At 43.5% G+C, this 111,206-nt stretch overlaps 3 protein-coding genes across 7 annotated transcripts; 2 read left to right on the top strand and 1 right to left on the bottom strand.

The window, feature by feature from the left end:
* Positions 1–10,356: 10,356 nt before the first annotated feature.
* ric8a (RIC8 guanine nucleotide exchange factor A) lies at positions 10,357–44,446 on the top strand. Of its 2 annotated transcripts, XM_072592416.1 has the most exons (11): positions 10,538–10,577; positions 13,710–13,757; positions 27,138–27,322; positions 28,575–29,180; positions 31,299–31,393; positions 33,179–33,329; positions 35,500–35,595; positions 36,105–36,249; positions 38,037–38,181; positions 38,675–38,794; positions 39,692–44,446. In XM_072592416.1, exons 3-11 carry the CDS (start codon positions 27,251–27,253, stop codon positions 39,810–39,812), a joined length of 1,551 nt encoding a protein of 516 aa, XP_072448517.1. In that variant the 5' UTR covers positions 10,538–10,577; positions 13,710–13,757; positions 27,138–27,250; the 3' UTR covers positions 39,813–44,446. The 2 variants fall into 2 exon arrangements, with proteins under 2 accessions (XP_072448516.1, XP_072448517.1); XM_072592415.1 differs by lacking the exon at positions 27,138–27,322 and having other exon boundaries at positions 10,357–10,577.
* A 1,095-nt stretch (positions 44,447–45,541) lies between these two features.
* LOC140493689 (NAD-dependent protein deacetylase sirtuin-3-like) lies at positions 45,542–67,876 on the bottom strand. Of its 4 annotated transcripts, XM_072592419.1 has the most exons (10): positions 67,722–67,876; positions 66,971–67,187; positions 60,819–60,981; positions 60,216–60,401; positions 55,128–55,360; positions 53,317–53,417; positions 51,772–51,933; positions 48,824–49,036; positions 48,218–48,329; positions 45,542–47,649 (listed from the first exon to the last, which is right to left on the bottom strand). In XM_072592419.1, exons 3-9 carry the CDS (start codon positions 60,971–60,973, stop codon positions 48,297–48,299), a joined length of 1,083 nt encoding a protein of 360 aa, XP_072448520.1. In that variant the 5' UTR covers positions 60,974–60,981; positions 66,971–67,187; positions 67,722–67,876; the 3' UTR covers positions 45,542–47,649; positions 48,218–48,296. The 4 variants fall into 4 exon arrangements, with proteins under 4 accessions (XP_072448520.1, XP_072448519.1, XP_072448521.1 ...); XM_072592418.1 differs by lacking the exon at positions 67,722–67,876 and having other exon boundaries at positions 66,971–67,354; XM_072592420.1 differs by lacking the exons at positions 60,216–60,401; positions 67,722–67,876 and having other exon boundaries at positions 66,971–67,355.
* On the top strand, positions 67,502–95,761 carry LOC140493688 (26S proteasome non-ATPase regulatory subunit 13). The gene is made up of 13 exons (XM_072592417.1): positions 67,502–67,681; positions 68,027–68,105; positions 68,193–68,227; positions 79,629–79,684; positions 86,406–86,449; positions 86,529–86,615; positions 88,173–88,344; positions 92,701–92,780; positions 92,880–93,005; positions 93,407–93,469; positions 93,752–93,832; positions 94,123–94,239; positions 94,499–95,761. The coding sequence occupies exons 1-13, from the start codon at positions 67,587–67,589 to the stop codon at positions 94,592–94,594; spliced, it is 1,131 nt and encodes a 376-aa protein (XP_072448518.1). The 5' UTR covers positions 67,502–67,586; the 3' UTR covers positions 94,595–95,761.
* The last annotated feature ends 15,445 nt before the right edge of the window (positions 95,762–111,206 follow it).

Below are 111,206 nucleotides of genomic sequence, written 5' to 3'. Positions count from 1 at the left end.
CATTCAGACGTCCTTTTTATGTTGTGATTGAACCAGCCTCCACCACTTCCTCTGATAGCTCATGTCACACATGCTCCATACTCTACATGAAAAAGTTGACCCTTGGGTCACTTTTAAATATTTTCCCTCTCACCTTAAACTTATGCCCTCTAGTTCTGGACTCCCACACCCTAGAGGAAAGACTTTGTCTATTTGCCCTATCCATGCTCCTCATGAATTTATAATCTATAAGGTCACCACTCTGCCTCTGACGCTTCAGAAAAAAAAGTCTCAGCCTATCAGCATCTCCCTATAGCTCAAATCTTCCAACTTTTCTTTCAAGTTTCATAACATCCTTCTGTTAGGAGGAAGACCAGAATTGCACACAATATACCAAATGTGGCCTAACCAGTGTCCTGCACATCCGCAACATGACCTCCCAACTCCAGTACTCAATGCTGTGTCCAATGAAGGAAAACATACTAAATGCCTTCTTCACTATACTATCTACTTACGACTCCACTTTCAAGGAACTATGAACCTGCACTTCAAGGTCTCTTTGTTCAGCAACACTTTTTAGGACCTTACCTTTAAGTGTATAAGTACTGCTCTGATTTGCCTTACCAAATGTAGCACCTCACATTTATCTAAACTCCATCTGCCACTCCTCAGCCCATTGGCCCATCTGATCAAGATCCCGTTGTACTCTGAGATAACCTCCTTCCCTGTCCACTACACCTCCAATTTTAACATAATCTGCAAACTTACTAACTATACCTCCTATGTTCACATCCAAATCATTTATATAAATGATGAAAAGCAGTCGACCCAGCACCGATCCCTGTGGCACTCCACTGGTCACATGCCTCTAGCCTGAATAGCAGCCCTCCACCACCACCCTCTGTCCTTTATCTTCCAGCCTCTTCTGCATCCAAATGGCTAGTTCTCCCTGTATTCCATGAGATCTAACCTTGCTAAGCAATCCACCATGAGGAACCTTGTCGAATACCTTACTGAAGTCCATATAGCTCACATCCATCGCTCGGCCCTCATGAAGCCCCTTTGTTTCTTCTTCAAAAAACACAATCAAGTTTGTGAGACATGATTTCCTACGCATAAAGCCATGTTGATTATCCCTAATCAGTCCTTGCCTTTCCAAATGCATGTAAATCCTCTCCATCAGGATTCCCTCCAATAACTTGCCCACCATCAATGTCAGGCTCACTGACATATAGTTTTCTGGCTTTTCCTTACCACCTTTCTTAAATAGTGCCACCACGTTAGCCAACCTCCAGCCTTCTGGCACTTCACATGGGGCTATTGGTGAGACAAATATCTCAGCAATTATGTCTCTCATACTTTTCTATACTTTCATCAGGTTGTGCTCTAGCAAAAAAAAAATCCAAGTTTGTCCAACCTCTACTTACAGCTGATACACTCCAATCCAGACAACATTCTGGTAAACCAGGTTTGCACACACTCCAACGTCTTCACATCCTTCTTATAGTGTGGGGACCAGCACTACACACAATATTTGAAAACTGCCTCATTAAAGTCTTATACAGCTGCAACACGACTTGCCAACTTTTAGACTCAATGCCCTTACCAACGAAGGCAAGTATGCCATACACCACCTTTACCAACTTATTCACTTGTGTTGCAACCTTCAGGGAGCTTTGGAGGAGAGGACTTCTCTTCATCAATCAGGAGTTGAGGGGCCTTTTGTCCATTTATTCGGGGAGGAGTGTTTTCTTGTTCCTCAACAGATAATATATCCTATTGTAACACACTGGAAATCAAGGCCAGCTACTTTAGGAGTTGTCGCTAAAATTAAAGATTTTACAAAAAAACACAGAATTCCTCAATTTACCTGTAATTTCGACTTAGCTTGTCAGAACACTCCGGATGTGCTCTCACCAGCAGCTTGTACAAATGTAAGACCTCCTCACTCTTATACTCTAATCCTTTTGAAATAAGGGCCAATGTTCCATTTGCCTTCCTGATTGCCCATTACACTTGTGCTAGCTTTCTGTGATTTGTGCACAATTAGACCCCAAGTCCTATTGTTTTGTAGCTATTTACAGTTTTTCTTCATTTAAATAATATTGTTTGTTTGATCTCCCAAAATGAACAACTTCACGTTTTCTCACATTACACTCCATTATGCTTCAGGGAAGGAAATCTGCTATCTTCATTGGCTCTAGCCTACATGTGACTCCAGACCCACAACAACATGACTGTCAGCTGCCCTCTAAAATGGCCTAGAATGCCACTCAGTTGTATCAATCACTATGAAGTATCAAATAAGATGGATGGACCACCAGGCATTAACCTAGGCACCATAAACAACAAGAGTAGAAACAGCCATATTGACACTGCAAAGTCCTCCTTACTAACATCTGGTGGCTAGTGCCAAAACTGGGAGAGCGATCTCACAGATACATCGAGCAACTTCCTGGCATAGTTATGTTCATGGAATCATACCATAACACCTTTTCCCAGATGCCATCGCAACTATCCCTGGATGTGTTCTGTCACTTCCCTGGTAAGACAGACCCACCAGATGTGGTGGCACAGTGGTATGCAGTCAGGAGGGAGTTGCCCTGGGAGTCCCCAACATTGACTCCAGACCCATAAAATCTCATGGGTTCAGGTTAAATATGGACAAGGAAGCCTCCTCCTGTCCTCCCTCAGCTGATGAATCAGGACTCATCCATGTTGAACAACACTTGGAGGAAACAGTGAGGGCAGCAAGTACTCTTTGTGTCAGATTTCAATGTTGACTATCAAGAGTAGCTGGACAGCAGCACTACTGATTGAGCTAGTCAGGTCCTAAAGGTCCTGACTAGGCCTGTGGCAAGTGGTGAGAGAACCAATAAGAGGGAAAAACATACATGACATTACCAGTCTTCTGGCTGCAATGCATCTGTCCAAGGAAATATTGGTAAGAATGACCACCATGCAGACCTTGTAGCGACAAAATCCTACCATCCATCATGTTGTGTGACGCTACCACCATGCTAAATGACTGAACAGATATAGCAAACTCAAGATGGGGCATCCATGAGACATTATGGGCCATCAACTACAACACAATCCGCAACCTCATGGTCCAGCATATTTCTCACTTTTCCAATACCATTAAGCCAGGATATCAAATTTGGTTCAATGGAGAGTGCAGGAGGATAACCCAGGAACAGCACCAGGCATACCTAAAAATGAGGTGTGAACCTGGTGAAGGTACTAAACAGGAATACTTGCATGCCAAACCTCATAAGTAGCTAGAGATAGACAGAGCTAGTGATCCCACCATCAATGGATCAGATCTAAGTTTTGCAGTCATGCATATTGAGTTGTGAATGGTGGTGGACAACTTATCAACTAGAGGAACAGGCTTCACAAATATGCCCATCCTCAATGATGGAAGGCCCAACACAAAAGTGCAAAAGATAAACCTAAATATTTGTAGCAATGTTCATCCTTAAGTACCAAGAAGTGGATGATCCACCTCAGAGTCCTCCAGCAAAACCCAGCATCACAGATACCAGTCTTCAGCCAATTCGATTTACTCACGTGATGTCAAGAAATGGTTGGAAGCACTGAATAGTGCAAAGGCTGTGGTCAGCAACACCTCACTGTCAGTAGTACTGAAGACTTCTGCTTCACACCTGACCATTGCCCTAGTCAAACTCTTTCAGTATATTTACAACATTGACATTTTCCAACACAAAAACCATAGGACAAGGATTACTGTCACAACAGGTCCACAGCAGACACCATCTCCCTGGTCCTACAATCATCCCTGCAACATCTGGAAAGCAATGATACTTTCGTCAGACTCCTATTTATTGACTTCAACTGAATAATTCCAAACAAAAGTCATGTCCATACTCCAAGATCTAAAACTCTGCTCCCCTCTCCGCAATTGGATCCTCAACCTCCTGACCTGCAATCAACAAGGATACGTGACAACATGTCCTCCACAATGAGCTTTAACACCAGTCCCCTACAAGGCTGCAGACTCAGCCCCTTACTAAATTTCTTATACTCTCAGGATTGTGTGGCCAAATTTAGCTCTAACTCCATTTACAAATTTGCTGATGACAGTTGGATCTGAAACAACAATGAGACAGACTACAGGAAATAGACGGCTTAGTGGCATGGTCTAAAGACAACAAACTCTCCCTCAATGTCAGCAAAATGAAGGAACTGGTCATTGACTTCAGTGGAGGAATGCCCCAGTCTCAATGGTACGAGGTGGAAGTAGTTGAGAGCTTTATGTTCCAAGGAGTAAAGATCACCAATAGTCTATCATGGTCCATTCATGTCAAGAAAGCATACCAACACCATTGCTACCTCAGAAGGCTAAGGAAATTCCACAATGACTCTTGTCAATTTTTACAGATGCATCTTTGAAAGCATCCTATCTGGATGCATCGCAGTTTGATATGGCTACTGTTCTGCCCAAGAATGCAAGAAATTACAGAGAGTTGTGAATGCAGCCCAGACTGTCACACAAATCAGACTTCCTTCCATTGACTTCATCTACACTTTCCACTGGCTCGAGAAAGCAGCTGACATAATCAAAGACCCCTCCCACCCCAGTTATATTCTCTTTCACCCTTTTCCATCAGGCAGAAGATGCAAAGGTTTGAAAACAGGTACCAACAGATTTAAGAACAGCTTCTCTCTTGCTGTTATCAGACTTATGCACAGACTTCTCATACATTAGAGTTAATCTTTCTCTGTACTTTCTCTGTAGCTGTAACACTATATTCTGCATTTTAGCGATTTTGGAGAAGAGCATTCAACAAGGTTCCCCAAGGGAGACTGGTTAGCAAGGTTAGATCTCATGGAATACAGGGAGAACTAGCCATTTGGAGACAGAACTGGCTCAAAGGTAGAAGACAGAGGGTAGTGGTGGAGGTTTGTTTTTCAGACTGGAAGTCTGTGACCAGTGGAGTGCCACAAGGATCGGTGCTGGGTCCAGTACTTTTCATCATTTATATAAATGATTTGGATATGAACATAGCAGGTATAGTTAGTAAGTTTGCAGATGACACCAAAATTGGAGGTGTAATGGACAGCCAAGAAGGTTGCCTCACATTACAATGGGATCTTAATCAGGTGGGCCAATGGGCTGAGGAGTGACAGATGAAGTTTAATTTAGATAAATGCTGCATTTTGGGAAAGCAAATCTCAGCAGGACTTATACACTTAATGATAAGATCCTAGGGAGTGTTGCTGAACAAAGAGACCTTGGAGTGCAGGTTCATAGCTCCTTGAAAGTGCAGTCATAGGTAGATAGAAAATGAAGAAGGCATTTGGGTATGCTTTCCTTCATTGGTCAGAGTATTGAGTATGGGAGTTGGGAGGTCATGTTGCAACTATATAGGATGTTGGTTAGGCCACTTTTGGAATGTTGCAAGTAATTCAGGTCTCTTTCCTCTTGGAAAGATGTTGTGAAACTTAACAGGGTTCAGAAAAGATTTACAAGCATGTTGCCAGGGTTGCAGGATTTAAGGTCTAGGGAGAAACTAATAGGCTGGGGCTGTTTTCCCTTGAACATTGAAGACTGAGGGGTGACCTTATAGAGGTTTATAAAATCATGAGGGACATGGATAGAATAAATAGAGAAAGTCTTTTCCCTGGGGTGAGGGAGTCCAGACTAGAGGGCATAGGTTTAGGGTGAGAGGGGAACTATATAAAAGGGACCTAAGGGGCAACCTTCTCACGCAGAGGGTGGTGCATGTGTGGAATGAGCTGTCAGAGGAAGTGGTGGAAGCTGGTACAATTGCAACATTTAAAAGGCATCTGGATGGATATATGAATAAGAAGGGTTTACAGGGATATGCGCCAAGTGCTGGCAAATGGGACTAGATTGGGTTGGGATATCTGGTCAGCATGGGCGAGTTGGACTGAAGCCTGTTTCCGTCTGAACATCTCTATTACTATGACTCTATTTGTAGCTCAGGTTGTAAATTTGATCGCTGAGCTGGTAGATTTGTTCTCAGACATTTCGTCACCATGCTAGGTAGCATCATCAGTGAGCCTCTGGTGAAGCATTGGTATTCTGTCCCGCTTGCTATTTATCAGTCTCGATTTATTGTGGTGGACGATATCATTTCCTGTTCTGTTTCTGAGAGGTTGGTAAATGGGGTCTAAATCTATACGTTTGTTAATGGAGTGCTGGTTTGAATGCTACGCTTCTCGGAATTCCCGTGCGTGTCTTTGTTTAGCCTGTCCCAGGATGGATGTATCGTCCAGTTGAAATGGTGTCCCCTTCATCTGTCTGTATGGATACCATGGAACATAGAACATTACAGCACAGTACAGGCCCTTCGGCCTTCGATGTTGCACCGACCTATACTATTCCATGTACGCCCATATGCTTGTCCAATGACGACTTAAATATACTTAAATTTGGCGAATCTACTACTGTTACAGCCAAAGTATTCCATACCCTTACTACTTTCTGAGTAAAGAAACTTCCTCTGACATCTGTCTTATACCATGTCTTTTGGTGGCTTGTTGATGCTCATATATCCTGTGTCTAGTTTGAGTTGGTCGCCGGATATGGAAATGGACTCTCCACTCTGACATATCACCATCACCCGCCCCCCCCAAAACTTCATCTACCTATCACATTCCCAGCTACCTGCCCCCTGCCCCACTCTTCCTCACATTTATTTCTCAGCCCCATTGGGTCCCCCCCCACCTCACATTCGTTATGAAGAGTTTATCCTGCTTCTCGAATGCTGCTTGACCGTCTGTGCTTTTCCAGCACCACACCTTTTGACTTTGATCTCTGCCCGAGCCACGTGCCAATTGGCATAGGGACAAGAAAATTAGGCAAGTAAACACGTGGCTAAGGGATTGGTGTGGGAAAGAGAGATTCCACTTCATGGGGCATTGGCATCAGTTTTGGAACCGGGGGGATCTGTACCGTTGGGACGGTCTCCACCTGAACCGATCAGGTACCAATGTTCTAGCAAAGAGGATAAATAGGGCGGTCAGTATGACTTTAATCTTCTGAGTTGGGGGGAAGGGAAAGTGTAAGCAACAGGGAGTATGGCGTTAAATGGAAAGACAAGCAGCAGGATAGCATGTGTCCAGGCGGATTTAAAATTGAGGTAGACTGGGAATGCAGAAAAAAGCAAGGATAATTTAGGACATCATATGACTTCCAATATCTCTTATGATAAGAAATTTAGCATTAAGGTGCTTTACCTGAATGCGCGTAGCATTCAGAACAAAGCAGATGAACTAATGGCACAGATCATAGTGAATGATCATGATGTGGCAGGCATCACAGAGACTTGGTTACAGGGGGGTCAGGACTGGCAGTTAAACCTCCAAGGATTTTCAACTTATCGAAAAGACAGGGAGGTCGGCAGAGGGTGTGGGGTTGCCTTGTTAGTTAAGAACAATATTAAATGTATGGCACTGAATGACATAGCGTCAGATGATGTGGAGTCTGTGTGGGTGGAATTGAGGAACCACAAAGGCAAAAAAGCCATAATTGGAGTTGTGTACAGACCTCCTAACAGTGGTCAGGAGCAGGCACGCAACATGTACCGGGAAATAGAGAAGGCATGTCAAAAAGGCAAGGTCACGGTGATCATGGGAGACTTCAATATGCAGGTGGACTGGGTAAATAATGTTGCCAGTGGATCCAAAGAAAGGGAATTCATGGAATGCTTACAGGATGGCTTTTTGGAACAGCTTGTCATGGAGCCCACAAGGGAGCAGGCTATTCTGGACCTAGTGCTTTGCAATGAACCAGACTTTGTAAAAGATCTTAAAGTAAGGGAACCCTTAGGAAGCAGCGATCATAATATGGTAGAGTTCAGTCTGCAGTTTGAAAGAGAGAAGGCAAAATCGGATGTAATGGTGTTACAGTTAAATAAAGGTAATTATGAGGGCATGAGAGCGGACCTGACAAAAATAGACTGGAAGCAGAGGCTTGCGGGGAAGACAGTAGAGCAAAAATGGCTGGAGTTTGTGGGTATAATTAAGGACACTGTACAGAGGTTCATCCCCAAGAAAAGAAAGATTATCCAGGGAGGGATTAGACAGCCAGGAAGTCAGGAAATGTATTAAAGAAAAAGAGAGATCCTATAAAGTGGGAAATCAGAAGATTGGGAAGGCTACAAAAACAAACAGAGGATAACAAAGAGAGGAATAAGAAAGGAGAGGATCAAATATGAAGGTAGGCTAGCCAGTAATATTAGAAACGATAGTAAAAGTTTCTTTCAATACATAAGAAACAAACGACAGACAAAAGTAGACATTGGGCCACTTCAAACTGATGCTGGAAGCCTAGTGATGGGAGATAAGGAAATAGCAGGAGAACTTAACAAGTACTTTGCGTCAGTTTTCACAGTGGAAGACAGGAGTAATATCCCAACAATTAAAGGGAGTCAGGAGGCTGAGTTGAGTATGGTTCTCATTACAAAAGAGATAGTGCTAGAAAAGCTAAAAAGTCTTAAAATTGATAAATCTCCTGGCCCCGATGGGATACATCCTAGAGTTCTGAGAGAGGTGGCTGAGGAAATAGCGGAGGCATTGGTTGAGACCTTTCAAGAGTCACTGGAGTCACGGAAAGTCCTGGATGATTGGAAGATCGCGGTTGTAACCCCATTGTTCAAGAAAGGATCAAGACAAAAGATGGAAAATTATAGGCCAATTAGCCTAACCTCGGTTGTTGGTAAAATTCTAGAATCCATCATTAAGGATGAGGTTTCTAAATTCTTAGAAGAGTAGAGTCTGGTCAGAACAAGTCAACATGGATTTAGTAAGGGGAGGTCATGCCTGACAAACCTGTTGGTATTCTTTGAAGAGGTGACAAGTAGGTTAGACCAGGGAAACCCAGTGGATGTGGTCTATCTAGACTTCCAAAAGGCCTTTGATAAGCTGCCACACGGGAGGCTGCTGAGCAAGGTGAGGGCCCATGGTGTTCGAGGTGTGCTACTGGGATGGATTGAGGATTGGCTGTCTGACAGAAGGCAGAGAGTTGGGATAAAAGGTTCTTTTTCAGAATGGCAGCCAGTGACGAGCGGTGTCCCGCAGGGTTCAGTGTTGGGGCCACAGCTGTTCGCATTATATATTAATGATCTGGATGAAGGGACTGGGGGCATTCTAGCGAAGTTTGCCGATGATACGAAGATAGTGGACAGGTAGGTAGTACTGAGGAAGTGGGGAGGCTGCAGAAGGATCTAGACAGTTTGGGAGAGTGGTCCAGGAAATGGCTGATGGAATTCAACGTGAACAAATGCGAGGTCTTGCACTTTGGCAAAAAGAATAAAAGCACAGACTACTTTCTAAACGGTGAGAAAATTCGTAAAGCCAAAGTACAAAGGGATCTGGGAGTGCTAGTCGAGGATTCTGTAAAGGTCAACATGCAGGTTGAGTCTGTGATTAAGAAAGCGAATGCGATGTTGTCACTTATCTCAAGAGGGTTGGAATATAAAAACACCATTGTGCTACTGAGACTTTATAAAGCTCTGGTTAGGCCCCATTTGGAGTAATGCGTCCAGTTTTGGTCCCTCCACCTCAGGAATGACATACTGGCACTGGAACGTGTCCAGCGGAGATTCACACAGATGATCCCTGGAATGGTTGGTCTAACATATGAGGAACGGCTGAGGATCTTGGGATTGTATTCATTGGAGTTTTGAAGATTAAGGGGAGACTTAATAGAGATGTACAAGATAATACATGGCTTGGAAAGGGTGGATGCTAGGAAATTGTTTCCGTTAGGTGAGGAGACTAGGACCCGTGGACACAGCCATAGAATTAGAGGGGGTAAATTCAGAACAGAAATGCGGAGACATTTCTTCAGCCAGAGAGTGGTGGGCCTGTGGAATTCATTGCCGCAGAGTGCAGTGGAGGCCGGGACGCTAAATGTCTTCAAGACAGAGATTGATAGATTCTTGTTGTCTTGGGGAATTAAGGGCTACGTGGAGAATGCGGGTAAGTGGAGTTGAAGTGCCCAGCAGCCATGATTGAATGGCGGAGTGGACTCGATGGGCCGAATGGCCTTACTTCCACTCCTATGTCTTATGGTCTTATGATCTCCAGTATCTGCTGTCCTCACTTTCTCGCAGCTGTCACTACAGGTATGATTAGGGCCCAATGGGAGGACCCTTCCTATGTGGGCGGGGCCAGTGTAGGACGAGGGGGGGAGTTTGTCTCTGTGGGTGGGGTCTGTCACTTTGGGTGGGACCCGTCTCTGTGGGCGGGGTCTGTCACTATGGGTGGGTCCCGTCTCTATAGGCGGGGTCTGTCACCATTAGGGCCCAATGAAAGGACGTTTCGTCCGTGGGCGGGGCATGGCACAAAGGGCCGGTCCACGCTCTGTGGGCGGGGCTAGTATCCAAGGGCAGGGCATTCCCCTCAAGGCGGGATTTCGGGCCCTCTCTCTGTAGGTGGGCCTTCGGATCCTGTGGGCGGTGCTGGAGACGGGGACGATCCGCTTCGATGTGCGCTGCGCCGCTTCAGACCGGGTGGGGATGGAGCTGAGTCGGCTGATCGAACAGATCGAGAGCGAGGATCAAGATTTCGTGCTTGCCGCGCTGCAACTTCATAACACGGAGGTGAGTGTCAACTGAACACCGGGGTCCTGGGACCCTGTCTGCTCGGAGTGGTAATGGGGATGGGTAACACCGGGGAACTCTCGGACTTCAGCGGTGCCTGGGCCAAGGGGCAACAGCCGAACCCGCTTTATCCGGTAAACAGCAACAGTTGCAGCCAACTAAGGCCCGGGATTCACCGTTAAACCCAAATGAACCAATACCAAAGCTGTGTCCCTGACATTGCCCCGCCCCTCAGGTCAGGCCACGCCCCCGCAATGTTTCCCCCCCCCCCCCACCATCGTTGTGGTCAACCCTTAGAACTCTCTCCAACCTCAGCCCTCCTACCCACCCACACACACGCGCACACACACACAGAGCACAGAGTAAGCACATCTGTACCCTTGCCATTGCTGCTGGATTCATTGACAGGAGACCCGTCTCTGATCACCTCTCATCTCCTGGTCTGGAATTGAGGAGTTATGGAGCTCCAAGAGTCCTAGTGGTTTTGGAGCAATGAACCCGAGCTATGGCTCCAAGTTGATGTGTTGGGCTGCTGGATCTGGCAGTCTTTTTGAGGTTCATGGGGATTTGCGAGTGCAAGTGCCAGAGCTCTTGCATTGAGTTATCTGTGGCAATGCGGTGAGGACAGCATGGTGGCTCAGTGGTTAGCAATGATGCATCACAGCACCAGGGACGTGGGTTTGATTCCACACTCTGGCGACTGTGTGGAGTTTACACATTCTCCCTATGTCTGTGTGGCTTCCCTCTGGGTGTTTTGGCTTCCTCCCAAAGATGTGCAGGCTTGATGGGTTAGCCTTTGGAAATGCAGGAGTATTGGTTGAGTGATTGGTTTGGGTGGGATGCTCTTCGGAAGAAAGAGGCAACGTTTTTATGCAGAGGGTGTTTTGAGTTTGTAATGAACTTCCTGAGAAAGTGGTGGATGCGAGTACATTTACAATGTTTAAAAGACATTTGAATGGATACATGAATAGGAAAGGTTTGGAGGGATATGGGCCGGGAGCAGGCAGGTGGGACTCATTTACTTTGGGATTATGTTCGGTATGGACTGGTTGGACTGAGGGTCTGTTTCTGTGCTGTATGACTCTACGACTATTTGGTGGACTAGATGAGCCGAATGATCTGCTTCCACACTGTAGGGATTCTTTGTGATTTTAGGAGTGAGTTGGTTGGATGACTGGGGCTCTGGAAAACGACTATCTTACAAAGGAAGTTGGTATCCCGGGCTCTGTGAGTGTGTTTTTCTGGGGTTTGTGATGGGGCTGCCTAGGATGCTGAGAGCTGGAATTTCCCGGAGTGTGTGCCCGGTGTTTTGAGAAAAGTTGTTTGGTAGACTGGTTTTCTGGGATCCTGATGGGCCCACTACTTGATTAAGAGACTTAGGGACTGAATGTTAGAGTTGGGTTGTGTCAAATCTCTGGTTGGAATTTATGGGTGGCTTGGGGAAGGGAGTAGAATTGCTGATTGCTGCAGCCCATATACAGACAGAGTGACTATGCTAAACCTGCATTCTGGTTTTCTGATTTGTGTTTCAAACTTGCAGCCACTCGCTTAGTTATTCAGTATATGAGCTTCAATCAATGGTGACATTTCACTTTCTATTAAACTTCCAACACAAAACAGGATAACAGCTGCACAAACAATAGGAAAATGCATTTCACTTTCTGTTTAGTTCGGCTATTGGCAGAAGAAGGGAGGAGTAAGATAAGTGTACTGATAGAAGTGGATGTGTAGAGACTTTGGTGAAAATTAGAATCGGGATGTCGAGTATTGGGAGAGGGTTTGGGATGGAGATTGGGGATTGTGAATGTGAAGAGGTCACAATGGAGGCTCTGTCCAAGAAGTCAGTGTTCAGATAACATTCTGGCAATTTGTAAAATTGCATCCAATATATTTGGTAATTCAGAATAATAATGACTATGAAAATGCGTTTACTCATAAAAATGGAACTGGAACATTAATGTCACCTGCCCTAAGAACTCGAGCAGCTTGGTATCAATTGTCGTTTGATAATGCTCCCTTGGGCATTTTACCATCTAAGGATGTCATATTGAAAATAGTTGATTCTTGGTTGTGGGAGCTGAATTCTGTTTAGGCCCTTGGGTTTCAAATGCTTTCTGGAGGTTTGAAGTTCAGAGCTGGAACCATGCTAGTTCCCCAGAGACTTTGGATGTAATTCCCTCCAGTGCATGAAGTGCTGCAACCTGTGCTGTTATGAAGAAATTTTCTGTCATTCTCGGCTGTAAATTTACATTACACCAGTCCGGCCGAATCTAATGAACTCGGTATTGGTGGTTGAGTGCTGGGCTGCTGTGAAGAGAGTCAGGACATGACTGTAATTATAATCAAGAAACTGCATCAAATCCTGGACTTACACACTCTTAAAATGGGCATGATGGAAATAAAAGAGCATCACAAGAGTAGGTATGACAACATATTTGTTATTTATTATGCTAAGAACATGTAGTGAATTGTGTTCAATCCTGTGAACTGGCTCTGAATCTTTAAATCCATTAAAATTTTTAAAATTTACTGTTTAGATTGACATGTCAATTGAAACACTGACACTTATTATCCAATCCTAGCTGTCCTGATAAGTTGATAGAGAACTGACAGTTTGAACTGACTTGCTAAGTCACTTCAAAGATCAGAAATGAGTCACCTACCAGATGTAGGTCTGAACTCTCATAAGCCCTGACTAGGTAAGAAAGGCAGGTTTCCTTTTAAAGGACATGACTGAATCGTATGTATTTTTATAATAAACCAACTTCATCATCACCTTTACTGTAATCAGTGTGTTTTGTGATGGCGAGAGTTGTGATTGATGCAGTTTATCCTTATAGATCTACATTCCGTGTGGTCCAGTCTACATTTCACCATTGAATTGTAGTGTTTTAATATTATAACATGTTTACATAATATGCAGACAAAAGATGTATAACATACTTGATAGTTTGTGAACCAGATCAGCAGCAATTAGATAATGTGGCAAATGGAACTATCTTCTCAGCTGTACGTACAATTCTATTTCCAACAACAGTTTTAATAATTTGAAATTATGGTAGGAAAATTTCATAACTAAAAGGAATTGTTTTTGCTCTGTTACAATTTCTATTTCTTATTCTTCTCTTTCAGAATTCTCAACGTTTCCTATTTGATGTGGAGGATAGAGAACTAAGACAGGTAAGGTATAGAGAGAAGTGACAGCAGGGGGGCAAGAGGATAGAGGAGGCTGAAACACAGGGATCCTGAGAAACCGACAAATATAGAGGGAGCAAAGAAATGAGGGGTCACATTGGGTGGAGAAGTTTACACTGAAAGGTGACAGGATTGCAGACACAGTTTAGGGAAAAAATGCTTGAATAATTGCAAGGCTCATGCAGTGTTATTGAGAAGATGAACAGATTTTATTGAAGTTAATAATCCACAGGATCCAAAAGCAAATTAAAGATAAACACAAACAGCTTCTACCCTAAGGCTTCACCATGGGTGATACATTATTATTTGAGAAATCTTTCATTGCAGAACTCTGTTAGGTGAGTTTGTTCTCTTTAGAACTAACAGCAACGAGGTTTAAAATCTGGTTAAAATCGAGTAATTTGCACATAAAGTTCTATTTTTTTCCAGATAAATCTCTGCTTATTTCCCTCTGAACCAGTGGTTGTGGATGTAGAGAGATCACAATGGAGGCTTTGTCCAAGAACCCAGTAGTTGAGCATCTTGGCAATTTGTAATTACATCCAATATATTTGGTAATTCCAGAAAAGTAATGAACAAAAAAAAGTTTTAAATTTGAACTGGTTCACTGATGTCCTTAATCTGTGAAACATTTTTACATGGTGGCGGGTGGGACACGTTTCAACTTTTTTAGTCCTTGGATGGGGGTGGGAGGGGACACAACAAGTAAACATGAAATTCATGAAAAAAGTCCAAAAACTATAATTTTAATGAGTAATTATTAATAACAAGCATTAAAAGGTGCCAAGCAGGAAAGTTCAGTAATTACATTTTTTTTTCCTTTTGGTTAAGAAGCAGAGCTAGAGAGAGAAAAATAATTAGTCCCCATTTATGATCACCAGGAAAGGGGGTGACGACTGGAGCTGAACAATTTGAGTTAGGTTTTTTTTAAACTAACATCTACCTCGGGTCATCTTTGGTAGGCATAAGGGAAGACTGCAGATGCAGGAAATCAAAGTCTAGATTCGAGTGGTGCTGGAAAAGCACAGCCGGTCAGGCAGCATCCGAGGAGCAGGAAAATCCATGTTTCAGGCAAAAGCCCTTCATCAGGACTTCAAAAGTCCTGATGAAGGGCTTTTGCCCGAAACGTGGATTTTCCTGCTCCTTGGATGCTGCCTGACCGGCTGTGCTTTTCCAGCACCACTCTGATCTCATCTTTTGGTAGGGCACGTTCTGAGCTAGCCTTGCCAGGAGTCACGGGAAAGTGGGGATTGAAGCTGAGTTGACTTTCAGCTTGGAGTTTTAGCCTCTCAGAGCCTGCTTCCAACCCCTCCTTTCCTCCATCTCTGTCTCCTCTTACCCTCTCCTATACACGTCCCTCTTCCTGTTTTTCTCTCTACTTTATCTCTCTCTCTCTTCCTCACCCTTTTTTCCTTCTCCATAACACTTCTGCCCCCACTCTCTTTCTCCTTTTGCTCTGCCTGACTTATCTTACACTGTAAACTTGAAGAAAAGGTGCATGGTACTTTGTGCTCCAAACAATTACCAATCCCTGCCTTCCTATGGCAGCCAGGAGCTGTTCCTGCCCACCTCCAGCTTACCTTTCAATGGTAATAGTGTGGACCTGGACTTGCTGTCCCTGATCAGTCGAGAAGCTGCTCAAGTTGGTCAGGTCTTCTGCACTTCTACTCTGGTCTGACTGCCATGGCTGTCTGGAATACCCCAGCCAAAATCTATCATTATATGGCTGAAAACGTTTCTCAATTGGAGGTGTAGAGGACAACAAAGAAGGTTACCTTAGAGGTACAACAGGATCTTGATCAGTGGCAGATGAGGTTTAATTTAGATAAATGCTGCATTTTGGACAGGCAAATCAGGGCAGACTTATACACTTAATGATAAGGTCCTGGGGAATGTTGCTGAACAAAGAGACCTTGGAGTGCAGGTTCACAGTTCCTTGAAAGTGGAGTAGCAGGTGGACAGAGTATTGAAGAAGGCGTTTGGTATGCATGCATTTATTAGTCAGTGCATTGAGTACAGTGGTTGGGAGGTCATGCTGTTACTGTACAGGATATTGGTTTGGCCACTTTTGGAATATTGTGTGCAATTCTGGTCTCCTTCCTGTAGGAAGGATGTTGTGAAACTTGAAAGGATTCAGAAGAGATTTATGAAGATGTTGCCAGGGTTGGAGGGTTTGAGTTATAGGTAGAAGCTGAATAGACTGGAGCATCGGAGGCTGAGGGGTGACCTTTTTAGAGATTTATAAAATCATGAGGGGCATGAATAGGGTAAAGAGTCAAGGTCTTTTCCCAGGGGTGGGCGAGTCCAGAACTATAAGGTTTAGGTTTAAGGTGAGAAGGAAAAGATAGAGAAGGGACCTAAGGGGCAACCTTTTCATGCAGAGAATGAGCTGCCAGAGAAAGTGGTGGAGAGTGGTATGATGGCAATAGTTAAAAGGCATCATGATGGAAATATGGATAGGAAAGGTTCAGTGGGATATGGGCCAAAGGATGGCAAATGGGACTAACTTTATGTAGGATATCTGGTTGACATGGTCAAGTTGGATCAGAATGTCTGTTTCTGTGCTGTATATCTCTGACTCTGTGAACAGCAAGGTAGGTTGGCAGAACTTCATGTGCCCCAACCTATCCCTGAACAACTGCTTCACAGATGAGGATGATCCAGGTGAGAGGCCCCATCCTTTCCTCTCCTCTCCTCCTGTGAAATACTGCTGATGCCGGAGATCTGAAATGAAAGCAGAATGCCTCCTATATTGAGAGCCAGCCATCAGACACACCACCATGGCTTTTGAGGCCTTGGACTGCTCACTGTTCTGACAGTCACAGACTGGTTCTCTCCCATGTTTGCTGCTGATAAACTCACTATAAGCTTGCAGCAGCACACATGGGAGAGAAAGGGCTTCTGACTGGGGGAGCAGGTCCTTGCAAAATCTATGAATGATTGTAAATTATAGCAGATATTGTGATGTATGAAATGTTCCAGGTTGGGCTACTCTAAACTGTTAATTTTCAGATTTTTAAGTGAATTTCTGTTTCCTTTAAAAAGTGGTGAGATTAAGTTGAAGAAGTTAAAGGTTTGTTTTGCCAGTCTGTTTATTGTTAGTGTTGGTTACGTGATCAGAGAAAGTGGCTTCAAGGAGGACGTCATATATAGGGAATGTGAGTATAAGGAAGAACATCTTGGTTGGAGGAGACTTGTTAATTGTCAGTTTAACTGAAAACCTTAATTCAACTACTTTACACTATTAAGAATTCTCATGGGATCCTTCCCCAGTTATATTAACATTTGTTGTTTATAAGTAGAGCATCCTGGACATCAGTAATGGTTTCAATTAGCGTTGCAATGATGCAAATCTCCTTGATACATCATTATGACTTTCTTTCCAAAACATGTTCACTAAGCCAAGTGGGAGGTGGAACTGGAAAATTTACAAACAGGAAAAATGGCCAGATAGTTGCTTGTCTTGAAGATAGTTGTTAACTGCAAGAAGATAGCAATGGTTTGGTTGAGTGTCTGGAAAAGGAGCAAATAGAACTCATTCTGGAACAGTGTAAGGTTATACATATGGAGAAGGCAAACAAAGCTAGGAAACACAATAAACACGTGATAGCAAATGGGGTAGAGGAAGTGAGAATTTGCATGTCCACAAATTCCTGAAAGTGGAAAGACAGGTAGATCAGGTGGTAAAGGCATAGAGCTTTCCATTTTTGGTTGAAGTATTGAATACCAGAGGAGGGATGTAATGCTGGAACTATATGACTCTGATTAAGCCACAGCTAGAATTTTGTGTACGGTTCTGGTCACCATATTACACGACGGACATAATTGCTCTGAAGAGAGTACGAAGGAGGTGTACAAGAATGTTTCCATTTTCCAAGAATACAGCCATGCGGAAATACTGTGTGGGCTAATGTTGTTTTCCTTGGGTCAGCGAAGGCTGAGTGGTGACACAGCTTTAAGATGATCAGTAGAAATATTAGACGTGAGCAAAGACTCTGGGTGCCTGAAATTCACTGGCCAGTTTGGTACTTGAGGCAGAAACCCTCACCTTATTTAAAAGGAACCTGGATCTGCACTCAAAATACTCTAACCGTAAAGGCTACAAATCAAATACTGGTAAATGAGATTAGAATGGACAGCTCCTTTATTCAATTCAAAGATCATCCTTCAAGTAATGTTAATTAAATAAACCTGTAGATGGTGAAATTTGAATTAAATAAAAATCTGGAAGAGTCCAATGCTGGCTGTAAAACCATTGTTGGAAAAATCCCTCTGGTTCACTAATGTCCTTTAGGGAAGGAAACACTGTCCTTACTGGTCTGGCCAACATGTGACTCCAGACGTACAACAATGTGATTGACTCTTAACTGCCCTCTGGGTAATTAGGAATGGGTGAGAAATGCTGACCTGACTAGCAATGCCCTCATCCTGTGAATTAATTTTTAAAAATGTGATTTAGTGAAGGGAAAGGCTTTTTGATTGACTTATGTTTAACATTTAAAAAGGAGGAACAATTGCAAAGTAATCAAATAATTGTCACAATAAGTGGCTGTAAACAGTTCCAGATCTCCAACCCTTTCCACTGTTATTCCATATCCTCAGCGCCAGCCACTTTTTCCTCAAACACTCATACTCTACAAAAAAATAAAGAACTGCAGATGCTGGATGTCAGAAACAAAAACAGAAATTGCTGGTACAATTCAGTAGGCCTAGCGGCATCTGTGGAGAAAAAGCAGAGTTAACATTTGGGTCCAATTCTTCAGAAGACATTCTACTTCTTCCTACATCTTGATCCACTGATTTTCCCTCTTCCCAATCCCTCAAACCAGCCAACCCAATCCGATCTCACTCCAATTCACCAATCCTCTCCAATCTCAATTCACAATCTTTTCAGTCCCACACCACATCTACAATTCCACCAGCACACACCTTCCTTAATCCCTGAATCCATTGATGCACTCTGTCTCCAATCCCTCAACTCCCAACAATCCTCACCCATCTAATTTCCTCAATCTGACTGACTCACACTTTCCTCAATCTCTCAACCCTACCATTGCATTTCCTCCCCAATTCCACAAGCCTGCTAACCTAACTTTCCCTATTCCTTCAACACAATCAAAGCACCCTGTTCCCAATCCTTCAACCCCACCAAATGTGTGCTCTCCCCTGTCCTTCAATATCACTTACACACCATCTCTCTAAATCAACCAACTTACACTATTTATAATACCTCTTCGTAGACTCATCCTCTTCCCAGTCCTTTGACCACACCAAGCCATGCTTTTCCCAGTCCCTCAACCCGATTAACCCACATCTTCCATAATTTCTCAGTCCTAATGACCCCTGCTCTACAACCCCTTAATACCACTGGCCCACTCATTCTCTTCACGGTCCTCAAATCTCACTCACCCAACCCTCCCCACCAATCTAACCTTCCCCACCAATCCAACCTCTTTCCATCGACTGATCCTCTTTTCAATCCCACAAAGTGAATACTGTCCCAAATCCTCAATCTCCCTAATTCACTTCTGACCCAAACATTCCAATCTTGCCAATCCACCCTCTGTCCAACAGGTGACTTTGTACTTGTGGTTTCCAAAATTCTCCATCACCTGGGCTTCTCATCAACTGCTTTCTGAGTCTGCTTTGACCCATTGATGCAGGTTGATTGGTAGTATTTATCAATAACTTCAGTATCATTGAATCATGTCCAAAATGCCAATTGTCATCAATCGTCTACAGTATGTAAATAGCAAGGAGGATGTAAGAGATGTGATGGAGTTTACAAGGCACAGGACAAGGCTAGAATAATGATTCTTCATATCAGAGTTTATTAAAGAAGAGGATGCTATCAGAATATGGATAGATGTGGAGCTGGAAGAGGTATTGAGCAGGTGAAAATTGATAGGCAGGATGTCCTGCCGAGAATAGCTATGCTAGCAGTAAATAAGTTGCCTGGTCCAGATGGCCTGTATCCTAGGTTATGAAGGGAGGTGGGGTGGAAAAAGTGGATGTGCCATAACCTTCCTCAGATAAGAGGGAAGTGTAAAGGATAGATGAGTGGCAAATGTGACTGTTATTTAAGCAACAAGGCATAGATAAGGTAATAGAATCAGCAGACAAATGGCAAATGAAACTTAAATTAGTGATTGTGATTTGATACATTTTGTAGTTGAAAAGTTTGTGCCGAGGGTAGTGTGGTTTCATGTCCACAGATCTTTGAAACTGGCAGGACTTTTAAAACACATGTTTGTGAAGCATACAGAACCTTGTGATTCATAAATAACGATATTGAGTACAAAAACAGAGAGATTTTACTGAACCTTTGTAAAGGTGGCATTTACAGTATTAGGTCTAGTTCTAGTTAACACATTTGAGGAAGGATGTGAGGATCCTTAAGTGGGTGCAGAAAAGATTTATCAGAATGGCTCCAGAAATGAAGGATCTTAGCTATGTTGGACCAAATGAGATTGTGAGATTTGATGGAGATGTGCAAAATTATAATAAGCTTAAATAAGACAGACAAAGAGCAGCAGCTCTCATTAACTGATGGTACAAGGACACAAAATTAAGTTAGTGAGATGGAGGAGCTGTTGTGCAATAATTTGACATGCAGCAAATAATATTTAGGAAGTAAACATGTGAGGGTGATGGAAGCAGAAATGGCAATTGATTTCAAAAAGGAAATTGGATGGGAACAAAAAGGAGATAAACTTGCAAGGATAAAACAGGAGAATAGGACTAACTGGGCTGTGTTTACAGAGTTGGAGTAAACTGTTTGGGCTGAATTGAGAGTGTGGTGCTGGAAAAGCGCAGCAGGTTAGGCAGCATCTGAAGAGCAGGAGAATAGACATTTCAGGCAAAGGCCCTTCATCAGGAATGAGGCTGTGAGCCGAGGAGGTGGGGAGATAAATGGGAGCAGGGTGGGTCTTGGGGGAAAGTAGCTGAGGGTGCGGTAGGTGGATGGAGGTGGGACTAATGGTGATAGATTGGAGAGGTGGGAAGGAAGGGGTCATGATGGCAGTGCCGGATTGGAAGGTCGGAACTGGGATAATGTTTGTGGCGGGGGGGGGGTGGAAATGAGGAAATTGGTGAAATCCACATTGATGTCGGGGGGTTGGAGGGTCCCAAGGCGGAAGATGAGACGTTTTTCCTCCAGGTGTCGGGTGTTAGGGAGTGGCAATGGAGGAGGCCCAGGACCTGCATGTCTTGGCAGAATGGGAGGGGGTGTTGAAGTGTTCGGTCACGGGACGGTGGGATTCTCCACTGGAATGGCTTTGTGATTGCCAGAATAGCAGAAGGTGACCTAGACAAATCTTGGCTTTTATTCATTCAGGGTTGGTGCATTCTCTTTATGGCCAACTTTCTCAGTTTTACAGGCATGTCTTCTTGTTACAGCCTTATTCCACTTTCTGTTCCTCTGTTTTGCTCCAGTCTGTAAAGTTTCCTCAGTCTTCTACTCTAATTCCGTCTGCAAAATAGTGGATATCCGCACCACCTCCTCGGTTCCTGGCTTCCTTCTGACACAGAGGTTTAAAACCCAAACTTGGCAACAGCTGATTTTTTGTTCCCTAATTTATCTGCTCATCTCCTTAATCTCTCTCTGCCTGGCTTTTAAATCTAAGCTTCTCCGTAAAATAAAATCGTCTTAGGACTAGGTAACTCTCAAGAGAATAAGGTAGCTGGCTGGTCATTGAACAAGTGCTCCAGACCTGTTAAATTGATCTTAGATCAGATACACCAACAATGGACACATATTTTTCCAGGAGTCTACCATGTTCTGTTTCAAAGTTTCAAACAAACATAGATTTGCAATAAACACCACACTGCCAGCAAATCACAGACAATGGAAGTGATCTCATTTGAAAGTGAACTCACCTTAAAGGGCAGCAAAAGCAGGATAAGAGGAGAGTGCCCCTGGCCCCTTTCTGGTTACAGTGAATCTAGAAATGTGTTAGCCAATTTTCTGTAGTTTCTAAAATGTTCCTTTGACGCTGAGAACCTTCTGTTGGCCCTGGGCTCGCCCACCTAACTCTGGTTGTGTATTTGGAAACAGCTTTTATATGTTGCTTTAACTCCCAATCCACTCTGGAATGAACATGAGAAACCTAGTGTTAACTGGTGGCTCTGATTGAAGAATCAGAGCCTTGGTATTCCTGTGTCCATTGGGAGACTTACTGCTGGAGAATCTTCATTCAGTAAAGTGTGCCCAACAGTGGATTCTCTCTTAGCGACCAAATCTGTTCCTTAGGTTTCTGTAATGAGCTGAGGGTTACGACAATACTCCAATGAATCTTCCAGATTAGCAATAAACCTTTTCTTTGAGCACCTCTTCCTGCACACAGTAACACTGATCAGGCAGCTCTATCTCTTTACGATTGCTTTTCAATAGCAACAGACAAGTGAGATAACACTCAGTTTTAACAGGTTCACAGTAAATAAGCTCAAATGGAGTGAATCAGGATTGGAAAATCGGATGGGGAATAAATGGATAATTGCCTTCTCCTGGTATGTCACAAATAGGAAAAAAAGACTGCTCTCTCACATTAAGTACATTTAAAACATAATATATAATCTCTGCTGTTGGTAAAGTGTACAACAGAGTTAATAACCAATTAATTTTTCAACAAATGTACATACACATAAAGAAAGATGCATTTATGTAGCACAGAGGGCACACGGCAGATGACACTAAAATTGGAGGTGTAGTTGATAATGAAGAAAGTTATCTCAGAGTACAAAGGGATCTTGATCAGATGGGCCAATGGGCTGAGTAGTGTCAGATGGAGTTTGATTTAGATAAATGTGAGGTGCTGCATTTAGGAAAGGCAAATCAGAACAGTCCTTCTACATTTAATGGTAAGGTCCTTGGGAATGTTGCTGAACAAAGAGACCTTGCAGTGCAAGTTCATAGCTCCAAAAGTGGAGTCACAGGTAGATAGCATTGTGAAGGAGGCGTTTGGTTTGCTTGCCTTTATTGGTCAGTGTGTTGAGTATAGGAGTTTTGTATTCATGTTGCAGTTGTTCAGGACATTGGTTTGGTCACTTTTGCATGCAGCTCTGGTCTCCCTCCTTTTAAAAACGATGTTGTGAAACTTGAAAGGGTTCAGAAAAGATTTGTAAAGATGTTGCCAGGGTCGGAAGGTTTGAGATATAGGGAGAGGTTGAATAGGCTGGGGCTATTTTTGCTGGAGCTTCAGGGGCTGAAGGGTGACCTTATAGAGGTTTATAAAATCATGAGGGGCACGGATAGAGGTTTATAAAATCATGAGGGGCATGGATAGGTCAAATAGGTAAGGTCATTTCCAAAGGTGGGGGAGTTCAGAACTAGAGGGCATAGGTTTAAGGTGAAAGGGAAGACATATAAAAGGGACTTAAGGGGCAACATTTTCATGCAGAGGATGGTGTGTGTATGGAATGAGCTGCCAGAGGAAGTGGTATGGTTGGCATGATTACAACATTTAAAAGGCAGCTGGATGAGTATATGAATAGGAAGGGTTTAAAGGGATATAGGTCAAGTGCTGGAAAATAGGACTAGATTTATATAGGATATCTGCTCGACATGGACAAGTTGGACCGAAGGATGTGTTTCCATGCTACATATCTCTATAACTCTATGACATATCATGGTGTTTCATCTAATTTGGAAGTCATCCTCTCTGGTGATGCATTACTCCCTTAATACTGCCACCCTCAATAGCACGGCAGTCTCGCTGTATTGTTTCCTTGACAGTAGAGGGCTCCCTCAGAACTGTCCTTCGGACAATGTTACACCTTCTAAGTACTGACCTTTTAACAGCGTAACTTGACTACAGAATTATCCTTCCAACCGTATTGTCTCCTCAATAGTGCATATCTCCCTCAGAAATAGCCTTTGGATGGTGCACTGCTCCCCCAAAACTTTCCTTCAGATAATGCAAGGCTCCTTCAGTACTGCCCCTCAGACAGTGCAGGGCACCCTCTGTATTGTCCCTCAGACAGTGCAGGGTTCTCTCAGTAGTGTTCTTCAGATGTTGCACTGCATCATTGGAACCATCCCTCATTCGATGCAGGGTTCCCTTGGAATCATTCACATGATGCAGGGATCCATCAGAACTTTCCTCTGGACAGTGCAGCACCTTCTAACTACTGTCCTTTTAACAGTGCAGTGTGACTGCAGAACTGTCCTTCTAACAGTTCTTGGCTCTAACTGTACTATCTGCTCAACAATAGTTCTCTAAGTACTGTCCCGTCAACAGTATAGGTCTCCCTCCAGGTTATTTCCCTATTGTGCCATACTATCTCAGGACTGTCCCCTCAACAATGCAGGGTTCCTTCAGTACTGCTCGTCCAACTGCACAGGGGTATCTGGACTGCCCAACCAACAGTGCAGAACTTCCTGAGTGTTGCCCCCTCAGTGCTGGCCCCATGACAGTTCAAGGCTTTGTCAATATAAGTGGTTATGAATGTTCTGGAATTTCAGTAATTGGAAGGTTGAAGGTGCTGAAAATAGTTTTACAAAGGGAGTGATTGATCCTCGCTCCATTGACTTCACCAGGATCTTGTCACATTCCTTGAATTGGTTTACGGCTTGGGCAGTGCCACAACGAATGCTGAAATTCCTCCAGACTTGCTGTGATCTAAACTTAGTTACCCCTTAAATCCCTATGTGTCCTCCACTTCTGGGTTTCTGCACTGCCCTCTCACCATTGACCCTCTACCAACTAATCGTGTTGTTCCACAGTTCCACTATCCCTCAGTTATATTTAAGCACTGAATCTGTGAGTGAAGCTGAAAATTAAGCTGGGACTGGATGTAGGTTTGTTCACTGAGCTGGAAGGCTCGTTTTCAGACGTTTCGTCACCACACTACAAAAACACTACATTGGACAAACAGGCAGAAAAACTAGCCACCAAGATACATGAACATCAACTAGCCACAAAAAGACATGACCCACTCTCAGTAGTATCCTTACATGTGGATGAGGAAGGACACCACTTTGACTGGAACAACACATCCATCCTAGGGCAAGCCAAACAGAAACACCCACGAGAATTCTTAGAAGCATGGTATTCCAACCGGAACTCTATCCACAAACACATCGACTTGAACCCCATTTACCACCCAATGAGAGAAAAATAAAAGGAAATGACATCACCAAATCAAGGAAACCTAAATAGAAAGTGGGCCATGCTTCCTCCGGAGGCTCACTGAAGATGTTACCTTGTGTGGTGACAAAACATCTGAAAATGAACCTTGCAGCTCAGCAAGGAAACCTACATCCAGAACCTCAACCTGAGCTACAAATCTTCTCAAAACTCATTAAGCTGGGAATCAAAAAAAAACTTATGTGATGTTATTAGGAACAAGAGGAAACTATTCAGCCCTTGAGCCTGTTACATTGGAGCAGGGGAAGGTTATTCAGCTCCTTAACACTGTTAATGAGATCAGAAGCCTGTACAATCCATTGAGCCTATTACTCAAGGACCAAACCATTCGTCCCCTCAAATCCATGCAATCATTTAGATAATTCACGATCTGTATCCTTTTCTGTGTATTTTTTTGAAGTCCTTGCTCAATTTTGGGGGAAAATAAATCTTGATCTGGGCAGAAAATTCCAGATTTTCACTCCTCCTTTGTGGTAGCACAGAAGAAGCCCTTTGGCCCATCGAGTCTATCCAGACATGTCTCTACTAATCCCCCTTTCCAGCACTTGGCCTTGAATGTTATGATATTTCCAGTGCTCATCCATGTTAAAGGTCGCGATGTTTCCCATTGCTATTACCTTATCAGACAATGCATTCCAGGTTCCTACCACCCTCTGTGAAGTTTTATTTCCTCAATCCCCTCTAAATCTCCTGCCCGTCACTTAAAATTAAGCCTTCTTGTTATTGACCCTTCAACTCCTGGGAACAGCTGCTTTCTATCCTCTTTGTCCGTGCCCCTCATAAACATATACACCTCAATCAGGTTGCCCCTCAGCCTTCTCTACTGTAAAGAAAACAGCCCAAGCCTGCCCAGCCTCTCTTCATAGTTACAGTGCTTCAACCCAGGCAACATCCTCTGAATCTCCTCTGCACCCAGGCAATGCAGTCACATCCTTCCTATGCAACCTGAATTGCACACAGCACTCCAGCTGTTATCTAACCAAGCAGTTATACAGCTCCCACATAACCTTTGCAACCTTTGCCATGACTGATAAAGGACAAGTGTCTCTTTTTTAACCATCCTTTCTTAACCAGGACTTACCTGTCCTGCCACCTTCGGTATTTGTCGACAAGCAAGTCAAGATCCCTCTGTTCCTCTGAGCTTCCTCATGTCCTGCCATTCATTGAGTACTCTCTTGTGTAGTAACTTCTTCCAAAGTACATCATCTTACACTTTTCAGGGTTAACTTCCAACTGTCACTGTCACTGATCTGACCATCTGACCAATCGGTTTATGTTACCCTGTAACCTAAGATCTTTTCCTTCACTGTTAACTACCCAGCCAATCTGTGTGTCATCTGCAAAGAAATTTCTCATTACTTCCCCCTTCCAAACCTTCTCATCCACACTGATAACGTGTACCAGGAACAATAAGGGACCCTTTGGTGCACCACTGGACACTGGCCTCCAGTCACACAACAGCCATCTGCCAGCACACTCTATCTCCTCCCATAAAGCCAATTTTGAATCCATCTTGCTAAGCTACTCTGGATCCTACTAGTGCTTTCTTTCTTCACCCCTAAACAGCCTGACTCAAATTTTAAAATTTAATCCCCATATTCTAATTTCCCTAAATTCCATGATCATTTTAATCAGCTCCCTCGTCATTATTATGGGAATGAATAAGGATTCTTGATCTTTTCTGAGGTAAATTCTACACAGTCTCGATCTTGAGCTGCTGAAATTCAGTGGGCTGGGAGAACTACGAAGCTTTGTGAGAAAAAGTCCAGAATTTTGCTCCACTGTTTGTGTGCTTTGGGAACAGCAACAGATTTTGTTTACATCTGTCAACAGGTCCATGGAGAGATAGAGTTGTTTGTCGTGTATTTATCTCTGCCTGCTCTCAGGAGTTCCCATCTATTTATAAGCTGTTTGTATGATGACAGGTACAGTACCACCTGGGCTATAACCTGCTTGATGGAAGATAGATTGCTAAGTATAGCAGTAAATAATTAGGACATTAATGCAACAATATCTCTGCATTTGGACAACTACCTTCACTGAGTTACTCACCTCATTGGGCTGCAACAGAAATACAGCTTGACACGTTGCCAGTAGGATTCTTGTTAAATTGCCTTTTAGTATATGTCAGGTGCTGGAACCATAACAGTCGGATCAAACAAAGCATCTCATTATAAATCATCGATATTCATAATCTATAGCAATTTCCCTTTGACAGCACCTCCTCACCCACAACCACTACCATATAGAAGGACAAGCACAGCAGATGCCTGGGAGCCCCAGTGCCACAAACTACATCCCATTCGCTCACCATCCTGACATGATTTGGAGATGCCGGTGTTGGACTGGATGTACAAAATTAAAAATCACACAGCACCAGGTTATTGTCCAACAGGTTTAATTGTAAGTACTAGCTTTCGGAGCGTTGCTCCTTCATCAGGTGATTGTGGAGTATAAGATCATGACACAGAATTTATAGCAGAAGTTTACTGTAAACCTTTACTGTGTTGTGATTTTTAACTTTGTACACCCTGACGTGGAATGACAAATCACTGTTCCTTCACTGTCAGTGGCCTTCTCTACATTACAGCACTACACATGTCCCTACATCACATGAACTGAAACACCTCAAAAATGGGACACCCCACTTACTACTGACAATCACATCCCCTAATAAAAAAAAACAGAGTAGCTGGATAAATACTTGAAGGGGAAATCTGCTGGGTTATGAGGGAAGAGCAGAGTGATTGGGACTAATTGGATATCTCTTTCAAAGAGCTGGCATAGGGACATTGTGCTGCAGGAGTGTGTAGGTGAGGTAGACTAGCCATCGGAAATGCAGGGTTACAGGAAGAGGGTAGAGGGTTGGGTTTGAGTGGGATGCACTTCAGAGGGTCAATGTGGATTCGATGGGCTGAATGGCCCTGCTACCACACTGTAGGGATTTTATGATTCTATGACTGAACGTCACTCTCTAGTCATTCAGTCTCCATGCAATATTATGATCGTAAGTGTGAAGAGGAGATTTAGACTAATTGTCTTTACAGGAGGGTGAAAGTCACCATAGTCCTACCAAACCATAGGCCTGCTGTCTCATTAGAGAGAGATAACTGGTGGTAATTTAGTCTGAGGTGCACATGGTTCAGACAAGGGGAAACATTAAGAAGGAAAGTCCTTTATGGTGACTGCCAGTAGTATGGGAATTGTATGTTGGCATCCACCCGAACTGCAAACTAGAGAGCTAACTGACCCTATCATAAGAACAGGGAATGAGTGCTCACAATGGGATACTGAGGCAGAGACTGAAACGTTTAAAAATATGAATTGGTTAAGGATTGGAAAGAGAAATACATAAATGGATACATGAAAAGAGAAATAAGATTTAGTATCAGGATAAGTATAATGAGCTGATTGGCCTTGTTCTGTGAATCTTTGAGATGTGGCAGATGCTCTTGAAATTTTAATATAGGTAATGTGTATTAAAGTAATAAAGGCACTGTTGATTGTCCCCTATTGCAGAGATTCCTTTCATTACAGATTTCCTTGTGATGGTCTCAGTGAGAATGTTATTGCACATGGGCTTCAAAATGTAAATATATTCTGTTGTCAATCATTTCCTCCCATGATTAATTTTTCCACTTGATTTTGTTCCCAGAAACTCGCCAAATTGGTGATCAAGTTTTTGGAGCGGGATTTGCAGCCAGCATGCCAGGTGGCCTGTTTGGGGACAGTGCGCATTCTCTCCCGGGACAAGAACAATCTGAGGCCATTCACCACCAGGGGAGCCATGCGAACCCTGGCCAGACACGCTGGGATTGATTACAGCGAAGAACGCATGGATGGGATGCCTGATGTTGATGTGATAGTCGAGGCTCTGAAATGCCTCTGCAATGTGGTGTTCAACAGTCCTACCGCACAAGCGATAAGTGCAGAAAGCTGCATGGTGCTGGGTCTCACTGAGCGACTCAAACTTTACAATGGGAAGAACCTGACGCATGATATCAAATTCTTTGATTGCCGCCTGCTGTTCCTCCTCACGGCTCTCAGGCTGGACATCCGCAGGCAGTTGGGTCACGAGCTGCGAGGTGTGAGTCTGCTGACAGATGCTCTGGAGAGCACGCTGGGTGTCAGGTGGTCAGATACATATGAGGTGGCCACTGATGGACCGCCACTGGCCCGTCAGCAAACTGACTGCGCAATGGAAATTCTGAAGATCCTCTTTAACATCACTTTTGACTTGAACAAAAGAGAAGTGGATGAGGTGACTCTTTCTGATTCTCTCACTCTGATCAGTCCCTTCTGTAAGATTCTAGAGGTTGAAATAAGGGGCAAAACTAATACTTGTGACTCAGTTAATGCCAGCCAGCAAGGCTTTATAAATGGGGTGGAGGGGGGGTCCGGTGTTGGGCTAATGGCTAATTCTTCTTCAACATTTACTGTAACCACTTGAATTTAGAATCGAGGAAAATATTTCAAAATTTGGGGATGTGAATGTAGTAAATAAAGATACCAACAGTGTTAAAATACAGGAATACATTGATAGGCTTGTAGACTGCCATGAATTTATCCAATGATTTCATTATGGATAACTATGAGCTGGTATATTTTGGCAAAAAGAATAAGGAGGCTACATTTTCCTCAGAATAAAAATCTGAAAAGGATAGAGGACTGACAGATCCAGGATACACTACACCAATTGTAAAAACTACTGTATGGTTATAAATGCTGATTTGCTTTTTTAAAATTGCCTTGATTCATTTTGAGAGGGATCGAATTACAAAGCTGATTAATTAATTAAAGCTTCTATTGAACTTTGATATGACCACATCTGGAGTACTTTGTGTATAAATCTGGTCATCTTCTAACAAGATCAAGCGAAACCTGGGGAAGAAGCAAAGAAAAATACTATAAGGACTAAGTGATTACACCTATCATGAAGTATTGAACAGAGTTGCATACTTCTTTCTAGACAAAAGAAGGCTGATGGGTGATCTTATAGAGACAGGCCTGTCAAACCTTGAATGAATTTGTTAGAGTTGACACAAAAGATGTTTCCACTTGTGGGAGACACCAGAATTAGGGGTCATTAATATAAAATAGTCATAAATTAATCCAATGAGGAATTCAGCAGAAATGTCTTAGAGATGATTGGTTATATGTGATTATATTTCAGGTGAAGCGAGGTAACATTGGGGAGAAGGTAATAAAATGACGTTAATTGGGTGGGATGGTGTAAGGTGAAAGGAGATATGTGTGGACATAAATACCAGCATGAACCATTAAGGGTGTACGGTCTATTTTTCTGCTGTAACATTCTATGTTAATAGTGTCTGCCAAAACTGATGTACGCCAGATCACCGAGAAGACCCTTCCCCCTTTCCCTTCTATGCATAGGATCTTTTACATCCAACTGAGTGGGAAAACAGGACATTTTCTGTAATAAAAAAATTGCTAGTATAATGTTCCATCAGTGCTGATACTGCAATAGTGCAGCACTAATTCAGTTCTGATCCTCTGATAGTACAGCACTCCTCGACGCTGTCCTGATCCTCTGATAGTACAGCACCCCCTCGACACTGTCCCTCCCAACAGTCAACACTCCCTTACTACTGCTCCTCCAACAGTGCAGTGTTCCATTACTACTGTCTCTCCAACAGTGCAGTGTTCCATTACTACTGTCTCTCCAACAGTGCAGTGTTCCATTACTACTGTCTCTCCAACAGTGCAGTGTTCCATTACTACTGCTCCTCCAACAGTGCAGTACTCCATTACTACTGCTCCTCCAACAGTGCAGTGTTCCCTTACTACTGTCTCTCCAACAGTGCAGTGTTCCCTTACTACTGTCTCTCCAACAGTGCAGTGTTCCATTACTACTGCTCCTCCAACAGTGCAGTACTCCATCACTACTGTCTCTCCAACAGTGCTGCGTTTTTTTTTTCAGTCCTCCCCCACCTCCAAGTGCGGTTTTAGGACATAGATCAGTAAAGCACAGGACAGCCCCTTTGGCCCTTGATTTTGTGCCTACTCTAAGGTCAAGATCCTCTAGCAGTGCAGGGCTCTCTTAGTACTGACTTTCTGATAGCACGGCATTCTTATCACTTTAGTCACAGTTTCTTCAGTGATTTAAGGCAGAAATGGATGATGTTAGCTATTCAGTTCATCTTAATAAGTTTATTCAGTGACCTAAAATTTCTTTACCGCTGAATCCATTTTGTTTACTCAGTGATTCTAAGATTTTGACCTTTGATACATATTCTGGCAAGCCTTCTCTCTCAACTGGATTTTTGACAAACATCAATGTACATTGAAGAAATCTAAAATTTGGAGAAGTATCTGAACTGCTAATACTTAGCTGTGGTATAATTCTGTGTATCGATAGGAAGATGCTGCTCTCTATCGTCATCTTGTGGCCATTCTGCGTCACTGCCTCCTGGTCAAAGCTGATGGCGAAGACCGAACGGAGGAACTGCACAGGTAGGGCCAGTACTTTGTAGTCCCACTCACCCTTCCTGCTTGTTACCTTCTCCCCAGCCTGAAACCTCATTTGTCTTTATGTAAACTAATGTTGAAAACTATAAATCAGTTAGATTTGTGTCTGTACTGAACAATAACAAAATATCATGAATCCAATTGACAAATTGTTTGTTTCAAAACGATAGGTCTGGTTTAACTAAGCTTAGTGAATTTGTTATGGAAGTAAGAGTGTGGGAAAGCTTAAGGCAGTAGCTGAGCAAGTCAAAGCTGTGATTTGTGTTGGTCCCAAGTATTATAGACCAGACCAAACCCCACAGAATATTTTTAAAAAGGACCCTGGACCCTAACATTTTCTTATTTTTAAAGACAAATATGAAGTAGCTGTTCCAGATGCAATGTGACTGGTCAGACTACATGACTTTAAGCAAAACACAATTTACTTAAACACTGTAGCTAAAATGCCGCAAGAGAAAGAGGAATTTTGGAATAAATTAACTATTCAAAACTTCCAGAATAATAGATACAGTAATCCCATAAGCACACCCCTTGGCAAAGAAAGAAAAATTCAAACACGGATTCTCTCAAGCAGTTCTCCCTTCCAGGAGAGAAAAAACCCCAGAAAATTCAAAGAGAGTAGCAGCCATGAGACATTCACTGAGGCTTCCAACTCGCTATTAGCTTCTGATGCTACTGAAAAACCAAAACCTAGAAATTCTAATTAGTGAGAGCTGGCCACACCCATTCAAGCTGCATTTTTAAAAAATCCCAAGCTGCTTACTCAAGTGCTCTTCCATAGCTGGCTCGACACCTCTCATTCAATCGCTCTCTCAAAAGAAACCAGAACAAAATAACCTCTTGAAATTACAGCAAGTAATTATAGAAATCATCATGCAAGTAGCATCAGTTATGTAGAGAGACCAGAGAATCTCCAATTTATCTCCTTAGAGCAGAGATGGTTGAGGAGATTTAGTACAAGTATTCAAATTTTGATAAAGTAAATAAGGAAACAATGTTTTCAGTGGTGGGACAGTTGGTATCTAACACATTTCATAATTGCCAAAAGAACTAAAAGAAAATAAGACAAAATAATTTCTCAGGTATCTTGACGTTTGGAATGTGCTCCATAACAAGTTGAAATAGATTTCCAGTGATCTCTTAAGAGGCAAAGGCACATGTATTTGAAGGGAAAGAACTTACAGGACAGTAGGGGAGGAGGATTAATTAATGGCTTTTTCTTCCCACAGTGATGAGCCTTGTGGCTTCTCTACTGCAGAGTTCTATGCACAGATGAGAAATTTCCACAATTTTGCAGAATTCTTAATTGTGTAAAAGAAAATTCTGGCCTTTGCTTTTGTTTTTCCCTCTGTTCCAAAACTACCCGAGGGGAACTATCATCTGCCTCCTGTTTGTTGAACCTGCTGCCTTTTGACTGGCTGTGATTGGGAGCAGCAGAGGTTACACCCTCAGTAGCTGCTGTTATCATGAGAGAGGTGTTTAACTGTATGTGTCTATGGTTGTGAGAGTATGTGACTCTGTCTTGAGTGTGTGACTATGACTGTGTGTCCGTGAGATAATCGGACACGTTGACAGTGTGCAAATGCAAGGCTATGTGTGAGAGCTGAGTTTGATCTGGGGATTGTGTGCAAGATTGCATTAACTCAAGTGTATCTTTGTGTGTTGGCAATGAATAGGGCCTGAGAGTGTGAGCTGGGTCTACATGTGCAAGAGAGAGTGATGAGTTTCCGCTAAATGTGCTGTCCTCCCACTAGTTTCCTGTTTTCACAGTCACACGGTGAACTTGTTGGGGAATCTGCCATTGATGTGTTTGGATGTCCTGCTCACCCCCAGAGTTCAGCTGGGCTCCGTTGAATATATGGGAATGAACATGGATGCTGTCAATTTGCTCTTAGAATTCTTGGAGAAGAGATTGGATAGGGTGAGCATCAGATTGTAAACATTCATTGAAACATTATTCGTAATAAAAATGTAACATTCTAGTAATTTTTAAAATGCCCAAAACTTGTAAATGTTGATGTTCAGAGGAACAAGGAGCATCTACAGATACAGTAAAAATTAGAAAAGCAGATGGTATCTTTTTTATGAAGTGATTGGAATATAAGAGCAAGGAAGTCTGTGACAGTTTAAGAGGTATTTGGATGGGTATATGAATAGGAAGGGTTTGGAGGGATATAGGCCGGGTCCTGGCAGGTGGGACTAGATTGAGTTGGGATATCTGGTCAGCATGGACAGCTTGGACCGAAGGGTCAGTTTCCATGCTGTACATCTTTATGACTCTTCGACTTTAGTGAGACCACTCCTAGAGTACTGGGTGTAATTCTGGTCTCCATATTTAAGTAAGTTTATAGATTCATTGGAGCCGGTACAGCAAAGATTCACTAGATTGGTCTCTGGAATGAGAGAATTCTTCTGTGACAAGAGCCTGAGTAAATTGGATCTGTACTCTTTTTGGTAAATGTACAATACTGTGGATGCTGGAGGTCTTCAAAGAAGAGTCATATCATCCTTGAAAAGTTAACTCTGTTTCTCTCTCCACAGATACAGCCAGACTTGCTGAGTTTCTCTAGCATTTTCTCTCTGTATCTTTTGTGTTTGGAAGAATGATATCTCCTTGAAACATCTAAAGATTCTGAAGGAGCTTGACAGGGTAAATACTGAGACTTTGTTTCCCCTGGCTAGAAAATATAGACTGCAGGGACACTGAGACTGAGGAGTGTTGTGGTCCAAAGGTAAAGGTCCTCTAGTTAGATATAATTTGTCTTGCATGAATAAAACCAGGACAATGCTACAGCCATTGTGATAAATTAGAAAACATTGTACAGGAAGGAAATAAGAAATTTAAAAGCTCTCAAGACTTACCTGGATTTCACTCGTCAAAGTTAGAATGGAGTCCTTTCAATCATTACTTGGGGAGAACACATTTTAAAGACAACTTATGGAGACTTTTTAAATAAATCCAAAAGCTGTAGATGCGGAAATCTGAAATAAAACAGAAATCGCTGGAGAAACACAGCAGGTCTGGCACATCTGTGGAGAGGAAGCAGAGCCAACGTTTCAGGTCCAGTCACCCTTCTTCAGAATACAATTCTGGATCTTAAATGTTAACTCTGCTTTCTCTCCACAAATGCTGCCAGACCATGCTAAGTTTCTCCAGCAATTTCTGGTTTTGTTCCATGGACTCCTTTACTGGGCTGTTACCTGCGTGGAATGGTGAGCAAACAGGCAAGTGCCAGCATCATCCAGCATCCACTCCAGCTGTTAAAGCAAATAGCTGCACTGAGACCAGCTCTTGTTCCAGGAAAATCGGATCTCAAGCTCCAGAATTTTGAGTTGGAGCAGAACACCCTTGGTATTGCTTGCTGTAAGCACTTTGAGCTATTGGGCAGCCATTTGAGGGAGAGAGACAGAGAGAGAGAGAAAGAAAGAAAGAGGGGACCAGTGCTGTCCAAGGCTAGACCCTGAAGGCAAAGGCCCTGGTGATTAGTACTGTATGCAGCCCTGTCTTCTGGGTTTTGTAATGGATGCATCTAAGAGGAATCAAGATAAACATGAGGCAGAAAGGAATAGAATGATGTGTTAATGAGGTTGGAGGAAGTCGGGTGAGGAAGGCTCATGTGGTGGATAACCATCAGCATGGACCAGTTGGGCTGAATGGCCTGTTCCTGTGCTGTAGTGTGTGTGAATTGCTGGACTGAGAAGCAAGTTGTAGAAGGTTTCTGAAGCTAGAATAATAGGACTCACATGGGATAGACAAGGACCAAAAGGTCATCTCTGAGCTGATGGGCTTCCTCCCGGAGCTGCATCTGCAGCTCTGGTCTTTGAATTTTGCCTTGTGAACCCTAGAAAGAGGAAGAGAGAGCAGGGACATGGGATGACAGCTGTTTGAATAAGGAGTTGACACGTTTTTTGACACGTGAAATGTAATTGTACTAAATATGGAATAAATTCAGGCAAAGATTTCACCTGAATGAATTGCTATCAGGATTTGGAATGGTTAACCCTGGCTGTGGTGGGTCTCACTGTGAATATGAACAACATGGCTGGAGTTTAGTTCTTCCTGAACTACTGATGATTTCTCTTCCCCACAGGGTCACAAACTGAGGGAAACATTGATCCCTGCACTCAATTTACTAACAGAGAGTGCCCGGGCACACCGAGAAACCAGGAAATTCCTCCGCATGCGGGTAAGATTACCCTTGGACAGAAAATTGACAATGATGGGGAGACTTGTGACCCTGCTGCGCTTTGCCTCTGCCATGCCCCTGCCACATTCTGATCCTGCTCAGTCCCTGCCTTGACCCTGACTGTGACTCGCACTGTCACTCAGTAATGCTCCATAACTAGATGCCTCACATGAAGGTAAAAGCAAATTACTGCGGATGCTTTGACAAAGGGTCAGTTAGACTCGAAACGTCAGCCCTTTTCTCTCCTTACAGATGCTACCAGACCTGCTGAGATTTTCCAGCATTTTCTCTTTTGCCTCACATGAAGACTCAATTTATGACATTGGAAAGATATCCGCCTGTTGTTAAACTAACATGTGTCTATGCACGTACACCCGTGTCATGTGTGATCCTTGCATGGTATGTGCTTGCTGCTGTCTGATGCTATTGCCTCATGCTCAGTTGCTGATTGCATGGTGACTCTGTTTGCTCTGAGCATTAACAGCTGGGACTGGCTTTGGTTCCTCCAGGTCCTCCCTCCACTTCGTGATGTACAAACACGACCCGAAGTGGGAAACTTACTCCGGAACAAACTTGTTCGTCTGATGACTCACATCGACACGGATCTCAAGCACTGTGCTGCTGAGTTTCTCTTCGTTCTGTGTAAGGAAAGTGGTAAGACCCTCTGATTTTCCTCATGTTCTCGCTTAGGCTGATGCTGCCACGAGCCTAGAACGTTAAACAGTTGAGGTGTTGTAGAAGATGAAGTGTTTGACCAGACTTACGGGAATTAACTATTCTCTCTAACTGGGAGGCCAGAACAGCCTTACAACAATCTTGCTGGCCTTTCACAGGTAATGTCACAAAGCATCTTTTCACGCAAAACATATTGGAAATCTGGAACTCTCTGCCCCAAATACCTCTGGATGTTAAAGGTTAATTAGAGCTTTCAGTCCTGAGCTTGATAGATATTTGTTGATTTAGGTTACTATAGAATTGGCTGCACATACTCTAAAGTGTCGCCAACAGATGGCACGAAGAGCTTGCATGTGTAAAGACACAGTCAGTGTAGTTGAACTCACAAGGTAGTAGAGCTATTCTTCGGAATTTTGCTAAACGTTTCAGCCAGAAGTGTGACACAGAAGTCAGGGAGCTAGGGGCTGACAAAGAGGAGCTTCCCCTTGCTGGCAGTTACTCCACAGTTGTCTCCTCCTTAGCTGCGTTCAGCCTGTTCACCCAGCCTTCTCCAGGTGACAAGCTGCTTGGGGGTCAGGCCAGTCACAGAACCAGGGGGCCATGTACATGGACTGCTGCTGCTACTGTGCTTGACCTCTCCTTCAACCTGTTACTTCCCTTTCTCGGCCTCCTTGTGCAGGTTCCAGGCATGCAGCAGTAACTGGGTATGGCCTTCCAGCTCTGAAGAGATTCTGCATGGGCATTTTCCAAGAAGACATTGCCAGGGAGGGGAAGCTTCTCTTCATGAGATTCTGGGCCTAACCCTTCCAAACCCACCCACCCACATCTATTCCCCGACTTTTCCTTTAGCCCTGCAATACTTCTCCCTTGGGAAGTGACAATTGAATTTTTCTCCATCATGCTCTCAGGCAATGCATTCCAGATCCTAATCACTTATGGCATTAAAAAAAAGATGCTTTTTTCTTATGTCACCTTGAGTTGTATAGCCATTCACCTTGAATAAGTGCCTCTGATTTCTAGACTAGTTGATGATTTTGAACACCTCGATCAAATCTCTCAATCTTCCCTAAGGGGAACAGCCTGTTTTGCTCATTCATTCACAGACTCATCCATTCACAGAAATTCCCTGGAAATTGTAAATTTTCCTGCATCTTCTCTATTGCCTTCATGCCTTCCTGAAGTGCAATGCTCACAATCAGACACAATTTAACCAATGTTTTATAAGGGTTTACCATGACCTCCATCCCTTTGTACTCTGCCTCGATTTATTATCCAATGTTTCAAGCTGGCCTGTCACTTTCTAATGATTTGTGCACATGCATCCACAGGTCCCTCTGCTCCTGCACCCGTTTTAGAATTGGACTCTATGTTTTATATTGCTTCCTTTTGTTTTATGTACTTCGGGGTGCTCATAACATCCTCTACTTTTATCTCCTTCACTCAAGCTTAACCCAAAATGATAATTGAGACATTTCCCTTGTTTGAAGTTGATTAAAAAGCTTCATTATGGTTTATAATTGAATGTGCTGTACATTGTGACTCGTTGAACAGGTTGCCATGGTCCTGAAGTCAATCGTTGACTTGTGCTGAGTTGTTAGACTGACCAGTTTCCATGACTTTGCTCAGGTTTCTCCAACTCTGGGGCAAGTAGAGCTGGAATAGGAGAGTGGCCGGACCTGGAGGGAGGTGATCCCAATTCCTTCTCCTGACTCCGCTCATGCCTGAGCATGCTCTGTAATTGCACCCCTCTATATATTCTTGTTTAGTGGCAAGGTTTGTTAAGTACACTGGCTACGGAAATGCAGCTGGTCTGCTCGCTGCTCGAGGACTGATGGGAGGTCGGACGCTGGAGGGAATGTATTCCGAGGATGAAGACACAGACACTGAAGAATACAAAGAAGCCAAGCCCAAGTGAGTCAATGTCCATTCAAAGTGCAATAATGTAGTGCCCGTAATGAAGTAAAATATCCCAATTTTCTTGAAGGGTGATGTTTAGACAGAATTGGATACTCAATTGCATATAAAGATGGAAGGGTCAGCTTGATCAAAGAAAGGAGGTTTTAAGGAGCATCTTAAAGGAAGAGATTAGTAGTCGGGAACAAATTCCAGAGCCATAGTCCTAGATTGCTAGATAGAATGACTTCAATAATGGAATCCTTAATATCAGAGATGCTTAAGAGGCCAGAAGTGTGGAGTTCTGAGGAAGGACCTTTTCTCTGTCCATGATCAATTATCGTGTCAGGGATTCTGACCTTAGCTTGTAAAGTGAGCTATTGGGACTGACAACACCTCTAACATGTGAATTCCCCAAGTTCTGGTATTCTGGGGCAGTGGAGGGGAAGGGGAAGCCTTCATTTTGAACAGTTCCTGACACCTTTTCCCTCACAATCTGTGTGTATTGTAGCATCAATCCTGTAACTGGTCGAGTGGAAGAGAGGGCTGTGAATCCCATGGATGAAATGACAGACGAGCAAAAGGAATATGAGGCCATGAAACTGTTTAACATGTTTGATAAGCTGTCCAGGTAAGAGAAGCAGTGGAGTACTGATAATGTAGCACAACTGATGACTAGTTTTTCTACATATTGTAAGAATACATGGTGTCTGTAATAAGCCTGTTATTTTTGAGTTTATTGAAGGAACCTGGTGAAACTCCTGTTTTTGTTCTGGATGCCAGTAACAAGGAGAAACAAATTGACCATTTTAGTGACTAAATAAAACATTCACATTTTTAGTACAGTTTGTGGAGTAATGGGGCCTTATTACCAACACACTCCTCCCATCCGAGTTGTAGCAATTCCTTCTCTGTGTAATAAAACTTTATTAATCTTTTAAAGATGAAAATGAAAAATACCATAAGATTCTTAACTGTCCCTAACATAAGAAGTGGGAGCAAAATTGGTCTGTGAGATATTAAGGTGACACAAATTCCAAATAAAATTGCATGATCTCCATTTGCTAACATGTTTCAAGTAGACAGACTTTCTTTTTAGAAACAGCCAAAATGGAATTTAATCCAATGCGTTAATGTGACAGACCAAGACCCAAAGTGATAATGTCTCACTGGTCTCCCTCAACACTTCCATTGAGTGAATTGGTTGAAAGATTCATGTCTTTGTTTCAGGTTTCTGGGCTGGAAGAGCAGTGATTTAATTACCACTGTCACTTTGCCCCAGATTTTCTGATGTCAAGTGATACTCTTTCTGGGTTAGAATGGAACAACATTAGAGAGCCCTATCCAGATTAGGGGAGACCTGAGCCTCCTCTGGACTGGGACTGAGGGAGCTGGCCTTTCCACTGATGCTCACACCTGGTGAGCATTTTGTAAAAAGTGAGAACACTGACTGACCAGATACCGGTTCATTCTTCACGTATTTTGGTTCATTCATAACCGCAATTTTGCTGTTTTGTTTAATACACAGGGAGCAGATAATTCAGCCAATGGGAGTGACCCCAGATGGGAAGCTAGCTCCTTTGGACGAGATGATGCAGCATATGGTGGAAGTGCGAGAGACATCGGACTCTGACACTGATTCAGACTGAAACAGCTGAATGCGAGAATGTCTGTGGAGGCAACTCATTGCTTGATGAGTTTTGTCACTGTTAGTTTCCACACTGGTAGATATGTGACTGGTAGCTTAGTGTAGCCTGTTGTCCCAGTAAAGGAATCTGGGGCATCGTGGACAGGTCTGATGTCTTAACATGTTTTGTTGACAAAGTACTGAGGTGCCTCCAAAATATCTAAATGCTCATAACTTTTGGGGTAACTCTTCCATCAGAGCAATAAAAATGCACTGTATATGGTGAATATTTATAATTTTGTTTTGTTAAAGATCATGAACAAACATTGGTAGGTTATCAATGTTAAGCAAACAATACATATTGCTGGGTTCCTCACCATTAGCCTCAGAAACTTCTGCCAGTGCGGCCCTGTGGTGTAAGTACCAACCCAGTTGATGGTCTGAAATGTGGCTCTCTGAACAAATCCTGCTGCCCCCAGTGTAGGTGTTACGCCAACCCAGCCAGCTATCCAGTGCAAACCCCTCACAGCTGAACATTGCACCACCTGGCCATCTGTCTGGCATGAGCCATGTTGGCCATTAGTTCTGTTTCCCAACCTCCCGTCTAGTCTGAGCCCTGCTGCCTTTCCGAATTCCTAATGGGACAAGACCATCAACCTCTGCTGCTTTACTACTTCCCACCCCATCTTTCCCCATACTCCCAACCCTCCTGCCCTTTAATAAGGAGAATAAACTTTCTCCAAGTTCCTGGTCTGTCACATTTTATTCTAGCTTATAAATGAATAATTTGTCATAATGTTTTAAAAATAGGAGAACACTGAACTCACCGAGAATGAGTATAGGTGACGAACCGAATAGCCAACTTCTGTGCTGAATTTTCCATTATGTGATGCAGGTCGCTTGTGACATGTAAATAGAGGAAATTAACAGGCAATAAATAGGCAGCATGGTGGCTCAGTGGTTAGCACTGCTGCCTCACAGCACCAGGGTCCCAGGTTCAATTCCAGCCTCGGGTGACTGTCTGTGTGGAGTTTGCACATTGTGCCAGTGCGGGTTTGCTCCAGTTTCCTCTCTCAGTCCAAAGATGTGCAGGTCAGGTGAATTGGCCATGCTAAATTGCCCATAGTATTTGTGGGCAACCTTATTCAGAGCAAAATGGGTCTGGGTGGGTTACTCTATTCTTAATACATCCCCAACCTGTACAACTGAATAACCGTTAATAAGGACTATATCCAGCCCTTGCATTATTTGATTAACCTGTATTAAATCTATGTAAATTTGGAAGAAAAATATACAAGAATCTAGAGTCTGTTTTCAGTTGCATCCACAACCTGCTGAAGTAGTGAATTCCCTTCAATTGAAGAAATTTCTCCTCATCTCAATCCTAAATAATCATTCCCTTATCCTGAAACTATGCCTGCTTGTTCTGGACAACCTAGCTAGGGGAAACAACCTCTCCATATCTCCTCTGACAGACCCCTTTAGAATTTTATATGTTTCAATGAGATAATTTCTCATTCTTCTAAACTCCAGAACACACAGATCCAATTTACTCATCTTCTCAAGGTGGGAAAACCTTTTCATCCCAGAACCCTTAGTGAACCTTTACTCTCCTGCCTCCAATGCAAGTATTCCCTTCCTTTAGATATGGAGACTAAAACTGCAGAGTATTCCAGGTTTGGTCTCAGCAAATCCTACTCATTTGTAACAAGATTTTTCTATCCATTGCAAGAAACGGCATTATGCTGTTTGCTTTCCTAATTGCTTGCTGCATGCCAATCTGTTGTGTTCCTAGGACGAGTGCACTCCCATTTCTCTGAACATCAATATTTAGAAGTTTCCCACCTTTTAATTTTTTTTTCTGTCCTTATGGCCAAAGTGAATCATCTCACAACACATTATATTTTATCTGTTGTCTGCTCACTTAACTTACTTATTTTTCTTTGAACCTCTTTGTGTTCTCCTCACAGCTTTCATTACCACCTAAGTTTTCAGCATCAGCAAAACCTTTTGATGCATTTCTCTGTCTTTTCATTTGTCATTAATACAGACTGTAAATTACTTAGGCTCCAGCACTGACCCTTGCGGCATTCCACAAGTTACAGCCTGCCAATTTAAAAATTCTCCATTTGCGCTTACTCTTTGCTTGCTGCCATTAACCAATCCTATATTTGGGCTAATATACTACATCCAACTGAGCCCATATCTTGTGTATTAACCTTTTGTGTGGCACTTTATTGAATGCCTTTTGGAAATCCCAGTATACTAGATCTACTGGTTCCCCTTTATCTGCCATACTAATTTTGCCCTTTAAAAAATTCTAATAAATTTTGTCAAAGAAGACTTGCCTTTTGTAAAACCATGTGACTCCAATCGTACAGTGCTTCTCTTGGTTTATTAAGACTTCATTAATAGATTCGAGCACTTTTCCAATGATGGATGTCAAACTAACTGGCCTGTGGGTTCATGGTTTTTCTCTCCAACCTTTCCTGAGCAGTGGTGTTGCATTTGCTGACTTCCAGAATGTAGGGAATTTTGGAAAATCATAGCCGGCATGTCCATTGGTATGCAGGGATTTAAACTCATGGCTTTGGGATTGTTCATTGCATAACCTCTATGTTAGCACAGTATAGATCACGGTATTTAATGAGAGTAAGTGAAACCTTTGAGAGTTGAAGCAAGATTTGTCCTTTCCAGATAGGAGCTAGATAGAGGTTCGCACAGTATCCCAGAACATGGGTGGCAGTTTGCTAATTGATGGATGGTAAGGTGAGATACAGCAAAGGAAGACAATTTCTGAGAGCCATGGTGTATCCCTGTTCATTACAGGATTCTTGGACTCTATGACACATCTTTATTCCAGCATCAAGACAGTAGAAGCCTCTCACTGTCTTGCCCTGATACTCTCACTCCATGCACCTCCACAAACATCCATTCACTCTGCACCCTCAGCCCCTCAGGATGCTCCTCACTCCACACACCTTCAGACTTAATAGTTGTTCTAGTTAGAGACTTAGGGTACATCACTGAATTTTAATCACAAGAGTTTTGAGTATCCCTCTCTGTATTGTATTCTAACTCTGGCAATGAAAACTGACTACAAAATAAACAGGAATAAGAATTGTAATGGATGTGGTTGATATGGACTTTTAGAAATTATTTGATAAGGGTCCCCATAAGAGATGAATGGTAAGGATATTGGCACCTGGAATGAATGGAAAGATGGTACGTTATCAGATAGTTAGGAATGTGGCAGAAAGCAGTGGGTCAGAATAAAGGAAGATTCTTGGCTGGAAAGATAATGAGAGACAGTGCCCCATGAAGATTGTGTTTGTTCTGCTGTTGATCTAGTCGTGAGAATCAAGAAAATAATACCTAAAAATTTGCTAATGGCACCATGTGATGCTGTAGATGGTAAAAGATTGTAGGCACGTGGAAGAAGAATCTGAAACTAAGGGTCTAATGTTGACAATGAAACATTGTCGATTGTTGGAAAAATCCACCCGGTTCACTGATCTCCTTTAAGGAAGGAAATCTGTTGTCTTTAACTGGTTTGGCCTACACATGACTCCAGACCCACAGAAATGCGGTTGATTCTTAGCTGCCTTCTGGGCAACTGGGGATGAGGAATAAATTCTGGTCTGGCCAGAGCCACCCACATGCCATGAGTAAATAAAATAAAACATACAGATTAGTGATGGTGAGTGAAGGCTCTCAGGATGGGCAGGCAGGTGCAGTTCAAAGTAGAAATATATGAAATAAAAGTTTGAAAATAAAAATAGGGGAACAAAATTCAACAAAAACTTGATTTTAAATAGAACAGTGGCCTTAGTAAGATAATAGAGGTCATTAACAGGGTAGCATCAATAGATAAAGCCAAGAAAAAGCCATGTGGAATCTGTAAAAGGAACAAAATATTGCAGGAGCTGAAAATACTCTGCAGATGAAGCAGCATCCCATTTTCTGTTTCAACGCATTGTTCTGGTGATTGGCCACTCTGCTAAGTAATCTGTTGGTTATTATGAATGTAAGAAATATACAATTTTAACATCATTCCTCTTGCTGAGTGTTATTAGCAGAAAATGGAATTACATCTTTGACAAACAAAAGTTTATTTCTCCTGGTTTCTACATAATTGCAATCGAATATTTGCTATATCTGTAGATCATAGCCATTTTCTTAATATTTTATGTATTTCTTTAAAGCAACTGTTTAGAGTTTACAAAGGTTCTTTTTTATACAAAAATTATTGCAACATTGGATAAGTTAAACCCAAATCTAATCCTCCCTGACCTAGATGATAGTGAAATGAATTTGATGCGAAGACTGACTCAAACTAACTGATGATAGTGACTCTGTCCAATACTGATCCCAGCCCTGATGCTGATTCCAAGTGACCTGACCCTTTCTAGTACTGATCTATTTGATCCTGTCAAATACTGACCCTAGCTAACTCTGACCCTGATAGAGTCTTGTCCAGTTTAATGTGCTCTGGTACTGTTTCCAGGAACATTTTTGATGAATTAGTGATACATACAGAACAAGAAAATTTTATCTATTATATTGTGAATTGTTCATTGTTTTGTCACCACTTAACACAGAAAATAAAGAGACTTGTATCAATTTTTAATATAATAAATAAAAAAGTTGAAATGAGATCTGACCCTGATATCCACTTGTTTCTTATATGTACGACAGATATTTCTTTAAAGAATCTGAATCTCAAACTTAGGAAACTTGTAAATGACATCTATCACTTATGAAAGTGATAATTGACAAAACACAAACTGAATGATGGGTGATGGTAGAAAAGCACAGTGGGGCAGTCACCCCAGCTCTATGGAGCGGAAGGAAAAACACCTCAACCTTTCCTTTGCTTGGTTTTGTGTGTGTGTGTGTGTTGGGGGGGATGGTGTTTTGAAGATCCCATCTCCGATCTGGGGCTTTTTTGACCTGATTCTGATGAAGGAACAGAAAGCTATCTGTATCAGTTTTCAGCTGACACTTTTACTTCCTGCTTCCATCCATGTAATTTACTAACAAACATTGATCAATGAAGTCGGTGAACAAAATGGTAATAGACTACATATGAGGTTTTTTTGTCATCTGTAAACTTAGAAATCTAGATATCTTGCAAGTCCATGTCATGAACAACAAAAACAATCAAAAAGACAAGTGGTCCCAATTCCTGCTGTGGAGAACACACAGTGGTACATTTCCTTCAAGCCTGAAAAACAACCACTCATCACTGTTCTCTCCTTTTTGTGTCTCAGCCAATTTTGCATTCCCCATTGGCACTGCCCTTTGATCTCATAGGTTTTACCTTTGCTTACATGCCTTTTACATTTATTTTGGTACTTTGTCAAAAGCCTTCCAAAAATGCTTATGCACATTTCTTATTGCACCATTATCATCTAGTCTTTCAAGGATGAATGTGACCAATAACCAAAAGGTCTGAAAAAAAATTTATGATAAAGAAGCGTAATTATAGTATTTTCTTTGATCTGTACTGAAATGCAAATATTTCTGGGCCACTTCAAATGGATGTAATTTCTAGATTTCAAGTGGGTAGAAAAAAAATCATTATTTTTCCCTTTGTTCATATTGCGGACAGGACTGTTACTAAAATCAACAAAGTGACCTAAACATTTCAGCATTCAATGAATGTAATGCAGAATGAAGTGCATACTAACAACAGAACATCACATTGCCAGATTATGTACAAGTGAAATGAAGGAAAGGACAATGGCAAACATTTTCTAATTTTAATTTGCCACGCTATTGAGAGAAATTACTGATGGGCAAAGGCTGACTTTGACATCGATGCCCACATCCCATGAACAAATGTATACATAGAGTACTCTTAAATTGTGTAACCCCAGCAACAACAATAAGCATTCTAAAATTTGGTACATTGTTTTAAAGTTCACATATTAAAGATCGATATAATGTAAATAGTTGTGCAATTTATGTACCCATCAATTTCATCCAAACTGTACAATTTCAATGGCAGATTAAGACAAATGAGCTCAGTGATAGCTCCCTGAATCAGGCATCAGCTGTACAAAAATTTAAAAGCATAGAATCATGAGATCCAAAAGTCAGAATGCTAACAAAACAACTGTCAGTTCTCATCCCTGCAATTATAGATACATTAAAGAGGACAATAGATAAAACACAGGGAATAAAGCAATCGAAGGATATGCTGATTGGATGAGAAAACGCAGTTGCAGACGAGTCAGGTAAAATGGCCTGTTGTTATGCTGCACAGAGTGTTCAATATGGAAGTGTGAGGTTATTCAATTGAATTTGAGAAAAATTACAATATTTCTTAACTAAGGAGAAGCCTGCAACCTTGGAGGAGCAGGGAGATCCACACACAGGAATCGTTACAAACCAGATTCAACAAGCATCAGAAACTTCAATTAGAATAACTTCACACCTGGAATTAAGTTATTGCACACCTCTGGAGCAGGTGGCAATTGAATCCAGGCCTCCTAGTCCAGAAGCAGGGACACTAATACTGCACCAGCACAGCCTTCGGGGTCAAGATAATTTCTAATCAACCTGTTAAAATGTGGTCTTGTGTATCCCTGGAGCAGGTGGGGCTTGAACTTTGACCTCCTAGCCCAGAAATAGGGACATTATCACTGTGCCACAAGAGCCCTCCTTCAGAGGTCAATTTTTTTCTCTCTTTATGTATCCAGAAGTGTTCTTACACAACTCTGAACAGTTTACTTTAGCATCACTAATCACTATGTAATTTTTAAAAAATCTATTAACCACCATCAATCACCTCTATTTTCCAATTGAACTTTGGGACTGGATTGAGACTACTTGCCTTTCTTTTTGAAACCATCTGTTAATATAAAGGGGTATGGAACAAAGGCAGGAACATTAAAGTACAGTTCAGCCAAGATCCAGTGTAATGCAGAATAGACTTGAGTGGCTGATTCTTGGACTTTTCCCGTTTCCCTACATTTATCCCTGTGCATGTTCATAAGGACGCCTTATAGACCCACAAATTCTAAGGAGTCCCTGTAAATACTGCACATACTAAAGACTGCCTCTTAGTATTGACACACTCCCACACACTCCCTGGAAATGCTGTACGTAAGCAGACACCAGCTGTTAATACTGATACATACCCAGGAAAACCTGGTCATTGTTCTACTCACCTCATGGAGCTCCTATAAATGCTGGACACACTCAGAAACCACCTGTTAATATTGGAACACTCCTTAGACACTTCTTGTTAATACTGACACACTCTCAGGGATCCCTTGGAGTATGTGATACTGATCAATAAAGTTAGCACAGACACTCTAGAAAATGTTTATTAAGGGAATTCAGAAATAATTTGTGGAAATGTTTTGTCTGAGGAGAGGTGAATATAAACTAGGGACCATCAACACCAACCCCCTTTCCCCTCCTCACTCCTGCCCATCCCAAACCTAGAAACTAGACACATAGGGTGAAAACCTCTTGATTAAAGAGTTTGTCATGTTGCTTTGGGTGGATGGCTAAGGTTCAAGCTGACCATTATTCTGAAAACAATATTACAACTGTACATCTAGATATGGGTAAGAATCACAATATTCATTCACAGTCATCGTGTCTGATCAGCTGGAATCCAATGGTTTATTTACAGACTTTTTGTTTTCTTTTTAATTTTGCTAAAAGGTTGAAATCTGACAGATCTCAATTCTATGGTGCCACTTCCTGCTTTTCTGATCTTCACCTGAGACTTTCAAACTGTTCAGTTAAGAATGAAGGGGTTCAATCAAATCCAAGCTGGGTCCAGAGAAAACACCGAGAAGTAGACAATTTCTGGATCATTCTCTACAGAGAAGCTGAATCTAGAAAAAGAAAATTGAGGAAAATGACTAAACTCTTGCATTATGTATGGAAAAGTCTAGTATGCCACATGCCTCGCTCTTCAGATACCACGCTGCTCCAGACACATTATGGTCTTTTATTGAAACAAAAGCCCATCATTGACCCTTTCAATATTGCCTTTCAATACAATTTTCCCCCAAAAGATGTTGGCTATGTAACTGCAGCTGTAAAGATCTGGATCTGTCAATGTATAGAAGCTCTTCACATTGCAAGATATCCACCAGATAAGGTCTCACAACCACCCTGTTCTGTATTCCCCCCCGCCCCCACCCTGATATACACACACACACACACACACACTAACTGAGCAAGAGTTTTTTTATGCAGATAGTACAAAATTCTAGGTACCCAGGCATCACTTATTGTACTCTGATGTATCCTTCCCATAAACCCATCCCCAACCCTGATTCCGTATCGCTAGGAGGGAAACCCAATAACACCCACAAAACTTAAACCTTAAAAATATTCTCCAAAAAATGATATGAAATCGAAATGTGTTTTTGGAATTTCCAAATTATTATTACTCACTCATGATAAAAGCTTCAAAATTCCAGGAATATTTTATTTCAAAGACCTTGTAAGGGAATCTACTTCACAGGGTATCAATTCACTCCGAATGCTGAATGATATCCCTGTCCAGCTGTGAAGAGAAAGCAAGAATGAACACAGTCAATCAGTGCCTATGCCCTGTGCTGTCTGTATCTCATTACTAATTCACCCCATATTTTGTCTGTGTACCATGACTGTCTGCAGTCATGTGTTCTCCCACTTTTGTTTGTATCCCATTTCTGTCTCCATCCTTTCCTGTGTCCCATGTCTGTCTGCACTCTACATCTGTCTTTTTTCCCCCATATCTGTTGTGTTCCATGTCTACTTGATTCCCATATCATGTGTCCAATTTTCAAAGTACACCCAATGCCTGTCTGTCAGTCTCAGTGAATCTACTGGGTAGTGTAGGGGGTAAACAGGTCAGATCCCTTTTCATGTCATGCCTGATGGGCCTCCTGCTCCCCTTACCACAATAGATGTGAGGTCAATAACACTCTTGGAAAATGGATAATGGTTGTTTACTGCTGTTAGTGATTAGACAGGTTGGTACATACTGCAATTTGTGATTGGACAAAGAGTCGGTACCTTCTCATGCTCTGTGGCGAGCAGGTCATTCACTTCCTCGTGCCATCCCAATAACTCGGAAAATTTCTTCACTCCTGATACAATATCCCCCAGTTCCACAACATCATTGACTCTCAGTGGATTCCGAGTGATTGATCCCACCACATCCTGGTTGAAGAGGACCCGAGGAACAGATTCCCTCACCATCTCCGACAAACTTGCAAATGGCTCCACCTGAAAGATTCTGACTGGTTTAAATCACCAGATACAATCTGCTTCAATTAATCATTGTCACTCGCAGTCCCTGTTAATCACTAACCACTCAGCTCTCATTCCTCAAACCTCACTCCCCACCCCTTTGACCACAACCTTATATACCACACTCACCCAACACTCTATTAGCCTTTGTTCTCAGACTCAATCTTCAGTATCCCCATTTCTCCTACTCCTCAAACTCAACAGCTTACCACTCCATTTCCCCTCACCTTAAAAATTCATGTCCTGCATTTGCAGCTTTAACAGAGAAAGTGCACTTTAAATATTACAATCAGGCTGAGTCTCGTTGTTCTCCATCATTTCACCTTGAACTGTTGCCATCCAGGTTTCCAGAACCTCAGGAAATCTGACAGCCTCCTTCAGGAGGAGAGGTGTATACCTCCATATCTGGTGACTGTACCTCATAATTTATCATGACCTCTACTCCAGCCACAATCTTTCTCACAAGGCTTTGAACACCCAGAACTGAAGCCACCCTTCTCATCCCCATCACCTCAAGACCCCAGGATTGACAGAATCCACTGAATCAATTCGTATTCCCTTCGTGTTATCACTCAACCCCAAATTGCATCACTTTATTCCCACCCTCCCCCCCCCCAAACAATCAAACCCTCTTGATTGAAGACCATTATCCCCTGCTCCCTTTCCCAGTCTTGGACCTGGTCCTTCAGCCTCCCATGGACTGGTTGCCCAGCCAATGGGGCAAGACTATCAATCAGTTGGGTTCCAGGTTGAAACTGATCAGTGATGTCACATAAGGCCTGAAGTTAAAACTCCCAGTGGCTTCAGGACAGTTGAAATTCAGGACCTGAATCAGAACTGAAAAATAGGGCTAATGTTTTAATGTAGCAGATGGGCACAGATATAATGTTCACTTAGAACACAGAACATTACAGCGCAGTAAAAGCCCTTTGGCCCTTAATGTTGTGCTGACCTGTGAAACCAACCATCTATCCTACACTATTCTACTCATGTCCATATGCCTATCCAATGGCCATTTAAATGCTCTTCATATTGGTGAGTCTACTACTGTTGCTACGAATATTGCAGGCAATGTGTTCCATGCCCTTACTACTCTCTGAGTAAAGAAATTACCTCTGACATCTGTCCTACATCTATCATTCCTCAGTTTAAAGCTATGTCCCCTCGTGCTAGCCATCGCCGTTCAAGGAAAAAGGCTCTCTGTCCAATCTATCTAACCCTCTGATTATCTTTAATGTCTCAATAAAGTCAGCCCTCCACCTTCTCTCTAGTGAAAACAGCCTCAAGTCCCTCAGCTTTTCCTCATAAGACCTTCCCTCCATACCAGGCAACATCCTAGTAAATCTCCTCTGAACCCTTTCCAAAGCTTCCACATCCTTCCTATAATGCGGTGACCAGAATTGCACACAAAACTCCAAATGTGGCCACACCAGAGTTTTGTACAGCTGCAGCATGATCTTATGGTTCCAAAATTCTCTACCAATAAAAGCTAATACACCATATGCCTTCTTAACAACCCTATCAACCTGGATGGCAACTTCCAAGGATCTGTGTACTTGGACACCGAGATCTCTCTACTCATCTACACTACCAAGAATCTTACCATTAGCGCAGTACTCTGCATTCCTGTTACTCCTTTCAAAGTGAATCACCTCACACTTTTCTGCACTAAACTCCGTTTGCCATCTCTCAGCCCAGCTCTGCAGCTTATCTATGTCTCTCTGTAACCTATAACATCCTTCGTCACTAGCACTTGCAGAGATTGGGAGGAATCAGAGATCCCTAAGCTCAGAATCCAAAGAGGACAAATATAATTAGAATTTGAGAGGTCAGTAATTGCCAATACGGAATGGATGGGCGAAATGGCTGCTTCTCATGTTTTAACTCCCAAGTGTTTCCTGTATCAGAGCAATATCGTGTGCAAAGATTATATAAGGGTAAGGTGAAGGGGGTCAAGGACAATGTTTATTTAACCGAGTCTGAGGTCTAGGTTAAAAGAGTAGGTAACAGGATCAAAATATATGGTTAGATATGGGGTTAGGGAGCATAATTTAGGATCAGAAGAGTAAGGAAAGGATCTGGGATACAGGCTCAGATACCATGATCAAAAATAACTGGACAGTGAAAATAGCTACATGATCTGAATCATAGTCACACAACAGAAGAAAGTTTCAACTGTGTTCAAGAATTATTTAACCAAGAGAGGTTTCACAATCACATCTTTATGTGTTCACTTTTCAGAAGGGTCATTTGATAGGAATACTGACTGGTGTTTTTGGCTCCCTTCCTGAACAGGATATTGGCTGAATTCAGCTCATTCACAACATATCCCATCCTTCCACAAACACTAATGTGTATAGAAGTCAAAAGGTATTCCCCGTCATCCTCATCCTCCATGACTCCACTCACTGATACATTTCAATTCAAATCCCTGCCCTCATGAAGAAGATTTCCCAGATTCTACCTGGAATTTTGATCTGAATTTTGTTCTCAAGGTTTTTGCAACGGGACTAGAACCCATGGCTTCTGAGCTAGAATAGACAGTGTTATAAAATGCATTGTGGCTGATCACTGAGATCAAGACAGAGATTCTATAGGAAAAAGATGATGTTCTTTTCCCAGGAAATTCCCAACAACTTTCCACCCTAATTTACAGTCTTTACCAGTCAGAGCCGTGCCAATGTCTGAACAATATCCAGTCAGTATCTCACCTCAAGTGATGTTCCCAGGATAATGAGCAGGTCTGCAAAAGGAAAATCAATGATGTACTGATGGAACTTTGCAGGCAGCTGTTCCCCAAAAAAGATAATGTCAGGTTTTATGACCCCAAAGCAGGAAGGGCAGTGAGGCACCTTCCTTTCCATGATATCTCCCTGCAAACCAAACAGAGGGAACAAGAGAGTTAGGAACACATGAACACTCAAAACATCATACAATATAGTTACTTCACCAGTCAGATCAAACTTCACCCTTCACTACCCTCCCATCTTGGTCTCCCTCACCCAATCACCTCTCCAGTCCATATCCCTTATGCCTGACCCCATTACCCCTCACACCTCTCCCTGCATTCTGCTCACCCCTGACACACTTCACACCATTTCCCATTCTCTTTACATTATTACCCCTCCCCCTCATGCCCTTTGTTCCTCACCCCCTCCTCATATAACCCATGCCCTGTCCTTTCACTCCCCACACAATTGCCCTTGCACTTCATAATCTGTCACCTGATTACCATTTACAAACCTCCAATTTAGTGCCCTCATTATCTCCCAACCTGCATCTTCTACCCCATTCATCTCACTCACATTTATCCTTGTCTTAAGACCATAAGACATAGAGGTGGAATTCAGGCCCATCGAGTTCACTCCACCATTCAATCATGGCTGATGGGCATTTCAACTCCACTTAGCCGCACTCTCCCTGTATCCCTTAATTCCTTGCAAGATTAAGAATTTATCAATCTCTGCCTTGAAGACATTTAACGTCCTGAATTCCACTGCACTCTGCGGCAATGAATTCCACAGGTCCACCACTCTCTGGCTGAAGAAATGTCTCCTCATTTCCATTTTAAATTGAACCATCTAATACAAAGGTTGTGCCCACAGGTCCTAGTATCCCCACCTGATGGAAACAAATTCCCAGCATTCACCCTTTCTAAGTCATGCCTTGGTGCTTCACCTGCTCACCCCCTCCCTTACCACCTCACAGAGGGCATCCCTCTCACTGAATATGCCCATCCCTCTAGTACCCACTCTCCTTCACTCCTCATCTTCCTCCATTTCCCTTTCTCCTTTATTTCTCATTATCTTCCTTCCTATTTCCCCCCCATACGCCAAGGATTGCAGCAGTTTAAGGAAGCAGCTCACTATATCTTCACAAAGACCAGCAGGGATAAATAGGTGAGAACGTTTGAGTTCAACTGATGTAGATCACACATGAGCTGTATTTGAGGTGCTAATCAGAAGGCTGGTGATTCTTAGACTATTTAAAAAGCTGGACAAACACTGACAGTAAGACACTGAATTATTTGTAAATCAGGTCAGGATCAGTGTCTGGGGTGGGTGGAACTCAGGGGTTGGGATTAGTGTCCATGATGTGAATCAGGGTCAGCATCCAGGAGGGATTGCAGTCCATGTCCAGAGATTGTAGTCAGAGTCCAGGGGATCACGGTCAGAGTCCAGGGGAGACTGAAGTAAGTGTTCAGGAGTATCTAATAGTTTGGCTTCAGTAATATTTCACCAGCTGAAGTCACTCACCCTCAACTGTTCCCAGGAGAAGTTCTCCATGCATACGGTACACGTTGCTGTAGCAAAAGATCCATGAGCTTCCACCAATTTCTCCGTTGGGATTCCAGCCACTGAAATGATAGGCGGGGAGGGGGGGCGGGGGAAAGAGAGAGAGAAAGCAGTCACTGAGGGATGAAAACATGCACAGCAGATATCCTTATCCTTCCTGGGGTTCAAAGCTTCAGACTCCCTTAAGGATCCGATTAACAAACCATCTGCTTAGTTTGGATAGGAGACTATTAAATTGAGGGGCATCACAACCAATTTCCTGTTTTCGCTCAGTGTCCATACAGACAGATTCAGTCGACAGTGGTTAGCAGGGGATTTTTGGATTCAAATAGAACACTGAAAAGGTTTCTGAATATACTCAAAGGATTTTAAACCTAACAAGGCACTGGGGAAAGAGTGGGAATAATTGAATTGCTCTTTCAGTCATCACAGGTTCGATGTTTCAAATGGCCTCATTCTGTATTGTAGCATTCTATAATTCACTGACTGCAATTCACTATTGAGAATTTTAAAACTCATTACAGGATGACCACCGTATCTGCGGAGTCCAGTTACCACAGTTTCAGTTGCCCGTGGCCCAAACATATTACTTGGAACATTCTAGAACCAGGGACCACCGGGCTGCTGGGGAGGTAAGTTTACTGTTGAAATGAATGGGTTCGCTACTATCTGCAGTATCAGGCATCCGGGGTAGATCATGGAACTTATCTCCTGCAGGTACAGGGGGATGACTGTAATTAAACATGATAAATTCAAAAATTCCATCATTACAATTCAATATAGCGAATTCTATAACTCAGTGTCTATAATTCAATATATTGAATTCTATAATTCAGTGACTATAATTCAAAATGGCAAATACCATAATTAACTGACTATAATTCAATATGGAAAATTCTAAAGCTCACTTACTATCATTCAATGTGGTGAATTTTATAGTTCATGTTTTTAATTCAGTATATTTTTATAACTCACTAGAAGCCCAGCACAGTAATAATAGTCACAGTACACATTGCACAGAAAATGGTCATTCAGCCCACTGAATAAATGCCAGGTCCCTATAAAGCAATCCAGTCAGTCCGATTCTTCCATAGCACTGGGTATTTCCTTTCCTCAAGTGCCCATCCAATACCTTTCTGGAATAGTTTATTTTCGAAGTTGCTTTATGTATAAGAGCTCCAGCAAAGTCACAAGTCTGTTGATCTGTTCTCTAACTGCCTACTGCAGAAGTGTTGGCAACAGCTCATTGTAACATGTGTACTCATATTGCCCAGTGCTGTTTGAGAGTTAGAAAGTAGCAAGAGGAAGATGCTATTCAGCCTCTGAACCCGTTATACAGGAAAGAGCAGTTCACCCATCTCTTTAAACCCATTACATTGGAACAGGAACAGATCATTCAGCTCCTTGAGCCTGCATATACATTAACAGGGAAGGCCACTCCAATCCTTCAGCTTGTTATATAGGAACACAATGAAGCTGTTCATTCCCTTGAGCGGTTACATTGACCAAAGAAGGCCACTCAGCTCTCAGGATTGCTCTGAAATTCTATCTGAAAATGGCTGATTTACTCTTCAATTATACTTACTGCCCATCATTTCATGAGAGCCCCTTTCCCAAAACCAGCTTTGAAAGCTCCAATTGTTTCTAGCATCCACTGACATTTGAAAGACAGTCCCACATTTCAACTACCCTTTGGAAAACATCCTTCCTGATTTCATTTCTAAATCCCTAAGTTCTATTTCATTATTTTTCCAAAACTCAAAACTGCTTACTGCGTTCCAGGCCATCAATGTTCTGAGTGTACATTCGTTGCAGTAACTTTTTATGGTGTAAAACTCTGACAAAGTAGTGTGTGTAGTTGGGTTTGCAGTTTCCAGGATACAGCTGCTTGGCCAGAGCAAAGAAAGGCTTTGGATTGTGGGAAAAGTAATTGATTTCAAAGATGGCTTCTGGATATGGGATGTCGTATTGCTGTAGGTTGTCATAGAGCCCACTGCCTGGTGACCTGAATAGGTAACAATGGAAATGAATATTAAAACAGTTAATATCAATTACAAGGATCACTCTAACCTGCCACTTTATCCATTTCATTAGAACATCACAGCAACAAACCAGAACACAATGATCTTTAATTAACATTTCCAGAATGAAGGAGAAAGCCAATCATTTGTTGCTGTTCTTTCTGACCTGGGGACGAAAGGGGAGAAAGCTATCATTTGTTACTTTTTTTTAAGATTATCCAGAGTGTGGAAAGAGGCCATTCAGCCCAACAGGTCCACACTGACCCGCTGAAGAGTAACCCACCCAGACCCATTTCCCTCTGACTAATGCACCTAACATTATGGGCAATTTAGTGTGGCCAATTCACATCTTTGGATTGTGGGAAGAACCCAGAGCACCCAGAAGAAACCCAAGCAGACAGGGGAGAATGTGCAAATTCTACACAAACAGTCACCTGAGGCAGGAATCGAACCTGGATCCCTGGCACTGTGAGGCAGAAGTGCTAACCACTGAGCCGCCATGCCGCCCCTAGTTTTGAGGCAATAATTGGTTCACATTGAGCACTTAATCTTTACTTGAACCAAATCCCTGCAGAGGTACCCGAGCAGGTGAGTCATGTGTTGATGACCCTGCGATAATTTGAGAAATACATGTTTCAGTCTCCCTGGGATAGAAATTTGGTCTTTTCTCACAAGGATGAAATTATCAAGAGAACCTGCAGACATCAACAGAGAAGGTAGCACTTGATCAACACTAGACCAAAGTCCATTGAAATGACAGAGATTGCAGCAGCGGGAGTTACCAGGAGGGAGCAGAATTGGCAGACAAGAATGTGACAAGAAAATATTTACAAGGATGTTGCCAGGGTTGGAGGATTTGAGGTATAGGGAGAGGTTGAATAAGCTCAGGCTGTTTTCCCTGGAGCGTCAGAGGCTGAGGGGTGACCTTATAGAGATTTATAAAATCATGAGGTGGATGGATAGGAAATATAAACAACGTCTTTTCCCTGGGGTGGGGGATTCCGGAACTAGAGGGCATAGGTTTAGGGTGAGAGAGGAAAGATATAAAAGAAAGCAATGTTTTCATGGAGATGGTGGTACGTGTATGGAATGAGCTGCCAGAGGAAGTGGTGGAGGCTGGTACAATTGCAACATTTAAAAGGCATCTGGAAGGGTATATGGATAGGAAGGGTTTGGAGGGATATGGGCTAGATGCTGGCAGGTTGGGATATCTGGTTGGCATAGACAAATTGGACTGAAGCATCTGTTTCCGTGCTGTACATCTCCATGACTCTATGACATGCTGCTGCTGACTGCTGTGCACTGAAGGTTAGAGCTGCTGCGTATTTGCAGCTCCAAGGCAATGTTAACCAATCCTCTCACCTACTGACCTGAGCTCGGAACATGTCATTGAGTGAAAGGCTCTCTCTAGAAATAGTGCAAGGAATAACCTTATTCTAGTAGGCAGAGATTATCAGGAACAAAAAGAAATTGGTCGAGAAACTTAGCAAGTGTGGCAGCATCTTTGGAGAAAAAGCAAAGTTAACATTTCAAGTCCAGTGACCTTTCTTCAGAACTCACAGCAGCAGGGGAGGAGGAGGAAGAGTAAGTGCATAGGTGGGCCCCAGGTCTGCCTGTCTCTTTGTGGGTATATGGAACATTCCTTGTTCCAGTTTTACTTGGGTCACTTCCCACAACTCTTTCTCTGGTATATCAGTGACATCATTGGTGCTGCATCCTTCTCTTATTTAGAATTGGAAAGGTTTATCAATTTCACTTCCAATTTCTACCCTGCTCTCACTTCACCTTGTCCATCTCTGGCTCTTCCCTTCTCTTTCCGACATCTCTGTTTCCATTTCTGAAGATAGGCTGGCAACCAATACTCACTTAAAAACCATATGATTCCCACAGTTACCTGGAGGTTACATCCTCACACCTGACCTCCTGTAAGGACTCCAACACATTCTCCCAGTTTCTCCATCTCCATTGCAAACATTATGATTATGCCACTTTCTGCAGGGGAAGGCCTCAGAAATTCCCACCCTTTTCCTCACCCAAGGACTCCCCACTACTATGGTTATCAGGGCCCTTAGCTGTGTCCAACCCATTTCCCTCCCTTCTGCCCTCAGCTCTTCCCTCCCACAACACTGATAGGGTCGCCCCCTGGTCTTCAGCACCCCACCTGCACCCATACACAAAGGATCATAAGGTGCCACTTCCATCACCTCCAGCTGGATGTCATCACCTCCCTCCCCTTGTCAGTATTTTTCAGGAACCATTCCGCCCAGAACACCCAGGTCAACTGCTCCTCCACTCCCAACTCCTCCCCATACCCCCACAGCATTTTCCCATACAATCACAGAAGGTGTAACACTTGCCCGTTTATCTCCTCCCTCCTCACTATTCAAGGCCCCAGTCACACCTTCCAGGTGAAGCAGCAACTCATCTGCACTTCACTCAAACCCACACCTTAGACTCTTTCATGCTCTTTCATGCTGCTTTCAACTCAGCCAACTCACTTTCACCTACTCATGGTCCCCATTATAAGCTTTTCTCCTTCCTTAGCTTAGTACCAACTATGTGTTTGTCTGCCTAACTTTCTTTCTGTCTTTCTGGACTCCGACTCCAACTATCTCTGCTCTCCTCCCATCCCGCCCACACCCATCATCAGTATACATACCATCTTTACCTAGCTACTATCAGTTTTGAAGAAGAGTCATTGGACTTAAAATGTTAATTCTTGCTTTCTCTCCACCGATGCTCCTAGACCTGTTGAGTTTCTCCAGCAATTTCTGTTTTTGTTCAAGAACTTTATCTTTGGCAGCTCTTTGTTTATTTTGCACATTATCTGACTCTGACTATAATAGCTGTTTCTGAGCTTCATACAATTCAAGTATTTGATTTAGAAATACCTCTGAAGCTGTTTAATTTTGTTTCATATTTTGCCTGCATCACATCAAAACTATTGAGCAATTGATAAATATATATTACTGGATTAACTAGTACTAATAATAAGAAATAACATAAAGAGCTTTGTGAAAAATTATCTTGGCCCATAAAACCAGGAAGCAGAATCAGTTTGGGTGGATATTAAGATTAGCAACAGTTAGAAAATGCTGACAGTAGATATACACTGAACAAAGAATTAAGCAAGAAACTATTGGCACTTAAAATAAGGGCAATGTTATAGCTGTGGAGCTGGAAGAGCACTGCAGGTCAGACAGCATCCGAGGAGCAGGAAAGTTAACATTTCGGCTGAAACTCTTCATCAGGACTGGCTTGTGTCTGGAGGTTATGGGAGAGTTTGCCGAACTTATGTTCCTTGATGTCTGATAGAATGGAGGAAAGTCATTTGTTGAGGATTGGATCCTTCTGAGAATAAAGAACAGTGGACATCCTCTGCAGGTCTGGGAGAGAGAGGCCCTGAACTGGAGCAAAGCTGACTGCAGGGAGCAAATGTGTCACTGCATGGCAGAGTGTGTGGAGCTGAGAATCCACAGGGAGGATTGTTTCTGGAGGTACTGTAAATAGCAGTTGTCACGGTTGGATCCAAATTGTGAAGGTCTGAAGGTTATTTGGAGTCTGTGGGGGATAGATCAGCTGCGTAGACAAACACTGAGGAAGGGGGCATGGCTGTAGTTGTGAGATTGCTTCAGAGTGTGGTTGAAGAGCTTCAGGGCAAAGGAATTAATCTGGGGGATCGCAGTGGGAGACAGACTCACTGAGGCTCTCTTCAGAGGGAGGAGAAAATTTCTTCAAGGTAGGCATCCTTAGAAGAAACTTTGCAGTGTTGATTTCCAGTGATTAGGAGACAGTAAGGACTGCAGGTGCTGGAAGTCAGTCGATAGATGTGAAGCTGGAAGAGCACAGCAGGTCAGACAGCATCCGAGGAGCAGAAAAGTCAACCTTGACAAAGGGTTACGGCCCAAAACGCTGACCTTCCTGCTCCTTGGATACCATATGACCTGCTATGCTCTGTTCCAGCTTCCCATCTATTGACTCTGACTTCCAGCATCTGCAGCCCTTACTGTCTCCTGTAATAGTTGTACAGTATGTTTATCTTCATACAGACTGGACCAATCAAACTTGCAAAAGTTGTTTGCAAGATGAGTTTATAGAATGTATTCATGACAGTTTTCTGCATCTTTGCAAGATGAGTTTATAGAATGTATTCATGACAGTTTTCTGCATCAATATGTTGTGGAACCAAATAGTGGTAAAGCTAATTTTAGATCTAGCATTGTGCAATGAAGCAGAGTTAATTACAAATATCATAATAAAAGATCAAATGGGAAATAGTGACCATAACATAATTGAATTTCGCATTAATATACATCAGTTACAAAAAAAATTAAATCAAAACCTTGTTTTTACTGGGAGATGCTTTTGCAGCCTCAGTCCTGAGCCCTGTGTGCTGCAATATTAAAGACTGTTTTAAACAAACTCTATAGATTGCTTATCATACACATAGCCCTACTATTAACCCACTGGCTAACATTGAGCTGTCAATAGACACTGAACGCTTAACTACTAGAATGGGGACCAGAGATTTATATTCCTGCTTTTGGAACTTAGTAACAGAAAGGTCCATTCAGCCCTTTGAGTCAACTCTGACATTCAACTCATGGCTGATCAGTATCAGAAATCCATCTACTTGCATTGATTCTGTAATCCTCCATACCTCACCAAAAAAATCTATCAATCGCTACCTTGACATTTTCAATTGGTCTCCAGCTTAAAAAGGTTTTAGGAATTGAGTTTTCATGTTTCCAACAGCCTATGTGCAAAATGATGCACCCTCTACATCAGAGGGGAAAGGATGATGGTTCTCTGGATAACACCACAGGCCATGAAAGATACCTAAAATCAGGGATTCCGCTGGGTGTACTGATCCCTGCACCAGACATCACCACAATCCTATGGCACTCCCTGTTCTGAATGAGCCTGGCGATGTCCTCCAGTGACTGCACTCTCTCACCACTTCCTTTCCCACTGAAGATGTATCGGACAAAAGATGAAGTTGGTGAACGAGTCGCACAGAGGGTTCTGTAACAAAAGATAAAATACTCACATTCTATTCTGGGCGATTTTAAATCTGAGTTCTACATTTGCCCTCACCTTCTGTAGGTTTCTGTGTATTCCCAGACAGCACAGCGCCAAATTCCAAAACCGATCAAACTCTGGAAGTCTGAATCAGGTTAGAATCAAATATCAAATATCAAATCAACTTCATCCTGCTTCAACATTTCCATGTTGTTGATATGCTGAGCCTCTCCGTGAGGTACAGGTAGAATTAAAGTTCTGAAGGAGTGAGACAGTTTAGATACCATCTCCCTGATTTCTGTACTTAGTGCTTGTGATTTTGCTGTTAACTATTGTAAATATCATCATTATTTTAATCAAAATATTTGATCTATCGATTTCAGACAGTGTAAATACAGCTCGCATATGCATGCCTCATACCTTGAAGCCTTGCTGTGTGCCTGCCTGCAGATATTGAGCCCAGCCAGGATTCCAGTTTGGAAATTTCTGATGCAGCTGTGATTAAACCATAACCATCGAGTAGCAAAGAAACCGGGCTGAGTCCAGGCGAGGCTCTGATACAATGCAAAACTCATGTTGTCAGCTGAAATAAAGACATAAAACAATTGAATTCTCATATATTACATGTGACTCAATAGATGGTGCTTTTGCTTCTGAATCAGAGGTCATGGAGTCAAGCACTACTCCAAAGACTAAAGTACAAGGTGATACAATGCAGAAATGAGGCAGCACTACACTGTAGGGGGAGTAGTACTGAGGGAGTGCTGTACAGCAAAGGAGTGGTATTGAGGAAACACTGCACTGTAGGAGAAGCAATATGAAGGGACAGCAGCAGTGTAGGAGGAGCAATACAATGGGATCATTGTATTATTAGAGTAGCAGTGCTGAGAAAGCTCTGTACGGCGGGAAAAGCAGTATTGAGAAAACATTGCACTGTGGGTGGAGCATTCCTCAGGGAGGACTGTATTGTGGGAGGAGCAGTATTGAGGGAGTGTTGTATTATAGTAGAGGTAGGACTGAGGGAGCACTGTACTTCGGGTGGAGCAATACTGAGGGAGCATTAACTGTGGGAGGAGCAGGACTGAGGGAGAGCAGCATTGTATAAGTAGTAGTACAGAGGGACTGTTGTATTGGAGGAGAGGCAGTACTGAGGGAGCACTGCACTGTAGGGGGAGCAGTACTAAGGGAGCACTGTCCTGTGGAAGGAGCGGGGTCCAGCAAAACTTATATAGGTGAACAGAGCTTATGTGGGTACATGCAGGGGCATAGAGCTTATTGGGGATAAATACGAGGAGCACAGTCATCAAGCATACATTCTAGATGTGCAAAACACAGTGCTGGTATTTAGTGATCAGTTTAAATTTATAGCAGGTGTACCATGCTCAGGATGAACATATGCTGAGTTAAAACAGTGCTCATTATACTTATATACTGATGTGGGGTACTTGGTGTGGGTATATAGCAGGTATACACCATTCATTATGGATATATATCAAGCATGGATATGTCTAATGTACAGTATTTACCAGACACATAGAATGTGCTGTGGGTGTATGCTGAGTATGCAGAGCTTTGTATGGATAAATACTTGATAAACAGAACTTGGTGTGGATAAATCCAGGGCAAACAGAGAGATGTGTGTATTCATACAAACGCATGAAATCGCACAAGTGGATCATTTACACTTTAGCCTTTTTGCCAATCAATATGATTAAGTCTGATTGGTTTGTGTTTTGAACTCCACAATAACATCTATCCCTGAAAACCCAATTGTCTTGCCTAACAACAATCTATCTACTTTTGCCTTAAAAACGTATCAATAACCCTGTTCCAATATCTTCTCAGGCAGACAGTTCTAAAATCATACAACCTTCTGACAGAAAACATATCTCATCTATATCGAAAAAGGCACTGACTAATTTGAAAACAGAGATCCCTATTTCTGGACCAACCCTCAAAATGAAGCATCCGTTCCATGTCCGTCCTTTTAAGACCATTCAGCATCTTCCACACTTCAATCAAGGCACCCCTCACCTTTCTAAGTGGAAACATGGCCAGCCTGTCTAACATATCCTCAGAAGACATTCGTCTGATGATCCGACCAGTCATAGAGATGTACAGCATGAAAACAAATCCTTCAGTCCAACACATCTGCAATGACCAGATATCTTAACATAATCTAGTCCCATTTGCGAGCATTTGTCCCATATCACTCTACACCCTTCCTATTCATATACCCATCCAGATACCTTTTAAATGTAATTCTGCAAAGACTCCACCACTTCCTCTAGCAGCTCATTCCACACATGCACCACCCACTGCACAAAATTATTGCCCCTTAAATCTTTAACCTCACCTTAAACCTATGCCTTGTAGTTTCATACTCCTGAAACCCGGTATTAATGAATATAGTGAGCTGGTAGTGAGTTAATAAAGATAGCCTATAATACAATGTCTCACACCACCACACCTCAAATTTTGGTGTCATCTGCAAACTTACTCGCCATGCCTCTTACGTTCACATCCAAATCATTTATACAAATGACAAAAACCCAGTAGACCCAGTACCGATCCTTGTGGCACACCGCTGGTTTCAGGCCTCCAGTCTGAAAGGCAACCCTCCACCACCACCCTCTGTCTTCTATCTTCAAGCCAGTTCTGTATCCAATACTCTAGTTCTCCTTGTATTCCATGTGACCTAACCTTGCCAAACAGTCTACCATGAGGAACCTTGTCGAACGCCTTACTGAAGTCCATATAGATCATGTCCCCCGACTCTGCCCTCATCAATTCTCTTTGTTACTTCTTCAAACAACTCAATTAAGTTTATGAGACAAGACTGTCCACGCACAAAGCCATGTTAACTATCCCTATTCAGTTTGTGCCTTTCCAAATCCATGTAAGTCCCATCCCTCAGGATTTCCTCCAACAACTTGCCCACCACGGATATCTGGCTCAACTGTCTATAGTTCCCTGGCTTTTCCTCATCACCTCTCTATAAAAAACCACACCACGTTAGCCAACCTTCAGACTTCTGGTACATCACCTGTGACTATCAATGATACAAATATCTCAGCAAGGGACCCAGCAATCTCTTCCCTAGCTCCCCACAGAGTTCTGGGGACAACTGATCAGGTCCCGGAATTTATCCACCTTTATGTGTTTTAAGATGTCCAGCACCATCTCCTCTGTAAACGAACATAGAACATAGAACAGTACAGCACAGAACAGGCCCTTCAGCCCATGATGTTGTGTCGACCACTGATCCTCATGTATGCACCCTCAAATTTCTGTGACCATATGCATGTCCAGGAGTTTCTTAAATGTCCCCAATGACCCTGCCTCCACAACTGCTGCTGGCAACGCATTCCATGCTCTCACAACTCTCTGTGTAAAGAACCCGCCTCTGACATCCCCTCTATACTTTCCTCCAACCAGCTTAAAACCATGACCCCTCGTGTTAGTCATTTCTGCCCTGGGAAATAGTCTCTGGCTATCGACTCTATCTATGCCTCTCATTATCTTGTATACCTCAATTAGGTCCCCTCTTCTCCTCCTTTTCTCCAATGAAAAATGTCTGAGCTCAGTCAACCTCTCCTCATAAGATAAGCCCTCCAGTCCTGGCAGCATCCTGGTAAACCTCCTCTGAACCCTCCCCAAAGCATCCACATCTTTCTTATAATAGGGCAACCAGAACTGGACACAGTATTCCAAGTGCGGTCTAACCAAAGTTTTATAGAGCTGCAACAAGATCTCACGACTCTGAGGCATGACCTGCCCCTCACAAAGCTATGTTGACTGCATTTAATCAAGCCATGCTCTTCCAGATGGTCATAAATCCTATCCCTTGCAGATGACAGATGTGAAACTTACTGGTCTGTAATTGCCGGGGATTTCCCTATTTCCTTTCTTAAAGGGAGAAATTACATTTGCCTCTCTCCAGGTCCTCAGGTATGACTCCAGTGGACAGCGAGGATGAAAAGATCTTTGCAAGTGGCCAAGCAATTGCATTTCTCGTTTCCCAAAGCAGCTGAGGACAAATCTGGTCCGGGCCTGGCGACTTGTCAATCTTAATGTTTGACAAAATTTTCGGCACATCAGCTTCCTCTATCTCTATCCATTTCAGCATGCACACCTGCTCTTCAAAGGTTTCATTCACTACAAAGTTTGTTTCTTTCGTAAAGACAGAAGCAAAAAACTCATTTACGGCTTCCCCTACCTCCTCAGACTCCACAGACAAATTCCCTATGCTATCCCTGATCGGCCCTACTCTTTCTTTGACCATTCTCTTATTCCTCACATAAGTGTAAAATGCCTTTGTGTTCTCCCTAATCCGTTCTGCCAAGCCTTTCTCGTGCCCCCTCCTGGCTCTCCTCAGACCATTTTTAAGCTCCTTCCTCACCCGCCTGTAATCCTGAAGAGCTGAGCTTGACCCTACCTTCCTTCACCTTATGTAAGCTACCGTTTTCCTTTTGACGAGAAGCTCCACCGCTCTCGTCATCCAAGGTTCCTTTATCTTACCACTTCTTGCCTGTCTCAGTGGGACATATTTATTCATCACTTGCAACAACTGTTCCTTAAACAGTCTCCACATGTCTATAATGCCTTTACCATGGAACAATTGCTCCCAATCCATGCTTCCTAACTCATGTCTAATCGCATCATAGTTTCCTCTTCCCCAATTAAATATCCTCCCATTTTGCCTAATCCTCTCCTTCTCCATAGCTATGTAGAATGTGAGGCAGTTGTGGTAACTATCACAAAAATGCTCTCCCACCACAAGATCTGATACCCACCCTGGCTCGTTTCCGAGCACTAAGTCTAGAATGGCCTCTCCCCTCATCGGCCTGTCAACGTATTGAGTTAGGAAACCCTCCTGAACACACCTTACAAAAACAGCTCCATTCAAATCTTCTGCTCGAAGGAGGTTCCAATCAATATTGGGAAAGTTAAAGTCACCGATTACAACAACCCTACTATGTCCAAACTTTTCCAAAATCTGCTGACCTATGTTTTCTTCCATCTCCCTGCTGCTATTGGGGGGCCTGTAGTAAACCCCCAAAGAGGTGACTGCTCCCTTGCTGTTCCTAATTTCCACCCATACTGACTCGGTAGGCAGATCTTCCTCGACAATGGAAGCTTCTGTAGCTGCGATACCCCCTCCTCTTTCTACCCCCTCCCTAATATGGAAATTTTTTTCAAGATGCTGTTATTTATTTCCCCATGTTCTTTATCTTCCATATCCTTCTCACAATAAATATACCCATCTTTTACTTTATTTGTTCACGGAATGTGGGCATCGCATTTGTTGTCCATTCCAAATTACAGAGGGCAGTTGAAAATCAACCACATTGCCACATGGTGAGATTTGAACTCATGTCCCAGAACATTCATTAGCCTGGGTTTCTGGTTTACTAACACAATGACATTACTACTATGCTATTGACTCTTAAAAATTGAATGTTTAATCTTGTCCCTTTACAACAAAAGTTATGAAATAAGGATATTTTAATATGATAATATGTGATATTTATGAGATAGTAATGTGTGCAGGTATTTTTTATCTAAGGAAGGATATACATATCCCATTGGGAGTGCAATGTAGGTTGACTTGGTTAATTTTTGGCATGAGTGACTGCCCCCTGAGTACATCAGGCCTACCTTTCCTGAAGTTCAAAAGAATAATCTCTAATTCACTTCATAAAATTCTGAAAGGGCTTGGCAGGGTAAAAGCTAGCTGGAGAATCTAGAACATTTGGTCACAGTCTATGAAAAAGGGACTAATTATGATGGGCTGAGGAGAGATCATTTCACACAGAGGGTTGCGAAGCTTTGGATGCTTCATCATTGCGTATACATTTCAAGACAGAAATCGATAGATTTTTGAATGCTAAGGTAAAAGATTTAAAAGATGTTGCTGGAATTGAAGGGTTTGAGCTATAGGACAAAGCTGAATAGGCTGAAGCTTTTTCCCCCTGGAGTATTGGAGGCTGAGGAGAGACCTTATCGAGGTTTATAAAACCTCAGGAGGGGCATAGATAGGATGAATAGCCAAGGTCTTTTTCTAGGCTAGGGGAATCCAAAATTAGAGGGCATAGGTTTAAGGGGAGAGGGGAAAGATTTAAAAAGGCACTGAGGGGCAAATGTTTCATAGAGACAGGTGCATGTATGGAATTAACTGCCAGAGGAGATGGTGGAGGCTGGTACAATTACAACATTTAAAAGACATTTGGATGGGTACATGAATAGGAAGGGTTTAGAGGGAAACGGGCAAAATGGGACTTGATCAGTTTAGGTATGAACAAGTTGGACCGAAGGGTCTGTTTCCATGCTGTCCATCTCCTTACCCAGAGCAGGGTCTACTGCAGTAAATGGAATTCCATGTAACACCTCTGCTGGTATTGAAATATTAAGGTCTTATGGTCTGTGATTTAAGGGATATGGGGACAAGGTAGGAAATTGGAGTTGAGATGGGAATCAGTCACCTACTGAATGGCAGAGCAGTAACTAGGGGACACATGCCCAACTCTCTGCTCCTGTTGTCAATGTAGAAGGTTATTGCTGATATTTACCTCTTGCTATGTGCTGCCTCTGGGTTGTAGCTCGATTCTGATATGAAGGATGTTCTCTGTCTGAGTAAGAGCTGGTCTGGTCTGATTCCTTCTCTGATGAAATGGCTTCAGATACCGTAACTTTCCATCAAGCAGCCGCTTCAGAAACAAACCGAGCCAGTCCTAATAATTCCCCAAGCAGCAGGTTTGGCAATGGAGCGGTTGAAGATTAATCTTCCTGGTAGAAAGGGGGGAACAAGAAATGCCTCAGGGACATTCACATAAATTATGACCTTGTTTCATTTTCTTTGAGCATCTTTGTATTTTGGTTATCAAGCATCAGTGATGGGAATGTGTGCCCCATTTGACTGAATGAGGCAGCTTTGGGGAGGGGGGGAACAGACGGTGTATCCGATACCGGGGAGGGGGAGGGGGAGGGGGAGGGGGAGGGGGAGGGGAGGACAGTGTACCCGGTACCCGGTACCGGCGAGGGAGGATCGGTGGCCGTATCCGCCGGGATCTATATTGTGGTATTTACGGTACCGGAAGTTGTCGGTGTCGGTTCCGGTTGGAGCTGCGCGGCCTTGAAGCAGGAGGCCGAGCCTGAGAGAGCGGTACCCCCCCCAACACCGGCACCATGAGGGATGTGAGCGGCTTCCTCCAACAGCAGCAGAGCGGGGCCGGAGAGCTGGGCCCCGACTGGCAGCAAATGGAGGAACTTTACAACAAAAAGTGAGAACCTGCGGCTGCGCCTCTCCCCGTTAACACTAACCCCCGACCCGTCCCCGGTCCTCAGGCTGGTCCCGCTGAGTCACCGCCTAGGCCCTTCTCTCCAATCCACCGCCTGAGTGTCTGTGTCTGTCTCAGGCCCTGCCGGCCGCGATATTGTGCTCTACTGGGGCTTCTACTGGGCTTGGGATAAGGGGGAGGTGAGGAGCTCCCTGGGTGAGGGTGAGGGGCTCTCCGGGTCCGGGAGGAGGGCTCCCCGTGCGAGGATGGGGAGCAGTAAATCTCAATGATGTCGGTTGATGCTGACTGCTTCTGCTCCTTTGTAACCCTGAATTGTTTTAAATGCAGACTATGGCACCAATTGACTGTTCAACTGCAGAACTTTGTCCAAAATCCCTGCTTTGCGACAGGTGATGGTCTGATCAAGGTAGGTGATTTAACCTTCATGTGCCTTTCAACATAGTCATTTTTGGGATTTGTTTTGCATCAAATAATAAAACTTTTTTGTTTGCAGCTGTATGAGAATTTTATTAGTGAATTTGAACACAGGTAAGAAGTACATTTTTAAATTGCATCTATAACCTAAAAATGTATTGTATCAAAAATTAACACTGTGGAAGATGCTATTCAGGCCATCCTTTCTATTAAACTTAACCTAGGGTAATTCTGTACTCCTCTCCTGATCTCTGTAAAGCAAGCTTGTCTGATTTTATTTTTCTTGCAATTGTTAACTGTCCCCACTTCCATTATGTTAGGGGACAATGAACCCCAAACCTTTTTTAAACACTTGCTGTGCTTTTCTTGGAAGAATCGACTCCTGCTTCACTTGTTCCTGAAAGCTGTAAATCTGTGCTGCATTGTTGATATGACAGCTAATAGGAAGAGGTTTCCACTGTCTATTTTACTTAAGATTGTGCAACCTAATAGACCTCTATTAAATCTCCCCTCCATTTACTTTGCTCTAAAGAGAAAAAAAGAACAGTTCCTTATTTCTGGGCAAATTTTAGTAAATTACTTCTGCAGCCTTTCAGTGCCTCCTTTAATTCCTAAACTCTGGTGACCAGGATTGAATGTAATACTATAGTTGTGACCTAAAAGGTTCTATAAAGATTCAGCACAAATTATTGCTTTGGAATTTAATACCTCCTATGGGATTTCAGATTGCTTATGCCTTGCAAATAACTTTCCCAAATGCCTTGCTGCGTTAAATGATCAATATGCTTGAATCCCCAAGTCCGCCTGTATCTAAGCATTCCAGAATTTTGCTATAAAGTCTGCATCACTACTACTTATCTCTTATGCTAAAAGTATCACTTTTTATTCTGCATTAATTATGCTGCTGAGTCTAATTGTTTGGCAAGGTTCTGTTGTAGGTAATATGTTCATCCTCACTTTACCACAACTCAGTTTCTTATCATTTGGCAAATTGTGAAATTTACTCCAATTTAAGTCTCACACATTTATTGGAAAAAAGTGGTCCCATGACTGACTCCAGGGGTAACCATTCTTCTCTGCCAATCTGGAAAAACAATTGACTTGCTGTTTTCTATCCTTAAGCCAAATTTTGGTCCCTGGTCCTTCTAGTAAGCGCTGACATCTTTTAAAAGAAGACTTGATGAGTTTCTGTAGTACATTTTATATCTGGTATGCATTGCTGTTACTGTGCCAGTTCTGGAGGGAATGAATATTTGAGGTTTTGACTTGATATCGGGCAAGTAGGAAGTTGAGTTGCACTCCTGATTTGTGCCTTGTATTATGGTGGACAGCCTTTGGCAAGTCAATATTGTTACTTGCAGACTTTCCAGCCATTTGTAGACAGTATATTCATTGGTGTCAGTTCGGTTTCTGGTCAGTGAAAATTCCCAGCATAATGTGATTCAGCGATAGTTATAATTGAGTGTCACAAGGAATTGGTTGGATTCTCTCTTGGCATTGGTAATTATTTGGTACTTGTCAGTCCAAGTTTGAATGTTATCCATGCTTTCATTCATATGGTCAAGGACTACATATTTAAATATCCATGGAGGCACCAATTGTTTTGCAATGATCAGCCAAAAATCCTTAGATCTGATGTTATGATGAAGTGAAGGTCATGAAGATGATTGGATGAAAGACTGAGGAACTCCAACAGTGATGTTCTGTAATTGAGATAATTGACTCCCCAACAATCACAACCATCTTCCTCTGTGATAGATATAATTGTGACTAAGGAAGAATTTTCCTTGGATTCCCATTGTCAAATTTTGCTAGTGCTTCTTGATGTCACACCAGGTCAAATGATGCCTTGATGTCTTGGGCAGTTATTCACTTCACCTCTGGAATGCAGCTCATTTGTTCACTTTTGGGGTCAAGATTATAATGAGGTGAGTTGACTGGCCAACATTGTTGAAATCGGTACTAAGTATCAGTGAGTGGGTTATTGCTGCTTAGACATTTTCTAACTTTGAGCTATTTTTAACACACCTCGAATGAATGGGACTTGAACCTGGGCCGCCTCAGTAGGGACACTACCACTACCCCACAAGAACCCCTGGTTCTAAATGTGAGGTGTTGCATTTTGATAAGGCAAATCAGAACAGGAATTATGTATTTAATGGTAGAGTTAAGACCGTAAGACATAAGAGTGGAAGTAAGGCCATTCGGCCCATCGAGTCCACTCCGCCATTCAATCATGGCTGATGGGCATTTCTTGGGAGTGTTGCCAAACAGTGACTTTGGGGTGCAGGTTCATATTTCCTTGAAGGTGGAGTCACAGGTTGATAGGGTAGTGAAGAAGGCATTGGTCAATGCAGTGAGTATAGAAGTTGGGCGGTCATGTTGCAGCTGTTTAGAGTATTGGTTAGGCCACTTTTGGAGTACTGCATTCAGTTTAGGTCTCCTTGCTGTTGGAAAGGTGGTGTTAAACTTGAAAGGGTGCAGAAAGGATTTACAAGATATTGCCAGGGTTAGAGGGTTTGAGCTATAGGGAGAGGCTGAATAGGCTGGAGCAATTTTCCCTGGAGTATCAGTGGCTGAGGCATGACTTTAAAGGTTTATAAAATCATAAGGGGCATGGATAGGATGAATAGATCTTTTTCCCACGGTAAGGGAATCCATAACTAGAGGGCATAAGTTCAAGGTGAAAAGAGAAAGATTTAAAAGAAACCTAAAGTGCAACATTTTCACTCAGAGGGTGGTGCGTGTATGGAATGAGCTACCAGAAGAAGTGTTGGAAGCTGCTACAATTAAAACATTTAAAAGGTGTCTGGATGGGTATGTGAATAGGAAGGGTTCAGAGAGATCTAGATCAAATGCTGGTAAATGGGACTAGATTCATTTAGGATATCTGGTCAGCATGGATAAGTTGGATTGAAGGATCTGTTTCTGTGCTGTATGACTATAATGTGCTGGGCTTCTCAATCCTTGACTCTATAAATATATCCCTGTTTTTTCTTGTTATTTGCTGAATTGTTCACCTCTTTAGCTGTGATGTAGTGGGAATGCAGAGCCTTGATCTCTTCTGTTGTTGGGATTGCTCAGCTCAGTTGTTTCTGCTATTTAACATGCATGTAATCCTGTAATGTACCTTCAGATCGGTACTCTTTGGTATGCTTGCACCTGCTCCTGCAAATCCCATTGCACCAGAATTGAACCCCCAACGTACAGTCAAACAACTCAGCAATAGACCTTTCAATCCATGCTGAACATGATCCACAATCAAAAGGAGTAAAACAAATGCTGGGTCACGAGTTTCCAATTGTCTGGATGCAGTTCTGCTACTGATAACCCTCAGTAACTGCTGGATAACAATTCTGAAATCTAATTCTGAATCTGTCCCTTCTTAGGACAGTGGTGGTGCCACAAGCATGATGGAGGCTTACTCAGCATGAAGATAAACTTTGTCTTAACAATTCATAGCTCCTTGAAAGTGGAGTCACAGGTAGATAGGATAGTGAAGAAGGCGTTTGGTATGCTTTCCTTGGTCAGAGTATTGAGTACAGGAGTTGGGAGGTCATGTTACAGCAGTACAGGACTTTGGTTAGGCCACTGTTGGAATATTGCGTGCAATTCTGGTCACCTTCCTATCGGAAAGTTGTTGTTAAACTTGAAAGGGTTCAGAAAAGATTTACAAGGATGTTGCCAGGGTTGGAGGATCTGAGCTACAGAGAGAGTGAACAGGCTGGGGCTGTTTTCCCTGGACCGTGGAGGCTGAGGGGTGACCTTATAGAAGTTTACAAAATTATGAGGGGCATCGTTAGGATAAATAGACAAAGTCTTTTCCCTGGGGTCGAGGAGTCCAGAGCTAGAGGGCATAGGTTTAGGGCAAGCGGGGAAAGATATAAAAGAGATGTAAGGGGCAACATTTTCACGCAGAGGGTGGTACGTGTATGGAATGAGCTGCCAGAGGAAGTGGTGGAGGCTGGTACAATTGCAACATTTAAGAGGCATTTGGATGGGTATATGAACAGGAAGGGTTTGGAGGGATATGGACCGGGTGCTGGCAAGTGGGACTAGATTGGGTTGGGGTATCTGGTCGGCATGGACGGGTTGGACCGAAGGGTCTGTTTCAATGCTGTACATCTCTATGACTCTAATAGATAAGTAATGGTCATTTGTGCCAATGCTGCTGTGGATTGCATGCATTTGAGACACATGGATTGATGACAAAGTCAAACCAGATTTTCCCTATATTGGTCCAGCAGATGAGGAGGGGATCCAATCTGGCAACTATGTCCTGTAGCATTTAACCAGTTCAATCACTAGCGGTGCCACTAAGCAGCTGTTGGTGATGGGTAGTGTAGTTCCAGATTACTTCCTGTGCCCTTCCTACCATCAGTACTAATTCTAAGTTATGATTGATGTGGAGGGTTATTGATTCATCAGTTGAGGAAGGGTAGTTGGCAGTAATCAGGAAGTTTTCTTGCCTATGTTTTTTGCTACAGTGACAGCTTATGGGGTCTTGGGTCAATATTGCAACATTCCCAGGTAATTCCCATCTGACTATATTCAATTATCTTGCCACATCTAATGAGTCTGGGAGAAAGTGAGGACTGCAGATGCTGGGATCGAGAATGGGGTGCTGGAAAAACACAGCAGGTCAGGCAGTATCCGAGGAACAGGAGAGTCGACATTTTGGACAGAAGAGTGTCTGCCCAAAACATCGATTCTCCTGCTTCTGATGCTGCCTGACCTGTGCTTTTCCAGCGCCCCACTCTTGATATCTAATGAGTCAGTCTGCTGGCATACCCAGGAATGGTGTGGAAGAATCTGGGTTATTGTCTGGGTTATGATCAGGTGAGTGTTACCATATCAAGTTGTTGCTTGATTAGTCTGTGGGACGTTTTAATACAAGTCTTCTGTTATTAATGAGGACATTGCATGATTGACTGGGTTTAGTGAGCTTTGTCATTTCCATTACCAGGTTGTCTATCCAGTTGTATTCCTTTCCATTTTTCTCTAGTAATTTGATACTGTAGAATGGCTTGCTTCACTTGAGACTGATGCATCAGTGGTTTAGGAGTCATGTAGGTCTGATTGGGTGAGGATGGCAGATGTCCTTCCCAAAAGGACATTGAATCAGATGGGCTTTTACAATAATCTAAAAGATTCATGGTCACCTTTCTGTTTTTTTTAAGACAAGCTTGTCCTTTATTTAATTTAATTAATTAATTATTTGATTGAATTTGAATTTAAATTCCACTGGCTGTCTTGGGCATTTTACAGGAGTATGTTCCCATTGTATTAGTCAGGCCCTCAGGAACATGCATCTAATGAGTTGACCCTAGCCCTCCTAATCACTGATCCTCAGGTCCATTAAGTAGGTTTCATGTGGTATTTTTGACACGTTTTGATATCCATATTGACAGTATTCATTTTATTCCATTCAACCTCCTGTTGGTTCTTAAGAAAGTTCAGCTTGATTAATGAAGATTTACCTTTCACAAATTCATTGGTTCTCCTTAATTAACTCAAACCTCTCTTTTTGTTTACCCTGATTATTGATTCTAACTTTGTGGCCCCTGATATTAAATAGACCAACCTGTAGGTGCACACTGATAGCAATGTTTAAATATTCTACATTGTCACACTCCAGACCGCAGGCACCTCCCTTTCCAGTGTAGGAAAGATTGGAATATCATGGGAAGCCCTTCCTCTGTCTCTGCATCTAATTCCTTTTATCACCCATTACGCAAGGCATTTGGACTAGGCAACATTTTCTCTTAAGCTTAGTCAACCTTTCAAGTATATCCTGCCTTTGCAACAAATTGCACTTATGTGGCATTTTTAATGTAATGAAACATGCCAAAGTACTTTACAGGAACATTATAAAACCAGGTATGGAAAAGAGCCATAGAAGGAGCAATAGCTCTGGTGACCAAAATCTTGGTCAATGAGAATGTTTTCAAGGTGCACCTGAAAGGAGGAATATTAAGAGGTAAGGCAGAAATGTGTCACGTGGCATTCCAGGTTTTGGTTCCTAGGCATTGCCACAAATGGTGGCAAGATCAAGATTGGAGGGCAGTGAGGCTGGAAGAGATTAGAGTTGGGAAGGCAGAGTCAATAGCAAGAGTGGGGAAAAAATATGTTCCTTGATTAGTTGCTATAATAGATCAGCAAGATCAGCCTGTTCACTGGAAAGCAGGACTTGCTATGAGTTAAGACATGACATCAGGTTTATAGAGTGTAGACTGGGAGACCAGCTGAAAATGTGTTGCTGGAAAAGCGCAGCAGGTCAGGCAGCATCCAAGGAGCAGGAGAATCGACGTTTCGGGCATGCGCCCTTCTTCAGGAATTCAGGGCTCATGCCCGAAACGTCGATTCTCCTGCTCCTTGGATGTTGCCTGACCTGCTGCGCTTTTCCAGCAACACATTTTCAGCTCTGATCTCCAGCATCTGCAGTCCTCACTTTCTCCTGGGAGACCAGCTGGAATTGCACTGGAACCTGGGTCTGGCGGCAGTGAAAGCATGACTTAGTTCATCTCCTGTTGAAACCGCTGTGACAGGCCAGGACAGGTGTTGTTCATAGTATCACGAAGAGGACCTGTGTAACATAAAATTTGTAGCTCCTCTTGGGATCAAATAAGACAATGCTGCGAACAGACTGGTGTAATGGTTGTTGCCAGGGACAGGAATGGAGTTGGTATCTAGGGAATGGAGATCAGACTTGGGACTGAAAGCTTTGGCTTTGGATGTCTCCATGTTTATTGGAGGAAATGTTTGCTCATCCAGTACAGAATTCCAGATAGGAAGTCTGATTTAATTTGGTAATAATGCAGCAGTTAAGCGAGATGATGGGAAAAGTAGAGCTGGGTGTCAAAATTATACTGGTGAAAATTTACACTGTGCTGTCAGATAATGTTGCTGAGGGGTGACTTATCGTGAGAAACAGGAAAGAGGCAAAATGTATTCTTACCAGAGGTAACAGTACAGGAGCAGGAAGAGAATTTATTGCAAGTAATGCTGTGACTGTGATTAGGTAGGTAAGAATTTATCGAAGTTTGAGCAGTCCTACCCAGCTGAACACTGTGTTGGATTCTATGGTCAACTATAGTAAAGGCTTCAAATCATTTCAGCAAGGAAAGTTATCGTGTTTGTCAGAATCAAATAAAATGTCATTTGTGACTGAGCTGTTAGTGTCATGGCACTGTGGTTCAGCAAATTCAAATATTGCTTTGGGAGGCAACAACGCATTCAAATCTTTTAAGGAGAAAAGGAATTGGAGGCGGCACGATCAGTTGCTGTAAAAATGAAGAACAAAGAACTATTTAAAGTAAACTTCTAAATCGGAAGAGAGCTAACTCTAATGGAAGTGGAAGGCAGTAGTAAACCACCATTGAAATTGCTTTACCATGAACTGCTTTTTTTGTGAAGCATCAATGAGCCAAGCATGGGCTGGGCTCATGAACAAATGAAAGCGTTTAAGTTAAACAAGTGTGAATTTAGTTTATGAAGGGGAACCAAAGATTGGGGAAAGCTGTAACAAAAAATTGGGTGTGCATTTGAATGTTGCTTCTGGTAAGAGCAACAAAGTTGAAGACAGGATGAAAATCTGACATCGTAACTACTTTTTGCAGAGCCTTCAAAATTCTAGGATGCAACCCATCAAGACTTATCAGCCTTTAGACCCTTTAGTATTGTTTCTCCAGTAACAGTTATAGTTTTTACCCATTAACCTCTAAACCGTTAATTATTTAATTTTGTTTTGAAGATTACGTGCATTCAAGGAAAGCCATTAATTTTGGCCTTTTTTACCTTTTGTTCCTACTGTGTCCCTACTGGTTGCTTTTGTTTATTTGTGCTTGTATACTCTCCCTTCCTTTCCCACTCTGGGTATCATTGTCAAACTTATTGCCCAGCAATGCTGCCCATGTCCTTGGCTTTGCAAGCCTGCGTGTCGCCCTTCTCCCAACCCCCTCACCACTACCACATGTACCTACTGTAATTATGTTTAAAGCCCTCTTTACAGCCCTAGTTAGTTAGTGTACCATGAAACCAGTCTCAGCATGGTTTGAGTGAAGTCTGTTGAACCGAAAGTTTCCCTCTACCCCAGTACTCGTGCTAGTGCCCCATGAATTGAAACCTATTCCTCTTCTCATTTTTTTGCAGTCATGCATTTGATGCTCCTGACATTATCATCTTAGAGGTTCTGCATTTTAGTGCAGCTCCTAAATGAACAAAACCTTTCAGTAGAATTTTTTCAGTCTGAATGATGCTGACAAGGCTAACACGAATGGCAACTTCCGCCCTCCCAACCCACTTGATATTCCTCTCTAGCCCTGACGAAACATCCATAGTCCTGGCATCAGGCATTCTAAACAGCCTATAAGCATCATGTTCATGGCTATAAGAGAACAGTATCGATCTCAAATTATACTGTTGCCCTCTACTACTATATTGTTGTATCTTCCCTCATTTGAATGGCTGCCATGGTGTTTTTGCAAGGTCATTCAGCCTCCATACATTCCTCATATGCCTCCTCACCGTTTGTAAAGTCTCATTACTGTTAGACAATTGCAGGGACTGAGGCTGTTTGAGAGCTGTCCATTGGTCCCAATGTTTGGATGGCTGTAGAATATTTCAATAGTGTGTCATTCTTGCTTTCAACTCTAAAATGGATTTAGTGCTTTCTAGCTGTACGTTTACTTGAGTCAACAGTAGTGGCACCCCACTCCCTCTTTTTCTTTTTCTTTCTCTATCTCTTCTGAGCACTTTTTAATATGCTCAAAGTGAAATACTGCACATGTCAAAGGTAAGAAATCAAAATGGTGCTGGAAAATGTCAGCAGGTCTGGCAGCATTTGTGGACTCTGATATAGAGATTGCCATAGTGAAAGTACCAATTAATGATGCATGACATTTGGCTGTCAGGCTTTGTTTAAATTTTTAGGTAGGTTAACTCTGTTAAGGCCATGAGAAATCAACCAGTGAATGTCTGTCACATGTTTTAGTTACAGAGTCACAGAGATGTACAGCATAGAAACCGACCCTTCGGCCCAACTCATCCATGCCAACCAGATATCCCAACCTAATCTAGTCCCGTTTGCCAGCACTTGGCCCATATCCCTCTAAATCTTTCCTATTCAAATACCCATCCAGATGCTTTTTAAATGTTGCAATTGTACCAGCCTCCACCACTTCCTCTGGCAGCTCATTCCATACATGCACCACCCGCTGCTTGAAAACATTGCCCCTTAGGTCCCTTTTATATCTTTCCCCTTCAGTTCTGGACTCCCCCAACCCAGGGAGGATACTCTGTGTCTATTTATCCTATCCATGCCCCTCATGATTTTATAAACGTCTGAGGTCACCCCTCAGCCATGGTGGGTGGCATGGTGGCACAGTGGTTAGCACTGCTGCCTCACAGCACCAGAGACCCGGGTTCAATTCCCGCCTCAGGCAACTGTCTGTGTGGAGTTTGCACATTCTCCCCGTGTCTGTGTGGGTTTCCTCTGGGTGCTCCGGTTTCTGCCCACAGTCCAAAAATGTGCAGGTTAGGTGAATTGGCCATGCTAAATTGCCCATAGTGGTAGATGTAGGGAAATGGATCTGGGTGGGTTGCTCTTCAGAGAGTTAGTGTGGACTTGTTGGGCCGAAGGGCCTGTTTCCACACTGTAAGTAATCTAATCTAATCTAATCTAAGCCTTTGCTTCAGGGAAAACCGCCCCAGCTTACTCGGTACCTCCTTATAGCTCAAATCCTCCAACCCTGGCAACATCCTTGTAAAAATTTTCTGAACCCATTTCAAGTTTTGCAACATCCTTCCGATAAGAAGGACACTGGAATTGCACGCCATATTCCAGAAGTGACTGAACCAACATCCCGTACAGCCGCAACTCTGATACTCTATACTCTGACCAGTAGAGGAAAGCATACTGAACACTGCCTTCACAATCCCTATCTACCTGCAACTCTACTTTCAAAGCGCTATGAACTTTGTTCAGCAACACTCCCTAGGAACTTACCATTAAATGTATATGTCCTGCTAAAACCTGCTTTTCCCAAAATGCAGCACCTCTTATTTATCTGAATTAAACTCCATCTGCCACTTCTTAGCCCATTGGCCCATCTGATCAAGATCCTGTTGTAATCTGAGGTAACCTTCTTCTCTGTCCACTACGCCTCCAATTTTTGTCTCATCTGCAAACTTACTATACCTCTTATGTTCACATCCAAATCATTTATATAAATGACAAAAAGTAGAGAACCCAGCACCGATCCTTGTGGCACTCCACTGGTCACAGGCCTCCAGTCTGAAAAACAACCCTCCGCCACTACTCTGTCTTCTACCTTTGAGTTCTGTATCCAAGTGGCTAGTTCTCCCTGTATTCCATAAGATCTAACCTTGTTGACCAGTCTGCCTTACTGAAGTCTGTATAGATCATGTTTACTGCTCTCTCCTCATCAATCCTCTTGGTTACTTTTTCAAAAAACTCAATCAAGTTTGAGAGTCATGATTTCCCACGCACAAAGCCATGTTAACTATCCCTAATCAGTTCTTACCTTTCCAAATATGTGTAAATCCTGTCCCTCAGGATTCTCTCTAACTTGTCCACCACTGATGTCAGGCTCACTGGTCTCTAGTTCCCTGGCTTGTCCTTACCACCTTTGTTAAATAATGGTACCATGTTAGCCAACCTCCAGTCTTCTGGCACCTCACCTGTGACTATCAATGATACAAATATCTCTGCAGGTTGAATCAACACATTTCCATGTGTTCTTTCTCTCTTCAAAGAGACTCTCCTATGTGTTAATATATGTAATTTTCAACAAGCGTAAATATGCCACATTGCAAACTTGACTAAATTGTAAATTGACTGTGAGCATACTTCGTTGCATCCTCCAAATTACCCAACAAATGTTGAGTTGCAGAATTCCATTTAATGTCAAATGATCTTGAGATTTGTAAGAGTCAGGTAGTGTCAATATCTTGTCAAAAACAGCTGAAGCGAAAGTCTATTTGACACAAATGACTGGTTTTTGAGGTGTGCAGCATGCATACCTGGGATTACATTAGTCCAGAAATTCATATACCCCATTACTCATCTGTGTAATAGGCAGAACGTCGTTTTGGTTTGATGGCAGCATCCTGTTAGTGGCAAACAACGCTCATGGTTTTACTGCATTTTAACAGTGTGAAAAACTAGTGTTAACTGTTGGAGAAACATTTGAGATACTGTACCCTTCCAGATATCTAAATTAGAAGCCACCCAATTGGCTCGATAATGAGATTGATAATGTGCTCAGAACGCTCAAGAATTTTTTATCAGGAAATTGCAAATAATAACTTCTCAAATATTTTGAGATTTTCAGCTGGAATGTCTATTGTTTTAAGGGTAACTTTTTGATTTTGGGGACTGGCAGTGGCAGGGAAGTGGAGTTGTATTGGAAAAGAAGCACGTTTTATTTAAATTCTGTTGCTATTTTAAAGCAAAGCTCTTTAGATTAAACCCTTTTACAACATATTGTTACAGGATTAACCCTCTGTCTCTTGTGGAGATTGTTCTACATGTTGTGCGGCAAATGACAGGTGAGTCTGTTCTCCCCAGCATAGGCTCAAGGGAAGGCCATTCAGCCTTCTGAACCTATTCTATCATTCAGTTAATCATGGCTGATCTGAACACCAATTCCAACTTTCTCGTGGCTACACATTTTTTGATATTCTTGCTTAAAACTTCCATCAATCTGACTTTTGAAGGCTTCAATTGATCCTCAGCCTGAATAACTTTTTGGGGGAAAGAGTTCCATGTTGCCACCATTCTTTTTGTGACCTCGCCCTGTGATACCTGACTGACTTGAAGATTATGTTCCCTTATTCTGGACACTTTTTAGAAGAAATAGTTGATACCCTATCAATTTCCCTAATCGTCAACTCCATTAGATCATCCTTCAACCTGCTAACATGAAGAAAAAAAAATTAATCCAATCTATTTTTATAACTTAATCCCCATTAGCCCTAGCATCATTGTGCTGCATCCCCTTCAAGGTCAATATTTCCTTTCTGAAATGGAATGGTCCAGGGGTGGTTACCTGACTAGCAACTTCTATGTCCAAGTTTTACAATATAACTTGAATTTACCTTTAATGTAATAGAACATCCCAAAGTGCTTCACATGAGCATTGTAAAGCAAAATTTGACAGAATAATATAAGATATTAGAGGAAATGACCAAATGTTTTGCTAAAGTAGTATATTTCAAGGAGCATCTAAAACAATGAGAACGAGGGAGAGCTTGGGAACACCCAACTGAAGGCGGTACTGTAAGTGGTCGAGCAATTAGAACATTATAGCGCAGTACAGGCCCTATGGCCCTCGATAGTTCCACAGGTCGGTGCAACAATCTGAAGGCCATCTAATGTACTCTATTCAATTGCCATCCATGCGCCGATCCAATGACCATTTAAATGCCCTTAACATTGGCAAGTTGATTACTGTTGCAGGCAGGATGTTCCATGTCCCTGCTACTCGTGAGTGAAGAAACCACCTCTGACATCTGTCCAATATCTATCACCCTTCAATTTAAAGCTGCATCCCCTCATGCTAGTCATCGCCATCAGAGGAAAAAGGCTACCTAACCCTACCTAACCCTCTGATTATCTTTAATGTCTCAATTAAGTCACCTCTCAACCTTCTTCTCTCTAATGAAAACAGCCTCAAGTTCCTCAGCTTTCTCTCATAAGACCTTCCCTCCATACCAGGCAACATCCTAATAAATCTCCTCTGAACCCTTTCCAAACCTTCCACATCCTTTCTATAATGCATTGACCAGAATTGCACGCACTACTCAAATGTGGCTGCACAGATTTTGTATAACTGCAGCATGATCTCATGGTTCTGAAACTGAATCCCTCTACCAATAAAAGCTAACACCCCGTATGCCGCCTTAATCCTATCAACCACGGTGGCAACTTTCAAGGATCTATGTACCTGGGTGCCGAGATCTGGATGTAGGTTTGTTCGCTGAGCTGGAAGGTTCATTTCCAGACGTTTCGTCACCCTACTAGGTAACGTTCAGTGGGCCTCTGGGCGATTCCTGCTTTCTATTTGTATGTTTGGGTTTCTTTGGGGTGGTGATGTCATTTCCTGTTCATTTTCTGAAGGGGTAGTAGATGGGGTCTAACTCGATGTGTTTGTCGATAGAGTTCCAGTTGGAATGCTATGCTTCTAGGAATTTTCGTGTGTCTCTCTCTTTGACTTGTCCTAGGATGGATATGTTGTCCCAGTCGAAGTTGTGTCCTTCCTTATCTGTTGGGAAGGACACAACTTCAACTGGGTCAGCACACCCATCCTAGGACAAGCCAAACAGACAGGCACGAGAATTCCTAGGAGCATGGCATTCCAACCAGAACTCTATCAACAAACACATTGAGTTAGACCCCATCTACCACCCGCTGAGAAAAAGAACAGGAAATGACATCACCACCCCAAAGAAACCTAAACTCCCAAATAGAAAGCAGGAATCATCAACAGTGCTTTGCCTGGAGGCCCACTGAAGACGTTACCTAGTACAGTGATGAAACATCTGGAAATGAGCCTTCCAGCACAGCGAGCAAACCTACATCCAGAAACTCAACCTGAGCTACAAATCTTCTCAAAACTCGCCAAGATCTCTCCGCACATCTATACTACCAAGAATCTTACCATTAGTGCAGTACTCTGCATTCCTGTTACCCCTTCCGAAATGAATCACCTCAGACTTTTCCGCATTAAACTCTATTTGCCAGCGCTGCAGCTTATCTATGTCTCCCTGTAACCTACAATATCTTTCATCACTATCCACAGCTCTACCAACCATAGTGTCATCTGCAAATTTACTAACCCATCCTTCTATGCCCTCATCCAGGTCATTTATATAAATGACAGACAACAGTGGACCCAGAACCGATCCTTGTGTACCCCACTAGTATCTGAACTCTGGGGTGAATATTTCCACCACCCTCTGTCGTCTTTCAGTCATCCGATTTCTGATCCAAACTGCTAAATCACTCTTAATCCTATGCCTTCGTATTTTGTGCAATAGCCTACCATGGGGAACCTTATCAAACGCCTTGCTGAAATCCATATACACTACATCAACTGCTTTACCCTCATCCACCTGTTTGGTCACCTTCCCATAGAACTCAATAAGGTTTGTGAGGCACAACCTACCCTTCACAAAATTGTGTTGACTATCCCTAATCAAATTATTCATCTCCAGATGATTATAAACCTTATCTTTTATAACCCTTTCCAATACTTTACACACAACCGAAGTAAGGCTCACTGGTCTATAATTTCCAGGGTTGTCTCTTCTCCCATTCTTGAACAAGGGAACAGCATTTACTACCTTCCAATCTTCTGGCACTATTCCTGTAGACAATGACGACATAAAGATAAAGGCCAAAGGCTCTTCAATCTCCTCCTTGGCTTCCCAGTGAATCCTAGAATAAATCCCATCCAGTCCAGCGGACTTACCTATTTCTTCACTTTCCAGACTTGCTAACACCTCATGTACCTCAATCCATCTAGTCTAGTAGCCTGTATCTCAGTATTCTCCTTGACCACGTCTTTTTCTCGTGTGAATATTGATGAAAAGTATTCATTTAATGCTCCCCCTATCTCCTCTGACTCGGCGCACAGCTTCCCACTACTATACTTGATAGGCCCTAATCTTTCTTTAGTCATTCTTTTATTCCCGATAGAGCTTAAGAAAGCCTTGGAATTTTCCTTGATCCTATCCACCAATGACTTCATGTCCCCTCCTGGCTCCCCTTTGTTCTCTTTTTGGGTCTTTCCTGGCTAACTTTTAATTCTCAAGCTCCCTAATGGAGCCACCACATCTCATCCTAACATAACCCACCTTCATCCTCTTGACAAGAGCTTCAACTTCCTTACTAAACCTCTGCTCCCACGCTCAACAACTTCTTTCCTGCCTGACCAGTACATACTTGTCAAGGACCCACAGTAGCTGGTCCTTGAATAAGCTCCGCATTTCATCTCTGCCCATCCCCTGCAGTTTTTTCCCCATCCTATGCATCCTAAGTTTTGCTGAGTTGCATCATAACTGCTTCTCCCCTCCTCCCTCCCCCCCCCCCCCCCGCCCCCCCCAACCAATAACTCTTGTCCTGTGGTATATACGTATCCCTTTCCATCACTAATGTAAACATAAATAAATTGTGGTCACTATCACCAAAGTGCTCACCTACCTCTAAATCTACCTGGCCAGGTTCATTACCTACTACCAAATATAACATGGCCTCGCCTCTTGTTGGCCTGTTTACATACTGTCAGGAAACCCTCCAACACACGTTGGACAAAAACTGACCCATCTAAAGTACTTGAACTATAGTATTCCCAGTCAATATTTGGAAAGTTGAAGTCCCAATAGCAACCACCCTGTCACTCTCGCTCATCTCGAGGATCATCTTTGCTGTCCTACCCTCTACATCTCTGGAACTATTTGGAGGCCTATAGAAAACTCACAGCAGGTTAACCTCTCCTTCTCCTGTATCTAATCTCATTAGAGGAGTCCTCAAGCTTCCTTTCTGCAACCGCAATACTGTCCTTGACTAGCAGTGGCTCACCACCCCGTCTTTTACCATTTTCTCTGTTCTTACTGAAATATCTAAATCCCAGAACTTGCAATAATCATTCCGCTCCCTGCTCTACCCATGTCTCTGAAATGGCCACAACATCAAAATTCCAGGTACCAACCCACGCTGTACGTTCACCCATTTTATTCCGAATGCTCCTGGCGTTGAAGTAGACACACTTCAAACCAACTTCTTGCGATCTTGAAATCTTAGTTCTGACTTCACTACTCTTATCCTCCCGTATGCTCAAACTACAGTTTCGGTTCCCATCCCATCTGAACTAGTTTAAACCCACCTGAAGAGCATTAGTAAATTTGCCCCTGGGATATTGGTACCCCTCTGGTTCAGGTGAAGACCATCCTGTTTGTAGAGGTCCCACCTATCCCAGAAAGAGCCCCAGTTGTACAGGAATCCAAAACCCTCCATCCTGCACCAACCCTGTAGCCACGTGTTCAACTCCACTCTCCCTATTTCTCGTTTCGCTAACACATGGCGCAAGGAATGAACCAGAGATAACGACTTTGTTTTAGCTCTAAGCTTCCATCCTAGCTCCCTGAATTTCTGCTTTATATCCCCATTTCTCTTCCTTCCTATGTCATTGGTGCCTATGTGGACCACAACTTGGAGCTGCTTCCCCTCCTCCCCAAGGAACCCAAAAACACGATCAGAGACATCACAAACCCTAGCACCTAGGAGGCAACACACCAAATGTGAGTCTTTCTCATTCCCACAGAACCTCCTATCTGTCCCCCTAACTATGGAGTCCCAATGACGAATGCACTGCTCTTCTTGCCCCCCTCCCTTCTGAGCAACAGGGACAAATCTGTGACGGAGACCTGTGCCCCATTCCTTACCCCTGGTAAGTCATCCCCCTGCCAACAGTATACAAGATTGTATACTTGTTGAGGGTAACAGCAACAGGGGATCCCTGCACTGCCTGCCGGTTCCCTTTCCGTCCCCTGATGGTAACCCAGCTAACTTCTTCTTTTACCTGAGGTGTGATGACCTCCCTGTAACTCCTCTCAATAACCCCCTCCGCCTCCTAAATGATCCGAAGTTCATCCGGCTCCTGCTCCAGTTTCCTTGTCTCCAGTTTTTGAGGAGCAGGAGTTGGGTGCACTTCCCACAGATGCAGTCAACAGGGACACTACTGGTGACCCTTATCTCCCACATTCTGTAGGAGGAATATTCAACTGCCCTAACCTCCATTCCCACTATTCTAAATTCCCAGCGATACTACGGAAAAACGTACAAAAAGAAGCCAATCAACTTACCGATTGATGCACAAATTTCTTTATTTTGGTTAGAGGAGGAGAACCGGTGGGAGACGCTACCTGAGTAGTGTTTCGGGTAAAGCAGCCACCCAAATATAAAGCCTCACTTACTTAGCAGTCCTGTGACTGCTCCTGCTCAGTTAAAATAAGGGATAGAGTGAAGATTAGAGTGGTGCTAGAAAAGTACAGCAGGTCAGGCAGCATCCGATGAGCAGGAAAAATCGACATTTTGGGCAGAAGCCCTTCATCAGGAATGAGCCTCTGAGGATGAGGGATGCTCATCCCTTGATGAGGAATACTCAAACTGGAATTAGAGGAATGCAAAGACCTTGGAGGATTGGAGAAGGTGGTTACAGAAATAGAGAAGGGAGAGGTCATGGAGGAATTTGAAGCAAAGGATGAAAATGAGAACATCTCTGTGAGCAGAGGAATGAAATAGGACTTGGTGCAAGACAGGATTTGGGCAGCAGCATTTTGGGTGACTATGTTAAGAGGGTAGAATGCAGGAGCCAGGTGTGCAATTAGTCTAGAGGTAAGGTGAGAGTGAGGGATTCACCCACAGCTGAGCTGCAGCAGGGTTAGAGTTGGGTGATGTTACAGAATAATAAATGGTCTAAATGATGGCATAATTACGTGATCAAGACTCATTTTGGGGTTCAATACAACTTTAAGATCCCAAACTGGTTTAATCTCAGACAGTTGCCAAGGTGAGAGTATATGTTCATAGTTAGGGTACAGAATTTGTAGTGGAGGTCAAAGATGATTAAATGCTTCCAGCATTCATTTGGAGGAAATATCTGCTCAACTACTACTACATATTTAAGAACTTCGTGTGGTGAAATTGGCCAATTGTGGATCTGTGCAGTTATCATAACATTTGTTTTGAATGTTTGAACACAATACTGTGCTCCAAAGCAATGACATTAAACTGATAGATTAAAACCATCAAACCAGGTGAAGTTTGAGATCCACGCCGATGACTCCTTAGGCTTTGTTTCTGCTTGATTCTTTGGTTTCATTCTATGTGAGTTTTCTGGAGCTGTTGCATATGTGCTAAATTGGTTTCTGCAAATTAATAGAAGCAGGGCTTAGAGTTTTATACATAGCTGTCAGCAACCAGGACTCAGACTGGGACAGAACTATATTTGTGATCAGGGTCAACAGCAATTCCTAGCTAGAAGCACTAACCCAAATATTATGAGGAGTGAGATCTTAATGTTTTAGTCAAGGAACTAACCCATTTATTATAAATTAACTGTCTCCCTCAGACTAGTAGAGGAGAATGTCTTTGCCATCACCTGTTCAAGACAGTAGAATTTTGAGACCAGCCAATGGGAAATGTAATCTATAACTAGATCGCTGATCTTTGTCCTTGGTGATTCATATTAATTGTGCTTAATTGCAGATCCTAATGTGGCTCTAACATTTTTGGAAAAGACAAAAGAAAAGGTGAGAGCTTTGTGATGTATTGCATTGATTTTGTTCCATTTACTTTGTTTATTCTTTTTTTTTGCTTACTTTGGTTTAGGTCAAATCCAGTGATGAGGCAGTGATTCTCTGCAAAACAGCTATTGGTGCTTTGAAATTAAATGTTGGAGATCTGCCAGTGACAAAGGTAAAGTATGATTCACAGTCCTTGATTTCATGTCTATGTACAGGAAAACACTTCAGAATGCAGCAAGGTTACACCACTGTATTTCTCAAGTTAGATCTTCAATTTAGTGTATACACAGCTGGAGCTGTGGAGTGGTATACTTTTAGTGAGCATAATTGTGCATTCATCACTCTATGCTTAGAGCATGAGAAACCTTCAAGGTCCTGGATTTTGTTGAAGCTGATTTCACTGCAAAGAGACTGTCCAAACTGAACTGGGAAAATTCGTTGATGAGTAAGATGACAGAAGGTTCTGAAAATCTTGTGCTACAAGTAAAGCTTATTCCAATTGAGTAGAAACTGTACTTGCCAAAAACGATAGCTGTGGATAACTAGAAATCGAAGAGAAAAAGCATTTGAAACTGGAAAAATATTAAGAATACGTGTGAGTGACAAGACAGTAATTACAGTTACAAAAATAATTGCTTATGGATATGACTCTTTAGGTGCTATGTAAGTGGTAATGAATGTTCTTGCAATTATCAACAAACATCCCGATCTGTGACCTTTACGTTGGATCAGCTGAAGCTGATTGACCCCACCGCTGAGTGTGCCCCACCACCCCCCCCCCCCCAAAAAAAAAGTACTCCTGCAGCGATGTCCCAGGCTGAGATGTTAAGTCATCAATATATGCATCTATCCTCCTTTCTGCTGGGTTTGACTCCAGCGGAGAGTCCGTTAATGTTTCAAATCCAATATGACTCTTCAAAGCTTGTCTCAAGAAGTCATATCAGACAGGCAGTGTTAACTTTGTCTTTCCACTGTTGCCAAACCTGTTGAGTTGCTCCAGCAAAATCGGCCTTTTCTTGGCTCATAAAGAGTACATTTTGATTGACTCACTTGATTGAATGTTTGTCAGCAAAAATAGTGAATGGGAATCTCCCCATTTAGTATTTGTGTGGAATTTTCAGTATTATTTCATAAGGTCCCTCGAGATTGAGTTTAAATTGAAGGCAAAATATTGTGCTGGATAGGAAACTGATCAGAATGCAGTTCAGATGAAGGGTAGGTACACTGTACAAAATATGACTTAGATCCTGTGCAGATTTGTATTTTGGCCTCAATTATTCATATTCATTACCAATTTGGAATCCAAGATTATGCATCCAAATTTGATTATGAAGAAAAGTAGGCAGTGTTGTATACATGAAATTGCAAAGGATTGAGATAAGCACATAGAGTTAGGTTACAGATGAGCAATGAAACAAGAAAACAGATCAGAGGATTTAATGTGAACAGGGGTGATGTCACATGTTCTGTCAATAGCAATGTTGCCTGTATTGATAAGACATGTAGTTTCAGGAATTGAGAAATATCAAATAGGAGATATTCCTGGTTATTAGTTATTGGTTGCATAACATCCAAATCCTGGGGTCACAACCCCCTGTTGTTTAAAGTTAAATTTAGCCTCTCTAATTTTTCTTTTATATACTTATTCCTGTCCCTGTATAGTTGTATGTCCAGGAATGACTTAAGCATGTTAAGAAGATTAACTTGAACTCAGTTAATATTCTTCCAGAAAACAATTGAGGAGGTGGATGAGATGCTGACTAACCTTCCTGGGGTTACATCAGTTCATGGACGCTTTTATGATCTGTCTAGCAAGTACTACCAGATAGTTGGAAACCACGCTTCCTACTACAAGGATGCCCTACGGTTCTTGGGTTGCATTGATATCAAAGATTTACCAGGTAATTGCCAGCATTAAAAATTATTTTCAATCTATTGTTCTTGCCATTTCCAATATTTCTGATGTGGCAGGGGGTCGAAACCAGATTAGTCAGTCAGTATGTAGAGTGATTGAGGGAACATTTGAGGTTCAATCAAATGACTCTAAATAGGATGAACAGGCAGGGTCAAGTTAATGAACAGTGTGACTGGCACTCTGAAATATATTTATTTCAATGCAAGGTATATAACAGGTAAGGCAGATGAATTTGGAACCTGGGTAAGTATGTGAAACTATGGTGTTGCCATTACAGAAACTTGGTTGAGCGAAGGGCAGGACTGGCAGCTCAGTTTTCCAAGATTTAGATGTTTCAGACATGATAGTAAAGAATATGAGAGAGAGTGTGTGTGTATTTGGGGGGTGGGGAGGGAGGTTGGGGTGGTGGTGGGGAGGAGGGAGATGCGCCAGGGTGGTGGTGGGGTAGGCGGGTGCGTGGGAGTTACATTACTGATTAAGAACAATGTTACAGCTGCACTGAGTGGGCATCTTGGAGCTCGTGCAGCAAGGCAATATGGGTTTGAATTCAGGAATAAAAAAGCTGCGAGAACTATAATGGGGTTTGATTGTTGGCCTCTCAATAGCCAGTAGGAGATGGTGTGTCAAGGAAAGCTGGAGAAACTACATGGTTGTCAAAATGGGTGATTTTAACTTCCCCAGTAATGGCTGGGACCTCTTTAGTGCTCCAGGCTTAGCTGCGACAACATTTTTAGGTCCACGTAGGAGAGTTTCTTGAAACGCAATATGTAGATAATCCAACTAGGGAAGGCACCGTACTATGCCTTGTGTTGGGAATGTGCCTAGCCAGGTGATCTAAGTCTCAGTGGGCAAACATTTTGGGAACAGTGATCATAATTCTGTAAGTTTTAAGATAGTTGTGGATAAAGGTATGACTGCTCTTTGGGTGAAAATGCTAAACTGGGAGAAGGGTAATTCAACAGTTGTGAGGCAGAATTGGGACAGCTGTTTTGAGGCTAAATCCTCATCTGACATGGGAGTCTTTTAAAGACCATTTGATCAAATGCTCAGGGCTAGCATGTTCTTGAGAAATTGAAGTAAGAATGACAAGATTCAGGAGCCCTGGATGATGGGACGTATTGCAAGTTTGTTTCATAAACAAAAGTGCAGCATATTTAAGGTTTAGGAAACCAATCAGACAAGGACTTTGAGGAATGTAAAGGGTGCAGGAAAGAACTCGACAAGGAATTAGGACTAAAAGGAGCCATGAAATGTCCTTGGCAAGTAGGATTAAGGAGAATCCTAAAGCAGATTAAACATGTAGGGAGCAGAATGGTAGCTAGGGAAAGGATAGGTCTACTCAAGGACAAAGAGGTGCATTCGTGTGTGGAACCAGAGAAAATAGGTGAGGTCCTTAATGAGTACTTCACATCAGAATTTGCCAAGGAGAAGGATTTGGATGATGAGATCAGGGAGGGGATATGTTGATATTTTAAAACTTTGCTATTAAGAATGAAGAGTTGTTGAAAAATATTTTAAGGTAGATAACCCCCCCCCCCCCCCCCCCCCCCCAGAGCCTGTAAGGATATATCCCAGAATACTGTGGGAGGGAAGAGGAGATTGTTGGGGCCTTGACAGAGATCTTTGTATCCTTTTTAGCTACAAACGAAGTCCCAGAATTCTGGAGAATAACCAATGTCCGTCCTTTGTTTAAGAAGGATAATTATAGGCTGCTCAGTCTTGCATTAGTGGGAAAGTATTAGAGAAGATTCTTAGGGACAGCATTTACTCACATTTGCAAAAAAATGGACTTATCAGGGGTAGTCAGTATGGCTTTGTGCAGGGGAAGTCTGGTTTCACAAATGTGAGTTTTTTGACAAAGGTGATTGAGTAGTGCATTGATTCTCTACATGGACTTTACTACAGCAAGTTACAATGTCACTCTGGTGGGCTGGTCACTAAGATTAAGTCACATGGGATCCACAGTGCTTTTGTATGTTGGATAGAAAATTGGCTTGGTCATAGAAATCAAAGACTAATTGCGGGTAAGTGTTTTTCTGACTGGAAGTCTATGACCAGTGGTGTTCTGCAGGAATCGGTGCTGGGACCTGTGTTCATATGCATGATTTAGCTGAAAATGTTGACGGTGTGATTAGCAAATTTGGAGGACAACATGAAAATGGGATTTACGGATAATGATAGTTGTCAACGGAAACATTAGGATATGGATAAGTTGGACAAAGAAATGGCAGAATTTGATCCAAGCAAGTGGGGTAGTACATTTTGGGAGTTCAATGCAGGAGGAAAGTATACTGTAAATGGTACGACCCTTAGGGACATTGATATACTGAGGGATCTTGGGGTGACAACAGAAGTATGTAAGCTCTTAAAGAATGCATATGGCATGCTTGCCTTCATCAATTAGAATTAGCTTTATTTTCACATATTCGCATGAGTACGTGAAAAGTTTACGACTTGCCACTTACATCGCAAACTGAGTTACCAATATACCTAGGTACAGATTCTTAACTACAAATTCTTAGAAAAAAATTATCCAGAATTACAGACCTTTGCCCCCATCTTAGTTACAAAAGTATGAAGTCATAGGAATAAACTAGAGGAAAAAACATAGGAATAACAGTCCTTCCAACCCATTTGACGCTGGCTCCTGTCTCTTGAGGCCGCAAGTCCTCAATGACTTCACTCACGGCTCCAGGCTGGCAAGTAAGAAGAATGAACGGATGGAGTGGACAAGCTCTGGCTGAGGAGTCCTACCCCACCACCATCTTGATTGATTAATGGTCAGGGTGCTGACAATTAATGTTGCAGCTGTATAAAACATTCGCAGTACTGTGTGCTGCTTTGGTCACCATGTCATTAGCAGGAGGTGGAGACTTTGGAGAGGTTGCAAAAGAGGTTTACCAGGATGTTGCCTTGGAGAGTATTATGCTGGGCAAACTTGGATTATTTTTACTAGAACACGAAAGGCAGAGTAGTCACCTTTGAGAAGTGTATAAAATCTAGGCTTTCATAGGATTTATAGTCGTCTGTTTTTCCCAGAGCGGAAATGTCAAACACTAAGAGGCATAGTTTTAAGGTGTGAGTGGAAAAATTACTAGAGATGTGTGAGGCAAGTTTTTTTTTTGAGGATGGTAGGTGCCTTAGCCAATTGAAGTGTTCAACAGCCACCAGAACAAGCAGGGAATTTACAGGTAGCTGGGATTAGTTTAGAATAGTATGATAGTTAGCATAGACATAGTGGGCCAAAGAGTTGTCCTCATGCTGTACTTTCTATGTTCTTGCCCAATTGTTTATGCAACAGGTTCAGCCACACCACTGTTGCCCTAATGGTTACATTTGTCCAATTCCTGCTCACTTTCTCCTTTTTCTTTGTATCTTGCAATCTGTGACTTCATCCTTTCCCCAGATAATAGCCCATGAAGTATGGTAACTATCTCTAGGAAATTAGCCAGGCCTCAGTCATAGCAATCCAGTCTCCAAGCCAGATGTCCATGGGATACAGAGTCAAGATCTTCTCTCAAAACCTTTGAATAATGGCATTTCAATCTCTCAAACCTCCCTGCTTTAAATAGAGCAAACCCAGCTTCTCTGTCTTACTGTTTAAAACATAAGAAAATTAGTTTCCGTGTCAGATTTTAAAGCAAAATTCAACTGCACGGTGGCACAGTGGTTAACACTGCTGCCTCACAGCGCCAGAAACCCGGTTTCAATTCCTGTCTCAGGCAACTGTCTGTGTGGAGTTTGCACATTCTCCCCGTGTTTGCGTGTGTTTGCTCCGGTTTCCTCCCACAATCCAAAAATGTGCACGTTAGGTGAATTGGCCATGCTAAATTGCCCGTAGTGTTAGGGGCAGGGATAAATGTAGGAGAATGGGTCTGGGTGGGTTGCTCTTCGGACGGTTGGTGTGGACGTGTTGGGTCGAAGGGCCTGTTTCCACACTAAGTAATCTAAAGTAAACTGTCTGGAGATATCAGTGTAAGGAACACCAAGAAGCGTTTCTTTCAAATTTGTCCTTTCATCCCCTGATTGGTTGTCAGAGTTTTATTTTTGAATTTTAATTCCATGCCCTCATTCTTATCTTAAAGGAAACTTTAGCCATTTAAATTACATTCCATTTTTCATACTTTAGCCGCAAGAATTTCTTCCTCAGTTTGAGAAATAATTTTGAAATTTAGTTCAAGCCGTTCCTCTGCTATTTTAAACTGTTCTTGTTTCTTGTAAATCTTCTGGTGTAGATTTTCATTGGAGCACTGAATGTTTCATCACAGAGACTGCGCCTCCATCTTATTGATTTTTCCATGTTGATTGGCTAAAGTTTGATTTTTGTCATTCTCTGATTCAGTTGCAGAGCATCAAGAGCGAGCTTTCACTCTCGGATTGGCTGGGCTTTTAGGCGAAGATGTTTACAACTTTGGAGAACTCGTGAGTATCGGTGTGCTAATGAGAGTGTTTGTTTTCTTGTACACCTAGTGAAATTCTACCTAATGCTGAGGTTTTGCATTATGTTCTGTCCCTTTTCAGTTAATGCATCCCGTGCTGGAGTCACTGCGAACCACAGATAAGCAGTGGCTGATCGACACTTTGCATGCATTCAACAGTGGCAATGTGGAGAAATTTCAAGCTCTCAAAGCATCTTGGGGACAGCAGGTAAATAGTTTGTGAGGAGGAATGGAGAATCTGGAAGAGACAAAGGGGGTGGAAATGGTGTAGTAAAGACATGGGGCTGGTTGTGGATGGAAGGAGGGTAGTGATAGAGGGATACAAAAGTGGAGGTTGAATGAGTTCATGGGGGGGCAAGAACAGGAAAAGGTGGGGAGGGGAAGAAGAGAGTGGAATGAGATTTAGGGTGGAATCAAAGAATCAGTGAGTGGGACAAGATGGGAGGAGAGGTTGAGTTAGTGCATGTTGGAGTTTGGGATGGTGGGGAGGAGTGTGGAGAAGGTCAGATTGGGAAAGGGGGATACATAGAGTGCATAGTAGCTATGGGGACATTAGTTAGGGTGCAGCAGTGTTGGAAATGTTGAATTTCATTTATCTTGTAATTGCAGCCTGACCTGAGAGCCAATGAACTGCGACTAATGCAAAAAATCCAACTCCTTTGTCTGATGGAGGTTTGTTGAATTTCCTGTCTACTGAACTGTGCAGTTTTGCTTCTCCACCTACCCCCTCTCCCCCTGTCCCTGTAATAATCCCCTATATGGTTCCTTCTCAACAATTTTCCTAAAATCCATCCATACAGCATCTACCCCACCCTGCATGAACCTTGTCAGGCACGACCTGAGTGGTGAAATCTCACCTGTGATATCAGTGGTCCCTTTTGGAATATATATTGGCTGTTCATTAATGGGGTCAGATCCTTTAAAATGTCATAGGGTTTTTTTTCTTCCTTTTAGATGACTTTCACCCGTCCAGCCAACCATCGGCAGCTAACATTTAAGGAAATTTCTCAGATTGCGAAAGTCCCAATCAGTGAGGTGAGTGCCTTCCTTGTGACTTTAATTTGCCCCAGCAGTTGCAATATACAGTAACAGGAAACAATAACCACCAAAATAGAGGGCATTCTCTTTGCAGATGCTGGACCTGTGGACTAAATGATGTTACCTTCCATGATCGCAAGCTTGTTAAGACTCATGAGAATCTCTCCCATCTTACTCCCTCCACTTGCCTGCACCTGAGCTGTTTTCATGTGATTGCACCTGACTGTGCGACCAGGATGTTGTGCTTGGAAGGATTGTCTGAACTGTTAGTTTTGTTGATCTAACAGGTGGAGCTTTTAGTGATGAAGGCACTGTCTGTCGGTTTGGTGAAAGGCAGCATTGATGAAGTGGATGAACGTGTTCACATGACTTGGGTTCAACCTCGAGTGTTGGATCTACAGCAGGTAAAAAAAAAACAGCCTCAAGATGATGAATCTCTGGCTATTGGAGAGTAACTTGTGATCAGTGACGACATATTTCCAGTCATTTGATTTCTTGAAACAAGTAACTGGTTTAAAGTTTTTGTCATGTGTAAAATTTAACATTGCTGATCTTCTGATCTGCATTGCTTGCCAAAAGTACCCTGAATTGTTTATTATATTTGGCCATAATTGGCCATTGATACAAGCAGAGTGCAATAACTACTGCCTCTCTGTGTTGCAGATTAAAGGGATGAAAGACCGATTGGATTACTGGTGTGAGGATGTGAAGAATGTGGCATTACTTGTGGAACATCAGGCACAGGATATCCTAACCTAACCATTGCTCTGTTTGGGATGACATGACTGCTCTTTTTAAAATTAGTCAGTTTTCAGTAGGTCATTTTCAGAAATGAACTGTATTTTAATAACTTTTGGGACAGGTGGAGCAGCTTCACCAATTTCTATTCTTTCAAACCTCAAACAGAACCAGCTTTATTTTCTCAGGAGTGGTATCTTTACCAAAGGAACAAAGTTTCACGTTTTAAAGCGATTTAGACCTGAACTTCACCCCTTTGCTCATTTAGCTGTTTCTGTGAATCCTTGCTTCAGGAGTTTTTAATTGTAGTTGTCTGTGTACCCACAAGTAATGCAGTGTAACAGTTATTACTGAGCCAGTAACCCAGAAACCTGGTCTAAAAATCCCCAACAAGAAGCTTGAATTCAGTTTGAAAAACTTGGTCTTAGTAAAAGTGACTGTGAAGCTGTCAGATTGTCCTGGAGTTCTATCTGTATCATTAATGTCCTTTTAGGAAAGGAAGCCAGCTGTCTGAGTCCAAAATGTGACTCCAGTTCCATGTCAACTCGTTTTAACGTAGCCCATTTAAACTCTTCAACATACAGTCAGTCCGAGGAGGTTAAGAGTTTTCAGCAAGAAATTCAACTATGTCAAACTCGTTAGTGGTTCAAGAAGACCCACCAAAACCTCAAAGCAGTTTGAGATGGACAGTAAATACTGACCCTGCCTGTCAATGCATTTTGATAATGAATGGGTGAAACAATTCACTACTAAAACAAATAAAATGTGAAGACACTCAGCAGGTCTGGCAGCTTCTCTCGATAGAGAAACACATAACTGAGTCATATATGACTTACCCTCAACATTTTGGCCTCAACATTAACACGTTCTCCACAGATGCTGCCAGACCTCCCGAGTTTCTCCAGCATTTTCTTTATTGCAGATTACCAACATCTGCAGTTATTTTGCTTTTATAACCATCCATATTGTTCTGTGATCTGGGACTGGTGTGCTGCCCAATCAAGTAAAGGAGCCACAAATGGGTAAATTTTCCGACAATCTCCGTACAGTGGCTGTCCTCCTGCCTGTCCCATTTTTTAAAAAGCCTTTTTTTAAGATAGGACTAATGAAGTTATTCCTAAAATCATGAGATGATATGATCCATTTTACAAGAATATTTAAGATGAAATAAAAATGTATTTAAAAATGTTCAGTTGTGTTCATGCTTGGAAGAAACCATTCAATACTATGGGAAGTTCTTGATTTAAGCTGCTGCTTTTTGGACAGAAGATTAACTTGATTTGCTTGCACCATTTTTGCTTTGACTCTTGATACTTGTTCTGAAGATTGTCTGTCTGTCTGTCTGTCTGTCCGTCTGTTCCTGCTACTCAGAAATTGGTGGTAATTTCTTCGAATTGATGTTTACATGAAGGTTCAGTATTATGCTTTTATTTTTACCCTAAGTCATTGTCGAACCTTTCCACTGGTTCCAGTTGAACACATTTAGTAAAAATTCTGAAGAACATTGGTTAACCAATGACAAGGTCTGGACTTAATCTACTTGTGAAAGCCAAGATTACATTTTCCAAATTGATGTGGCTGTGAAAAACAAACTGACGCAACCACTTTCTAATAATTGCCTTGTGCTAAAGCCTAACAGGATTTTCCCTGTTGGAGATTAAATCCACCTCCGGACATAGATTGGAACCACGCCAATTATATTGCTGTTGCAACATATCTTGGAACTTCACTTAACATTTCACAACATTTCCATGTTAAGAATAGCTGAAAATTCTGTCTGTTCCTGATATAATCCAGAAGAATTTAGCACAAAAGTGAACTGACAGATTAAAGCTGCCACATGGATGCTGAGAAAGCTTGGTCTCCCTATCATCTGGTGGCTGCCCAGATAGTATTTTCTATTTGTGAATGGTTTTTATTCATTCCTAATGTAAATGTTGCCCCTGTATCTCTAGAATACTACTTTCTCACTTCCCTCTGTATTTTATAGTATCTCCAGTTTTCATCTGTGTAATCCATGCCAATATTTTGACTACTTTATACTTACTCAGCCCTCCCTGTTTTTGTTTCCTCTACTCTCCTTCCTTTCCTTCACACTCTCTTCCCACCCCCGTCTCTCTCTCTTCCCACCCCCGTCCTCTCTCTCTTCCCGCCCCCGTCTCTCTCTCTTCCCGCCCCGTCTCTCTCTCTCTTCCCGCCCCGTCTCTCTCTCTCTTCCCGCCCCCGTCTCTCTCTCTCTTCCCGCCCCCGTCTCTCTCTCTCTTCCCGCCCCCGTCTCTCTCTCTCTTCCCGCCCCGTCTCTCTCTCTCTTCCCGCCGTCTCTCTCTCTTCCGCCGTCTCTCTCTCTCGCCCCGTCTCTCTCTCTCTTCCCGCCCCGTCTCTCTCTCTTCCCGCCCGTCTCTCTCTCTCCTTCCCGCCCCCCCGTCTCCTCTCGTCTCTCCCTTCCGCCCCCGTCTCTCTCTCTCTTCCCGCCCCGTCTCTCTCTCTCTTCCGCCCCGTCTCTCTCTCTCTTCCGCCCCCGTCTCTCTCTCTCTTCCCGCCCCCGTCTCTCTCTCTCTTCCCGCCCCCGTCTCTCTCTCTCTTCCCGCCCCCGTCTCTCTCTCTCTTCCCGCCCCCGTCTCTCTCTCTCTTCCCGCCCCCGTCTCTCTCTCTCTTCCCGCCCCCGTCTCTCTCTCTCTTCCCGCCCCGTCTCTCTCTCTCTTCCCGCCCCCGTCTCTCTCTCTCTTCCCGCCCCCGTCTCTCTCTCTCTTCCGCCCCGTCTCTCTCTCTCTTCCCGCCCCCGTCTCTCTCTCTCTCTTCCCGCCCCCGTCTCTCTCTCTCTTCCCGCCCCCGTCTCTCTCTCTCTCTTCCCGCCCCCGTCTCTCTCTCTCTCTTCCCGCCCCCGTCTCTCTCTCTCTTCCCGCCCCCGTCTCTCTCTCTCTCTCTCTCTCTCTCTCCGCCCCGTCTCTCTCTCTCTTCCCGCCCCCGTCTCTCTCTCTCTCTTCCCGCCCCCGTCTCTCTCTCTCTCTTCCCGCCCCCGTCTCTCTCTCTCTCTCTTCCCGCCCCCGTCTCTCTCTCTCTCTCTTCCCGCCCCCGTCTCTCTCTCTCTCTCTTCCCGCCCCCGTCTCTCTCTCTCTCTCTTCCCGCCCCCGTCTCTCTCTCTCTCTCTCTTCCCGCCCCCGTCTCTCTCTCTCTCTCTCCGCCCCCGTCTCTCTCTCTCTCTCTCCCGCCCCCGTCTCTCTCTCTCTCTTCCCGCCCCCGTCTCTCTCTCTCTCCTCTCTTCCCGCCCCGTCTCTCTCTCTCCTCTTCCCGCCCCCGTCTCTCTCTCTCTCTCTTCCCGCCCCCGTCTCTCTCTCTCTCTCTTCCCGCCCCCGTCTCTCTCTCTCTCTCTTCCCGCCCCCGTCTCTCTCTCTCTCTCCCGCCCCGTCTCTCTCTCTCTCTCCCGCCCCCGTCTCTCTCTCTCTCTTCCCGCCCCCGTCTCTCTCTCTCTCTTCCCGCCCCCGTCTCTCTCTCTCTCTTCCCGCCCCGTCTCTCTCTCTCTTCCCGCCCCCGTCTCTCTCTCTCTCTCGCCCGTCTCTCTCTCTCTTCCCGCCCCCGTCTCTCTCTCTCTCTTCCCGCCCCGTCTCTCTCTCTCTCTTCCCGCCCCGTCTCTCTCTCTCTCTTCCCGCCCCGTCTCTCTCTCTCTCTTCCCGCCCCCGTCTCTCTCTCTCTCTTCCCGCCCCCGTCTCTCTCTCTCTCTTCCCGCCCCCGTCTCTCTCTCTCTCTTCCCGCCCCCGTCTCTCTCTCTCTCTTCCCGCCCCCGTCTCTCTCTCTCTCTTCCCGCCCCGTCTCTCTCTCTCTCTTCCCGCCCCCGTCTCTCTCTCTCTCTTCCCGCCCCGTCTCTCTCTCTCTCTTCCCGCCCCCGTCTCTCTCTCTCTCTTCCCGCCCCCGTCTCTCTCTCTCTCTCTCCCGCCCCCGTCTCTCTCTCTCTCTTCCCGCCCCCGTCTCTCTCTCTCTCTTCCCGCCCCCGTCTCTCTCTCTCTCTCTCCCGCCCCCGTCTCTCTCTCTCTCTTCCGCCCCGTCTCTCTCTCTCTCTTCCCGCCCCCGTCTCTCTCTCTCTCTTCCCGCCCCCGTCTCTCTCTCTCTCTTCCCGCCCCCGTCTCTCTCTCTCTCTTCCCGCCCCCGTCTCTCTCTCTCTCTTCCCGCCCCCGTCTCTCTCTCTCTCTCTTCCCCGCCCCCGTCTCTCTCTCTCTCTCTCTCCCGCCCCCGTCTCTCTCTCTCTCTCTTCCCCGCCCCCGTCTTCTCTCTCTCTCTCTTCCCGCCCCCGTCTCTCTCTCTCTCTCTCTTCCCGCCCCCGTCTCTCTCTCTCTCTCTCTTCCCGCCCCCGTCTCTCTCTCTCTCTTCCCGCCCCCGTCTCTCTCTCTCTCTCTCCCTCCCTCTCTCTCTCTCTCTCTTCCCGCCCCCGTCTCTCTCTCTCTCTCTCTCTTCTCTCTCTCTCTCTCCCGCCGTCTCTCTCTCTCTCTCTCTCTCTCTCTTCCCGCCCCCGTCTCTCTCTCTCTCTCTCTCCCGCCCCCGTCTCTCTCTCTCTCTCTTCCCCTCCTCTCGTCTCTCTCGTCTCTCTCTTCCCGCCCCCGTCTCTCTCTCATCTCTTCCCGCCCCCGTCTCTCTCTCTCTCTCCCTCCCCCGTCTCTCTCTCTCTCTCTCCCGCCCCCGTCTCTCTCTCTCTCTTCCCGCCCCCGTCTCTCTCTCTCTCTCTCCCTCTCTCTCTCTCTCTCTTCTCTCTCTTCCCGCCCCCGTCTCTCTCTCTCTCTCTCTTCCGCCCCCGTCTCTCTCTCTCTCTCCCGCCCCCGCTCTCTCTCTCTCTCTCTCTCTCTCTCTTCCCGCCCCCGTCTCTCGTCTCTCTCTTCCCGCCCCCGTCTCTCTCTCTCTCTCCCTCTCCCTCCCCGTCTCTCTCTTCGTCTCTCTCTCCCCCCCCCCGTCTCTCTCTCTCTCTCTCTCTCTCTCTCTCTCTCTCCCTCTCTCTCTCTCTCTCTCCCCACCCCCGTCTCTCTCTCTCTCTCTCTCTCTCTCTCTCTCTCCCCACCCCCGTCTCTCTCTCTCTCTCTCTTCCCACCCCCGTCTCTCTCTCTCTTCTCTCTCTCTCTCTCTCTCTCTCTCTCTCTCTCTCTCCCTCTCCCCACCCCGTCCCCCTCTCTCCACTACTGGTTTATGGTTTCACTTAACCTCTTCCTGTCTCTCTTTATTGTTATTTCCATGTTTTACACACTGACCCCCCCCCCCCTCTCATTTTTGCCTCTCTTCATCCCCTCTGTCTTACTCCGACTCAATTCCCATCTCCATTCAGTATTCCTTATTTCATGCCATTCCCTGGCTTCAGACGGGAATATCTCTCTCCTAATTCTCCACCTGTGGCCCTTCTCTCCCTGCCCTGTTTTTTCCTGCCCCACCCCACCTGCATGTGGACTAGAACCTAGGCTTTCTGGTCTAGAGCTGGGGCACTACCACTATGCCACAAGTACCCTGGAATCTGAATAGAATCAAGCTGTTTACAACTTCCAGCACCTGCTGCAGTTTATCATAAGGACTGCCAAATGGAACAAGTACTTGAGTTTCAAGTGTTGCTGCAGCATTGACATCAATGCTATTTATTGCTCATGTTACTGTGTTTTATCTGTTCTGACCTTGTACTCTGTTCCCGCTAGTTTAGTATCACAAAGCATCATGACTTGTCCTGAGTAGAAATCGCTCCTAGTATTCCAGGTTGAAAAGTTTAGAGATTTAAGCAAATAACCACTTTTTTAAAAAGTGTTTTTTATTTGGAAAACACTTTGAGGATGGAAGCTTGCTAACAAATTTAGACTCATTATTGAAGAGGTGGGAGAATGAATATGGGGATTTAGTTAATGGTAGAAAATGGGGGAAGAAACAATGGGCATTAGGTGAACTGGAGAGATAGGGGCAATAATATCCCCTAGGGTTCAGTGTTAGAGGTATTGTTAACATATAAATGATCTGGACTTGGTTAAAGGAAGTACAGTATCAGAATTTGGGAGGTGCCATGGTTAGCTTTGTAAATGACTAAACTTGCAGGCTTTTGGATCAGGCAAAGAGCATGCTGATGAAATTGTAAATAAACCATTTTGGGAATGAGAGCATTTATACAGCAAACAGTGAACCTTTCAAAAGGAATGGAGAAACACAGACTGGATTTTAAACGAGCAAGTATTTAAAATGGGAGCACAGGTTAATAAAGCTGTCAGAAAAACAAATACATGGTTTCTGGCTCTTAAAATAGCAGTGAAGTAAAGTTGGAATGTTAAAACTGTAAAAACCATTGGTCCAGCTACAGATGGAATGTGGTGTTCTGTTTCCAGGGTATTGTCCGAGGAAGGGTGTCAGAGCTTTGGAGAGGCTGCAGGAGTGATTCACTGAGAATCCCAGAGCTGCGATGATTATGAAAACAATTTTATTCTAGGAGTGATTATCTTGGAGAGACATGAAAAAAGAATCAAACTGGGAAGGAAAAGGCTATTTCTTGGTCAGAAACTATAAATTATTAGCAAAATGTTGAGGGAGAGAAGGGGGAATATTTTTATTTCAGGATTTTTGGGGGAAAATGTGAAAATTGGGAGGAAGATGTATCAGAGAGGCTGGCAATGTTTGGTCTAGATGGTTTTTAAAGAAGGTGGAGATGGTGGGTAGTTGCTATAACTTTCCAATTTAGAGGCAAGGAATATGCCAGAAACCCAAATATAGCAAATTTCACTTTTGTTCAGAAACATAAAATATGCATCTACAGGCTGCTTGGTCTAGCAGCAATGATGGGTAAGGTTTCAAAAACAGCCAGGGAAAAATATCAACAGGTGCTTGGGCAGCTTTGAATTAATTATGGAGAGCTGGCACAGGCAAAGCAGATCATATTTGACTAATTAATTTTTCATGAAGTAACTGAGCAGGTTGTTCAAGGAAGAACACAGGATGATTACTGTGCTCTGATTTTTAAAAAGGGCTCAAGGAGAAACCATCATGGCAAATGGTTACTTAGACTAGAAGATCATAGGGATTTTCTCCAAGGGTCAGTACTGGCACACTGCCTTTTTTTGATATGTAGGAAATATAGTTACTTAGAGTGCTGAACGAACTTTCAATACTTGTTGATTTTGGATGTAGGTTTGCTCGCTGAGCTGCAAGGTTCACTTCCAGACGTTTTGTTACCCTACTAGGTAACATCTTCAGTTGAACTCTTATCAACAAACACATCGAGTTAGACCCTATCTGCCAACCCCTGAGAAAAGGAAATGATTTCACCACAGGGAATGACATCACCAACCCAAACATATAAATAGCAGGAATTTTCAGTATTGCTTCACCTGAGGTCCACTGAAGATATTACCTAGTAGGGTAACGAAACATCTGGAAATGAACCTGGCAGCTCAGTGAGCAAACTTACATTCAAAACCTCAACCTGAGCTACAAATGTTCTCAAAACTCTAAGATTTGTTTATGATTCCAAACTTGGAGTTGGAATGGTGAGGATAGCTTTTTTTCATTTGTTCATTGGACATAAGTTACCAAATATGGCTGATGGAATTTGATATCAAGGAATACTTTGGTGACTTTCTGAAATTATTTTATAAGTACAATTTCTTTTTTTAAAAGAAAGGTGTGGAATCAAAGGACTAGTTTCAAACATTTTAATCAGTAAATTCAGATATCACCATAGCAATGTTATGGCCACTCTTTGGCGATGATGAGAATTCAGAGTAAATCTCTCTCAGTTGTTTGCAGGCTCGGGCCTGTGCTTGTAATCTTCCATATGAGCCAATATCCAACTCGAAGGTATCATTATTGAAGCTGTCAAGACAGTGAAACCTATGATCTGTTCCTGTAACAGAAAAGAACAGCTGAAATGAGGGCTACTCTAGCTACAGAGAATAAAGCAACAGCTAGAATAAAGAGTGCCCTGGATGTTGAGTTGTGAGGAGGAAAGTTACGCAGACCATTTGCAATTGGAAAGTAGTGAATTGATGTCCCTGTGAATCGGTGCCGGCACTATGATACAGTAGACACTGCCTTTACATTGCAATGCTGATCCAATCTCTTTTGAGTCCATTAATTAACATAAGCAGCTTTTAAAATTTCTCCCAGAAAGCATAGCCTTTCTAACTTCTCACATTTTACCACCTTTGTTCATTCATAGGATCATTCTTCTAAACCTCTGGACCCTCTCCAAGAGCAGTACATGCGGCGTCCAAACCCAAAACTGCTCACAATATACCAAATGTGGTTTGACCAGAGCATTATATGGCCTCAGCAGAACATCCTTAGATTGGTATTCCAGTTCTCTTGAAATGAATGCAACATTAAAAGAATCCTGAATAAAGACTCTAAGTCCCTTTGTGCTTCAGATTTGAGGCCTTTCTCCATTTAGAAAATAGTTGATGTCTCTATTCTTCTTACCAAAGTACATAACCTCACACTTTCCCATTACATCTGTCACTTCTTTGCCCATTCTCATAGTCTGTCCAAGTTCTTCTACAGCCTCCCCACTTCCTCAACACAACCTGTCCTACCACCTATCTTTGTCTCATCTGCAAATTTAGCAAATATTCCCTCAGTTCCTTTGTCCAGATCATTAATGTATAATGTGAATAGTTGTGGTCCCAACACTGACCTTTGCGAAACCCCACTTGTTACTGACTGCCATCCTCACTTTATATGTATTTTTAAAATGTACTTAGATGAACTGCTGAATTATTTCATAAAGTATTTCTTGGTATTAAATTCTATCTACCATATTTGGTAGCCTGCTTCCAACCTGATTTTCCAGTTCACCTACATATTGATCTCTCCCATGCCTTTTCTATCTCGCGATTTATTTTTTTGTCCTACATCCTGACGACTGCTAAAGGGCCTGTACATTACTCCCATCAGGTTTTTTTTTTCTTTTGTAGTTCCTCAGCTGTGCCCACACAGATTTTACACCTGATTCTTGATTGCTTTTTGTGATTGATTTAATTTAATCCCATCTGCCTGCCCTTTCGGTAAGATATGTACCCTTAGATGTTTAATTCCCAGTCCTGGCTTCCTTGTCTGTGAAATCCACAACATTGTAACTGTCAATTTCAATCTGTGATACAAGCTCATTTACCTTGCTTTGTAAACTGCATACATTGTACAACACCCTCAGTCCAGCGTTGACCACCCCCTCCTTCACAAACCTTGCAAAAGAAAACCCCTTCTCGTAGTTGTCCCCTTATCTGCTATGCCTAAAGTTAGATTCCTGACCCTTTTCATTCCTACTCTCTGGCCTATTACTTGTTCTGGAAACTTCAGTAACCTCTCCCCAGCCTTGCTCCCCTCTAAGTAGTTTAAAGTTTTGTGATCATCCTATTTAGCCTTTCTACTAGGATCTTGGTCCTAGATCAATTCATATGGAGCCCATCTCCATGGTACAATTCCCTCCTGTCCCATTACTGATGCCAGCACCCACGAAATGGGACCCGTCTTTCCCATATCACTTTAGCCACATATTTACTTCCCTAATCTTATCTCTTTGTCAATTTGCCAATAATCCAAAGATTTCAACGTTTGACGTCCTGTTCTTTAATTTTGTTTCTAATTTCTGATAGGCAAGAAGTTTTGTTCAGGCAATATGTTGTTGGTGGCAACATGTGCAACAAAAGCTAGATCCTCCCCATCCCCTCCAGCATCCTTTTTAGCCAATTTGAGATGTCCTTCACCTTGGCACTAAGTAGGCAGCACATCATGTGGGACTCTCAATCCTGCTCACAAAGGATGCTACCTATATATCTAATTATAGCATCTCCTACCACTACCACTCTTCCTGTGCTCCCCTACCCCATCACATAAATGACTTCCTGGACCATGATGCAGTGGTCAGTTTGGCCGTTCTCCTTGCAGACACTTTCCTCATCCACACAGGAGCAAGTACCTCATTCCTCATGGACAAGGTGAAGAGCTGATACTCACATTCTTGCTGCTCTCCTGAGAGTACAACACCTAGTCAATACTGACCCTGCAACATGCTGCATTGCTTTAGTATTGACATTCTGACTGTATAATACTCATTATCTACTGCTACTCAAACAGTGCAGGACTTTCTCTTCAGTGCTGTCCTTTTGTGTCATTTGCAAACTTTCTTATCACATACCCAACACCACTTCCTTGATAATGGCATGCCCCAGAATATCAACAGACCTGTCTCATCTCATCATTATCCATACCATTCTCTTTCTTGAATACCAATGCAAAGTACTCATTAAGGGTCTCCCTCACTTCCTCTGGTTCCACACATGAATCCCCTCCTTTGTTCATGAGTGGACCTATTCTCTCCCTAATTACTGTCTTGCTCCTAATCTATGTATAAGGTGCCTTGGGATTCTCCTTAATTCTACTTGCCAAGGATATTTCATTCTGTCTTTTCGACCTCCTAATTCCTTGTTTAATTTTTTTTCCTGCTTCCTTTGTTTCATCATGTACCTTGTCTGATTTCAGTTTCCCAAACTTACATATACTTCCTTTTTTCTTTTTGACTGAACTTTCAATATCTCTTGTCATCCAGGGTTCCTGAAACTTACTATATATCCTTATCTTTCATTCTCATAGGAACATGCTGGTCATGAATTCTGATCAACTGGCCTTTAAAAGTTTCCCACATACCAGATGTTGGTATATTCTCAAAAGTGCTGTCTCCTGTTCTGATTTTTCCAGTTCCTTTTGAATACTGTTATAATTAGCTATCCCCCAATTTAGCACCTTGACTCAAGGACCAGTCTTATCCTTATCCATAACTACCTTAAAGCTTATGGAATTGTGATCACTGTTCTCAAAATGCTCCCACACTGAAACTTTGATCACCTGGCCAGACAAGTTCCCCAATACATGGTCAAGTACAGTCCTTTCCATAATTGGGCTATCTACACATTGTTTCAAGAAATCCACCTGGATGCCCCTAACAAATTCTGTGTCATCAAAACTCCTGAACTATGGGAGTCCTAGTCAACACTACAACAATCCAGCTGCTTTTATTGCGTTTCATGTTCTGCTTCCATATCCTACACATCTCCCATGGCTATTGGGAGATCTATAGTATAGCCTAATGATTATACGTTTCTTATTCCTGATTCTAACCATTTAGGTTCACTGGATGAGCCCTCCGAGATATTGTTTCTTAGTACAGCTGCAACATTCTCTTTAATCACTGATGGCAGTTTCCCCCCCCCCCCCCCCCCCCCCATTCCTTCACTTCCTCTCTATTTCGCCTGTAACATCTAAACCCTGGAACGTTCACCTGCCACTCCTGGTTTTTTCTCAACAAAGTTTCCATAATGGCTACCATATTGTAGTCCCATGTACTATTCCAGGCTCTAAGCTCATCTGCCTTGCCTGTTAAACTCATTGCTCTCAAATAAATACACTTCAGACCACCTGTCTTGCCCTGTTCATTAACCTTGCCTTGCCTGTTCTTCCTATTAGACCTCACTTGATTTCAGTTCAAAATTTTCCTCTGTCGCCCTCCTCTGCCACACTAACTCCAACCCTGCTGAGTGACACTAACAAATCTTCCTGCAAGGATACTGATGCCCCTCCAGTTTAGGCGCAACCCATCTTGTACGTATCCTACCTGCCCTGGAAGAGTTTCCAATGATCCAGATAGCTGAATCTTTCCCTCCTACACCAGCTCTTTAGCCACACATTCAGTTGTACTGTCTTTCTAGCCTCACAAATTTCACCAGGAGTAATACTGAGATTACAACCTGAGATATCTGACTTTACAACTTACCATGTAACTTGCTAAATTCCCTTTGCAGGACCTCATCTCTCTGTTAATGTTGTTAGTACTAATTGTGGACCATAACCTCTGGCTGCTCAGACTCCCCTTTCAGAATATCCAGTGAGCACTCAGACGTTGGAACTAGCGAGCCAACACACCATCCTGGAGTCCTGCTCGTTCTTTGAAACCAGGTCCTTGCCAACCCATTCTCAATCTTTGTGAGTAAGCTGAATTCTCCTAGTATTCTCTATTATTTCACACTACCATCCGATTGACCCTCCGACAAAGCAATGCTCCCTCAGTACTGACTCTCCGACAAAAGAGCACACCCTCAGTACTCACCCTCCAACAATGCAACGCTCCCACAATATTGCCCCTTTGCCAGTGCAGTGGCCCCTCATTACTGACCTTCTGCCAGTGCAGTGTTCTCTCAGTACTGACCCTCCGATAGTGCAACACTCCCTCTGTACTGATCTTCTGCCAGTGCAGGGCTCCCCATAGTACTGACCCTCTGACAGTGCAGCGCTCCCTCAATACTGACTCTTTGATGCTGCAGCTCTCCCTCAGTACTGACCCTCTGACAGTGCAGCACTCTCTCTGTACTGACCCTCTGACAGTGCAGTATTCTCTCTTTACTGACCCTCTAACAGTGCAGCACTCCCTCAGTACTGACCCTCTGACAGTGCAGTGGACCCTCAGCACTGCTCGTCTGACAGTGCAGCGCTACGTAGATACTGACCCTCTGCCAGTGTAAAACTCTCTCAGTACTAACCCTCTGACAGTGCAGCACTCCCTCAATACTGACCCTCCGACAGTGTAGCGCTCCCTCAGTACCTGCTCTCTGACGCTGCAGTGCTCCCTCAGTACTGACCCTCTGACAGTGCAGCACTCTCTCTGCACTGACCCTCTGACAGTGCAGCATTCCCCTTGTGCTGACCCTCTGACAGTGCAGCACTCTCTCTTTATTGGCCCTCTGAAAGTGCAGCACTCCCTCAACACTGACCCTCCGACAGTGCGGCACTCCCTCAGTACTGACCCTCTGACAGTGTGGCACTCCCTCAGTACTGACCCTCTGACAGTGCAGCACTCTCTCTTTATTGGCTCTCTGATAGTGCAGCACTACCTCAGTACTGAGCCTCTGATAGTTCAGAGCTCCCTCAGTATTTACTGTCTTACTCACTGTTTGACAGTGCACTGCTCCCTCTGAACTGACCCTCTGACAGTGCAGCGGACCCTGAGCACTGTTCGTCTCACAGTGCAGCGCTACGTAGGTACTGACCCCCTGCCAGTGCAGCACACTCTCAGTACTAACCCTCTGACATTGCAGACCCTTTGACAGTGCATTGCTCCCTCAATACTGACTCTCTGACGCTGCCGGGCTCCCTCAGTACTGACCCTCTGACAGTGCAGCACTCTCTCTGTACTGACCCTCTGACAGTGCAGTATTCTCTTTACTGACCCTCTGACAGTGCAGCGCACCCTCAGTGCTGATCCTCTGACAGTGCAGTGCAGCGCACCCTCAGTGCTGATCCTCTGACAGTGTAGCGCACCCCCAGTGCGGACCCTCTGATAGTGCGGCACTACCTTGGTACTGACCTCCTGACACTGCAACGCTTCCTCAATGTTGACTGTTTTGACAGTGCAGCACTCCTTCAGTACTGACCCTCCAACAGTTCAGAGCTCCCTCAGTATTTACCGTCTTACTCACTGTTTGACAGTGCACCGCTCCCTCTGAACTGACCCTCTGACAGTGCAGCAGACACTCAGCACTGCTTGTCTGACAGTGCAGCGCTATGTAGGTATGACCCCCTGCCAGTGCAGCACTCTCTCAGTACTAATCCTCTGACAGTGCAGCACTCCCTCAGTTTGGGGCAACACGGTGGCACAGTGGTTAGCACTGTTGCCTCACAGCGGCAGAGACCCAGGTTCAATTCCCGCCTCAGGCGACTGACTGTGTGGAGTTTGCACGTTCTCCCCGTGTCTGTGTGGGTTTGCTCTGGTTTCCTCCCACAGTCCAAAGATGTGCACGTCAGGTGAATTGGCCATGCTAAATTGCCCGTAGTGTTAGGTCAGGGGTATGGATGGGTTGTGCTTTGGCGGGTCGGTGTGGGCGGGTCTGTAATGTAATCAGGTTCCTTTTGTGGGCGGCACGGTGGCACAGTGCTTAGCACTGCTGCCTCACAGCGCCAGAGACCCGGGTTCAATTCCCGCCTCAGGCGACTGACTGTGTGGAGTTTGCACATTCTCCCCGTGTCTGCGTGGGTTTCCTCCGGGTGCTCCGGTTTCCTCCCACAGTCCAAAGATGTGCAGGTCAGGTGAATTGGCCATGCTAAATTGCCCGTAGTGTTAGGTAAGGGGTAGATGTAGGGGTATGGGTGGGTTGCGCTTCGGCGGGGCGGTGTGGACTTGTTGGGCCGAAGGGCCTGTTTCCACACTGTAAGTAATCTAATCTACTGACCCTCCGACAGTGCAGAGCTCCCTCAGTATTGACCTTCTGACAGAGTAGCGCTCCCTCAGTTTTATGACCCTCTAACAGTGCAGCGCTGCCCCTCTGACTCTGCAGCACTCCCTCAGTACTGACCCTCTGATAGTGCAGTGTCCCTCAGTATTGATCTTCTGACAGTGCAGCGCTCCCTCAGTACTGACCCACCGACAGTGCAGCGCTCCCTCATTGCTGACCCTCTGACTGTGCAGCACTCCCTCAGTACTGGCCCTCTGACAGTGTAGTGCTCCCTCAGTACTGATCCTCCGACAGTGCAGCGCACCCTCAGTACTGATCCTCTGACAGTGCAGAGTACCCTCAGTACTGGACCCTCTGACAGAGCAGTGCACCCTCAGTACTGACACTCTGACAGTGCAGCGCTGTCCATCTGCCTGTGCAGCACTCCCTCAGTACTGACACTCTGACAGTGCAGCGCTGTCCATCTGACTGTGCAGCGCTCCCTGAGTACTGACCCTCTGACTGTGCAGCGCTCCCTCAGTACTGCACCTCCAACTGTGCAGCGCTCCCTCAGTACTGCACCTCCAACTGTGCAGCGCTCCCTCAGTACTGCACCTCCGACTGTGCAGCGCTCCCTCAGTACTGCACCTCCGACTGTGCAGCGCTGACCCTCTGACAGTGCAACGCTCCCTCAGTACTGACCTACCGCCAGTGCTGCGCTTCCCCAGTGCTGACCCTCTGACTGTGCAGCGCTCCCTCAGTATTGACCCTCTGACAGCGCACTGCTCCCTCATTATTGATCTTCTGATAGTCGCGCTCCCCCAGTACTGACCCTCCGACAGTGCTGTGCTCCTCCAGTACTGACCCTCTCACAGTGCAGATCTCCCTCAGTACTAACCCTCTGACATTGCAGAGCACTCTGTTAACGCTATCGACCCCGCCCTGCGTGAGCGCACCTTTGCTTTGACCCTGTTGCCGTCCCTCGGACAATGTGTTGCTGTCCTTAACACCGCCGCTCCCACGTGAGGCACTCCTTTCTCTACATGGAGAAGGTAAAAATTGATTTTTGCTGTTGGCCTCTGGAACTAGAATTCACGACCTTTCGATTCAGAGGAGAGAATGTGATCATGATTGAACCAAGGCCAATAACAAACAATGTGTGCTTATATATTAACCAGGGAGAGTTAGTACCTAATATGAACATGGGTGTAATTCATTAATGATTGGAACCTGACGTTAACAGTGCTGACTCTCAAATTCCTGAAGCTCAGACATCACTTGTGCCAATTTACCCAATTCTCGGCTTTCGGTAAAATCCCAGCAAGGTTTCTTTTTAACAAACTTTCCCGAATTTAGCGGATCCGGGCCCTGACAGAAACAGAAATTGCTGGAGAAACACGGCAGGTCTGGCAACATCTGTGATGAATTGAAGGAGGGTCACTGGACCCGAAACATTGACTCTGCTTTCTCCCCAGCGATGCTGGCAGACCTGCAGTGGTTGTATTTTTGTTTCAGATCTCCAGAACCCTCCTTTGTTTTATTTTAGTTGCAGTCAGATTGTGGGCACAGGCTGTAATCTGATTTTTGCCACACCCGAACTGCTCAGTTCCTACTCCAAGAGTTCTCCCCGAGTTGTTCAATGTACTTCAGACCCAGACCCAGACCAACACCAACACCAGTGTGGCCCTGAACCGCCCGGTCTAGACAGCCTGAAATCGAACTCCACATTCTCTGAATTTTCACTCACTGATCCCCTCACTCACTCACTGTCTCTCACTCACTGTCCCCCTAACTGTCTCTCTCTCACTGCCCCCTTCACTCACTGTCTCTCACTCACTGCCCCCCTCACTCACTGATCCCCTCACTCTGTCTCTCTCTCACTGCCCCCCTCACTCACTGATCCCCTCACTCTGTCTCTCTCTCACTGCCCCCCTCACTCACTGATCCCCTCACTCTGTCTCTCTCTCACTGCCCCCCTCACTGATCCCCTCACTCTGTCTCTCTCTCACTGCCCCCCTCACTCACTGTCCCCCTCCCTCACTCTCTGACCTTCACAAACCGAGTCTCCCTCTAACTTCCCGCACTCTCCGGACCCCGGGAAAGTTTGCAGTCACTCACCGTTGTTGTCAGCGCGTTCTTCGCGGGTTTGGAGACGATCCTCGCCCTGGGAAGGAGCTGCTGCCGATTCCCAGCGATCAGAAAGCGGAGCCCCTGGGTTAGGGGCCGCTTCAGTCCCTGCATGTCTCTCTCTTGTAGTCGGTCCCGGTGCTGGGGCGACACTGTCGGCTCTCTCTGCGGCCGGGCGTCCTTGCGAAGCGGAGCTGGTTCACACCGACACGGCACAGAGGGAGGAGACAAGGGAAGGCAGGAGAAACAGCAGGAGTGACCAACCCACTGGGAGCAAACATCACTCCATCCACTTACCGCTTCACCAGGAA

This window comes from Chiloscyllium punctatum, chromosome 22, assembly GCF_047496795.1.
Source record: "Chiloscyllium punctatum isolate Juve2018m chromosome 22, sChiPun1.3, whole genome shotgun sequence".
Taxonomy (NCBI): Eukaryota; Metazoa; Chordata; class Chondrichthyes; order Orectolobiformes; family Hemiscylliidae; genus Chiloscyllium; species Chiloscyllium punctatum.
The sequence above is the reverse complement of the archived record's forward strand: the minus strand, read 5'-3'. Positions and strand labels throughout refer to the sequence as shown.

Bases quoted from the DNA above. Each gene is read 5' to 3' on its own strand.
- LOC140493688 (XM_072592417.1), top strand. From the start codon at position 67,587: ATGAGGGATGTGAGCGGCTTCCTCCAACAGCAGCAGAGCGGGGCCGGA. The intron at 67,682-68,026 runs GTGAGAACCTGC...TTTTAAATGCAG, and splicing joins GAGGAACTTTACAACAAAAA to ACTATGGCACCAATTGACTG. The intron at 68,228-79,628 runs GTAAGAAGTACA...ATATTGTTACAG, and splicing joins ATTAGTGAATTTGAACACAG to GATTAACCCTCTGTCTCTTG.
- ric8a (XM_072592415.1), top strand. From the start codon at position 10,494: ATGGAGCTGAGTCGGCTGATCGAACAGATCGAGAGCGAGGATCAAGAT. The intron at 35,596-36,104 runs GTAAGATTACCC...TGGTTCCTCCAG, and splicing joins GGAAATTCCTCCGCATGCGG to GTCCTCCCTCCACTTCGTGA. The intron at 38,182-38,674 runs GTGAGTCAATGT...TGTGTATTGTAG, and splicing joins TACAAAGAAGCCAAGCCCAA to CATCAATCCTGTAACTGGTC.
- LOC140493689 (XM_072592419.1), bottom strand. From the start codon at position 60,973: ATGAGTTTTGCATTGTATCAGAGCCTCGCCTGGACTCAGCCCGGTTTC. The intron at 55,361-60,215 runs GTATCTTTCATG...TTACCTATTCAG, and splicing joins AGCGGAATCCCTGATTTTAG to GTCACCAGGCAGTGGGCTCT. The intron at 49,037-51,771 runs GTGAGATACTGA...AGAATCTTTCAG, and splicing joins TCCTGGGAACATCACTTGAG to GTGGAGCCATTTGCAAGTTT.